Source organism: Lytechinus pictus, chromosome 7 (assembly GCF_037042905.1).
Source record: "Lytechinus pictus isolate F3 Inbred chromosome 7, Lp3.0, whole genome shotgun sequence".
In the NCBI taxonomy this organism is placed as follows: domain Eukaryota; kingdom Metazoa; phylum Echinodermata; class Echinoidea; order Temnopleuroida; family Toxopneustidae; genus Lytechinus; species Lytechinus pictus.
Genome location: NC_087251.1, coordinates 48,814,032 through 48,935,604, shown reverse-complemented (window position 1 = coordinate 48,935,604; position 121,573 = coordinate 48,814,032). Strand labels below are relative to the sequence as shown.

Here is a 121,573-nt window from a genome sequence, read left to right as displayed (position 1 = left end):
TATAATCTGTACTTACATATTACTTTGTAATAATAGTCCTTACACGAAATTGAGTGTCATATTAATATTAATTTTGCTTTACGTACTATAATTTACCACCAGTATAACTTTATTATTCAAATGTATTTGTATACAGTAACCCGTAAAAGCTTGCAGACACCCGAATTATTTTGCAGTTGATATTTGATTCCAAATCCCACAATAACAAGTCATTTCAATACAATTTTGCTTTAGTATTTTGTAATCTGTATTATTGTTTTAACATCTGTGTGTGTGTGTCATTATTACCTTGGAAGTACATCGCAATCGGCCTTAGCCACAATGATTTTTATTTATGAATCATCCATCCATCTCTATCTATCTATCTATCTATCTATCTGTGACGAAGCCAAGAAAAAAAAAGTGGAATATCACACCCTAAGAATTTAATCGATCATGCATTTACCTTAAAGATCCTGAATTCTCCAAAACTTTCCCTTATCCCTTTTCTCCTTTTTTTTGTTCTCTGCGACCCCTTGAATTCCCGTCCTCTCAGGCTACATTCATTCCGAATGAATGTTTAAACTTTACAAATCCGGCAAATCTTCTACCCCTATCATGACTTATGTCGATATGTTTCCTCGCGCTTCGAGCGTGTATTATTATTCTTATCTAGTAACCTATGCATCTTTTTTTTATTATTACATTAAAGCGATTGCCACATTATAGCGTCTGAATATTAGCAAAAGTTCAGCCCGCCCTTCGCGTTCACATCAGTGGATTGGTCAGATACGTATGCTCTTCATGAATTCCTAAAGACAGTCTGAATATCAAAAAAAGTTCAGCTCGCACTGTTTGGCTGGTGAAATATGTTTGCTCTTCATGAATCCCTATACACACAGTCCTTCAAAAATTAATGTTCCTTTTCAGGTCTGAATATCAAACATTTTCAGCTCGCGCTTCGCTTGCAACATTTGACTAGTGAAATACGTTTCATGTTCATGATTAAAAAGTGCTTAAAGTGTTTAGGGCTAATAAAAAAAAATCAACTCGCGCTTTGCCCTCGCATTATTATATATTTTTTTCAAAAGTAATTTCATACTGCCATCTTGGGGCAATTTCGGTGAAAAATTTGGGACAACTTCACAGACGAATATTGGAGACATTTGCATTTTCAAGGGCAGCTGCCCCTTACCGACCACCGGCTGACATGTTACTTTGTACGGTTTTTTAAACATAACCTGAGTACACTTTTCAATGATTTCATTTACTCATTGTTCTTTATCAAGTCCTTGAACGAGATAAATTATACCATTAGAATAACCCTGTCAAGAGGCTAGCCCCTCTCCCCACCGCCACACTGTGTCAGCTTATACACCTCCCATGCTTCCCGTAAAGGGGTAATCCAGGCTGAAAATCAAACAATTTGAGATGATTTTAATAGAACTAGACGAGGGATAACAATGTTATGACATTTAAGGTTTTTGCATTATCTTGATGAAAACGTTCTATATATGCCTTCATGAATATGCAATGCGCGTGCCTATGATGTCATCGCCCCAAATATTCTTAGGATTTCGAAATAATATCAATTAATTTTTCCTCCAATGATGTAGAGACAAAATTAGCTACTGATAAGTGTGTAAAATCATCATTACTGGAACTGATTTTGTTACACAGGAAGCATGTTTTACACACATGTCTGCAAATATGTAATATCTATTACTAGTATTTGAAAATAAGAAAATCGAAATTGAGGATATGACATCATCAGCCCATGCTGCATATTCATGACGGCATGAATTTAATTGTAAATTAAGAATTAGAGAGGAGAATGATTATATAAAAAGAAACGCAAAATTCAAAAGGATGGTCTATGATAAGACTATTATAATTTTTAGATTTTCTTTTTCTTGATGTGAATCAGCTGACCCGAAGCAGCCGTCCTAATTAACCTTCTTTCCTGAACCAAAACATAACTTATCGCGCGCACGTCAATTGTGTCTATCCATTGTCAATCCTACAGTGATGATTCCGTCTTTACCCGAATTTAGTGGCGGTAACAATGGCCTTCCTTCTATAAGCCCCATTCTTGACCAGGTGCTGTGGGTGGGGATAATGAGGGTGAAAAGAAAGAACGGCTAGCCTGCCTAATTAGCCCCCGTTGATAGATGTAGGGATTAAATAGCATGCTTCCAAAACTGTTCAGAATAGGTTTTTAAGAGAACCATGTGCTCAGTGTAATGCTGGCTTGAAGCGAGACTCAATATTATTTCAGAGCCATCATTGAGATTATTTTTAAGTACCATTTGTGTTATGCTTTTATTACACCACTTTTAAAGGGAACTCTCACTGTATATCTTCTCTCACCCCTCCCCCTCTCCATACCTCTCTCAATTTCTCCTCTGTCTCTCTCTCTCCCCCTCTTTCTGCACATGTATATCTCTCCTTCTCTTTCCTCATTTCGAATGAACTCTTCTTTCATCTACCCCACTACTTCAATTGCTTTAAACTTCATGAAAATATTCAGGACCGGCATCATCAAACACATATATTCTCAATATTTTTCGACATTATGTCATACTGTAGTTTTGTTTTATATTATTAAGAAAACAATTCTTTGATTTCATCCACTTGTGTTTAAATGATATTGAATAATATTGACATAATCGCATTACCAACATCTGGGGATCATTTCAAGAAACTGCCAACTGTTATAAGCTTCTGAAATCATTATATCTGATTGGCTCAGGACACATAAGGCAGTGAAAAATCACTATTTGTTTCTTGAAACGATCGCCTGATCAATCATAGTAGCAAACATCAAACTTATAAAATGAAAATAAGTAACCAAAATTAATACATATTCAAGAAGAGAATTTCGATTTTATCATATTATTGCATTTTATTATGAATACATATATAGCTGGAATCATCACATAGTTTATAGAATATAGATTATATAATAATTTATGGCAAAATATTTACACAGTTTGGATTTTCATTAATATCACGTTTATAAAACGTTGCAAAACTCATGAATGCAACCATACCCATGTATAACGAGTATACTCTTATACTCAATAAGTATTTGTCTTTTAGACTATTTCAGACATACTACAGCAAACACACACTATAAATAAAAAGGTTTCCTTTGCAGTCGCTTTCAGTTCGATATGAATTCATCTTGTGATATTGTAGGAGTCATTACTGAATTGTTCGTGTTCATATAGAAATCCGTAAGGGGTGGATCATAATAAGCAGCCGCAGTCTTCGACGATCATGTTCGGGATCTCCTCTACTTTGAGCTCGACGGCGCCGCTCGCTGTTTCTGCTAAGTACATCATAGGCAACGACGTTGACCTGGAGGCTCCGCAGGTCCGACGGCCACCTCCTCCATTCCTGGTGGATCCTGAAGCAAAGAATGGAAGACTGAAGAGATCCCTGATGTGACGACTACGTGGGTTGTGGCACGGGCCGTAGCAGTCGAAAGCCTCGAAGCCAGCTGGTTCGATGATCCACCGGCTTGTCCACGAGAGGTCGCGGAAGTCGACGTACTTTCGGCGGCGGCAACAGCGGTGTTCTTCTTCGCCTTCGTATCGGCACTCGTTTGGTTCGTCACTGAAGAGGATTAAAAAAAGAATTGTAATTTGATTAATGTCAAAATCCACACACACACACACAAAAAAAAAAAAGGAAATTCAGTGCATTTTCATCGACCATACCTTGAATGGCGAGTAATAAAATTGATTAAAGATTGCTGAACTGAACATTTGATTTAGATTTCCTTTATCGAACTTTTTAGAGATCAATGTTTGAATTGATTTTGTTCAAGTTCAACTTTATTACAACATCATAAATAAGAACATGATGCTTCTAAAATGTAGATTGGTCTTGCAAATTATATATATACTTCGACGAACATGTTTCAATCACTTCGATGTATTAATTTATTGTTAGATAAGTTCTTCAAAGTGCCGAATTTATGACAGATAAATAAGTGTGTTTGTTCTTTATGACGTTTGGAGATGCACAATGTTGCCTTTTAGACAAATGCTTAATAACTTGCACGTCATTAAATACATTCCAAGTTAAAACAAAATCAATACATTTTTCGAGTATTAAAAAAAGAATAAAGCTTGGTAATATATATATATATATATGATTCTCACCTTGCTTTGTATTTAGTAGTGTAGATGACAAGCACTGGTCTGCTATCAGGGGAAGTTGGGGTCTCGGGATAAAAGTCAGTAGCAAAGACGATCTCGTTGGCCACCTGCCTGGCGTGATGAGCTCCCTCGATTGGATCGATGTGGAATGCCACGCCCAGGTTGGTGTCGGGATCCGCTACCCATGTCTGGATTGTGTTGGTGATGTCAAAGACCTTCCAGCCAGAGCCGTTAAGATTCACCTCTCTGTTAAATGAAACGAGAACAGTCGGTTAATAACACTAAAAGAGAGTATTCAAAACTATATAGAGAAAATAAGTCAAATGATCACATATATTTGCTGTGCAGTTTTACCTCTTCGTTCGCATTAATTTTTACAATATACTTTGCATATAACTGTCATGTAATATGATTATATATTTCACTTAATTCCATTCATCACCATGCTCAGTGTCCTTGAAAAAAAATGTAGCATGTACTATGGCGCGATTTTGATTCTATATATTTTAAATATTTACTACCCATTGAAAGAGATTTCTATTTCTCTACTTCACACAATATTTACATTCACTAATAATCTATTCTGCACATGAAATTTATATTTCAATATGTTGAAATAATTTTCAGTTCTAATTCGTTATTACAAGTCTATTTCTTCAAGTATAGTCATCTATATCATGACGAATATAATGTGAAATCAATGATACTGACCTCTGATCAATTGTAATGGTTCTGAAGCCGTTATGTTGATTGGCAACATCAGCTGCTAGGTCGGCCGGGTCTGAATTCAAATCGATATCTTGGTGGATGAGTTGATTTACAGAGACCAGGGCGGAGTGGACGTGGCCGTGGTTGACTGGATGTGGGGGTGCTGGACCCTCGCCGTCCTCGACATCGGGTTTGAAGATGGAATGATTGGGTCGCTCCTTGTAGACCTTGAGTTCAGCCATGATGACCTCGCTGCCATCGGGGATGGCGGACATGTCGAACGTGAAGTGCTGTCGGTTGCGCTCAGTGTACGACACATCTCCGTAAATTTCTACAAAGAAAAGAAAATGAAAAGGGTTATAATTACTGAACTTGCTTCATGCTCGTTTTTTTATCCATTGGTTAATATTTAAAACCGTAGATCACACATTTCAAAAATATTTTTTATGTTTTCCTTTAATCCAATCCATTTTAATGTTGTATTTGGATAACCATCCGAACTTAAGCAGATACAATGCGATTTGTGAATACGACATCATTGGTTGAATATAATTTGATGAGATCAATTATTCAAATAAGATGAAACAATGCATTAAATGAAGTATGTTTGAAGTTGTGTCTTCATTGGTTGAATAGAATTTGATGAGATCAATTCTTCAAATAAGATGAAACAATGCATTAAATGTAGTATGTTTGAAGTTGTGTCTTCTGTGATTTTGAAGTATATCCATTTTTTAAAATAACAATGCAATCAACATTTTAAAACGAAATATTACTCTCAACGACACTCACCTTCGTTTTTATGAATTCCTTTCGCGATGTAGGATCGGCGAATGCGATGCTGACGATGCAACGACTCGTACTGGAATCGGAGATGGTCGGGAACCGAAATCGTACTCGCATCCACTGAAGGAAAGTTCCAAGGATCTGTAACTCCAATCTTATCAAGAATATCCATTTGTAAGTCAAAATCAGCATCAAGAGGAGCAGCAGTAGCGATGCTGGCCAGAACAGCCATAAACGTGACGACAACTGGAGCACCAAGTGATAATTCCATATTGAGAGAAGAAGCGCAGAGACAACAATCAAGTTCTGTGAAAACTTCGAAGATGCTGGATTTGTTTTTACTCCGAAAGTGGTAAGATCTGGGAGATGTTTGTCGTTTGAAGTTAGTTCTGAGAGTGAGAGGGATGGTGCGAGTGGCTCTATTTAAATGGGTCGTCTGAGAAGTTGAGCCGAGACGATTATAATTGGGTTTGAATAGATTACAGGAATAGCGGTTGTCTGATAAGAAAAGATCCGCTAGGTGGCTTTTCGGGACAGCCAATGTCGATAATTAAGCTGTCTCGAGAGAACAATAGAGCGCGCATAGAGCCGTTTACGTTTGCTTGTCTGATGATGATACCGGTCACAATAGAAGTGATAGTTTTGTGTGGTGGAGGATATACCTTTCTGGAAAGCTTCACAAATGAAGCGCATAAATGCTCTTTTGTCAATTACCACAGCTGTTGGACAATAGTGATAATGGTTACGTCTCGAGTATGGTTTCTCCGACGCACTAATCATTGGCAAAGGAACAAACTCATTTTCTGCGAATATTCTCCATGTCGCTCAATAACTACGTTTATATTTTAAATACCTTAGTAAATAAATACGAATACAAAATTAGATCATGAACATTCGAACGAAATCATCAATATTCCTGCATTAATAATTTGAATTAATTTATAGACGATTCAAAATAATAGAAAGTTTATCTGCACATAAACATTTTTGTTTACAGAAACGTGTGGGGCAATCCGATGAATATATACAGTTTATATGATGACGTAAAAGTCGAAAAGATGGAGGCATAATTTTGAATGCACTACTTTACCTCTACACTGTAAAAAAAAAAAATTGGGTAAAATTTTAACCAGCACGAGGGTAATTTTGTTTCCAACCAATTCGGGGCAGTATTTTACGCAATGCGGGAAGCATATTATCCAGTAAGGTTAAAAAATAAGCAGCAATTACTTAAGAATGGCCAAATTTTCATCACACTGGATAAATAAAAATGCCCAAAAGAAATGCCTAATGTTGGTTGGACACATAATTACCCTCACGGAATATTTTTACCCAATATTTTTTGGAGTGTATGTAAGATTCTTACTGATGATTATTGATAAATTTAACAATTAGAAATAGAGCGAACTGATATAAATAATTTCAGAAAAGTCAAGCAATTGTTATATTTTGCCTTATAGAGAGGGTGTGTCGATTTTGCTCGGGCAGCTTAAACAAATATTCGCATAGTTAACCATTACCAAGAAGGTGAAATCAAACAAGCGAAACGTTTCAAAAATAAAATTAAGACATTCATACTTTTTGCATCGTTTCATGAAAGAGTTGATTTCGATATCCATTTTCAATGGACGCCAAGTGAGCACATTATTATTTAGCTCATCATATTCATTAAAATGTAACATTGAAAATTCAAGAATTTAGGAATACGACATAATTATTTATAAGTGTAAACGGTTGAGTGTAATATTTTTCTACCAAATTGCTTATGATAATCTTCTATATTCAAACAAATATATACCTTCTTAGGACAGATAATTCAAACATTTATAATCAATATATCAAATGATGATTGGAAGAACTTCATCACGAAATAAATATAAGCAATAGTTGTTCTACTTATTGTGAATAATGCAAACATGCGAAATTTGAAGTTTATGTCGTATTTCAGGAAATTAACCGAAGTAAATGAGAAATGGGAGATGAAAATTACAGTTCTATATCAGCTGTCACGGAGTCATTATGCGGATTGCATTAATAAATAGAATTTTGATATATTCCCCAAACTGTTAACTTATAAACGAGCTTGAACCCCGATGCGATTTGCCATTTTCCTTTCCTCGAAGATGGTATACCTAATTATTTCACCGGGCCCTTCGTCCTGTCCATCAAGCTCGTCTCGGAGAAGTACGAAAACCATGAGTAAATATGTTTACATTCCACCAGACAAGACTGTAAGTGGATTTACGAGGGGGTTCACACCTCCACGTAATCAAGCTTGTTGATATCCAAGCTAACACAATAACGGACCTTACAAATAACGAGATTATCGCAATTAGACACAACAATGGCTGCTCCCAATGCACGAGACGTTGATTGTGTTGATATCAAAGGAAAGGTCAGACTCATTTACTAGTCAGACGAGCAGTGAGGACCAATTTGACTTTCCTTCGTAATTTGGAACAAGGAGATATCAAGCGCCTCAAATCTGATGCACGTGTGCATATTCTTTTTTTCTTTGGTCAGGGAAATTGGCGTCATAACTATAGGTTTGAGAGATATCAGCCATTCGGATTAAATACAAATTTGTTTTTCAGTTGTTTCATCAATGAGACACCTTGAACTCCGTGACGGTTGACTGACAGTTAGATATCAACTCACATAGTTGTCAGATAATCAACTGCGACATATTCAAATATACATGTATTTCTTAAAGGGATGGTCCGGGCTGAAAGGATGTATAGCTTAATAAATAGAGTAGAATTCACTGAGCAAAATGCCGAAAATTTCATCAAAATCGGATAACAAAAAACAAAGTTATTGAATTTTAAAGTTTAGCAATATTTTGTGAAAACAGTCGTCATGAATATTCATCAGGTGGGCTGATGATGTCAGATCTCCACTTGTTATTTTGTATTTTATTATATGAAATTAGGTTTATTCAAATTTTTTCCTCCAAGAACTAGAAAAATTGGATTGACAACTGATTTGGTGCATTAAATATTTATTGCTGCAACTTATTTCATTATAAGGGAGACATATTATTCACACAAGTATGAAATAATGAAAAAATTATGATTTTATGTACATGTAATAACATAAGAAAACGGAAAGTGGAGATGTGACATCATCAGCCCACCTAATGAATATTCATGACGACTGTTTCCACAAAATATTGCTACACTTTAAACTTCAATAACTGTATTATTTGTTATCCGATTTTGATGAAATTTTTGGTATTTTGCTCAGTGAATTCTACTCAATGTATTAAGATATAAATATTTTCAGCCCGGACCATCCCTTTAAGAATCAATAGAGCATTGAACTTTATTCTTCCTTCATGGTAGGTATTCTCAGAATGATAAAGAATTTTGTATTATCTACATATATTTAAAAAAAAAAAGAATTGAGAAATTTGATTGCAGTGATGAGTGAACGTTTGACATTGATTTACTACTAGTTAAAATGTGACAAATGCTAATACCTCATATACTGAAAGTCGCATTGTATCGGGATAAATATTCTTTCAAAATTCATATAAACTAGAGTTCCCGGTATAGTAGCAGGGGCCGCGGAACCGCAGGAGTTGATGGGGTGTGGCCCCTCCCTCAGTGGTTTCAGTAAACATATCAAACGCAATGTTGACCATCTTTTTTATTTTTAGTAATGTCAGCCCCCTACACCTTTCAATTTCGTTTTAAAAAGCGACATGAATGAAGTAATATCCGTAATATTCAACTGCACTATTGTAACTGTAAGTGGAAATGTTTTTACTCGGGGGGGGGGGGGGGGGGGGGGGTAAACAAAATGCAGGAAGATGTGAGGACAGTGGAAGTATCATTGCCTTACAAATCTATCCATGAGAAGAAACAATTATTGATCTGTATCTAGGACAACTAAACATTTTAAATTATTGTTAACTAATTGGTACTTTAGTTTGTATCTTTGTTTTCGTTTGCAGGCCTAGTCTAATCTTTACATATTTTCGCCGATATTCACATTCAAATTACTCTTGGTCAACGTATGACATATTACTTTGTTTTTTCAAATGCTATTATTTTCTTTAAGGTTGTTAATAAAATGTGCAACCTCAAACACTTGAACCATGATGACATCATCAACCGACAATAATAGCATGAATCAGGTGGTAATTCGAAAAGCATTAACAAAAGCACCGACACGGCACACATAAACTACCGGCTAGATATGGAATACACCTATATATTTCTAGGTGAAAAATAAAGAAAGAAATAATGTGACATCTGGCATCTGTATACCTAGCAAGCATCATTATAAGTTGAATTAAATACCGTCAATGGCAATGGTAAGAACAATTTCATACAAATATGGGCGATGATCGCGGGGACAGGGAGGACCAGGCTGGGTGACCCCTCCATCTCAAATTATGCACCCCCTCCCGAAATCGCTGCTCATGCATATTATTGAATCAATTCAATTCGTATTTATTTTCACTCATATAAAGCAATCAGTAAACATATATTACAATGAACACGAATACACAATAAACTTTGTAGTGAACATTAGTGTGGGCAGTGGCAAGAAAAGACGAACCTTATACATGCCAACCCAAGATACTTCAAATTATAAAAATTGAAATAACATATATAGAATTACACTGAAAATGAGACCTCCCCCCAAAAACCCCGAACCTTGGACAAAACAAAGCTATAATTCTAAATACAAGAGTCTATATTAATGCAAATAATAATTAGAAATAACATAAAAAGTTAATAATTACATTATTACATCATATTAATTTCAACACCGAAAGCGCCATTGCAAAGTCCATATTAGAAAATATGTCAAAACTGAAACTGACAATTATCTTCTTTGAAATATAGGGAAGAGAAAGAGAAACGAAAATGGAGGTGCAATAAAGTTAGTCTTCTAAGCTTCCAAGCAAGGAATTGTTAGTGTGATTATCCATGCTTCAAGCCACAATTCATTATTAATCATTCTTTACCTCAAGTTTAATGATCTCGGTGATTGTGTCGTCGCAATGACCTATTCAAATATATCCTCTCCATTGAACAAATCGATTTCCCTTGTTGTGTTCGGGGTGTTCCGATTCAAGTTCACAATGCGCCGTCGCTGATTTGCCCGTCTCAGCCCTTGAACTTGTTCCGTGGAGTTCGGAGGTCTCGGCGACGGCTTACTTCTTTCTTGAGGTGTGCGGAATACGTTGGGTATTCTGAACCCGTCGTTCACAGGAGTGGCAACGCGTGGTACGATCTGCTCACCTGAGAGGAGAAGGCACAACATCATTATGAGGCATTTTTTCAGTCTTATTTAATTATCCAGGTGTGGCTTTTCCCCGGAGTTATTTTCGGGAAAAAGTTGCTGTCAATATCGGGGCAAATTTCAGATCATCATCAACAAAAATTATCAAGTCCCAACTTAGAACTTATTTATTCCTCTCTCATTGAATTGCACATATGCAGTGGCGTACCGTGGGTCATGGCATTGGGGGGGGGGGGGGGGGGCACTAGCAAAAATTTTGAGTCACTTAGTGAGCGCGCAAAGAGCGCTCAGTTGCTAGGTATGCTGACCTAATAGAGACATTTTAAGGACAGTGTCATTAAACAGATATGTATGTCACTGGTCACATAATGCGAGCGCGAAGCGCGAGCTGAAAATGTTTGATATTCAGACCTAAAAAGGGACATTATAAGCACATTTTTGTAATCATGATATGTACCTGTCTCGCTAAACAAACAATGCGAGCGCGAAGCGCGAGCTGAAATTTTTATACATTGACCCCAAACGGACATTTTAAGGACTATATTTTAGGAATCTATTAAGAGTATACATATCTCACCATAAAGTAATCTAATGCGAGTGCCAAGCGCTTGCTGATTTTGTTAGAATTTTATACATCCAAACACATAAATCACTTGTAGTCATTGTAATCATGACTAACATGCGCATCTCACTAATCAAATATTGCGAGCGCGAGCTGAAAATTTAGGAAATTCAGACCTGAAGAGGGTCATTTTAAGGCTTGTTTGTAGGAATTCACGAAGACCATATACGTATTTCACTAACCAAATGAAACGAGCGCGAAGCGCGAGCTGAAATTTTTATATATATTGACCCCAAACATGGATATTTTAAAGGTCTATTTTTAAAAAGAATCCATTAAGAGTACATATATCTCACCATAGTCTTCTAATGCGGGTGCCAAGCGCATGCTGATTTTGTTAGAATTACACCTAAAGACATACTTTTTGTAGTCATTGTAGTCATGATTATCATACGCATCTCACTAGTCAAATATTGCGAGCGCGAAGCGCGAGCTGAAAAATTAGGATATTCACACCTGAAGAGGGGCATTCTAAGGCTTGTTTGTAGGAATTTATTTCACTTACCAAATGATGCGAGCGCAAGCTGAAATTTTTGATATTCAGATCAGAAAAAGGGAAATTTTAAGGACTGATTTTAGGAATTCATGAAGAGCAGACATATCTCACTAATCCACTAATGCGAACGTAAGCACGGACGGGAAATGTTTTATATTAAGACCTTAAAATGATATGTCACTACATAAAACAATTATAATTCGAAGTGCGAGGAAATATATTTGGTGTATTGACTTGAAAACGGGAGGTTTTAGTACAACAGGATTACATATCTCGTTAAACAGACGATGCGAGCATCAGGGACAATGAAGACATAGGCCCTGAGCAAATTATGTTTCATAAATGATAAAGTTAATTAACAATAATTTCTTCCTTCCCACTACGTTGCTCTCACTTTCTCCCTCTTTTTCCCCGTTTATTTTGTTTTTGTTTTTTTGCCAGCCGATTGGGGGGGGGGGGGGGCACGTGCCCCCCCCCCCGTAGTTACGCCACTGCACATACGAATGTTCTTTTTTAAACTCATGGTATTCTTAAGATACATGATCTTTACCATTATAATCTTGGATCTTTTATGTACAACCTTAGTAGAGATGAACTACCAGACGTATTTTATTCTATGTTTACAAGAAATATCAATGTTCATCACTACCCTACAAGATCTGCTGGACTTTTCTATTTACCTAGAACGAGGACATTATTAACAAACAAACTGTTCATATCTTCTGGCATCAAACTTTGGAATTCACTTCCGCAAACTTTACGAAATAAGCCAACTATTCATAGCTTCAATATAGCACTTAAAAAAATCTAACCAATAACTATAACACTCACATCATTCATCCTACTTAGGATATCTTGTGGATCTTCTGTTCTTCCGGACCCCCCCCCCCCCCGCCTATATTTCATTTCTTTTCCCGTCTCTTTTCATTCGCTCTTTTTTGTTGTTGTCTGTTTTCTTTTAATCGTCTTGTGTCCTTTGTTTTGTTGTTGTTATTTTTTTTCAATTTGTCTGTTCGTATACTATTTCGTTTGTCTTGTTTTTGTATAACTTTTTGTCATGCCTTGCTCTTGTACCGTTCTGTCACGTCCTGTTTTGTAACGTTTTGTTTTGTGTGTCCTTTTCACTTTTTCTTCATATCTTGTAATATAATCCAGCCTTGTTTATCTTTTACTTGGGAGAATATGTAAAGAAATATTTTACAAGGATTTACATATAATTTTCTACAAGAAAGATATGATGACTTGTGTATTATATATTTTTTGAACTTCAACAAGAAAGATATGATTTGTATATTATATACAGTGCGTCCCAGAAAAAACGAAACCGAGATTTAGCGATGATTTATCATAACTTAATCACAAATAAAATAGACAAATTACCTACCAATGTAAAGCTTAGAATCTCCTCTTTCATCTGATATTACTAAGATTATTCCTCATTCACGCATGAGTGAGCAAAAACAATTTGAAGGAAGGATACCAAAAACTCATTTGGCGGGGGGTATATGAATTTCAAAAAGAAAATCACATGTCCTAAAAGTTCAATATCTGCTCTTTAATTTGATACCTCAATTACAGAAAATGGTCAAGAAAAAACAAAGTTCTGGTTATTTGAAATAAGGCTTTGAATTTCAATAATTTCATAAAATTAAGAGGTTTTACAGGCTATCGTTCAAACTCACTCGACACTCCGTTTTGTTTACGATCAGCCATGCATTAAGTCTTTTGTTAACCATGCGATAGCTTCTGTGGAAACCGGTGAAAACAGTTTATTTAATGAAATTATGGAAATTCAAGCCTTATTTCAAATAACCAGAACTTTGTTATTTCTTGACCATTTTCTGTAATTGAGGTATCAAATTAAAGAGCAGATATTGAACTTTTAGGACATGTGATTTTATTTTTTAAATTCATATACCCCCCGCCAAATGAGTTTTTGGTATCCTTCCTTCAAATTGTTTTTGCTCACTCATGCGTGAATGAGGAATAATCTAAGTAATATCAGATGAAAGAGGAGATTCTAAGCTTTACATTGGTAGGTCATTTGTCTATTTTATTTGTGATTAAGTTATGATAAATCATCGCTAAATCTCGGTTTCGTTTTTTCTGGGACGCACTGTGTATATTGAACTTTGTTTTTTGCAGTAATATGTCTTATTTATTGAAGGAAACCTTCAACAACAAGGTTTGCTTTTCAGAAGGTTTCTATTTCATTTCATAATGTTATATTATATTTTGCTTTACTTTGTAACCTTGTTGAAATTTTTGGAATGAATAAATTCGTTATCAATCAATCAATCAACTTTATTGTCCATAAAGGATTTTTTCACTGGTTTACACACATGTAGATACAATGTATATACACAGAACAAAACAAAAGATGATGAAAAACTTGTCAACATGAGGAAATAATTTTAACTCATTAACGATTTAATATTATATTGTGTTCGGGAGAATTTCTATTTCTGTTCTACCTCAATATTTCATGTACACTTTCTTGAAGTGCCATAAACACTTCAAACATTAACCTGTGCGCTATAAAGTAGCCACAATTATTGTCATTATCATTATTCACACGATAATGTTAAAGTCTTATTTCCTACCACTGATAGTAAACGATTCCATAAGCCTACTCACAAACGAACAAGTTTAATACTGAGAATATAATTATGAAATAGATAGGAATAAAGGTACGAAGTTGGTTCTGCCATCAATTCATTCAGTAACAAACGACCGTCACATTAATATACAGGCCTTCTATCTGGATATGATTTCAATTATTTCAATTTTGCCAAATCAAGTGTGTTCTCATGATATAATTTTACCAGTAATGTGGTTATCTGTCAATTATGGTTTATTACCTGAGTCCATATATGGTGTATCCTTCGATTGTTGTGCACGATTCGTTGGCGGAATGGGTGTACCTGGTACGCCACGAGCTATACATCAAAACAACGAAAAACAATGAATATGTTTCAAATTATACCTTAAATATGTTAATAAAAAATAATTGTAATACGATGTAATTCAGGAAAAAAATAAATCCTAATTATCTTCCTTCTGAAAAGAGAATAAATGCAATTGATTTTCCTTCATATGATTTTCGTCATTTAGAAAAGTGACAAATACCGGTACCCAATTTATAGCACACAAACGTGTGTTGTGTTTATTGACAATTAATTTGAATGCATTATTTTCTTAATTCAGTGTACATGATTCTATGATTTCCACGCTGATTTATAATTTTTTTTCATTTTGTTACAAAATGTTCATTCATATTGAATAAGTTAAAGGATACATTACAACCGATATAAGCCAGCAACCACATCTAAAATTTCTTGTTTTCAACTATATTTTCCATTTAAACGATTATATTATTATGGTAAAAGTTAGAATTAAAATGTCAGTAGCACTTATATAATGTTACATCCCCCCCAAAAAAAAACCACACTCTTCCCCTCCTATCATGATCAATGGCGACTTTTATCTATATAGAAGATTTCCTAAAATATTCTTCATCTTACATGTTATATCTATCTGCGGACTTTCGGCTAGGTTTCGATTGGTTATATTTGGTGTAGAAGGTACTGCTGGCGAGTGTTTATTAGTGAGATCACTTCTGATACATGGAGAGCATGGAACAAGCTGAAAGGGGGATTGTGACATACTAGTCATGACATCCCCTATGGAGAAAAAACAAACAAACATGAGGAACAAGGTACAGAACAGATGAAAGTATCAAGGTGTCAAACATAGATAGATCATCCAGCACCAACCTAACTATTCCATTTTCAATAATTGAAATTCATTGAACGTAAATAAAAGTAATGACAGTATGGGCAACATATTACCGTATAGAAAGAGATGACTGTCTGTTCTGGGAAATAATTATCAAAAGTGATACAGAGCAGTGGCGTAAAGTGCCAACAAACTTGAGGGGAAAAGGGCGTCTGTGACATAATTTCTTTAAAAGTCCCGAGCAAGTGAAGCGATCAAAAATATTTTATTTTATTTTATTTGACATTGACCTTTCTAAAATGAAAATATAATTTTGTGACAGATTTTTCAAAATATTCAGAAAATTACCATACGTCTGATCCATTTGAGCCATTTCCTGTTTTCTTTTTCCGTTTTTTTGTCTTGGTCTTGGATCTATTGGATGCCCACCCCCATCCCCTATTACCACTGTACTGAGGTTAGTGGCAGGCCTGGTTAGTGGAGCAAAGTCTCAGAAGAATAACCAACAAATCAGCAATTGAACCAGCACTTCCATTTCTCTTTCAGGAGATTCCATTTTTGTGTGTGGTTTTGTGAGATAACTCCATGAAATGAAAGGTTTCAATGTCACAGGTATTCCTATAGCCTGTGTCAGTATAAAACAAAATTTGAAAATAGTTCATAACGCAGATCTAGCCAAGCTTATAAATTTGTACTATCACGCTCTAACCTGCTCCTTGCAAAGTTAAGAATAATTTAGATCTACCTCCTTTACAACTCATTAAACGAAATAGCAAAAACTTAAAAAACAACAACTAAGCAAAACAAACATAATGACAATCGTCTAGGTAAAACCATGTTAAATCGATCAAAGCAATCATTACATCTACCGTAGCCGTAGGCCTTAATACTAGCCTATATTCTTTAAATTTTTCAATAAATTTGAATTTTATGGCCATTTGTCATCTTTTGAATAAGTAAATATTAAGGCTTTATTGTCAGAATCTAGATCTAGGGCCTAGGCCCTAAAGTTAATGTTAGTCTAGACCCTAAATACTATAGAGATCTAGACTACATATAGTAGAATCTACATAGAGGTCATAGTCAGGTAACAGGGCCTATCAATTATCATCAGTCATGTAAGAATAGACCTAGATCTAATTTTTTATAGCTTACTTTCGTTGGTTAGGGTTCTAAGTTGCACTTTTTTGTAATCTCTGACTCTGTCTAATTCACGGTGAGATTCTTGACCATCAGATTAAAAAAAAACGATTTTTTTTTACAAAAAAAGATCTACCGGTAGGCCCTATTCATTGCTTTTTGCCTGGTCGTAGGCCTACTATGACTACTGTAGAAGTTAGAATTAACGTTACGCAGACCTAGGTCCTAGGATAGGAAGTTAGGGGACCTACCGGTATGACTTGGTACTTTGCTAGCCTAATGACAATGTCATGACAATGTTATCAAGAAAAGGTAGATTGAATGAATGGTCTGTTCTGGAGATTTTTAGGCCTACAAACGTTAGATCTAACCTTGAGAACATATCATTATTTCTACTGTTTTCGGGTTAACCAACATAAATTCACACAGACTGGAATGGTTGTCAAATGCTAATTAAAATAAAGGTCTAACGTTAAAGTTAGTTGTTCTCGATCTTCCGTAGATAGCGCATACTCTTGCTTCCTGGCCTGACCTGGGCACCCATCAAGCACCCGCCAACCATGTGGGCGGCCAGGGTCGGCTCCAACGTGTACCATGTACCCGTACCCTAGTAGCCCCATGCAGCGCTCGGGGTAGCGCTAGAAATTAAGAACTAACAAACAGACAACAAACAACTCAAAGTATGATTAAACTGAATATATAGAAATTAAAAAGTTAAACAAAGGCTCATGCTACCTAGCTCAATTATATTCAAATGACGTACCAAGTGTAGAAAACTAGAATACCATGAATCAGAAAGAAGTCTAAAATCTCCTCGGTCTCGGAGTCGGACAAAAATAAATACCGGTACGTACGGTACGTACCGGTAAGGTACGGTAAAAAGTGCAGACACGATTGAGAACACAGATGATCGATCAATTGAGCTAGTGAAGCCGCGCGGGACCTAAGTTAAGATAAATACTCGACTCACCTGAACCTAGTCAGCCCGGCTTGGTTGAATTCCGTCCCAAAACAGCACTTTCCAGAAGGTTTGGTAAAAGCAATGTTTATCTCTCGAGCTCTGAACACATGTGTGATGGTTGAACGGAGACCGAGCGGAGAACGACCCGCGACCCCGGGTCACAGGTCGGGAAACCCCGCCGAACCCTTCCGATGTCATCCGGAAACCCCCGAACCCAGGCCCCCAGGGCAGTCGCTACTACAGGCTCCCCCGTTTTAAAAAATTTTGGCCGCATTTCCAAAAAATAAATAAAAATGGGGACAAAATTCTGCCACCCAATGTGGAAAAAAGTAGCGACTGACCCACAATGGTTCCCGAAAAATTTCCACCGAGAGTCCAATAATGTTTTTTTTTTTTTTTTTAAACCCACCCCCTAAAACATGGGTTAGCCAAAAACAAATATAACCCGGCCACTTAAAACATTAAATTTGGAGGCCGCAAACAATCTCCCAATACTCTAAACAAAGTGGCCTAAAGAATGATTACAAACCTTCCAGAAGGCCAAGCCTCCTGAAGGAAAAACCCAGGGAACACTCACACCAGTAGTTATATCACTGGGGGAAGCACCCTGGATACAACCCGGCCTATTGCCAGGCTCCCGGGAAATACAGCCGAAAGGCGTCCCGGTTGTGACAAAGTATATGCTCTGTCTGCAGGACCCCCCAATATACAATGGGGAGTCTGGCCCCTGGAGGCCATGAACCGGCAAGTATGGGGAGTCAATCTCCAATAAGAGACACTCATCCAGTATTCTGAGTACTCCCATCTTCCTGGGATTCACTAAAACCGAATCGTTCCGGTAACCCTGGGATAACATTCAGGGTATGCACTGCGATATTATGCAATGCAATTGAATCCCCCTCTAGGGACTCACGCCCACCACTCCCACGATGTGGTGGGATTCATATAGTGTCCCGTGCCTGTAGGATCAACTTCCTTCCTACTGTGTAGATGAGGAGTTAACACCTACCCAGACAATCCTTCAGAAAAGGGAGAATTTACTAAGACATTCACCGCGAAAATCTAAAAACCAAACCCTTCATGTAGATAAGCGGTGGTCCCAATAACCGGATCACAACGTCTTATAGCATTGCTCCGGAATTCCCGAACTATTCACGGGTGTTCCTTGGAGACAATCTATCTCCCAAGCGGTCCCTGATTCGAGTCAGGTGTTTCCCAAGGATTTCTTAGGAAGTCTGTTAATTCCCGGATCCCATAGCCTCCTCTGCCGGGTGTCAGGCAATGCCACTGGATGTCCCCTCCGGAAATGGTTTCCTGCTGTGATGCAGCAGGACGAGTACATATTGGTGACACCAGTATGGGCTGATCCTGGCTTACAGGATTTTAGCTGTATGAAAGAATCATCAAGACTTAACAGCTTCAAAACTGTTTCATGGCGCTTAGCAAACCACTCCTCCTGAGGAACTATTGCATCCAGAGTTGTTGGAGCGGACCCGGAAGTTTCTGGGCTAAGCGTACAGCTCTGCTCTTGCCCTACAGTCTTGGGCAGGCTTAGAGGAAACTCCTCCAAGTCTTCATATCCGGAGTCTTCGGATAGGCCTCCCGATGACATAGGTATAGAGGCCATGGAACTGGTATTAAGGCGGCAGACAACTGCGTCCACCTCCAGTTCATTCTCAGACAGAATCTCTGAAGATTCACCGGGTTGTATACTCTGATTCAGAGTATCCGGTGTAACTGATTCACGAACTGTTGAGAGATCTATGAGATCACCAAGATCTGTATTGAGATCTATGAGATCGTTCAGATCTGTATGGAGATCTATGAGATCCCCAAGATCCGTATTGAGATCTATGAGATCGTTCAGATCTGTATGGAGATCTATGAGATCCCCAAGATCTGTCTCAAGGTCTTTGAGATCTCTCATATCTGTTTCCAGATCTAGATGATCGCCAGCAGGCGTCTGTCCTCCATGATTGCCAGGACACAAGCACCACAATGATAACTCAGCATCAGCACTTGTATCAAGAGGATCGCGTGCCAGCACTGGTGAATCTATTCTGGAATCAATTCGGCCAAATGGCTCCTGGATCGAGACTCGGCCATCAGTCCCGACCCCTCCTCGTTTCCCTCCTCAAGCTCTATGAGGGAGACTGAGGGCTTGGTGTTTCCGGAGCTGCGCTTTGGACAATTTCTGAGGTAATGTCCGGTGGATCCACACTTGAAACATGCCCCGGGTTCAGAGGAAGGACGTGCTTTCAAAGCCTCTACAGCTTCGCATAACCTAGCCACATTCTTAGACATGGAATCAAGGCAGTCTTCAAAATCAAACATTCGCTTCATCACCTCGCCCGGGCCGATTGGGCGTGGGTGACTTGACTTAGATCCAGCGGTGCTCCGCTGCTGGGTAGGCGTAGTTTGAATCTGATTCGCAGCCCATTCCCAGTGATCCCCAACTTCGGCTAAGGAAACCTTTGCAGGTTTTGAGCGACCAAAAACCGCGGTGTGGGAATGCTGTGCCCACCGGATAGCATCCGCCGCGGATTCCACCGACTTCGGACGGTGATTCAGGGCCTGGAACCCTGCATTGCGATCATATGCTCCTTGGCACATGCGCAATACAAGCTGTTGCTGGAGGAAGGATTCAGGACTGCCTGGAAATGCCCTAGCTGCAAGTTCCAGAAGGCGGTCCGCCCACTCTTCCAATGACTCATCGGCCCCCTGCTTGGCGGCCATGAATTCTAACTGAGAGGACTCAGGAAGCTCCGAGAAGTTGAATCGGGCAGCCATCTTTCTGACGGCGACAGTGTAATCCATTCCCGGATTCTGAGCTGCTATACGGTCATAGTAGGCAAGGGCCTTGCCCTCCAAACACCAACACAGCTGGGCCAAGCTTTCCTGGCCATCCCACTCTCTGTCAGCAGCGAGAAGTGAAAACTTCCGAAAGAACGGATCCCATTGAGACTTCCCATCAAATGAGAGACCTTTGGGGAGTCCTTGGAAAGACAGACCGGTGCGAGGGCGGCCCATGGCATAGGCCACCGGGGGTCTAAACCCACTCACCGGTGCACTGTGGGGCACAGTTCGGATATCCCTATAGGGCAGAGATACCCTAGGGTTTGCCTGGTGTGAAGCATCTCTTGCCGAATGTGGGTCTAACCCAGCATTTGCATGAGGCATCTGGGGATCCGGTGTATGACCGGAACCGTCCCCAGGGAAGGGATTATCCCTTCTCGGGCGAGGGCCTGGTGTGGCATTGGCACGCGGATTAGTTCCGTTTGTGCCGGAGGCATTCGCCCTCCCATTGCTCCCGTGGGATTCCGGAGGCGGATAGAAGTCAAACCGATATGGATCCGGAATTTGGTTGCCGCGGGGTGTGCTCGCCCCCATCGGACGCAGCTCCGGCATAGAGTGGAATGCTGCCGAACTATCCACGGGACGCGCTGGCGTGGCACCGCTCGATGATGCGGTGGATACGGATGGAGGTGCGAAATCGAAACTCTCCACCGGAATATCCCCAAGAAATGGGGCCGACGCAAACAGGTCGGGTGTAATGGTCCCATAGTGTGACCTGGCCTCGGCGATGACCGCAAGGCCCGCGGCAGTCATGCCGGGCACAGCCGCGAGCTCCAACATGGAACATGAATTAATAGGGAGTCGGCCTGACTCCGCCATTTCATCAAATAATCTGATTATGCTTATATATTAATAATCAGTAATTCCTATTGCGGAAAGAATAAATCCACCAATACTTGAATTAATTCCGCCCTTGTAATTGCTCCCGCACGGTATGCTAATAAAAGAAATCGCAGAAGACGTAGCCTCCCCCTAATTTCAATAACAAACTGATCGGAATTATTCTCATCCATGTACTGAAATAAGCCAAGACTAATTACCCTTAAAAGAGAAGGGTAGCAATTTAATTATACACAGCTACAATTGCCGCTGAGTATATATATATATATATGTGTGGCCACTATATTCCTGTATAGATATATATATTGATATATCCAGTAATACTTAACTATTGTTTTATACCCAAAGTTATCCAAAAGCCTTTAATAATATTTTATTTTAGTTGTTTCCAAAAAGTCTTTAATAATATTTGGTTGTATCGCAGCTAACGGTGCGCCAAGCCTACACGACACGGAAGATAATTTTAATAACGGTTGCCCGGCCGAACGTTCGCGAGTCAATAGTTGGCGTTGATCTGATTGAGTGCAAGGTACCTGGTAATAACTATCCTTCTAAAAAATAAACTCTGTATTGGTAACCAAAAATTATATCCACTAGGGTAATAAACCCTCTTGTTAATTTTGATCAACCAAGGGTCTGATGTAAAGACTAGCTTAAATGTTGATGTAACAACACTGTCAGTCTAAATTATAGAACTGCTAAAACTGATCAAATATATTTTTTATTAAAAGCCAAAGTCCGATATACAGACTATCTCTGAATTACATCAATAGGGTCTGATTTATATAAACTAACTCTTAATTAACAATAACCCTACCAATTGACTGTAAATCTAACAAATATCACAAAAATCAAACCCTTGCAATATTAACACCGGTGTAACCAGTACACAAGAGTCTGAATTGTCAGACTACATCAAGTTCAGGATAAATCCACAGCCCAGGTACCTGCACTTGACAGCCTCTACGACAGGCTGTATTTAACCGATCAGGTCACCGGTTACAATACAATAATACAATTGAATCTAAACGCACCCAACAAATAATCACAATCACTCCACACTCTCTCAATAAAAAATTGTTGTTTTTTTTTTTTTTTTTTTTTTTTTAATTTGGTAACGGACTCCCCACTACACCGAGTGGGTGGGTCCACACGCAACACAATGCAACAAACAATCAACACAATAATCGAAACGATAAATCAATAAATCAAAGCACTATCGCAGAAAAGCAATTCGAATATAACGGGTGCTACACAAATCGGTGCACAAGGCTGCCAGGAAACCCCGAACCCCCACCGCCTACAACTAAGCGGTAGTGTAAACGGGGTCACCACTCGCGGTGCACACTCACCGCGCGATCGATCAACCCGAATCACTGCACAACAACAAGCAACCTCGGGTAAAATTGATAATAAAAGGCAACCGAACAAAGGCACAAGAAGAAGACAGTAGGAAATCCGTCGAAAAGAGAATAGAGAATACAAATGAAAAGAGAACAGACAGTGACAGTCAAGGAAAACCGAGAAAAGAAAGGGAAAACGGAAGGGAAAAATACAGCCCGGGTGCCCTCGGTCGCAGAAATCCCACTGCTACCTGTTCCCGGCCTACCGATTTGACCCGACCAAATTACTTTTCTTTAGCTAGGGTTGGCCCAAATTTGTCACAGGTCCGGTCCGTGACGCCAATGAAGCCGCGCGGGACCTAAGTTAAGATAAATACTCGACTCACCTGAACCTAGTCAGCCCGGCTTGGTTGAATTCCGTCCCAAAACAGCACTTTCCAGAAGGTTTGGTAAAAGCAATGTTTATCTCTCGAGCTCTGAACACATGTGTGATGGTTGAACGGAGACCGAGCGGAGAACGACCCGCGACCCCGGGTCACAGGTCGGGAAACCCCGCCGAACCCTTCCGATGTCATCCGGAAACCCCCGAACCCAGGCCCCCAGGGCAGTCGCTACTACACTAGTATCGATATTTGAGATATCGCGGTAGAATTGGTAGATCATATTCGTAGCAAGTCAAGTGATTGCCAGAGAAACAATATAAAGGTAGTGATATCATGAGTCACTAAAGCCCCTTTCACAATTGGTGGTGCGACTGCTTACAACCGTTGCGATTGTGTGCAACATATATTGCGACCAAATGATCCCAAACGATCGCAAGAGCGATTGTGAAAGCCCCTTAAATGCAGTCCTGAAAAGGTTCCTTTTTTGGTCAGCATATCAACATTTCAGCTTGCGCTTCGCGCTTGCGTTTATTCTTTAGTTAGAGACACATTTCTTTCATGATTACAAAATCTGCTCGGAATGTTTAATTTTCATGTCTAACGTTACATGAAATTTCCAAAAGTTTGAGCTAGAGATTCGCGCTCGCAACATTTACACATATTTAAACTTATTTTGATCGATGGAAACGGCCACTTAAGGCCATGCAGTATCTTATTTTTCAAACTGCGGTTTGGACTCTAAGGATATTTTGAAAATATATGGTATGATGCTCTGCCAATTGGGAGGAAACGGTCATTCAGGCTTAATCTGTTACAAAATAATCAGTCTCATGACATCCATTATATATCTTTAGAACTATTGGGAAGAAAATGTAACACTATAGACAAGATCTGTTCAAAGCAATTATATAAATATTATATTAACGGTTTTAAAAAGACGGATGACATGCATAAAATCAATCGGATTTTCTCAAGTTTAACAGTAGGCCTAAAACAAATTCGGCATATTTTTACGAGACCTCGTTTTTCTACCGTGCATTGCAACCGCGTAGCCAGGATTTCATTTTGGAGGGGGCGGTAAATGCACGCGAAGCGTGCCAACACTTACAGAGCGCGCGAAGCGCGCTCCCTAGGGGGTGGGTGCAGGGAGGGGGAGTTTCCCCCTCCCGCGCGAAGCGCGAAGCTTTCGGTGTTTCATAAATTAAAATGAAAAGAAGCCGTCTCTCTTGTCTCTAGTACCTGTATCAGCTCCAATTCAGTTGACTCTATTGTGATTTTGAACCTTGTTTTCAAAAGTGATTGTGAACGCACAAAAAGGGATAAAATGGAGGAAATTATAATAATATAATTATTATACAATATATATATAATTATAATTAGCGGAAGCTAATGCATTTTATAATTTTTTGGCAAAGAAAAGCGTCCCGAGAAAAGGGTATTCTCTAAGTCATATTGAATGCTTCCTTCGAAAAGATCAGATTTTATTACAATTTAGCCACAGTGCATATCTTTAACTCGCAAAACAGAGGAGAAGAAGATATGCCGGAAGGAAGATATTCTTCCCCGCGCAGAGCAATGAAACTCTGAAATTTTAAAGGTCGGACGTTTCATTACATGCAGATATCTCTATACCCATTGGCTCTAATTCAATTGATTTTCTAAGATTATTGAACTTCATTACAAGGAAAATGCCGCTCAAACTGAAGTTGAAACTTCTGTGATTTATTGAAATTATATGAAAAGGATGATGTATAATATCTTTGACTAATCTTGAAGCGCTTCATTTTGAACGATAAAGAAACTTAAATGTCATTCAAAATTTCAAACTGAGGGCGCAAAATAGGACAGGAGATGAATGTGCAGGGAAATGACATGAAATTTATTAGAATTTGATTTTAAAAAAAATGTTGTACTTTTTTATTTGATACGACACGAATTTTATACCTTTTTTTTTTTTTTTAATTAGAAACCTGCTTGCCCCCAAATTATGGTTGTTAAGTAATGAGCTGAAAAGCGGGAGAAGTTGCCTAGTGGAGGTGATGGCAGAAATTGATATAAAGATTTGACCCGCCCGGAGTCGACCCGATCAGAAGTTGCGCGATCAATTTGAAAAAAAAAAAAACTTCATACACTTCGGCCTAACCTTACTCTAATTCCATGCCCTCATGTATACATTTGAACTTGAACTGGCAAGAATGACGTATAGCTGAGGTGGAAAAACAGGGTTAGAGAAAGGGTGAGGGAAGCAGAGGAGAACTGCAATATTGTCATTTATCCGCGCGCAGCGCGGAAGCAAAATTCATATATATAAATTTAGAGCAAGAGTGAAGGAGTTTCTCTTTTTGGAAAAAAAATTAAAGAATAAAAGGAAAAACCCACAAAGCTACCTTTCTTCCCTTTTTTCCCTTCGCTTTTCCTTTTCTCCTCTCTTTTTTCCCTTCTTTTTTTTTCTTTTTGGGGACGTTTTGGGGGGGGGGGGCGACCGCCCCCACCGCCCCCCCCTGGCTACGCGCCTGGTGCATTGTAAATTTAGGGACTTTCAGTTTAAACATTTGCATGGGGTTATTTACATAAATGATAAACTTTATACAGTAGGTTATATTTCATCTAACAAAATGTTCGTTTTGTTATCAAGGAGTTGACATTTTTGATCACTTACTAAGAGGTTGCCCGAATGTTCAAGCACTTTGAACAAATATTGGACATATTAAGGTCAAAATGATTTTGGGGAATATCTCCATGGAAGACACATTGTTAGGGATTGATGGAAGTTATAGGATAAAATGTCTCGGTAATTTTAATAGTTAAAAAAGAGATTTAATCTGCTCGGCAGGAAGCTGTTTTGCCACCTGTTGGAACCGTAATAAAAATTGTGAAACATGCACGTAAGAACTTTTTACATTGAGAATCTGCAACTTATGGAATAGTCTTCCTGAGCTTGTATAGTATAGAGTCTAAGGATGTATCACAATTTGAAAAGAGGATTGATTTTTGGTGGCGTAATGCAGAATTTAAATTTTATTAGAAGGTTCCCCGGACCGCGCCAATTCTTCAGACGTCACTGTTTATCACCAGGAGCTGGACATTATAGAGGAACAGAAGATCCTGTGTCCAGAACTGAATCTTATGTACCTTATGTAAATCACCTTAAAAGGGATTTACTAAAATTCCTTTACTCAAATGATAATCCATGGTGAAAATATCCGTTTGCACCAAAATGCCCATTTTTTGATAAGTGCCCCTTTCTGGCTTTGCCGCCCCCGGCCCCCAAACGAAAATACGTTCCACTGCCCCTGGCCTATTCCCCCGTGGCTTAGTTCACTGAACTCCAGCTGAGCATTTCGCGCTCGATCGCCGATTGTATGTTAAGTGACTGGGGGGGGGGGGGCTCCTGTCCATCAGTGTGTATTCAGCCACCGCGCCCTACACTTTCGAAATCGTCCCCGCCCCCTGATATCCTACAAATACAAAGACCAGTCTTATAAATCCTTTGCATTTTTGTCTAATCAATCAGCTCAGACTATAGGCTCTAACGCCCCAGTATTGTATCATATCCATGGACAACATTTATAGTGAGGTAATAAATTACCCGGGATGTAAATCCAAGGACCAAGATAAGAAATCAATTTGTAATTATACAATAACCAGAAATATCAAATAGGAAATCACAAATGCCTTTTTGGAATAATTATTCATACAGAAATCTTTGAAGATAAATGAAAATCAAATCACATTACTCAAAATGAATGATAATGAATCTGAGTGAAAGAAGTTAAATAGATCTTCGGAAAAAAAAATCTCTTTTCGGTATATATATCGAGCAGCAAGGCGCGGATCCTCCGATCCATATATACGGTATATCGGATTCAATTGAGGCGCCATACCAGTACCCGGTATACGGTATCATACCAATTCACGAACTTGAACGAAGGCCCTGCATATTTATATGCTCCTGCTGCTGCGCTGGGTAGCTGAATCATTATACTGATGATCCCATGAGCTGAGATCATCAGAAAGATGGACGCTTACCCATCAGAATAAGGTTAGGATCGAGTTTTAATGGTTTTTGTTTTCTAATCTAATTTCAGCCAGGGGGAAACTAGTTTTTGAATTAACTTTGTTAGGGATTGGCCGCAACCAAGTCAGAAAACATTGGTAGAGTCCACCGGTATAGACTCGGGTCGACCGGTCAGGCATTTGAGGTTACGCCGTGGCGGCCCCGGTAGCGCGCCCAAGTAAAGGCCAAGGTCAAAATCGGCGGAAGACAGCTCTTATTAACTTTTTTAGGCCTAATAGTAATCATGGTAATAGGGTATATCGCTAATCAGAACTGCAATGCATTATGGGTTCGCAAATGGGGCAGTTAGCTAGTTCTGCGCACGCACACTGCGGACTGTCCGCTAGTGAGTAGTGAGCGTGCGCATAGACAGCTGGCAGCCATCTCTGTTTCGAGGATTTTTAAAACTTTTTTTTTTTATTTCTCATACACAGACGGCTCGCTATTGTGCAGCCACCATTAGGGGATTAACAATGCAAAATCCCCCCGACGGGGCACATTGATTTTTGTCTTTATTTCGTAAAAATATATAAAAAGAACTGTACCATAATGAAGCTTATTCCGTTTTGGCCTGAAATGCACCAAAATATACATTTACCATGGCAACAGATTAATCATATGTTCGACAACTGAAATCTCTCACTCTCCGAGTTTAGTCTTCGGTCTGGATAGTTCAACTTTTAACTTTGAAGCATATTTTGACTTGTTCGGTTTCTCCTATGGAGGAGGCGTAATGAAGCAAGACATTGTCCAGCAGAAAAAAACACTGATGAAACAGAGACTGAAGCATTCGGTCTAGCTTCTGGGTCTAACATTAGGTGCAGGGGCCCGTTTCATAAAGAGTTACAACTGTTGTAACTTTGCCATTATTGCAACTACCATAGTAACAGGGCTCAGCAGCCAATTAAAATCAAGGTTACCATGGTAGTTGTCATAATTGGCAAATTACAGTTATAACCCTTTTTGAAATGGGCCCCCAGATCATCACCTCTTCTATTCTAATTAGTTCCAAAAATAAAACTTAAAAGGCAAAGGGAATGAATCATTAACAAAAGTCTGCTGTTTAACATTAGATCTATTGTTACATGTAACTTTGTTAGGTCTAACCAGGGAAGTGAACTCCTAATTTCTTGGTCTGGTCTAATATTGGACCAAATGTTCTCTTTACAAATTGTAATTTCCTTGGGTTAGGCTTTCTTTGTTTTGAGAAATTCTAATTAACTTGGTCTTGGTCATAACTTTGGCTAGAATCAAAAAGTTTAATTAGATCTAGACCCTAGAATAACTACTTTCTTCATGCACAATATTATCCTATCTCTACAACCTCTTTTTAAATAGCTCTAGAGCTAGTATTCTGTAGACCTCTATATATCTAGATCCAGTTAGATCTTGATCCATTGTGTTTTTAATGTCAGAACCATGTTGATGAACAGTTATAAAACCGATCTTGGAAGTCTAATCTTAGATGAATGTGTGGGAATGAAAAAATAATTAAAGTTAAGTTAGCCTTATAATTACTGTTGATGTCAGATATAGTGAGAAGTACTTTACTAGACCTAGAACCCTAATACGGTAGTTGTGTTTAGTGACCCAGATAATTTTTGAATCATGAGATGATAAATTCAAAGAATGTTGTATCTAGGCCACTTGTACAGTGCACCTTCCCTGTCTGTGGTGAATCGTAGGTAGATCGAGCTATGCAACATATAAAATATCATTTTTGTAACCAAAAATACTTGGTTCCATTCAGTAATGATATTTGTTTTTCAAATATCTTAGGGTCTTTAGGGCTAACTTTTGTTTATTCACCAGAGTGCTAAAAAAAAAATGTATGTACATTTTTTGTGTGGGCCCTCTATTGGTGGATAGTAAAGTTGGTCTGAATTGGAACCAAACAATCTCTCTTTTTCATTTAGAAAAAAATAATTCCAAAAATTCAATTTACTGTAGAGTCAAGTCCTATGATGAATAGCTATAATGGAAACTGTCAGTGCAAAAGATTACCAGTAAGCGTTTATTCCAGAGAACAAGAGAAAACAAGCCAAACATTGCCAACCTTATTTCACCACACAGGGAGTCCTAACAGAGAACAAGGTTATAATCTTGTATGTTGGATGAGTGAGCTAAGCCCAGTCTAGACCTATCTAACACAGTCAATTTAGCCCTGTTATGCCATGGTTTAGTGGGAGGTAGGGATATAGCCCCTAAATCATCCACATTGTGCTGCACTCAACCCAGGTGAGGTAAATGAGTACTGGCAGGAAGTACAGTGTAATTCCACCAAAAGCTGTGAGTACTGGAATTGGTATACTAGCTTAGCCGGGGTAATAAAGGAGAGCCTTGAGCACCTAAAAAGGTGGATACAAATCCTATATTCTTTATTGTTTACAGCACATTTACAAATTCAGAGACTCAAAACGTGAACTTGAGTTTCTTTAGAAGTCTTTTTGATGCAATTATGCTCATATAAACCTGAATGGGCACATTGGAATCATCGTTATTGGGGCTTCTGCCCTTTTTGTACCTAATATTTATTTTTTCAGCCTGAAAACTGGCCTTTCATGAATATGAATGTTTGAGGTACATAAAAACAATACTCTGTCAAGCATCCATATGTCAATAAAATCAAAACAGCAACAAAGTCAACAGCAAAAAAAAAAAAAAAAAAAAAAATGAAATGACTGACAACTATGGAAAAAGGGAGCTAGACTTTCATTTGCAACTCTAGAAGGAAAGGCCATTCTGAGGGCAAGTTAGTTTTGATAAAAGCAGAAAAATGAGTCAGACATCAACAAACTCAGTCTGGGGTTAACAGATTTATGAATTATAAAGTATCAATTATTATGATTTTACTTTGAGCTGCTCCCTCATATGCTGTTCATTGTAAATTCCTATGTTGGTTTATGAGAAATGAATGAAATGATGTGTAATATGTTACTTAAGTTACTTAATGCATAATTAAAAGCCATGTAAATCACATGTAGTCGGGCAAAAAATTATATTTATGTGTTCAGGGGCTCCTTTTGACAACCTACTGCCTGAATTCACTACATTGGATAATTGCAGTGAATGGGGATTTTAAGGGGCTCCTTTTTAATTTCGAGGGCATTTTTTAGCATATCAGGGCAAAATCGATGAGAGCACCCAGTATATGTAGATACAATTTTTACCCTTTTTAATCTCATCTCCTAAATCTTTCTTTCTTCACAATATAGATCCCAGATAACAAGATTTACCAAACAAACTATCAATTTTTGATCAGTATGACCGGTATACCTTGAAGGCTAGATTGGAAGAATGCCTCGCTTTTTCAACACATACTCTAGATTAAAGCCCGTCTCCAAGAAGGCTGATGTTGATGCATTTTCTGAACTGCAAATATGTAGAGCTGCAAAACGGAAAGAAAAAGTGACTGGTATGTGAAGGGTCATCTTTTCATCCATGATGCTAGCTGATATGATTGACTGATTACTTATTGACATTTTTAGATTACCCAAGAATGGTTAAATTTCTTTCAATAAAGCTGTAGTTTTTGGGTAAAATCTTTTATTTTCCTATAATTTTGTTCTACATGGTCAATTCTCTCAAATGGTAAATTTTTTAATGCACTTTAGGAATAACATTGTCTAAGTCAATTTCATCACAAATTTACTTAGTGTTATAATATATGAACTTCTGAAACTTTGAAAAAAAAACCACCTTAAAACATACAAAAAAACTTTGGGATTATCAATTAAATAATTTTTTTGAAGCTTCAACCAACCTTAGTTTGGGCGAGCTTTCGTTCTTGAGACAATGTATATGCAAAGTCTCTATTAAGTACTGTATTAATCCTTTTCCGCAGTGATTCTTTCACCTTTCTTTTCCAGAAGTTACTTTCAAAGTCAATTACTTGTTCACCTAAATACATTTTTGTTCAATTCTCTTTAATTTCCTTTAACATTTTAAGAAAAGCACATTGAGCTCTTTACAGAGTGGATTTGGTGCAATATAGTCCAATTTACTGTTATTTTTATAATTAATTATTATTATCATTTTCTAATAAGTGATCTCTCCTGTACTAGGTGAAATATACAGACATAATACTGAATATATTAATTCCTGTATTCAGATTCAGAAGAGTTAATGTTGTTCCCCATACTGCAAAACTTGTAGAAATGTACACACTAATTTAGTAAAGCCTTTCTGTTCAAATCACTTTTTTCTTGTTGAAATTTTAAACCCTTGAGGTTTTCTTATCGTGTATTATTTAGCCCTCAAGTCCATTGCAGAAAGTGAGACTGGTGATCCGGATAAAGGAGAATTGGCTGATACATTTGAATCAAAGTAAGCATCCAATTTCCTTCCTTTCTTGTATCACTGGGGAAGAATATCACTTTTGATTATGATTATGTTGTGCTCATTTCCAGAACCATGAGTTAAAAAAGTTTGGTAATAGCAAGTCACTTGAATGTGATGAAATTTTCTACCCCACTCTTTAATAATGCATGTAAGTATTTTGTCAGAGGCATTTTCTATTATTTGTGTCTTCTGTCCATAGACTGCACCTCTTTTGTTCTTGCAACGAATTAAGAACCATTTGAAAGATACTTAAAGGAGAATGAAACCCTTGAAACTAGCTGAATCCATATCAAAGAGAAAAATCAAAGAAACATATTGTTGAAAGTTTGAGGAAGATTGAATGAATAATAAGAAAGTTATGAGCATTTGAATATTGAGATCACTAGTGCCATGTAGATCCTCCCATCGGCAATGCGACCAAGATCTGTGATATCACACACGTACAACTCCCTCATTACTTTAGTACTTATTTCACTTATATTCTCACCGTTTATAGAGTCTATCACAAGGTTAGGTGTTTTCTTTATGAGATGACAAGTACAGAGGTTTCACAACATTATATCATTGATGAATCGTTTGTCATATGATTAGAATGAGCAAAAAGAGATGTTTTGGGGTATATTTTCAGTGTCCGAATGGGAGAGTTGTACGTGTGTGACATCACAGATCTTGGTCGCATTGCCAATGGGAGGATCTCCATAGCATTAGTGATCTCGACATTCAAATGCTCATAACTCTTTTATTGCTAGTCCTATTTTACTCAAAGTTTTGTTGATCTTATTCTTTGATTTTTCTGCTTTCACAAAAGCTAACTTGCTCCAAGAGTTTCATTCTCCTTTAACACTTGTTTCACATGAAAGATGGGATGATCTGATTAGTTTTGGGATATTAAGATAAAAGGCCGTTATGTACATTGAAGTATATTGTTCTTTTGATAATTCTCGCTACCCCAAATAGGAACAAAAATCTCATAATGCGCGAGACGAGATAATTTTCACTCCGTCGGGTCGTCATCACCACTTCCGGTTTAGAGTCATGCTCGCGCGAGGTTCGCGATACTGAGTTTTCCACCACGCTGAAATCGATGCCAATCAGCGTAATATGTACAGAGTATAATACCTTTTATTGCATTTGGTCAGTTTTGATTCCATTTGAATTATAAATAAAAATAAAAAATATATTTCACGTGAGAATAATTTTTATTCATGCTTTTATTTGGTTATAAAAAAATCAAACAAATAATGAATATCTTAAAATTTTGCATTTAGCGACCGGCCTGACATCATGATCGTATTCAACTAGACACTAAATATATTCAGCATTCATTTCGTTCAATTTTTCGTCGACCACAAAATGGATAAAAATCAGTTTCGGAACTTAAAAAAATCTTAACTGACAGATGAATACCATGCAATGGAAAGCGTCAGGCAGAATTAGTGACTTTAGCAGAAAAGGCTGTAAAACTGTTAGTGAAAGAGAGGGTTGTGATCACGAACTTTCCGAGCGAAAGCTACGTTGTGTTGTTGTGCATGACGGCACTGTTGATCTAAATGGCAAATGCAGTGCGTTGGACTTCCGAACAGGAAGTTGTAATACCGAAAAAGCTATCCCATAATGCAATGCACGTTACAGGGATTTTCCCGGATCTCGGCGAAATCGCTATTTGGGGTAGCGAGAATTGAAGAGCCATTTGAGGGATCAAATTTTAACTTCACTCATGTGAATATGCTTATAATGATCCTCTGATTATATTTGGGGGACATACGGGCAAATGCCAAAGCTCACAGAGGTCATTATTTTAAAATTTCAGAAGTTAAGTGTATAAATTTTTTCTTGATCAGCAGGGCAATAGGCATAATGTTAAATAACATGCAGTTGAGAGCCCATACAGATGTTTAATTTCTGATTATATAACACATAATTATACAGGTACATATTTTGCTGCTGTTTTGAAGGTGATCTGGGGCCTGTCACACAAAGCTTAGCAATCATCGTATAACATATGGTCACAATCGATTGCATTGACTACAATGTACAATTAATTGTGAAAATCAAGCGTATGTTTAATCGCTGACCTTTGTGTTGAGGGACACCGGGCTTAACAAATCTTGCTTCTATAAATATACAGACCTCTTTCGCATATTTTCAGCTCATTGTTGTTTAGTTTTATTGTCTCACCTGCATAGCAGAGTGAGACTATAGGCGCCGCTTTTCCGACGGTGGCGGCAGCGGCGGCGTCAACACCAAATCTTAACCGAAGGTTAAGTTTTTGAAATGACAGCATAACTTAGAAAGTATTTGGACCTAGTTCATGAAACTTGGCCATAAGGTTAATCAAGTATTACTGAACATCCTGCATGAGTTTCACATCACGTGACTAAGGTTAAAGGTCATTTAGGGTCAATGAACTTTGGCCAAATTGGGGGTATTTGTTGAATTACCATCATAGAGTAACCAAGTATCACTGAACATCTTGTGCGAGTTTCAGGTCACATGACCAAGGTCAAAGGTCAATGGACATTGGCCATGTTGGGGGTATTTGTTGAATTACCATCATAACTCTGTAAGTATATAGGTCTAGTTCATAAAACTTGGACATAAGAGTCGTCAAGTATCACTGAACATCTCATGCGAGTTTCAGGTCACATGACCAAAGTCAAAGGTCATTTAAGGTCATTGAACTTTGGCCATTTTAGTGGTAATTATTAGATTGCTGTCATAACTTTCAAAGTTTATAGATATAATGTATAAAATGTGGATATAGGGGTAATCAAGTATCACTGACAAGTTTTAGGTCACATGATCAAGGTCAAATGTCGATGAACGTAGTATTGTATTATTATATGAATGGTGTTGTTTGTGAATAATTATTTTATAGTAGTTTTCAAAGTCAGCACTGCTGCTATATTGAATCGCGTGATGCAGATGAGACCGCCAGAGGCATTCCACTTGTTCTTGTTGTTTTCAACTTTATTGATTTTGTGCACATATGTGTCATGGTCTCATGGTGGTGTCATGTCACTACGAGCTGTGCGATTGATGTCTTTTTAGTTTTTTAATTTGACATAAATATCACTTTTATCGGAAAGCAGTGTGATATCTGTTGCCCAGAATTTTGAGGATCAGGTGGACTAACGGTGTGGAAACTTTTGACAGATCTGTGTCATATTTTGTGAGTAATTGGTCTGATAGTTTGAACTATTCGTCGCGCGTGTATTTTTATTTGTAGTCCCATTAACTGTGTTTTGAGTTAGCGTGAAGCGAAGAGACAATGGAACTGCGAGACCGTGCTAGCGGGAACGCCGGGACAAACAAAGATAAGATGAAGTCTCGGTCAGCGAGCTTTGTTGTAGATGAACCGGGCTTTGAACAATTAGTAGGTCGGTCGTTGAAGTCCATACTAGCTGGTCAGGAATCTATGAAAGCCTGCATTCATGAGCGTAAGTCCAAACAAGCAGAGCTGGAAAGCTCAATTGAGTTTGAGTCTGCTAGAACAACTGATTTTGAAAAAACAGTAAACTTTTTGTCCAAGGACATGTCTACCTGTGTAGCCAAGATTGGTCACCTTCAAGCTGTCAACAATAAACTTGAGCGATACTCACGGAGATGCAACTTGTTACTTTGTAAATTTGGCCCTGAGAAGAAAGACGAGGTCCCGTCAGTGATTGTGATCAATGTCTTGAAAGACTTCCTCAGTATTGACTCAGAGGTCGAGATTGCCCACAGACTAGGTAAAAGGAAGGAAGGGGCTATAAGACCTATCATCTTCAAGGTCTCTACAGTTGAGGTTAGAGACCGGATCTTACGATCCAAGCGGAAACTTGATGCAAAGACCTCCTTTTACATCAAACAGGATGAGACACCTGCAGATTGCATGGCTAAACAACAGCTGAAGCCCATAGCAGCTGAAGCGTACAAAGCTGGCAAGAAAACTTTGTTTCGAAATGGCAAACTCTTCATTGATGGTGCAGAATATAGGAACCCAGAACCCCCCCCCCCCCCAGCAGATGGGAAAGTGACCCCTGAGGACCCACATGTATAGGGTAACGACGGCTATTATCAGCTTAGCATTGCATGTTGGAATGTTGGTGGTTGGTCAGAAGCATGTTCATTAAAGAAAAGCATCTTGGTAAAGTGTGATTTTGATATTAATAGCTTAGTGGAAAGTCATCTTGTTAAAAGTCAAGCAATTTCAATTCCTGATTATTTCTGGATTGGCCATAACCGTTTACATCTACACAAAAAAGCAAGGAAAGGCTCTGGTGGAGTTGGATTTTTGATTCATCGGCGTGTTCTTCAACATTATTCTTTGAAATGTGTGGAGAAATTGTATGATGGTATAATGTGGATTCATCTGAAAAATAAACAAAAACACGATTTATTTTATATTTGTGTTTGCTATCTTCCGCCTGAAAACTCAAGCAGAGGAGGCCATGCAGAAGAGTTTTTTGATAAGTTACTATCAGGAGTCTATAGTTACAAAGATATGGGTTCAATTCAACTTTGCAAAGACTTTAATGCTAGAATAGGTGAGACACCAGATTTTATTGAAGGTATAGACTCGGTCAGGCCTCAGAAAACTCTAGACTTTGAAACAAACTCGCAAGGCAATTCTTTTGTGGACTTTTGCGTAACTTCTAATGTGTGCTATTTAAATGTTAGATTTTCAAATGATGATTATACTTGTGTGTCTTACAAAGGAAAATAAGTTGTAGATTACTGTTTAGTACTTTACCATGATCTCAACCAATACTCTAACTTCAAAGTACTGTGAGTAGCTGATGTTCTTAGCAAATAAAATATTCTATCCCCGCATTAGGTTCAATCCCTGATCATTCAATTTTGTGTTGGTATGTAAGTAAGCTTAACCTTGAATATATGTCTAACAAATCTGATTATGTTGAACATACTGAATTGAGGTCTCAGAATTTAGCTAAAATGTACTATCCTAGTGATATAAATGATACTTTTATGTCTGATGATCAAAGTGTAAATGCACTTTAATGACCTTGCTACTAAATTGAATTGTGACACACTCAAGAACATCTAGATGAGGTTTACAGTGAATTTGAAAAAAGTTATTTGAAATTCTGTCCACAGACATTGCAGAAAAAGGAATATTGGTAATCGTGAAAAAGGTCTCCCTCACTCCCCTAAAGCTTGGTGGAATGAGAACTTGCAATGTCTGTGGAAGGAAGTTAAAAGTAAGCAAAAGGCCTGGATAAATTGTAAGCAGCCTTTGTACAAGAGCAATAAGTTTATTGAATATAAATCTGCACACAAAATTTTTGACAAAGCTGTAAAACAAACCAGAAGGTCATTTCAATATAAAAAGGTTAATAATGCACTTGATGCTATGGTTAACAAGGATTCAGGTACATTCTGGAAGGAGATAGGTAGAATAGGTTCAGAAGAAAACATGAAGTGCCAAAAATTCCTATGGAAATTGTAAATGAAGAGGGAGAAATTACTGAAGATTTTGATAGTGTTATGGATAAATGGAAAAAAGACTTATCCACTCTTTTTAAAGATAGTGGTACTGGTTTTGACGATGAATTCCTGTCTGATATTAGAAAACAATTATCAAGTCTTGAATCAAAGTCTCAGATCATTGATTCGCGAGGTGATAAACTGAACCTGCCTATATTGAATTTTCAGAAGTATCTAAAGCTGTTAGGAGAGCAAAACTAAATAAAGCTGCAGGAATTGATGGTATGGTTGCTGAACCGATAAAAAATAGTTCTACGATACATTTTTTGCATACTCTGTTTTCCTTTTGTTTTGAGTATGGTATTTCGCCCAGAGCTTGGCAAAAAGGAATAATACATCCTATCCTGAAACTTGGTATGGATGAACGTGAACCCCTAAGCTATAGAGGTATTACCTTGATGTCAGCGATATGTAAGATTTACTGTGATATTATGAGGGATAGGCTGACAACTTTCTTGGAAAAAGAATGTATTCTTAAGGAAGAGCAGAATGGGTTTTGTATAAAGAAAAGAGGCTGTCTTGATCACTTATACAGTCTTTATTCAATAATTGAAAACCGTAAGCTTTGTAAAAAGAATACTTTTGTATGTTTTTTTTATGCAAAAAAAGCTTTTGACCGGGTTAATCGGACTATGCTATGGCACAAATTAAGATCAATTGGTGTTCATGGTAAATTGTATAATAGTATCAAAGCTCTTTACCAGGAAACTATGTGCACTGTTAATGTCAATGGTAACTTAACAGATTTCTTTCAGGTGGAGTCTGGTGTTAAACAAGGCTGCCTGTTATCCCCGCTCCTCTTTAATGTGTTTATAAATGACCTAGTTGACAGTTTAAGGCTATGTAATAGAGGTATTCAGGTACTGGATACACAAATTGATATGCTTATGTATGCAGATGATATTGTGGTTTTTATAGCTGAAAGTGAAAATGATCTTCAGTGTATGCTAGACAAAGTTAGCGCATGGGCCCTTAAATGGAGAATTTAATCAAATTCTTCAAAAACACAAATTGTACATTTTCGACAGAAGAGCCAGGAACAGACAAAATTTTCTTTTCACCTTAGTGGTCACAATCTTGATATTGTTGACTCATACAAATACCTTGGTCTTTGGTTTGACAAATTCTTTATATTTCAAAAGGGTACTAAAATGCTGGCTCAATCAGCTTCTCGAGCTTTAGTCATTATTATTAGTAAGTTTAAACTTATGGGCGGTTCGCTTATACTAAATTGTATGACTCTATGGTATTACCAATCCTGCAATATGCTAGCGGTCTTCGGGGCATAGAGGAGTTTTCTTCTATCAATAGAATAGTGTATTTATTAGAGCATGTACACCCCAGTAGGTTTTATTGGGGGTTGGTAGATGCACACCTAACAATGCTGTTATGGGTGAAATGTGTTGGGATCCCCCTTTTTATCACCAAACTCAATCTGTTGTAAGGTTGTGGAGTAAGTTAAGTAAACTCAATTCTGTGCGCTATCCAAGTAAAATCTTTGTTTGGTCCAAGTTACTGGCAAATAATGGAATTAAAAACTGGTGTTATAAGGTAAAAGAGTTTATATTTGTAAAGTTACAATGTACTCATATTGAACCTTTGGCTCATGTTGCAAGTACTGACAACTTTGTAAAGTCAGTTTCTGATGCCTGTGAAGTATATATTGAGGATAAATGGAAAAAGTGTATTTTTGATGATGTAAGGAGAAAAGCAAATGCAAAAAACAAACTTAACACATATATCTTAACTTTAAGGAATCATCCACTTCAAGCTATACTATTCAATGCCAAAATAGATCAAATAGAAGTGCACTTGCATTGTTTAGATGTGGTTGTGCTCCTATTGCAATTGAAACTGGTCATTATCAAAATATACCTTATGAAGGACGCTTCTGTATCATTTGTAATTCGGATAATATTGAAGATGAGTTCCATTGTTTTATGATTTGTCCTGCCTATGAAATTTACAGATTGCCACTACTCAATACTATCAAACACATTTACCCTGAGTTCAATGATTTAACCACTTACCAACAATTCATTTTTATTATGTCTTCTGATACACTCTGCTGCTCATTAGCCAGATATGCAAATGAAATTCTCACTCTTCGTAAAAAAATAATATATTCAAAAAATAATATTTCTTACTTCACCATTTTTGGGTTTTTTTGTGCTATTTATTCCCAAAATGTTAAGTTTACTTTGTGAATACCTTATGATTTCCTTTTTCATGTAATTGTATGTGACTTTTATACATTTTGATGTCATCAATCATAGACCTTCTTAGGCCGGCCGTCGGTTTTGACGGGTGTGATTTTTTTAATAAAGAACAATAAACTAAACTAAACTATGTATCTTTTAGTAATTGCAGAAAGAAATAAATGAACTTTAACATGAGATATTCTATTTTTGTTGGGTTTTGTCATGCTTTTTTAAATGACAAGTAATGCAAATAAGTCTATGGTTTGATTTGTCTTTTTCCAGAGTCACGATGAATATTTTGCCAAAACCTGTCTCACAAAAGTCATCACGAAGGGTAAGAATTTGTTTTCAGTTGAGAGAGCAATGCAGCAATCTAAAAAATCTGTCATCAGCATATTGCCATATTTTTTTTCTCACAAATAACTTAGCCAGATAGTTTGTGGCAAGATTTTTGTCTCACCTGCATAGCACAGTGAGTATAGGCGCCGCTTTTCCAACGGCGGCGGCGTCAACATCAAATCTTTACCGAAGGTTAAGTTTTTGAAATGACAGCATAACTTAGAAAGTGTATGGACCTGGTTCATGAAACTTGGATATAAGGTTAATCATGTATTACTAAACATCCTGCCTAAGTTTCAGGTCACACAACCAAGGTCAAAGGTCATTTAGGGTCAATAAACTCAGACCATGTTGAGGGAGTCAATATTGAAATCTAAACCTAAAGTTAAGTTTTTGAAATGTCATAACTTAGAAAGTTTACGGACCTAGTTCATGAAACTTGGCCATAAGGGTAATAAAATACTACTGAACATCCTACTCCGGGGGGGGGGGGGGGGGGGGGGGGGGCACTTCCATTGACTAGTGGATACCATGCGCGACCATGGGGTCTCGAAAAGCACCCTAAACAAGTATTTTCCATATTCTGAAAATGCACCCCTTAACAAGTATTGGAAACTAAACGATACTCTCGGCAAGTATTTCCTGAATTGAACCCCTATACAAGTACAGCGATATTTTTATTGTTTTATGTCACGGACGTCGGTCGTTGGTTTTACCTTTACTACATCATTGGGTTTAGTACAGCCACACCTCGCGCATATCGTACTCTAAACACGTAGTTTTGACTGTTGCAAAACGATTAAACGAATATCCTTTATAAAACATTTTAGTCTTAACTTTTTATACCCTCACAAATTTAACCCTAAACACATAGCTTACCTAGTGAAATAAATACCCTTTTCCCATTATTTTAGTGTTTTTTACACCCTTATTATGTTACGTATGTAACATGTCCTATCTTAAAAAAGACATAATTTTTACATGTTTTTTTGGTCGTGCATGGTATCCACTCATCAATGTAAGTGGCCCCCAGGGAATCCTACTTGAGTTTCAAGTCACATGACCAGGGTCAAAGGTCATTTAGGATCAACGAACTTTGGCCAAGTTGGGGGTATTTGTTGAATTACCATCATAACTTCAAAAGTTTATGGATCTGATTCATAAAACATGGTCATAAGCATAATCAAGTATCATTTAACATCATGTGCGAGTTTCAGGTCACATGACCAATGTCAAAGGTCATTTAAGGTCAATGAACTTTGGCCAAAGTTGGGGTATTTGTTGAATTATCATAACTTTCAAAGTTTATGGATATAGTTTATGAATTGTGGATATAAGAGTAATCAAATATCACTGAAAATCCTGTGCAAGTTTGAGGTCACATGACCAAGGTAAAAGGTCATTAAGGTCAATGAACTTTGGCCATGTTGGAGGTAATTATTAAAATGCTGTCATAACTTTCAAAGTTTATGGATATAGTTTATGAATTGTGGACATAAGGGTAATCCAGTATCACTGACAAGTCTTAGGTCACATAATCAAGGTCAAATGTCATTTAGGGTCAATGAACATAGTATTGTATCATATGAATGGTGTTTTGTGAATAATTATTTTATAGTTGTTTTCAAAGTCAGCTCTGCTGCTATATTAAATCATGTAATGCAGGTGAGACTGCCAGAGCCGCTCCACTTGTTTAATTTATATTTTATATTAGTAATTTTTTGCTATTACAAAAGGTATCTGACTTCCGCGCCATGATGACAATTCCTCCTTCTACTAATTTGCCTTCGGCATCCTCCTTGTTCAGACCAAACTTGCTGTTTTTCTTCTTCATCATACCTTTCATGTAATCTTTGGTCTTCTATTCCCTTTTATTTATGCCATTCACTTCCAGATCCCATGCTCTTTTCATAGGTTCATCATCCCCCCTCAACACATGGCCCATCCATCTCGATGCCCTTCTCTTTACCACTTTCACAATAGTTTCTTCCAACCCATACCTTTCCATGAGCTAACTTTTGTTCTTCCTATTAATGAAAAATATGTATTGTAAGAGTGTTCAGGAAAGTATTAAAAAAAGGAAAATCCTTGCTAATATCCAGTATGTATTAATTTAAAAAAAAATTCTTTATATTTAATTGTTTTCTGTATTTTGACTGATTAAGGGGGTGATCATAGTATCCTTTCATAGTAATTTCTTATGTTTACAGAAGCCAACTCCTTTGAAAGTAGAAGGAAAGGGATTGGGCATGAGATACAGAAAACAGTACTCTCCAATGGCTAGAACTTCCCCTAATGAAGATACAAGTGATGATATTGACGACTCCATTCTTTACCTCTCAGGTAAGATTATTATGAGATTATTTGGTTCCATGACATTTGCTCTGGCAACATTTGCTCCACTATAAATTCCACACAGTAATCAAATGACCAACTTCAACCCTTGGTTTAACATACCCTTCCTTTAACCTAACCCTAAACCTAATATTAAACCATATTGCAACCCTTACCCTACATTTTAGACAAAAGAAAGCCCAGGGCAATTGTTGCAGGAACAAATGTTATGTCTCCCATTATTCACACTCAAGGAAAATTTTTAAGGCTGGTCTATATTTTGATCCCTGAAGAGATATTGGAGATGATTTAGAATGAATAGTTTTGAAACAATATTCCTTACAAATCAAAGCAATGGTAAAAATACTATTTTGTTACAGGAGCTGTCAAAATAATATATCATTACTGCCAATTGTATACATGATAGTTGAGAAAATGCTCCCAAAATATATGGGCAAGTCCAAGGTAATGTCCCCTCAGATGTAAAAAAAAATCATCTCGACTAAATGCAAAAACAATTGCTATAATATTGTAGCTAAAGAGTTAAATAATCTATTTCCAGTAATTCAATATTGTAAATCATGCAAATTTATGCAACAATGGATGCCCTCATTTGCATAATTTGAAATAGCACCGTACGTATGGGATGATCTAAAAATATTCACCTAATATCAGTTTATTTTTGATCTAGTTCCTTTATGGACATGGACCCTCTATGGTCTGGTTTAATTTGCAATTGATAAGACAGGATCAGTTCATTAATTATGCAAATTATGCAATTTCTGTGAACCAGGTGTCCCATACATAAGGATTTTAGTATGTTTTTTATGTTTTTTTTTATCAAACATTGACCAATCATATTTTAAGAAGCTCTATAATGAATTTACTTTGACTTCCGAAAAAACAAAACTAGGTGTTGAAATTTAATCAGTCTTTTATTTTATTAATTAATTCTCATAAATGAAAAAGAATAGCTTTAATTTGGTTGCATAACTTGGGTAGTGACCACTTATAAGTCCGTTTTTTTTTTCTTACAAAGTGTAATTTAATTTGTAGATCTGAATATGAAGCTATGGAGATATTCATTATTACATTCATGAGCATAGGTGCTCATTTGGGACGTAAGGTGTACTTTTTGTAATAAATTTTACATCAACAAAAATGCCTTGTTTAATATCCTTTTGAATTAAATTATTAAAACTTACTGAAATGATGTTCAGTATTGTACATTTCTTCACAGCTAAACACAAGTTCATCAATAAAATACTTGCAGATAATTTTTAACTTGAACTTTTTTTAATCTAATTTTTTGTGGTCCCATGCATAAGTTGGTACTTTTTGTTGATAAAATAATTAATCCAAGGTCAAATGTCATCAAACTTTAAAACAATATTCTTTTCATAGGTATCAATCATACTATATAACAGAAAAATTCAAATGCTTTTTAAAATATTTTTCAGAGGTTGAAAATCTCTGAGTGTCCCGTACGTAAGGTGCGCGATATTTTGGACTTCAACTCTTTCTTGTGAATTGCTAAAACAGAAGGCCCTGCTTGTTTTAAAATCGAGTTGGAGGGCATACAGTAAGCATGCAAGTTAGAATAACTATAATAATAATAATAATATATGTGATTTGTAATGCGCCAAATCCACTTGGCAGAGTGCCCAGGGCGCAGTGAAAGAAGAGAGTTACGACACGTCTGGGACACATTAATGGTACACTCCGAAAAAGATATGGATGACAACTTGACCTTACAAAGTTGAGCCCTTGAACCAAATAGAAGGAACTCAGTTTTGGAGGGATTAAATTTCAATGAATGACTATCCAGCCAGGAGTGAATGTCAGCTTAACAATTCTCAAGAAGGGCGATTGCATTTGTTGCATCAGCCTGATTTGGTTTGAAGGAGAGATAGAGATGGATGTCAACGACATAGATATGATAATTGATGTTGTGGCGTTGTAAGATATGTCCCAAACTAATCAAGTAAATCGAAAACAAAGTGGGCCCGCCCACAGAACCCTGCGGTACACCGTGAGAGAGAGGCATACTACTAGATTTGCAGTCATTAATACAGACAATCTGCGAGTGAAGAATTCTGAATAAAGCTATATTTTCAAGATATTCAAATTTATTTCTTTGTTGTTTTATTATACTTTCCAAGCATATAACTTGGGTCCATGTTCTTTAAAAATTTGGCTCTCAAATGTGGAGCAATGCTGAAGTGACAATATCGAGAGATGTAAGGAACGTGAATTTAGACTTGTGAGTAAGTGTATGTACATGCGTGTACTATTGATATCTCATGTAGTTTCACTGTACAAAATGTAGTGTTACAACTAATTTATATAATATATTGGTGCTTCATCAGTTGTGAACTGGTTTGAAGTTGTGTTATAACTCTGGAATGCCAACCGAAACACAAATCACAACTGTACAGGTTCAATTTATCAGCTCATTTGACACCTTAATCATTCATAACTATTAAAACAATTTTCCCCACGATGAAAGCATGGACAAAGAGCAATGTAAACATCATGTATGATTTAATGTAAATACAATTTTCGCATATGCAGCTTCCCTTCAGTTTGGCCTTAAATCTTGAGATTTTCAAGGCAAACCACTTTTCAATGGGGCATATATTTGTATTGCATAAATAGGAAAATTGAAAAAGTGTGCACCAATTATTCAAGGCCAATTAGGAGGGGCCCAGAGAATCAATAGGCCATCCTAAGCCATGACATTGGATTTTAAGTTGGACCAAGGCCAAGTTAAACTGGATTTCAGAATGCAATACAGGTTTGCGGGATTTATGCTGGCAAAAATTTCATATGTTTTTCATGGTCTACATATAAGGTGGTATTCTGATAACTAAACCTAGGTTAAACCCGAGTCTAAGTTACTTTGTGAACTCATAGAGTTGGCCAGTGAAAACAGAGAGAAGCATCTTTTGATAATGGGAGATTTCAACTTTCCGGACATCAACTGGAAAAGATCGCATGTAAATTCGACCTCCAATAATACATCGTACATGTTTCTCACTGCCACCCAGGAAGCATTCCTGCACCAGCATATATATGAGCCTACACGATATAGACATGGCCAAAATCCAAACGTTCTGGATCTTGCATTTACATGTACAGCTGATGACCTAATATCTTCAATTGATTATTTACCTCCACTTGGACTTAGTGATCATGTGTGTATACTGACCAAGCTTGACATACTTCAGGAAAAAGACAAATTGCCAGAAAGAGAAAGTCGCCCAAACCTCCAGAAAGGGGACTACAATTCCATGAATGAGACTCTTGAAAAAATTGACTGGGATAAGGATTTTACTGGCAAAACTTGTGAACAAGCTTGGACCTCATTGTTTCACAATATAAAAGAAGGTGTGGAAAATTATGTACCAGTACGCAAGTGTAACACGGATAAGAGACGAAATATTTATGTATCAAAAGCTATACTTAAGTTGTCTAAGAAGAAGACGCGTTACTGGAAACGATATTCAGATGTGAACAGGACCAGAGACGAGAGAGAAATCGACTACAGACAGTATAAACGAGTGAGGAACCAATTAAGGAAAGAAACAAGAGCAGCAAGTAACAACTTTGAACTCGACCTAGTTGAAAACATTGGCCATAATCCCAAAGCTTTTTGGCGTTATGCTAACAGCAAGGTAAAGAGTAAAGGTCGTATTACAAGCCTCATGAAGGGTAATGGACAACTTACTGAATCAGATAGTGAAATAGCAAGTGTTCTTAACGATTATTTCTCCGAAGTATTCACTAGAGAGGACATGGACAGTATACCGGATATACAAGTTCCTTTGCGAAGTGACCTACCCACGCTAAGTGAAGTAAAAGTACAAGAGATAGATGTCAGCAAAAAGTTAAAAAACTTGAATACAAATAAGTCACCAGGACCAGATGGGTTGCATCCTAAAGTATTATATGAGCTAGCTGAGTCCATTGCTAAACCATTGACATTAATCTGTAACAAGTCTATGCAGGAAGGTAAACTCCCATCGGACTGGAAGCAGGGAACTGTAGTACCAATCCATAAGAAAGGGAGTAGAACCCAAGCCTCAAATTATAGGCCTGTTAGCCTTACGTCCGTTGCAGGAAAGTTGATGGAGAAAATTCTTCGAGATGTTATAGTTACGCACTTGCTAAGAAATGACCTACTCACACAGAGTCAGCATGGATTTACCCCAGGAAGGACGTGTGCCACTCAACTTCTTTATGTTCTTGAGGAATGGTCAAGGTTATTAGATGAAGGTGAAACAATCGATGTCCTATACCTTGATTTTCGGAAGGCATTCGATAGCGTTCCCCATCAAAGGCTCTTACTCAAGCTAAAGGCACATGGTATAGAAGGTAAACTCCTGAACTGGATTAGAGCATTTTTGATCGGAAGAGTACAAAGAGTCTTTGTTAATGGAGAATCATCCGACTGGTCACCTGTTACAAGCGGAATTCCGCAAGGAAGTGTCCTCGGACCAGTCCTCTTCTTGATCTACATAAATGACCTCCCATCTGACGTAATAAATAGCAGAGTGGTATTATTTGCTGATGACACGAAACTCTATAGTACTGGAAATACACCTTCACAGACGAGTGGTCTTCAAGACGACCTGAATTACCTTATTGAGTGGTCTGAGAGATGGCAATTACCCTTCAATGATGACAAATGTAAAGTGTTGCACATCGGCAGGAGAAACCTTGGAAAAAGCTACCATATGCATGGGAAAGACTTGCAAGTAGTGGAAGCCGAAAAGGATCTCGGTGTAATAGTGGACTGTCAGCTGAAATTTCACCAGCATGTGTCATCAGCAGTTAGCAAAGGATACCAACTCCTCGCCATAATGAAAAGGACATTCACTCAACTCACAAGGACAACTCTGCCTCTGCTCTTCAAAACCCTAATAAGACCCCACCTTGAATATGGGAGTATCCTCTGGCATAGCAGATTCAAAGAAGATGCAAGGAGGATCGAAAGGGTCCAAAGAAGGGCAACCAAGCTGGTCAGAGAGCTGAAGAATGTCCCATATCAAGACAGACTCAAAGAATTGAACTTGTACTCCCTGCTGTACAGGAGGAGAAGAGGAGACATGATCTTCGTGCACCAGCTAATGCATGGACTTATCAATCTCCCTCTAGATCACTTCTTCACAAAATCAGTAGGCAGATCAACAAGGGGACACTGCCTGAAGCTTCAGAAAGAGCACTGTAGACTGGACATTCGCAGCAAGTCTTTTAGCAGAAGAGGGATAGATGATTGGAATAGCCTCCCGGAAAGTATAGTCGTCTTGCCAACAACAGAATCATTTAAAAGGCATGTAGATAAACATTGGTGGGATCATCGCTTTGATCTACCATGACTCCCACTCCTCAGCATGCGTACAGTAATAAACTCACCAGACTAAAACCATAGATGGAGTGACCGGGAATTACAGGCCACCGCCTTCTTCCTGTACTAGATGATGATGATGATGATAAATTAGAATTTTAAACCACATTTCTGTGGAATGCTGGGCTTCATAATATTTGTAGATATTCGTTGCAATTATAATCTACAAATTGATTCATTATAATTCATTACATTTTTGTATTTTCCTATTCCCATTTCACGACTCAATTTATTTTTTTTATACAATATTTGCAGCAGGATAAGAATAATTTTAAATTGGTGAATGGGTTGACAATGGGCACTCCATAAAAGTGTGGTCTAATTTAACACAGGTTTAACTGTACCATGGCTACCAGAATACCACTAATTCAAATCTAAAGCCAACTTTAATTCATAATGAAATTGGTTTATGATTTAGATTTCTTGGAGGAAAGTACAACTTTGTCTGATGGAGAGACAACCCTTACAAATGCAGAGACCCGTGACGACTCCATCAGTGACTACTCTGATATCGAGCTCCCTAGAGATTTACCAGGTAAAAACATACAGACCTGGGTCCCGTAACACAAAGCTTAGCAGTGATCGTAGAATATGTTTTTTTTACGATTGATTGCATTGTATATGATGTACAATTAATTGTGAAAATCAATTGTACGATTAATCGCCAATCTTTGTGTTACAGGACCCTGAATTCACAAACTATAAGGGGCTATAAACCATGCTTGATTACTGAAATAGTATTGATTATATAGTCTATGCATGCTGTTCAGAAAAAAACATTGCCTTAGATAATCTCTGCCTGTACTGAGGGAGTTTAATCTATGCCCAAGGTTGAAAATTCTTTGAAAGATTTATTGAATGTATCTTCCTTGATTACTGAAATTGCATTGATTATATAGTCTATGCATGCTGTTCAGAAAAACATTGCCGTAGATAATCTCTGCCTGTACTGAGGGAGTTTAATCTAGGCCCAAGGTTTAAAATTCTTCAACAAATTTATTGAATGTATTTCCTTGTAATTTTTGCTGTACATATTTTCTTCCTTTTATAAGCAAGTACCCATTCTGAGGCAAAAGAATAAGAAGAGAGTTTCATGTAGTACCATTTTCTGATAAAGGTAAAGAAAAAGCTAAAGTTTGTAATTCTTTGGGGATTAGTTTTAGCTGCTTGATTTAAAGCAAGTGTACCTATATACATTACATGATTTCATTAATTGGACTTTGCAATAATGTTTCATCTTTAGAGAAGGAAGCTTGCATTTTGCTTATCTGTGAATTTATTTCCTGTAATGATGTATATTTTATTCTTATTCTGTAGAGCAAAAGAGAAAATCAAGCACGGTATCAAGCAGAATTCTGAAATTGTCACAGATGTCTAATAGGAAATCTTCTCACTCAAAGTCTCATTCAAAAGGTAAAAAAGAAATAAATATCAATAATCTGTGAATTTTTATTGGGCTAGAATCTAATAATTGTTCAAATAAGTGTTCTTAATATTTAAGGAAATTTTACATATTGAACAATTGGGAGGGATACAATGCATGATAACAAAGTGGTGTTTGGGGCAATTCCAAGCAAAAGTGGACATTTTCCAAAAATTTATATTGGCTCTATTTCAAATCTGGATCAAATATTTCTATCAAAACTCTTATGGGATTTCGTAAATACAAAAGGGGAACATAATTAGCCACAATTTTTTTTTCTGACGCATGTCCTTATAGGAGAATCCAAACCATACAAAAAATTCTATACATGGGACTTCATATAATGTTTTTTACTTAATTTCAATTTAACAGAAAACTATTGCTTGGTTTGTAAAATTTTCTTTTAGATAATCTGAAGGTCATCATTTCACATCATATCAAAAGAAAATTTTAAAATATAAGTTCATTTTACGCTGCCTGTGTGTGAATATTTCAGATGTCACTCCGTAACTGGGTATGGGTTTATGTTTTAAGTTGTGATTAATGAAAAAATACACATTTTTTTTAATGTAATGCAACGTATTAAAGCTAGAACAACATAGAATCCAATCATTGTGGTTGCCATTTAAAGTTTACAGAGTTTGTTTTCTCCTCGAATATGCATGTCCATTTTACGTCACTCCATAACCATGTTTATGAATATTCATATCTCAGTAATTCAGTGGATCAAAATAAAGAATGTTATTATTTTGAAAAGTGGGTTTTAGCAACTACTGTCAGGTACCATTTCTTTGCAAATAACTATTTAAATATGGGTGATATCTTTGTTTGAATGATAAAAATTTGTTTTCTGAATGTCACTCCGTTACCTTGGAACTGCCCTTTGGCCAATACATTATCTGCTATGAAATGTCTATAAGTATATCTTAAATGCACCGTTTAATGGGAATTTGATGAGAATCTTCCTTAACTTGATATGTACCTTGGCACACCCTTTCTAACCTTCATTGGTTATTTATAGTCTCTTGTGTGTTATGTACTTATATTAACTAATAATGTATTCATACACTTGTTTGTAATCACGTCTATACAACTGTTCGATGCAGATTCTATTGAATTTTCTCCATTCTCGCTCTCTCTCTTTATTATTCCCACATCTCTGAAAAATTATTTTATCATGCAATACTTTGAATTTGCCTCTCCATTTGCTAATAAAATGATTGTTGTAATTTATTACTTGAAGGTGAACAAAATTTATCAAAGATAGGAAAGAAAGCTCAGATGACTACAACATCAGTGTACAGCCTTTTGAGTGATGAAAGTAGCTCTAGCCTTGCTGAATCTCCTTTGAAGAAACTAGGTATTTTATGAAATCATGTATTTTCCATATTTCTTAGACATTTGATTAAGTTTTGTCAAAATGGTTTCATGTGTACTGTCAAGAAAACTTATTAGCCAGACTTAAAACAATCGATACTACATACCAAGTTGTTTTAGGTTTTGTATCCCCCCCCCCCCAATAAAACACATACATAATGCATGTTCAGAATATTGCCTTTGATTTTGTTTTTTAGTTAAATGCAACTATTTTTAATAGACTGCAAGAAAGTAATTTAAATGTAGAATGAACGTGATAAAATCAGCCAAGCTTGACATTTTAGATAACATATTTTGCATAGACTGTACTTTGATTGAGATTATTGATTTGACTTAGCCTACATTCTACACTGGTAAATTTCACGTTCTGCATAATTTTGGCTTGGCTTTATATGCAGTGTTTTATAAAAGAATAAATGGTCATCTGCAGGATGAATTTAAGACCCTTTATTTCATTTATTTGTGCGTGTGTGTGTGTGTGTGTGTGTGGAGGTGTCAATAATGTCAGTTATCTTCTTTTTTTTTTACTGTTATTTTCTTTATGGCCGATGTAGTACATTTTTTTATTCAACAGATATTTTGTATGCTATGATAAATGTTGCTGTTATTACTTGAATTATTTGCAGCGGGGAATGAAACTAAGCTTAAAATCGCTGGAAAGAAAGTACCACTTGTGAAGAAAAGTCCAACCAAGATTAACCATCATGAAGGCATTGGTGAATCATCTGCAAAGGTTTGCTCCTCTCTCTCTCTTTGTATTTCCTCCCATGGTTCTTAATACTCTTTTATCCTCGTAGAAAAACAGATTAGAAATTGTATTCAGAATAATATTTTAGTGGGTTTATTTCTCGTGAAACAAACATATTTGAATAAAGGAAATATCGGTATGAAAACATGTATTATCAATAGGCATGCCTGATATTACTAACTATTCAAATTCATTGAAGAGAATTCCTTTTCCTCATGGGTAGAGTAAGCTAGTTTCTTAAGCTTCAGATATCTAAACAAAATCAGTTTTATTGTTTACTAAACTTTCATATTATGTCACCCAAAGTATCTAATTCAAATAATATACAGATTTTCATTTGACTGAATTATAAATATTTTGAGTCAAATTATTTTACAAAGGATTTCACCTAAAATGGCTGATCTATGGCAGGACTACAATTCACAGGCATAGGCAGTGGCATAATGAGAAAAAAATGATTTGAATATCAAGCAATTGAAAAATGGACATATGACAATGTCAGTGTTTGAATAAAGGAAATTGATGGAATTTCATATTGATACATTAGTTGAATTGGTGTTGGTTCATTTCAATCACTACAGTTATAAACATCCTTTCCAATCTACTGTAGATATAGAATTATTTTCATTTTATTACTTTTACTTAAAGGGGAACCCGGCCTTGGTCATAAATGTTGTGTTTGAAAGGAGAAAAATAAAGAAAACAGAATGGTGAAAATTTGAAAGAAATCGGACAAGCAATAAGAAAGTTATGGATGCTTTGAAATTGAGATCCCTAAGACTATGTAGAGTAGATTTCAAATTGGCAACTGGGTAAGTAAATTATGACACGGGGCAAGGACAACTTTCCCAAGGCTGTGTGCTTAATTATCAGGGATTTGTGGTTTTCTTCTAAGTACCCATTCCCCTTGGGCGGAAATCTTAATATAACCCAGCCTACCCAGGTAGTATATTGTTTTATGTCCTCATGAAAGAAAAGTATAATTTGAAGCATAACTTCTGAAAAATGGCATTTTAGCCATTTTATGTATTTGGGTACATGTAAGAGTAGCCCTTGCCTTACATCACTATGACATCACATATGCGGCCAATTTGAAGTCTCCATGGGTATAGTGATTACCAATTTTTTTTTAAATTCTTAACTTGTTTGTCCGATATTGTTCAAACTTTTACCTATCAACTTGTCTGATTTTTCTTTTTCCTCTGAAAACAAGTTTTTATTTGGGTTGGATTCCCCTTTAACATGAATGGGCAATATTAGCAATTCTGATAAAAATTTTGTAGGCATGCAATCAGCCCCTCTCCTTTACATATACCTTTATATAGCCATGTTTTTAGTATTTCTATGTTCTCTCCTTCAATTCCCCCTTTTTTGCTATCTACTGAAGATGTGGAATTGCTATTTCTGATTCATGAAAATCCCAATTTTAAATTTCAGTTCTGGTCTTTGACCAAATTACATGTCATTACAAACCATTTTAGCAATTTTAAACTTGAACTTCCTCTTTTCCTTTCTGTCTCGCCTGCATAGCAGAGCGAGACTATAGTCGCCACTTTTCCGACGGCGGCTGCGTCGTCAACATTGAAATCTTAACAAAGGTTTGAAATATCAGCATAAGAAAGTACCAGTATGTGGACCTATTCATGAAACTTGGACATTGGGGTAATCAAGTATTACTGGGCATTCTGCCTGAGTTTCAGGTCACATGACCAATGTCAAAGGTCATTTAGGGTCAATTGAATTTAGACCATGTTGGGGGAATCAGCATTGAAATCTTAACCAAGGTTAAGTTTTTGAAGTGTCATCATAACTTAGAAAGTATATGGACCTATTTAATGAAACTTGGACATATCGGTAATGGTGTATCACTAGACATCCTGCCTGAGCTGGGTCACATGAACAAGGTCAAAGGTCATGTAGGGTCAATGAACTTTGGCCATGTTGGGATATTTGTTGAATTGCCATCTTAACTTTGAAAGTTTATGGATATAGTTTGTGAAACTTAGACATAAGAATAATCAAGTATCACTGAACATCCTATGCGTGCTTCAGGTCATATGACCAAGGTCAAAGGTTATTTAGGGTCAACAAACTTTGGCCATGTTGGGGGTATTTGTTGAATTGCCATCATAATATTTGAAAGGTTAGGGATCTAGTTCATGAAACTTAAGACATAAGAGTAATCAAGTATCATTGAACATCTTGCATGAGATTCGGGTTGCATGATCAAGGTCATTTAGGGTCAATGAACATAGTATAAATTATTATCATATGAATGGTGTTTTTGTGAATAATTATTCAATAATTGTTTTTACAGTCAGCACTGTTATATTGAATCGCGTAATGCAGGCGAGACTGCCAGAGGCATTCCACTTGTTTTTTTTGGGGGGGTGCATACATAGATGTTTTGGGTTTTTTTTTATGAAAAGAGAGCATTGGTCTCCATGGTCTCCGTCATTCTTTTTCAAGTGATGTATTTGTTATCACCTCTTCCTTTCTCTTTTTAACCCTTATACTCGGGGGAGGGGGGGGGGGGCACAATGGCCCACCTCAACATTTTTCGCAACAAAGCTTTTGCGCAATTTTTTTTTACTGCGCCGCTGATTGATTTTTTACTTTAAGGTCTCGCACAACTTCTTATACCAAATTTGCTACACCTGGGTACATGGTTACAAAATTACTCAACATCATAAAGTCAATTTCAGACCCAAATTGCTCAAAAACATGACTGTATGGTCAATACTAAGATCACTTTTAGTCCGAATAGAATACCCAGGAAGTTTAGGGTGAAATATGGAGCTATTTTGGTCTTGAAAATTGAATTGAATTGATTACCATGTCACATCATTTTCTTTTTTCATCAGGATGGAAAGAAGCAAGTTTCATTCCAGCTGAAATTCAATCAAGAAATGATAGACCTGGAAGATGCCGACACGAGCACTCCTTTTAATGTATCCCTTCCTCATCGTTCTGCTTCTAATAGCATTCTGAAAAAGGTAATTGACTACTATGGCCCATATTTATACCCCCCAAAAGAAGTTTGAAGGGAGTATAATTATAGGAATCAGTGTACAGTTGGGTGGGCGGTCCGTTGCAAATCTTGCGCATCAAACTACTTCCTCAGTTTTTAACCAATTCTCATGAAACTTGGAACACATGTTGGTGTTGGGGTAAAGATGTGCAAGACACATTTTTTCGCATGTGTCAGATATTTTGTTGCCATGGTAAAGGTATATTTTGGCAAAAATATTGCAGTTCTAACTTCTCCCTCAGTTTTTAAAACAATTATCAAGAAATTTGTTACACACATTGGTATTGATGTAAAGATGTGTAAAATATATTTTTCTGTGTGTCAGAAATCATGTTGCCATGGTAACGACATAGTATTTTGCCAAAATTGGGTAAAAACTTGCAGTTTTAATTACTTTATCAATTTTCAACCAAGTCTCATGAAATTTGGCTCACACATAGGTTATGAGGTAGTCACCAAAATTGGGTAAAACACTTGCAGTTTTAATTCAACAATTTTCAACCAATTCTCATGAAATTTGGCTCAGGCATTGGTTATAAGATAAAGATGTGCAAAACACATATATTGTGTTTGTCGGAAATTGTGTTGCCATTGTAAAAACATTATATGCCCCAAATTAGATAAAAATCTTTCGGTTCGAATTACTAGATAAGATTTCAACCTATTTCTCATGCAATGTGGCTCACACATTGGTCTTGAGGTAAAGATGTGCAGGACATATTTTTGCATGATTTAGATATCATGTTGCCATGGTAACAATATATTATATGTCAGAAAATAGGCAAAAATCTTCCAGCTCGAAATACTTCATCAGTATTTAACCAATTCTCATGATATTTTGCTCACGCATAGGTCTTGGGGTAAAGATGGGCAAGATGGTTTTTTTTTTAATGTGTTGGATATTGTTGCCATGGTAATGGCCTAGGGTAGGGGTATTAATCGTTTTCAGTGATAGCTCTAGTTTGAATTCTGGTTTGATTTAAAGGCTGACACAAATGACATGAATCTATAACAGTACAAGTTCAAGTTATCTGCTTATTTTACACTCATTGCTGTCAAGAAATAATTACAAAAGTTGTTTTCTTTAGTATTCAAGAATGAGAAAATAGCAAATTTAGCATAAGCACAAACAATGTTAACAGATTTGCAGTAGTTTTGGCTTCCCATAATTTTACCACAGAGTTAGACCTTGGTCTAAGTTAGGGTTGCAAAGGGCTGGAAACTTTCCGGAAATTTTTGAAAAATTCCATGGGAAGTTTCGGGAATTTTCAGCTGCCGGGAATTTTCGTTTTTCATAAAGAGTGATATATTCTGTTTTTCAATACAAAGTTATAAATTGATATCCTCAAATATTATACTTTCCATTTTTATTTAAACTATTCTTCATTCTTTAAATTGCCCAGGGTATAAAATATTCATCAAAGTGTTCATAAATACATTATAGTACATGATGGAGCATTATATGTACAAAATGAAGCTTTTCAATTCAACATGAAAAAGAAACTTTGCAATACACTATTTTTCTTTTTTCTTTAATATGGGTTTTTTATGTGAAAACCTGCCATTACATAATAACACGTGAAGAGAACATTGCCTTCTACATGTAGTCTGCATGCACAGACCCTTATTGAAATTTTGATCCACAAGTGGGTCTTCACACAAGACTAGCACGAATACAACTTTCTGTTAAACAAAAGGACCTTCTGTACACAAATCATTGGCAAAAACCTTAGGCTGCATATTCAGACAGCTTTCCTTGAGTGAAGGGTCTACACTAGTCTGCTGTGCAAAGTCTTCACTCAAGGTAAGGGTCTGAATGTGCAGCCTACTCATGCCTTGTGTACTGAAGGCCCTCTCACTCAGGAAACAGCAAAATTTTACATTGTATGTGCTAGTCTTCGCATGGAGACCCACTTGTTGATCAAAGTTTCAATCAGGGTCTGTGCCTGCAGACTAGGTTTGCACAGCAGACTAATCCCACCAGCAGCTACGGCACTGGCTTAAGTCTTTAAATGGGAAAAATCAGGTCCAGGAACGAAAAATGTTAAATTGCTAATTTATTTTTGAGATACTCCCCCCCTCCCTCCACCCCTCAAAAATGGGGGGGGGGATAACAATATGATGGCTGACCTTGAAACAATCAAGATTAATAATTTTTCACAAAGGGAGAAAAAAACATGCACTAAATTTGTTGACCTCAAATGACCTTTGACCTTCATTGATATTGAGAAACTTGTTATCAATTTCATATCTTTTGTGATTTTAAATGACAATCTCATATCAGTTTCATTTAATTTGATCTAGTATTTTAAAAATAATGAATAAAATGTTTATTTCTATTTAACTGAACTGAAATATTAAACTTAAAGCTTGAATCAGCGATCTGTATTTATACTCATCAAATTAAAGGAACAAACAGCACCAAGTTCCCACTTCTGCTATGCAAAAATAAATGAGAAATAAAGTAATGATAATAAAATAATAATAATGCTAACAACAATGTTATAATTATTATTAACAATGATTCTCATCTGCAAAAAGATCAGAATATCCAATAGGCATCATTCCATGAACAATGTATATCCCTTGTCTAAAGCATTTGCAGTGTACATGTACTGCCATTGCACATACCATTCAGCCACTAATACAGTAAATCAACTTTTACATGAAATTCATTGAAATTCTGCCTTGTCTGACTGTCTTAGCATAATATTTGGCTTGAAACTTGCTGACAAAGCACCATCAAGCATCATCTGCCAGGGTAACCCTTTCAATTCCTGTATATAAATATCAGAAAATTACTACTTTTTGAAAATTCCCAACATTTCTTTAAAATTCCCAAAATTCTTGATAAATTCCTGTTTAATACTAAATAGGTTCATTATTGCGGATTGAAATAATCGCTAGAGGGTATTCATTTGTCTCGCAATCTACTATGGTCAACAAGGAAATTCGTGATCACTCTCGCAAAAAGTGTTCACTGGCTTTCTAGGAAAATCGTGATCACTCTCGCAAAAAGTGTTCACTAGCTTACAAGTTCACGAGCTTTCGAGTGCCGCTGCAACTCTTTATCAAGTGACGAAAATTATCTGATGACGTATTCTATTTATACTAATCTCCGGGACCGTACGCACGAACGCGAGAACAATAGGTGGGCATTGATCCGTTGCGTCGGATGCGGTACGGCCGGTAATCCGTGTATGCAAATAAGCCGGGGGTATATGCAAATACGCCGTGGGTCGGCAATATGCAAATTAGACAAAATTGGCGGGCTTGCTAGTTTCCCGTGGGCGGGGGCTGACTAGCTGAGCGGTCCCTCGTTCGGGGCCGGGAACGATCGGGTCGGCGTGCACTGCCAGGTAAGGGGGTATTGTGCTGTCGGATGGTTCGCATCCAGAAGTCGGGGATGTCGATCCCGCTGTCTCTGTTGAAGTTGTTAGGACAAAGACGTATACTAATAGCCTCCTTAATCCTGCGTGTATACCAATGTCTCTCTTTGGCAATGCATTGTACACCCTCCCAATCTGGATGGTGTTGCTTCTCCCAAGCATGTTCTGCCACCGCGGATGTGTCGGTTCGCTGTAACCGAACATCGCGCTTGTGTTCAGAAATGCGTTCAACTATCGGTCGGGCTGTTTCTCCGATGTAAGACCCGTCACATCCCTGGCAAGGAATGTTGTATACTACGCCATCACGTCTGTGATCAGGGATAGGGTCTTTGGGGTGTACAAGCTGTTTGTGTAAGGTGGTGTCCGAGCGGAAAACCGTTCGGATACCGTGACCTTCTAATCGGCGTTTAAGTTGTTGTGAGAGGCCATCTATGTATGGCAAGACTGTGCAAGTCTTGAAAACCTTCTGATCCCTTGGTGGTTGTTTTTTCTTGAAAGTGTTCTTGATAAAACGGCGTGGGTAGCCGTTGCTGTACAAGGCGCCACGTATGTGTGCTCTTTCTTTCGGGAGTTCAGGTGGGTGAGTTATGATACGTGCTGCTCTGTCGAACAGGCATTTAACGAGACCCTTCTTGACCGATTTGTCGTGATGAGAATCATATGGTATGTATTGGTCTGTATGAGTGGGCTTGCGGTAGACAGAGGTGGAAAGTTTCCCGCCCTCGTGTCTTTGGACTAGTGTGTCAAGGAATGCTAATTTCCCTCCTTGCTCAGTCTCCAGAGTGAACTGGATGGACGGTTGCTGGCTATTCATGTATGAGAGTAGGCTGTCTGTTTCGGATCTATTTACGATTATGAAAGTGTCATCGACGTATCTCTTCCACACCCGAGGGTGGCATGTGGAAGGACACTTGGGCAAAGCGTTCTGTTCAAAACCTTCCATATATAGGTTAGCCACAACCGCTGAGACTGGGCTACCCATTGCTGCTCCTTCTGTTTGCTCATAGAAAGAGCCTCTGTACAGAAAATATGTGGATCTGAGGACGAACTCCAGGAGTTCGGCTATTTGTTCGGGCATAAGTGTGGTACGTTCTGATAATGTGGGATCGGATTGCATGCGTTGCAGGGCCGTACTGCATGCGCCCTCTATCGGTACGTTAGTGAAGAGGGAGACTACATCAAAAGAGATCATGGATTCCTGTTCGTTAACTGTCTGCTCCGATGTGAATTCAGCGAATTCACTGGAGTTGGAAACCGTGTGTTCTGAGCAGTTAGTGAGAGGGGACAGGATGTCCGCCAGGTACTTTGATAGGTTATAGGCAAATGAACCTATGCATGATACTATTGGTCTGAGGGGTATCCCGGGTTTGTGTATTTTGGGCAACCCGTATATTCTAGGTGGCTGTTTCTGTGTGGGCTTTATCTTTTTGTATGTAGCCTCATCTAGAACTTTGTCTTTCTTTAGTGCCAGTAACGTACTGGTCAGTTTGCGACACATTCGATCTGTGGGGTCTTTCTTTAGCATTTTATACGGACCAGAGCTCAGAAGCTCGGTCATTTTGTCTTCGTAGGCGGTACTATCTAAAATGATTGTGGCACTACCCTTATCCGCAGGGAGGATTGTAATGCTATCATCATTCTTGAGTGTCTTAAGAGCATCACGCATCTCTCTTGTGGTATTCGGTTTCGGAGGACGTGCTCTCTGTAGAATGGAATCTACATCTTTTCGTGCGGCATCGGCCGAAACTGGATCAATATACTTGACCGCGGTTTCAACCTTAGCTACAATCTCGGTAATGGGCAATTTCGGGGGCGACACGGCAAAGGCGAGGCCTTTCTTAAGCAGTTGCTCCTCGGTGGAGGTGATCTGTCTCGATGATCACGTCTGATCACAGACGTGATGGCGTAGTATACAACATTCCTTGCCAGGGATGTGACGGGTCTTACATCGGAGAAACAGCCCGACCGATAGTTGAACGCATTTCTGAACACAAGCGCGATGTTCGGTTACAGCGAACCGACACATCCGCGGTGGCAGAACATGCTTGGGAGAAGCAACACCATCCAGATTGGGAGGGTGTACAATGCATTGCCAAAGAGAGACATTGGTATACACGCAGGATTAAGGAGGCTATTAGTATACGTCTTTGTCCTAACAACTTCAACAGAGACAGCGGGATCGACATCCCCGACTTCTGGATGCGAACCATCCGACAGCACAATACCCCCTTACCTGGCAGTGCACGCCGACCCGATCGTTCCCGGCCCCGAACGAGGGACCGCTCAGCTAGTCAGCCCCCGCCCACGGGAAACTAGCAAGCCCGCCAATTTTGTCTAATTTGCATATTGCCGACCCACGGCGTATTTGCATATACCCCCGGCTTATTTGCATACACGGATTACCGGCCGTACCGCATCCGACGCAACGGATCAATGCCCACCTATTGTTCTCGCGTTCGTGCGTACGGTCCCGGAGATTAGTATAAATAGAATACGTCATCAGATAATTTTCGTCACTTGATAAAGAGTTGCAGCGGCACTCGAAAGCTCGTGAACTTGTAAGCTAGTGAACACTTTTTGCGAGAGTGATCACGATTTTCCTAGAAAGCCAGTGAACACTTTTTGCGAGAGTGATCACGAATTTCCTTGTTGACCATAGTAGATTGCGAGACAAATGAATACCCTCTAGCGATTAAATTCCTGTTTATTCCCATGGAAAGTTTCCACCACGAAAATTCCCGGGAATTTTGCAACATGATGTACACGTTTTTCTGGTTGCACGTGCAGACTTTGGAATATGGGCCTATGACATCTACTTGAGTTTGCACCTATCCATTTGTTATAGTGCTTTTTGTCTCGCCTGCATAGCAGAGCGAGACTATAGGCGCCGCTTTTCCGACGGCGGCGGCGTCAACATCAAATCTTAACCTAAGGTTAAGTTTTTGAAATGACAACATAACTTAGAAAGTATATGGACCTAGTTCATGAAACTTGGACATAAGGTTGATCAAGTATTACTGAACATCCTGCCTGAGTTTCAGGTCACATGACCAAGGTCAAAGGTCATTTAGGGTCAATGAACTTAGACCATGTTGGGAAAATTATTTTCAAAATCTTAACCGAAGGTTAAGTTTTTGAAATGACATCATAACTTAGAAAGTATATGGACCTAGTTCATGAAACTTGGGCATAAGGTTAATCAAGTATTAGTGAACATCCTGGTCGAGTTGCAGGTCACGTGACCAAGGTCAAAGGTCATTTAGGGTCAATGAACTTTGGTCAAGTTGGGGGTATTTGTTGAATTACTATCATAACTTTGAAAATTTATGGATCTAGTCCATGAAACTTGGACATAAGGTTAATCAAGTATTAGTGAACATCCTGCCTGAGTTTCAGGTCACATGACCATGGTCAATGGTCATTTAAGGTCAATGAACTTTGGCCGTGTTGGGGGTATATGTTAAATTACCATCCTAGCTCTGAAAGTTTATGGATCTAGTTCATAAAACTTGGACATAAGAGTAATCAAGTATCACTGAACATCCTGTACGAGTTTCAGGTCACATGACCATGGTCAAAGGTCACTAAAGGTCAATGAACTTTGGCCGTGTTGGGGGTATTTGTTGAATTACCATCCTAACTGTGAAAGTTTATGGATCTAGTTCATAAAACTTGGGATATAAGAGTAATCAAGCATCACCGAACATCCCCTGTGAGTTTCAGGTCATAAAACCAAGTCAAAGGTCAGTTAAGGTCAATAAACTAAGGCCATGTTGGGGTAATTGTTGAAGTGCCATCATAACTTTGAAAGTTTAAGGATAGAGTGAATGAAATGTGGACATGGGTGTAGTTGACAGTCTTAAGTCTCCGTTCAAATGTCATTTATGGTCAATGAACGTGGTATTATGTCATTATATGAATGATGTTTTTGTGAATTATTATTTTATAGTAGTTTTCAAAGTTAGCACTGCTGCTATATTAAATTGCGTAATGCAGGCGAGACTGCCAGAGGCATTCCACTTGTTTATGTGACTACCCCTAATAAAATATTTTAAGCAAATATTTCCCATGGATCTATGATATAATGTCTATGGGATGGTCACATTAAAAAAGCTTATTCACATAAACACCTTTACATGATTATGGTTCCTATCTCCCCTGAAATTATAGGAAATCAAAATCATCAAAATTTGTGTATGCAGTATGCTTTACATGTTTACTTATTTTATCCCCATGCCTTGATGGTTCCATATTTTAGAAACATGAGTAGACTAATTGTAAATCTAAAACCATTACAATCTATACCGAAGTTTCATTGTATATCCTTTTTTTTCCTTCCATGGGACTTGACCTACTAATCCCTAAATCTAAGTCAAAGCCAGTCTCTGTGAGAAGCTCAAAACTTAATAGAATGAATGATATTCATTTATTTTTGCTATTTCTTGTACATGACTCGGCCCTAGTCATCAAGTGATCAGGTTTTTGATTGGGGGAACTTGTACCCACATAACCTTAAAGGCCTTAAGTTCTCTCATTTCGTTCTTTCTTTAATTTTATTTGTTTGGCATATAATGTAATTGTCATATGTGTTATACATTTTATATATGTTTTTATGAAAATTAAATAATTAGAAACAACCAACCCCCCAAAAGTAATAGACTGAGACAAGACATTTCATGTTTGAATTAAAAAAACAAACAAGATATGACCTAAGCAATTTGACAATTGTTTTAAGTCACTGGAATATGTTCTCATTATGGAATCGCTGTGGTGTAGCGATTCTGACTCTTGCCTTGTAATCAGAGGGTCATGTGTTGGAATCCCACCATGGCCTAACGTCCTTTTGCAAGGCGTTTATCCACACTTTGCCACTCTCATCCAGGTGGTAATTGGGTACTGGTAGGGGAAAAAATTGTCATTGTTGATTTGGCAAGTGTGTGCCTAAGAGGCTGCTAAAAATGCTATGAATCCAGTGACTGGGTAATAATAATTGTGAAGCACTTTGAGCAGTCATAGATTGATATCGTGCTGTATAAAAGCCAATTATTATTATTATTCCTCTAAACAGGATCAAGTCCGTATTTTTTCTTGAATAACTTTGCTCTAACAAAAAGCACCAAGTAATTTCAAGTGCAACTAGGAACTTCACACTACTACTTATTATTATTATTATTATTGTTATTATTATTATTATCATTATCAATATTATTATTTTTAGTATTTTTATTATTAATATAATTAATGTTATTATTATTATTATTATTATCATTATTATTATCATGATTATTATTATTAATATTATTATTATTATTATTTCACTTGATCCTAACAGACATCTGCAATAGAAGCCAGTATTGTGGGTCCTGGTGAGACTGTCAGGGCAACCAGTACACCCCAGAAGTCAAGCAGACATTCCAGGAAGGCCCATGGGTGCCATATTATGGATCTTTCTGTAAGTAATATATACAAGTATTGATTAATTATTCAGAAATGCTTATTATTTAAGTAGTGAATATTTTATCATGCACAATAAATACACAAATAATTCACAGGTGTGTGTGTGTTACTGGTGATGGATGTACTCAAAGGTATACTTGTTGCATTTTTACAAGATGCTGCATTGCCACTTACAGTCACAAACCTGAACCTATGCATCATTTGTTTTATAAAATGGGTCAACAATATAAATATATGGAATTATTTTTTTTCTTTTACAAATTGGACTTATTTTCAAGAATCTTAAATTCCATTAACTTTGTGAGCAAGGCCGGAAATTTGTCTTATGATGTCATCACTAATTCACTACCTTCTCATATCAAGAAACGGGCCCTTTGTTTGCACAACATAAAGTCCCTACCGTCTATTGCTTAGCTTTAGGCATAGAAACCCTCGCATATTGTACAGTGTACAGGGTCTCTACACGTTTAATATATCACACACAATTTCAAATTGCTTGTATGCCTTTTGTCTTAGCACCTTTGATGATGATGATGATGATGATAATGATCATGATCATGGATGATGATGATTTGATAAAAACAACAGAAAAATATACTCGGATATACTGTGACCAATTTTCCTTTCTTTTTTAGTTTGATGTATCTGCTGTATCTCTGCCTCCGGATCATGATCTGGTGATAACACACAAACCAAAGAAACCTGAAAAGAATCGGGAGGTGAAGCAAACTCGAAAGTTGTCAGAAGGACCTGGAGAAACAACAGAGAAGTTGCTAGATTTCGAGGTCAGTTCCCAAATTTTGAAATTAAAAGTGAACTTCACCCCTCGTTATATCCAAACTCTTTACATGTATATACTATTTTCAGATGACTTGATTGCAAGGAAAAGCACACAATTTTATGATAAAAAAAAAACTGCTGTTCCATACACAGTCAAACAATTTGTCAAGTTTACAGTATGTTTTCCTTGCTAAGTTTCCATTAATGCACACTGAAGGTAACAAAATGAATTTTAGAAGTGGCCTTTACTATGTAAACAATATGCAGTATGAAACAGTGTTTTGTTGTTTGTCTGCTAAATAAGGTTATTATTTTGGCCACACATCAATCCAGTTCTGCCTTAATAAATCTGAACCATGCTTATGGTAGATTATTCATATAGGTTAACCCTAAGAGATAGCGCGCAAAATTTTAGGACGCGCAATTTTTGAGACCAAATTCGCGACATGCAGGTATACCATCGCGACGTCACGTGACTTTTTACGAGGCAATGTCATGCCGAAAATGGCTCATTTTTATACTTTGTGTACAAAGTCTATGGGAGATGAAATTCATAAAAGGGCGATTATTTTTCGTTCTAATTGGTGTGCCTAATTGATTCAGGGTTTAATTTAGTTGTAAAATGGTCTGTAATAATTTCCATTGAAAAAAACAATGAAGAACAAAAGATGAAAAAACAAATAAATACATAAATTCTAAAAATTAAGAATGAATAAGGAAAAATTGGCTTTTGCAATTTTTCTTTGTGAAAATCCTCTTAATTAGTTTACAAAGATGACATCTGCAAAAAAAGAAGAAAATTTGAAGTGAAATAGGGTGTTAAACATGCAAATAATGTTTTTCATGACTAAATTTGCATATTTTATTCATAATAAATAAAAAATAATCATTTTCAGAATTTTTTTTTACACTAGCTTGTATTTTATATGGTAAAGAATGTGTTTGTCAAATTTCGGCGCGATCGCGCGAACGGCCGAGATCAGAAGGGGAACCCCCTCAGTCCTCAATACATCTCAAATAGCCCAGTCCTTTTAGGGTTATAGAGTGGCTTAAATTTGTTAATTTTTTCAAGGGGGGTGGGTTGGATCAAGAATTCCATGCTAATATGAAGAGTATTGGTACACAAATAACAAACATCGGAAAGGGCATTAGTGAGAATTAGAACCAGTGCCATTTGAACTGTGTGGAAGGTAATGAGTATGATACTATTGCCTGAGTAAAATAGTATGTATTATTTGTTTTATGAGAAAGTCTATCAAATGGCAAGGATTTACTTCCCTGCTAAAAGCGGGGCTCCTGGCAAAAAGCTGGGAAAACATTGCTATGTACAACATTGCTCTATTTGATAAACTACCCTCATTTCAAAATCGGGACCAGTCATTATACTTTACGTATGGCTGCTCATCACCCGGTCATAATTTGATTTATGCAAAGGGAAAAAAAATAACTTAGTCTAATGTGCGTGAACAACCAGTCATTTGATCAGGATCCACTTTGTCATCTCATATCAGTTCACATCACCAATGGTCTAAAGATGGTGCAGCAAGTATAGAAGGAATTTATAAAATCCAGATATCAGATATAATTTGTCAATATTTGCACCCATGAAGGCTGAATTACCATTGAATTCTTAATAATTTGTCAATATTTGCACTCATGAAGGCTGAATTACCATTGAATTCTTAATAAAAAAAAACCAACCGAATTGCACATAAATGAGGATTTAACTTTAATGTACAGTAATGATTGAAACAATCATTTACAATTCACAATAACAATTCTAATTAACAATAACTGCAGTAAACAATAAATAATTATAATTCTTGTGTTGAGTGCGTAGACAATCAGGAAACAGATATTAAAAGTGTCATCATGGTGATGGTTGTAGGTTCTGGCATTAAGAGTAAGTAAGAGAAAGAGTTTTTTTTATTTTAATTTTCTGCTAGCCGATGTGTCTACAGGCATCTCAGCACTTGGATTTGGGGGCAGAGACACCAGTGACAGATGAGAAGAGGAGAGTGAATGAAATGACCCCTTCTACCCAACTGAAACGTCACAGCCCTGAAGCTGGGACACCTTCTAAGCAGCTACCAAAGAAATCAAGAATCTTGGTAAGGTGTTGCTGAGAGAATGTTCTCTTACATTGCTGTAGTAGTGATCTTGATATCTGTGATGGTGTTCTATTTTGCAGAGCACCAGATGGCCGTTCATAAAGCTGTTAGTAAGTTACAGATAGGTTTATGCACGATTGGTGATTGTTCTTATATACCTATATAGCTGACTTAGCACCTTAGATCGTGTTCCAGTCATGAGTAAAGTCATGCGTTACTTTATAAACAGCTTTATGAAAAACCATCCCGGGGGGTGTTTCACAAAGATTTAAGATTTTATGACTTAGAGTCGTACTGAAATGCCTAGTTCCGTGCGGTATAAAAGGCATAACCACATTTGTCAGATCATGCAAAGAGGATGCGCACTACTGCGTACTGATCAATTAGATTGCGCATTGCATTTCAGGTACACGTCGGCATTTAAGTGCGATATAAGTCATACTTAAATCTTTGTGAAACACCCCCCAGGTGTCATGTTGGAATTTAAGATTTTGCACAACTTTTCGATAAGATTGTGTTGTAGATTTGTGAGTAGATAAATACCTTTATTAATAGCTTTGCTTTGACAGGAAAATGTCCTAATTTATGCTGTTGCAAACTCTAAGATAATTATTTTACTTTCATTTTTTTAGATTGATCCCTTGGACTGTATTTTGAAGTCCAGTTTAACTTAGACCATTGGTAATGATAATGTTTGATATATTTATATTTCCATTTACGTTAATGGTTAAAATCAATCTTATTCTTCATCCATATTGTAGAAGCATGCTGGAGATGCAGGCCTTGGTAATAGAAAGCGTCTCAACTACCAACACCTTGAATCATCAGAACCCACTCCAGAGTGTGTCCTAACTACATTGCCATTTCAAGGATACAGTATCCATTCATCCATTGCACAGATACCAACACTGCAGGGCAAGATTGACATGAGGCACATCAGGCAACACCCTCAAGGCAAGAATATTCTTCTTTTACGGTAGATTTTTTATAATCCTGTGGCTAAAAATGTCAAAAAATAAATTCTGTTGTGAAATTAAAAGAATATAAAAATACTGAAATACAATAAATGAATTGATTGAATAGGGTAAAAGCATCATGAAACCCAGGGGGGGGGGGGTACTCAACCAAAAAAAAGTGGTAGGTATGTGCCACGGGTGAAACAAAAATCGAGAGCTTTGGAGCGGGCTTATTGTAAAAAGGAGGGTCTTCGGAACTACAAATGTTTGTGAAAACGGGGGGCCTTGGAATGGGTCGCCTACGTGTGATTGCCTATGCATCGCTATGGAACGGGCATATGTGTGTGCAGCTAGCTCGGCGGCATGGGCGCCAGGTGCGCTCACACAGAGGCGATGGTCGGTCAGCGGACTGCGGCCATTATTCACCAAAATTGCAGCTCATTGTAGTGGATCAATGCAGCCAGGACGGCGTAACAAAAAATATGCAAAGCTTTGAAACAGATTTCCTTCTATGCTTTGGAGCGGCCTTCTTTGTTCTTTTTCTCAAAAGATAAAAATGCTATGCCTTGGAAGGACATTTGAGTGTATAATGGGGGTCCCTCCATGGCACATACCCATCATGCATTACATACTGAGAAAAGAAAAAAAGAAAGAGAAAAGGGAGAAAATAAGAAAGAAAAGCATGAAAGAGTTTTTGGTTGGTTAACTATACAATACTCCCATTATTCCATTGACAAAAAAATGTCACCTTTAGGTTGGAGTGGCCCCCCCCTCCCTCCCACATCAAAATACCATGATGCTACCCCTGGGAAAGGATATGTTCATGCCACTCAGTGTCTGAAGAGAAAGAAATGGATAGATAATAACTTTCATGCAGGGATGCCACAATGGCTTGATAAAAAAGTCTTGAGTATCATCATCTATATTGAATCCTTTCCTTCATGATAAAGGTGTTTTCTATTGCCAAAATATGTTGAAAAAGTCTAAATTCAGATTTCAGTCTGTTCATGTCAAAAAAGATTTCTACACAACTTTGGATGAAATGCAAGCTTTTGTAATATCTCCAATGTGAAAATGAAATATATCCTTACTTTTTATCACATTACTGACTGAGGAATCACATTTTGACATCTTTCTAGATATACTGGAGACCATTCCTGACAGAACATTTCTGCATCTGAAATCTGCCATCGGTAGTCACAGTTAAATACTTTTTCTTTGGCATCAAGTAAAAAATGGAATGATTAAGTTCAGATTTGATGTACGTTCTGAACGTCATTTGAGTTATCATTTTAAAGCTGTTAAGAGGCTCTTGTTTATACAATGACTTCACTATTTTTTGAAGCACTTGGATAGTCTAATGATCTATTATTTATAGTGCAAGTTCCCCTGATATTTGGTGTAAATCAAGCATCAAAATGAGAGAAGCATTTCAGTGAAGGTTTAGTGTCACATGCCAGCTGCTCCTCCATATGCTCTGTGTTATAAACTCCATCAATTTCAGTTCTTACGGTTCATGAATCAATATAAAAATAATTGAAGCCTTTATGAAATAAATTTGTTATATTTAACAAAACAGATTGATATCAGAGACTTCACATCTTAATCTTTTAATTGATGAAAAAATATAAACAATTAATTTTTTGAAAATTTTTAGTCTTGTAGGTCACATCAGGTTCTACTTGTGTGCAAATTTCCAGCGGCCGAGATCTGAAGTATATCCTGGTCTGAAATAGCCCAGTTGAATTAGGGTCAATTTCAGGGCTTTATTTTGAAGACAGTAAAGCATTTAGGTCTATTGCAACTCAGATTTCATCAAGCCTCTCCAATTATCTTGAATACCACCTATCCAAATTAAGAATACAACAGTTGAAGGTGCTTCCATGGAAATGTAAATCAATAGGAACAAGTATGATTGTTCTTCACTTATGGGAAATTTGTGGACATCTTTTGGTGATCACATGATTTTTTACAACTGAACCAAGTTGTATGCATTGGAAGGTGTATCGGAGTACATAGTTTGTTTTTTGTTGATATTTTTCAAATAAACTGTAATCTAAAATTGATACCAGATATTTATGTGTGAAAAGAGTGTATTTTCAAATTTGGAAGTTTATTTTGTAAAAAGAATTTGTTACTAGCATTGATGAGATGTGTATTTATGTTAATTTATTTATTTCTGAATTTCAATTTCATTGAATACATACGGGTATATGCCTTGAATACTTTTTCCAAAGATCATAAAATGTGAATAGGTCATTTTCATTTGTGTTATGAACTACACAGTATTTATTCTCTTCAAATATTTATGTAAATTAGAGATATCATAGATTTAATGTTTTGTACTTCTTGTACAAATTAAACAATGTATTTTTGTCAATACAAAATCTTCTACTTATATGAATTTGTTTCTGAAATTGATTTTGAGTATTTATTACCTATGCAAGACATTTCAACTGTGAATAGACACATTTTGCACTGAATTATGGATCACTCTTCCAGGTCCTTCCCACAGACCCATATACTAAATTACAGGGTAATATTTATATTGACCAGGCTTCTCAAGGAAATGCATCAGATAGCGCACAGACGACACTGCACTCGTCTTTGACTTTTGCAAGGGATCTCAGCTGATTTTCCTGATATATGCCTTATGCCCTGTTAAGCCCCTCCTCTTTTTTTCCTAACAATCTTCCTTATTATTTAACAATCATATATTCTATTAATTTGTGGCTAAGAATTGTGCTATTGTGCCACAAAAAGCCACATCATTTTTGTTCGAAATAAACCTGCAATGTCAAGTGAATTATTGTAAAAAAATATGTACAGCCGAAGAGAAATATATTTATTTGAAATATGGTATTGACTATTGACATGTATTATTTATTTGAAATATGGTATTGAAATACATTATGTTCATGTCCAAAAGAGACACTGATACTGACATAATATATATTATCTATTATAAGTTGAAAAGAAAACTGAAAATAAAATAAAATGTTATGACAAAACACAAAAAGGCATGTTTGTGTGTTTTCAATGTTTATTTTCTCACATCTTCATTATTGAAACTATGATTAAACAGATGAACAAGAATTTCTCACACGAACCCCTTTTGTGTTATGCTTTAAATAAATCCAGTATTTGAATTGAAAGTAATGTTTTAAAATAATGTGACACAGAGTAGACGATCCAATCCAAAGGTCATTTGATATACGCCTTTTCCTTTCGTTGACAAAGCGCTGCGCACACACTACTCCAAGAAACTTTATACTATATGCAGTAGAAAACGCCAGGTAAAAAATTACATGGGGAGATTGAGGCAATTTGCTCCAGATTTGCTGAAAAGACCCCTGGATAATGTTAATTCACTGCAATGAATGTTAGATCTTATCCAATCTTGCAAACTTAAGCCACAGGGTGTAAAAAATAGTCCTAAAAAATGAAAATACTTTTTTTTGCCTGGAAAACACGTGAACATAAATTGAAAGTACAAGAGTTCCAAACACAAATACACATTTAAATGCAATCGGTTCTAAAAATACACATCAAAACCCTATTATGAAGTACATAGAAAGAAATCAATCCTTTTTAATCATCAAACCATATGAGATGATTCCCCCAGGTAGGCATGTCATAAAGCTTTCAAACAGATATTTACAAAAAAATAACAAAAAATAGCTGGTTTCTCAATCATGTTTTGTTGATTTAGTGGATTTTTTATGCAATCATTGACTAGAAGTAAAACTGGGTTTTCCATTTTTCAATTCTTATATTACTGTCTTAAAAATTCTTTGCAAAGTGTCGTTTTACAAAAAAAAATTAAAAAAAAAAGATTCAGTGTTCATTGGTTTGTGTCACATCTGGGGGCTGTTTCCTAAATCTGTTAAGAGTGACATGAAGAACGACTTGTGATCTTTTCTTGTGATAAAGATATTTACCATTAAATGTTCATTGGTGTTTATTAAGCACGTAAGATAGGTTCACCAGTCGTTCTGAAAGTTGCTCTAGCTTACGAACGGCTTTATGAAACACCCACCCAGATGTTTTAGTCAGCCTATGCCATCATACAAATGGCAAGCCATTTTCTCATTTAATCCTACATGTATTTATTGATATCAAGAACTTCCTTATGTTAAAGTGATTGGTTAACATTGGTTTGACTTAAAAAAATCTGAGCTAGAAGGTCACATTTGTCACCTGTGTCTGTGATATGTTACAAAAATGAAGCCCAGAAAAAATTGCGTTCGAAAATAATTATTTAGTGCTTCAAAAATTGAAATATAAAGTGACCAAAAACACCATCTTAATTTCATCCCATACACTTATGTGTACTATTTAGGCGTCTACAAGATGCCTATTTACAAAATCGGGGTTTGCCTTGTAGTTTTAGCTTTTCATTCTCAATAATGGTTGTTTTCAGGGTTTATTAGTTCTAATACATGCACTTGTACACATGTTTCATCTTGGTTTGAGAATCTTTTAAATCGGCTGCTCACAAAGTTAAACAATACCTTTAACAACACAAAATGATTTCATGACATTGATACTTTGTGGGAACTTTAAGATATCAAGAATGGAATGTTGGATACCAATAAACAGAATTAAATACAGAAATGGGTTGTCATACGTACGTCATCATATGCTGACCAAACTATCCAACTGCCAGTGTGTTCAGAGGGTAATTTTACCTCGGCTAACCATAATTTAAATATATATTTGATTAAAGGGGAATCCAACCCAAATAAAAACTTGTTTTTATAAGAAAAAGAAAAATCAGACAAGTTGATAGGTGAAAGTTTGAACATTATTGGACAAAGAACAAGAAAGTTATGAATTTTTAAAAGTTGTTAATATTGGTAATCACCATACTCATGGAGACTTCAAATTAGCCGCATATGGGATGTCATAGTGATGTAAGGCAAGGACTACTCTTCCATGTACTCCAATACATATTATGGCTGAAATGTCATTTTTCCCAAAAGTTTTATTTCAAATTATATTTTTCTTTCATGAGGACATTAAACAATATACTACCTGGTTTATATTTAGATTACTGCCCAAGGGGAATGGATACTTAGGAGAAAACCACAAATCCCTGATAATAAAGTACATGGCCTATGGGAAAGTTGTCCTTGCCCCTTGTCATAATTTACTTACCCAGTTGCCAATTTGAAATCTACATGGTCTTACAGATCTCAATTTTAAAACAGCTATAACTTTCTTATTGCTTGTCCGATTTCTTTCAAACTTTCACCATTCTGTTTAGTTTATTTTTTCCTTTACAACACAACATTTTATGGCCAAGGCTGGATTCCCCTTTAAGGATTTCCAACTGACATTTACCATCATCACACTAGCAAATAATTCTCCACAAACAGATACAGATATACATAATGCATGGTGCCAGAACAATTAAACAATTTCAATGGAAGTTTACATTAATCAATTTTCTAATAGCAGACTTAGAGGCCCGAATTCACAAAGGTGGTTTTAAAAACCCACGGTTGAATCCATGGTTTATGCAAATTTCCTGTATAAATTACGCTTAATTTAGCGTGTATCGGGCGCATGTATAAAACATGTCCAACTCTAATGCGCGCTTTTGTCACAGTGACGCTTGTTACCATGGTTAGATACGCTATTTTATTCATGAGTCCACTGTTTTTATTCATGAGTCCACTCTTCAAACAGTGGACTCGTGAATAAAATAGCGTATCTAATCATGGTAACAGGCGTCAATTTGGTGCACTGACAAAAGCGCACATCAGCATTGGACATTTTTTATACATGTGCCTGATACCCGCTAAATTAAGCGTAATTTATACAAGAAATTTGCATAAACCATGGATTCAACCATGGGTTTTCAAAACCACCTTTGTGAATTCGGGCCAACGAGTAAGTATGAAATAGCAAAATATATTTATTATTTACATGTATATGAATTTTAAAAAATGCTTGTAAATCTGAACAGAAAGTTGATAAAGAGGATGCTCCTTGGTCTTGCTGATATCCAAGATGTGCTCTTTTGGAGCTCGAGGGAACTAAAGTATTCCCTTTGATTCTCAAATACAGGCAAACAATCACATAAAATGTCAATATTTATTCTAACAGCCAAATTGAATATACAAAAATGGGTCATGTTTTTTTTGCATCTGGTTTCAAAGTGTACAAACTTGTCCATTTATTTGGGAGAAGAGAAATACCTGAACTTGAATTGATTGTTAAATGAAATATTCTTGTTCCGGGAATGACGTACCAAAATAATTCAGCAAAATTTAATTAGAAAACACTATTAAACAGATGCCATCGAATATTAGTTCTCGTTACATTTCAAATGATCCCCTTTCCATGTTATAACACTGCGCTTCTGAATAGGCAGAAAGGAGATACATATGGTGTATCTTGAATGTAATATAATTTTCACTTGTACAGTTCTTCCATTTCCTGAGCATGTTTGAACGCTTGTCTTCTCTTTTTATATCTTACGAGCAATCATCCTCTGCTCATTTCTTTTTCCCCTTCTTTCCTTTGCCTGCCTTTGCAAGCAGTGATGGGTCTATTTCGGATGGCTCCAGACCCCTTACCGAGTACAGTCTCTGAGCCCTTTCTTGTAGTGTACCGCCGCATTTCATTCCTCTCTCCATCAGAGCGCTCTTCAGGCGATCGAGGCCGAGGTCTTCTAGGTCTGCTGAAGAGGAATAGTCATCAAGGTTGATTGGTCCTTCTTCCTGCAAGGGTGTGATGTGAGATTGCACAAAAATTGTTTTACTACTATTTTTTTCAAGTTCATAGGTTCTGAAGAACTGGAAGTGAATGAAATCCCATTCTTTCCACTCCTTTTAATAATTAAATTCACACTGTAGCACATACCTTTGGAATTTACCTAACTACGTTCTTCAAATTTACTTTTCATCTAAAGTGTATAAAAACCAATGATTCTGTATATAATTTCAGGCTGAGGATGAAATTTGATTACCTTAAAACACGTCCTATTAATTAAAATGTTATGTTCTATGCATTATTTTTGTCTTCAATTCCATGCTGAATACTCATTCATACCCAGTAAAAGGATCATAAAAATACAGTGCATTCTTTTGCATAAAGCACAAAAAATATGAAAAGTGATATAAAGCAAAAATTGAAGCACATCCTACCATACTTATAAACTTACATCCCGAGTCCCATACAATTGTCATTTTCCTAAATTCAATTCACAAGATCACACAGCCATTTTTCTATTTCAATGCAAAGCCAAAGTCACACCAGCGAAACTGACTCTAGAACGACCAAAGCTATTATGTTACATCCAATAGCATACCATCAGTCGGTTTGGAGTCGGTCCCATAGGTGTGAATGAGGCATCAAGTAAGGTATACACATACTGTTGTTGATGAAGAGGTCCCACTTCTTGGTGGAGGAAGACTACTCAGAAGGGTCTTTGAACTTGCAGTTGGTTCAGTAGATGACTCGGGACAATCCTCCGCTGCCTGTATCTCCGCCTCTGATGCCATGTCAACAGGTGATATAGAGGGTGGTGAGGTTGATGTTGATGGAGCCGATGTGTCTTCTGAGATTTCCCCATCTTGGTTTCCGGTTTTTAATTCCTCTTCATCATCTTCCTCCTCGTCTTCTACAATACCAAGCCTGTATTCAATATTTACACAATTTTCAGAAAAAATTACAATCCCTTCCTACTTATTATGTACACAAATATATATGTATGTTTCACAAATGGTTTTTAAAACATATTTTGATACCCCTTTACTTCTTTCATGTTATGAACAGAGAAACTGAAGCGAGAGGTTCACGATAGACTAAGTTAGTCAATAATGCATTTTATGTACATAGATATGATTTAACGTAGTTGTCATGCTATGAATGTTGCCTTTTTTTACAAAAATATTTATTCAAAGGCTGTTCATTTTGTCCAGATAATTCATATACTTTTCAATCAGAATGCAGGCTACAACACCATTGATTACTAACAAATTAAATCAGAAGGAAAGTTATTTCAATAACTTGTGTGACTCATGAGTCACAACATTGAACACTATCTTGAACCACCTAGTGGTCATGCGAGTCCTGTCAGCTGGATTTGTATTACAAAGTCAAGCTTTTTTCAAACCTCCCAACAGATTTGACTTGGGGAACTTTTCCTTTGCTCAAGTTTTTTTGTCATGGGATCTTTGCTCCTTACCACATGCAGTGTTTTTTCAGTTCAGCCTCGTCATCATCATCATCATCATCGCTATCTGTTTCTGCTTTCCTCTTAACACCTCCAGAGGTAGATGCCTCGTCTTTACTAGAACCTGCCACATCAATACCTGCATCCAAAGAATATAGATCTTCATGAAGTTTCATTTACTTTGCCAACTTAAAGGAGAATGAAACTCTTGGAGCAAGTTAGCTTTTGTGAAAGCAGAAAAATCAAAGAATAAGATCAACAAAAGTTTGAGTAAAATAGGACTAGCAATAGAAGAGTTATGAGCATTTGAATGTCGAGATCACTAATGCTATGGTGATCCTCTCTTATTGGCAATGCGACCAAGATCTATGATATCACAGATGAACAACTCTCCCCTTTTGGACACTGAAAATATACCCCAAAACATCTCTTTTTGCTCATTCTAATCATATGACAAACGATTCATCAATGATATAATGTTGTGAAACATCTGTACTTGTCCTCTCATAAAGAGAACACCTCACCTTGTGATAGACTCTATAAAAGTGAGAATATTAGTGAAATAAGTACTAAAGTAATGAGGGAGTTGTACGTGTGTGACATCACAGATCTTGGTCGCATTGCCAATGGGAGGATCTACATGGCATTAGTGATCTCAATATTCAAATGCTCATAACTTTCTTATTATTCATTCAATCTTCCTCAAACTTTCAACAATATGTTTCTTTGATTTTTCTCTTTGATATGGATTCAGCTGGTTTCAAGGGTTTCATTCTCCTTTAAGGTGACTTCAGTCTATGTAAATTTCAAGTGTATTGCGATAATTTACATTATCACACACCACATTGTATTTTCAGATTTTCAATCAAAATCTCACATATCTGCCACATTTTTTTTAAAATATTTGTTCATAGTGCACATCATTGTTATCATATTATCATAGGCTATATACATTACTTCCAATTAGTACACTTTTTCCCCCTTCAAATTACAATTCTTTTTTTTTAAGAGGAACTTTCCATGTTGTAAATTTAATTGCAAATGTTAAAGTATGAAGGGTAGGCCAGTCAATTTACAGTGGTGAAAAAATATCCCAGAAATTTTGGATTTTGCACCTCTTACAAAATGAAGAATATATGATCTGCCTGCCAAATACTTGAATGATCTATCATCTATAGTAAGCTCTTACTTATGAACATTGGAAAATATCATGAAGAATTTTGCAGTGATTTTTTACTGACTAATTTTCTCTCGGATAATCAGGATTTTGGTAGCTTATAAAAATGCTCTCATGTTTACTTCTAATATCAGTATCTGTTTGGTCCATAATGCTTAAAGGGATGGTCCGGGCTGAAAATATTTATATCTTAATACATAGAGTAGACTTCACTGAGCAAAATGCCAAAAAATTTCATCAAAATCGGATGACAAATAAATAAAGTTATTGAAGTTTACAGTTTAGCAATATCTTGTGAAAACAGTCGTCATGAATATTCATTAGGTGGGCTGATGATGTCACATCTCCACTTTCCGTTTTCTTATGTTATTACATAAAATCATAATTTTTTCTTTATTTCATACTTGTGTGAATAATATGTCTCCCTTACAATGAAATAAGTTGCAGCAATAAATATCTAATGCACTAAATCAGTTGTCAATCCAATTTTTCTAGTTCTTGGAGGAAAAAAATTGAATAAACCTAATTTCATATAATAAAATACAAAAGAACAAGTGGGGATGTGACATCATCAGCCCACCTAATGAATATTCATGACGACTGTTTCCACAAAATATTGCTAAACTTTAAAATTCAATAACTTTGTTATTTGTTATCCGATTTTGATGAAATTTTCGGCATTTTGCTCAGAGAATTCTACTCTATTTATTAAGCTATAAATACTTTCAGCCCGGACCATCCCTTTAAAGGCACACCAAAAAAAAATCGACTACAGACCAGTCAAACATTTCACATTATTTCTAATGGTATATAAGCAGTCAGTTTGGAGTCAGTTTCGTGTGACTGTAGCACGAGATTTGTTCATAACATGCGCACCTGTGGACACAGCTTCATCCAGACTCTCCGTAACAGCCTCTCTCTGTTTGTCATAGGTTGGATCAACAAAGTAGTGCTTGGGGGTAGAGCGCATCCTCTCCAGCTTCTCCCTTCTCCGCTTTTCACGTTCTTCCTCCTGCTGTTGCTTCTTCTCAATCCATGATTGCAGTCTTTAGAAAGAATAGTTTGAAATTTGAAATAATTGAATATGGGCACTATATTTGCCTGCTTGTGAAAGACTGAGGGAACTAGCACTTCGGTATCCGTACTGAATCTAACAAATTCTGTTGTTTCTTTCTCTCGATCCATGCTTGCAGTCTTTTCAAAACAAAAAAAAATTGATAATATGGAATCATATCAAAATATGGGCTGTGCATCTGCCTGTTTGAAATGAATGACCGGGGAACTCCTTATAGCTCTATTTTAAGGTATTCCTGTCTTATCTACATGTATAGCATTGCTTTTTTCTTTCACACATCAAAACATAAATTCATTAAATTTGTTTGTACTGGAAGGGTTTAATAATAATTTCTAAGATGTGATCAATATCAAGATTACAAAACAAGAAAAAGTAAATAAATGGAAATGGATGCTTGATCATGGGCAGTAAACTTTTGGTTTTGGTTAATCCCCCCAAGTGAATGCTATTCAAAATTCATAACTAGATGATATTAGTGCTGTTATCGATAGCCTCTTTTAACGATAGTCTTATTGATAATCGCATGTTTTTTGCCACTTAGCGATATCGATAACCTTTTTCTCGTTGTTGATAATACCCGCTATAATGTAGGGACAGTGGAAACGGAAGGAATTCACGGGAACGGCCTTTTGAAAGTGGCTTTTCAAAGAGAAAATCACAGAAAACGCATTTTTCCTCAAAATGCATAGAATAGCAACAAATATAACTCCCAAATCCTCAACAAAATACGAATATCAACTGGCAAAAAACACGATCTCACTTCGCTACAACCATGACAATCCACACATAGTGACTGCGGTTTCCTCAAATCCAAAATGGCGGATAGGCGAAAGTCGTTGACTGCTCAGAACGATGTCCAAAAAGCCCCAAAATTATTGATAACATTTCATCCAACCCTAAAATAATGCCAACAACGTGAAAGGTGAGGATGTATTCATGCTAAATGTATTTGTTAAAAGATTACATGTACTCGTTTAGATTCAATGAAGGCGGATTTTTAAGCGTTGTTGGTACAGTGGCAGATACAAATTTTGACCAGCGCAAGTATTGTGGCATCGCTAATCAGTGCATAAAAATAATGCGTATTGATTATGTTCGTTTGTCGATAGTTATTGATATCAGTAAGATATTTTTAAAGATATATAGATAAAGAATTTTCTTAACGATAACAACACTAGATGATATAAGTGTGTATGCCATAAAATCGTTACGATTTAAATGATATGAAATAAAATTGTGCTTTATTTGATAAATTTTGCAATGTTGAATGAAAAGGGCCACTGTAACCTTCAACCAACAAGCTTAATTTCTCCAGCACCCACTAATACTGGGCATGGGCATAAAAAAGAATGATACAATATTTCTTACTTTTTTTCATTGTTTACATCTCTCATCCTCCTTCCACTTAGGTCCCTGCATGCTTCTCGGTTTGTAGTCTTCTCGATTTGAGCACCAATCATCCGCAACATAGCACCAAATCCTGTCCAAGGAATGAGATATTACATTGATTGGACAATCCACATCTTTATATTGGTTGATAAAGACAGAGTGCAATCATTCACATAGAGTATCTTGGTGCTTAGACCCGAGAGATGTTTCATGACTTTCATAAACATTTATCCACCAATTGCCAGTGCTGACTAAATTTGAGATTGTTGATTGGCTGAAAAATGCCAGTTACTATGGCAACTGTCAAGAAACACTCCCCTGAACAATGAATGAAAGCCAAAGGGCATTAATAATGTCTCAAAAGTACAATTGTTTTACCTGACAAATGCCATGTTTATTGAAAAAAAATAATACAATCAATATCACAATTGATATAGATTGATTCAAAATAACATGCAATGACAAGCCATAATTCTGATTCTTTATGGCAAGGCCACTTTTGGGCACATTTCTATATTACACCTCAAATGGAAGAAAAAAAAATAGGACACAGCAATTCTTCAGGGCCAATGAGAGAGGCATGGAGGCCAATCAACAAGGCATCCACAGCCACGTCTTTGATGGCCTTGGACTGATTTAAACCTAAGCAAAGAATGTACCATAAACATAGAAGATTCTTAAATGATTGGAAAAGATACAACTGAAGCTTTGAAGCACACAATTTTAGCTACAAGGCCGAGAAGTGACAACAATACACGACTCTTTGGCACAGCATCCTTGCTTTATTGATATTTTCATCACCGATTCAAACTTACCTCCTTTTCCACCCAGAAGAGGCAGGGTAACATGGTATGTCCCATTCTTCTGCAACCTTTCATTTTCCTGAACGAGTCTGCCATTATGGTAAACCTGCAAGTCTGGTTCAAAGTATCTCTATGGAAGATACAAAGTTTGTTTCAGATTATCAAAAGACTATGCACTATAATATCACTCAATGTGATTTTTCTAATCATTTTAATGACACAGAGAGAATCCAAGAGGAGAGCAACCCTTACACTCCACTGACTCCAGCATGCTAATATAAAATGTTCCCATTTTGTTTTCTATAACATTGTTAATGTACTTCACTACTTTGTGAAGTAGCAGCAACCTTTCTTTCTCCTTGTTTATTCTTTAAGTTTAAGTAAAGATTCTTTCATTTCCCATATAGAAGGGCAGGGACTGTTCTCTACTATTAAAGATACAGTAACAAATATTTATTGAGTAAAATATTCCTGGTTTTCACTAACTTCATCAAGCCCCACTAGTAGAACATCTTTCCAGCTTATAAATCTTAAAGATACAGACTTAAAATATTTTTGCATTGTCCCTACAATTTAATATCACAAATTCACACTAAAAAATACATACAGATTATTTGTTTCTATTTTTTTTCTTCAAAGAATGAAAATTTTTTGTTATCTGGCTTATGCCAGGTTTTCCTCTGGCCCTACAGCTGTTGACCAAATACCAGTTACAACACTAACACTAAAATAATTCACACAGAAAGATTGGAACTTTGGAAGTCTTAAAAGAATGATGATGGAATTTACTTTAATTTAGTGATCTACAAAGCAAGTCATTACTTTGTTTAACTGGAACTTTCCTCATTAAACTATTAAACACTGAAATGGCAAATTGGCATCTTATCTTGTAGGTTTTGACATGCAGATTAGCATCAGATATGTCAGACTTTTGTTCATATTTATGATTTAGAAGTTGCAAAAAGATCGACATTTGTGTCTAATCGCAAGACAGAATCGAGTGCTGAATATGATTGATATGAAATAAGTAAACACTAAAATAAATAAAGCATTTCAAACTAGAAATTTTCTTAATTTGCTATATGGTAGTGGATCGTATTACCAAACCCTTTTCATGAATTCAATCAAATACATGATTATTCTCATGAAATTCACCAAACTTTCACCATAAATACACAATTACCTACAAAATATAAATATGTACAAAATTTGCCAAAATCGTTTTTCCTTTTTACGATATAAGCTTCCAATCGGACCCCTCTTCGCATGTGAAATATTTTGGTCACTTGAAAAAGGTATCGTATTACCAAAAGTGTGTTTTCTATGGGAAAAGTTGAGAAAACTACAAAGTCACTGATGAGCTATTTTGACCATATTTTATTATTTTTAGAATATTAAGACTTTGAAAATGTGTTTTAGACCATTTTTCATCATCTTTCTATTCAAGTTCTCTTTGGAAGGATTTCGCAAAATTTTGAGCGTATGAAATTATTTTCTGATGCGTATGATGCATGCGTTCGGTAATACAAGGCCGGTCGGTAACACTCACACTAATACGAGGTTAGTATATATACTAACCTCGTACAAGGGACCGTGTTTGACCCTGGATTTCGAAGTAGTCGGCAAACATCGCTTCATTGCTGAAGTAATATTTGCCGAAACTCCTTCTCGCTACGCACCGGGGCTCTTTCTGGTAAGTAGCAATACATAAAAAAATTATACATATGATTTGTAAATAATTTCATTACAAAAAGACCAAATTTCGCTTACCTCGGCCTAGCAAGTGACTTCGTTTGTCTTTTCTACGGAAATACAAGGAAGCCCGTTGGTGGCGCTAATAAATTTCACAACCTTGATTCAGCTCCTCGGTAATTTTATAACTGTGTCTAAATTCTTTGACTGCGCAATTCTTATGATTAATTTACAAATTATGGGCACCAATAAATGAAATACCTTCAAAAACATAATTCAAGATCACTATTGGCAATGATAACACTTTTTTGCAATTAATTTAAAACGATGACTAATAAAAAAAAATTGAAAAAAATACACATGCCTGGAACGAAACCAGCAGTACAAGCTTTAACGAACGTCAATAATACGGTATACCAAAGTCTATACAATGAAAAGATTGGACACTTCACGGACTTCGCGTAATGCCTTGCGTCGATTTGCGTGTAAAATAGTGTAGGTGCCTAGTCTTTCCCTTGTCGTGTCTTTGATATGAATATAAATCGCGCACCCTCTTTAGGCGAAAATTGATATCCACGCTTACCAATTTTTATCTCCGTGAAATCTTCACTAAAGATCAAGAAAATATACATATTTTTTAAAAGAAACTTCACGAAGTCACGGAAGGATCTAAATGATTCAGTAAGTGTCATAGCAGAATGTGAAATACCAGATTATGCATGATATTTTATGTGGGCAAAAGCCCAGTATATTTTGGATGTGTCGTGTGTGTCGCGTGCATATGACTGATACTGATATAACCCAGGGAACTCCCGCCCGCACAGCGGGCGGGAGCCCAGGAGCTTACCGTGTATTTGACCATACTCACGGGACTAGGGTGATTTATGGTCTAAATATTTCTCCAAATGAATTGTGAAAACATAAATTATGCACTTACCACGATTATATGGATGAAGGTCTAACGAGTGGCAGTTTCCTGACATCTGGGCACAGACTGGAACCTCAAAAAACGAAAAGTTCTCTCCTTCTACCCCCGTCTCGATCGGCCATTTTTGTTATGAATTGTAACAAAATGGCCGATCGAGACTGGGGTAGAAGGAGAGAACTTTTCGTTTTTTTGAGGTTCCAGTTTGTGCCCAGATATCAGGAAACTGCCAATCGTTAGACCTTCATCCATATAATCGTGGTAAGTGCATAATTTCTGTTTTCACAATTCATTTGGAGAAATATTTAGACCATAAATCACCCTAGTCCCTTGAGTATGGTAAAATACACGGTAAGCCCCTGGGCTCCCGCCCGCTGCGCGGGCAGGAGCTCCCTGGGTTAATACTGATACTCACTGATAAGTGATACTAGTGATATGAACCCAGCCATGGGTGGGTCGATAATACAATCACTCACTATACATTAACTTATTGTATTTATTATGGGACGAAGAAATTCCTTTTATTCCAACTCAGTTTGCCCTCTCTTTAATTCATGTCCTTCCAGTTACTTAAGACAAGTCTTAATATTAATTATTTAACGTTAATTATTATAGTATGGCAGTGTATCCTATTGCCGGACACCTTTATTTCAGTGCTTTAAAAATGACAACTAGAGGAAATACAATCAAGAAAAATTCACACTTGCTATTCCAAATATTATGAAAATTATGAATATGATACAATTATTTTATATTTACCAACCGTTTTCTTTGCATCGCACTTGCCGCATACCCCTCCACGAAAAACAATTATTTTCGTGCGCGACAAATTACATCATGATTCCGGACGCGTGCCGGATGGGTAAAGATATCCTTGATTATATGATGTAAGAACAAATTTTTGTGATTTTTTTCTTCTTATATCATATCATGAGTAAATTCTAAGTATTATTTGCTTTTTTTTTTATATCGAATCTGAGCAGATGTTGGTAATAAATTCGTGTTTGATAACTTATTTTATTTTGTCTTGTTAGCTGCATGTTCCATGGCACTTTCCAATAATAATATGCTCGCGTTCGTATCGTGACGCTCATCAAGTTCTATCGATGCGCTGCCGATCGACGGCTCTACTCACGGTAAACCTCGCGCACGGGTACCTTGAGAACTAGCCGTCGACGATCACCCACAATACACCACACCCCATCATTCGATCGAAGGAGTGGACGAGATTGAAATTCGGCAAATCAGGCCCATATTTCCGTTAGAAAATATATCAATTGTTAATACAAAACTATGTTATATGATATTTTAAGCATTTTCTGTCATTTTTAGAGATAATTAGGTAAAAAATTGATTTTTCGCCTTGCTTTTGCAATCTTGTTCTATGTATTGCTCTGTGAAATTGAATTGCGGAAGTCTTGCGGTACGAATTTGTTTTAGAACGCAGTAATATGCGCGTCCGGAATCATAATAGTGTCCGGTATAGACAGCTGGCAGCCGTCTGTTTCGAGGAGTTTTTTAACATTTTTTTTTTTTTTTTCTCCTCGTACACAGACGGCTCGCTAGCGTGCAGCCACCATTAGGGGACTTGCAATGCAAAATCCCCCCGTCGGGGCTCTTCAATTTTTGTCTTTAATGAATAAAAATTTTGAAAATTAACGCGACCAAAATGCAAATTAATATTCCCTCTTGGCATTAATTGCCAAAAAACGGAGAAAAATCAAGTTAAAAGGAACAAAAACAGTGACTTACCTCGGCTGTCGCGCAAATTCACTTCCCCGTTTTATCCGATCTTAAGTACATAAACATATGGCCATTGAGTCCCCTGTACAGATCGCGCTAGAACTTCGGTCTCTGTATTTGGTGAGTGAAGCCAACGGAGTTCAGCTGAACAACCAACATAACAGAGACCGAAGCTTTTTGGTCTATGTCCGGTAATACAATACGTGACTATACTATAACTAGTAGTTAACTGTTAATACCGACCACTCATGGGATCAATGCATCTCGCGTGCGAAGGATTCATATGCACATGGTGCACGCGAATTTTTCACACCCTTTTTACTAAAATAACTAAGCCATTCCTTTTAAAATAATGTTTCTAATTGTGCTATGACACTTACCGAACCATATGGATCGTTTCTTGTCTTCTCTTTGGTGTGTTTTTAAGAAAAAAAATGCATTTTCTCGTGATCTTCACGTAGATACCGCAGGGTAATTGTGGTTGTAAACTTTTGCTTAAAGAGGGCGCGCGATATTATTCACAAGATGTTTGTTTACGACGGTTCTGCAGCTTGTACTGCTAGCTGCATTTTAGACGCTCAGCATTATTTTCCTCTTTCTGTTTTTTTTTTTGCTGTCAAGCGGTATTTTCTATTGTAGCGCCATCAGCGATGATGAAATGTAAAGAGTCGCCTTGAAATGAAGAAAAATTATGTCACATTAATTCGTTAGTTTGTTTCCTATTTTTTTTCACTTTTTTCTTCTTCCTCATCTATGATCAAAGGTGAATACCTTTTTTTGATATCTGTTCTAAAAGCTGGACATTTTAAATATTTTGTTCAAGTAAATAAATCAACAGGATAGTAATCAAAATGCGATAGAGCTGCCCGAGCTGAAAATTCTGATACAAGGACTTGAAAATAAAACATTCTGAGCACTTTTTATAACCATGATGAGGAGACCTATATATATATATATATATATATATATATATATATGTGTGTGTGTGAAGTTATACATGTACTACAGCTTTGGCAACTCTTTTATTTAAATATTGTGTGAAAGATATATATATATATATATATATATATATATATATAAAAAATGCTTGATTTATTTACGCCTATATATATATATATATATATATATATATTTATATATATATATATGTATATGAAATAAGCTAACACGAAAAAAATACGTTTTGGGGACTGTTAAATAAGAATTCATGAGTGGGATAGGTAACTATCTATTCTATTCTTGTTCGTTTTCTATTATTATTTGTGTGTTGTGTTTATTTTTCTTGAAGCACCAAAAGGTGGACATGTCCGCTAAGATATATTAACGAAGTCACCATTATTATCACAAGCTAACGGATCAATTAAAATGCAAGCGTGAAACGTGAGCTTCTTTTTTTCTTCATTCAGTCTTAACGATACTTTTTCATCATATTTCAAAGGTGAATCTCATGATTCAAAATGATAAATGCTTGTCGCACGGGCAGAAATAGCGGGACCAATAGTTATTTTCAATATTCCGAACTGCATTCTGGACGTTGTATAAGCGCCTTTGTATAACAATTAAAAGGGTAGGTCTATTTACCTTACAAATTATGCGAGCGCTGAACTTTTGGACATTTAAACCTCAACAAATGGACATTTTTTAAATATGAACAACATCATAAATGTCACTTACAAAAATGATGCCAGCGCGAAGCTCGCGCTTAGAGTTTTTGATATTGATGACAGGACTGTATCTAAATGAAAAATAATGCGAGGGCATTTGCGCTTAAGATTTAAATTTGGGATTTGAAAAGTCCGACAGATTACCTATACTTTTAAAAGAGGAATGACCTCCAGAATTCAAGCGCGAAGCGCCAGTAGATTTATGTTGAAGTTTAGACCTAGAACAGGGACGTTGAACCTTTATAATCATGAAAAAGATGGTATTTTTATAAATAAAACATGGGAGTCTAATTTTGTTTTAGTGTTAATATTCAGATCTTCAAACTTGACATTTTCCTATCCCCTTCATTATCCCCTCTCCTTCTCCCTTTCCCCATTTTCGTTCTCCCTTCTTTTCTTCTCTCCCTTTCCCTTCCCTTTTTCGCTTTTCCTTTCCCTTCTTTTCTTTCCTTTCTCCCTCCCCTACTCTTTTCTCGCTCTTTCCATTTTTCTTTCCCTCTCCCTTCCCCTCTTCCTTTGTTTTCTTTCTATTTTATGGTCTCCTTTTCCCTCTCTCTCCTCTACCTTTCCCCCTCCCTTTTCCTTTCCCTTTCCCTCTCCTTTTTTGTGCAAACATTAACACGAACATCTTGCTTCCTACACACACACACAAACGCCCGCAATCTAACACACATAATGCGAAACAATCGGGACATTATCATTTTGTTCATACATATATATGTATATTTTCTCAATGAACATTTTCATCTATTTAAAGCTTTGAAAATTATCAAACAATGATTCCACAGGCAAAATCTCAATGATCATTAGAAAGGTACTTTACCCATTTTCATTTTATGTCATTGTGATTATTCCATACTAAGGCAACATATTTTGGATATAAAAATACGTGAAGGATATGTTCCTCTTCTGTTTTATACTTTAACAGAAAACATTTTGTTCAACCAAATTATGATTTGTATTTCCAAGTTCCATGTAATATTTTCATTGGAAAATCTCTTAAAGGTCAAGTGCACCCCAGAAAAAATTGTTTGAATAAATAGAGAACTATGTTGATTTTTGGTACAATTTCCTATTATGCGCCGACGACTTGAATCGAGAATGTTCGATAGGAAAATTTCGCATTTCGATTGTTGTTTGCGTAATTTCCACCGCAGTACGAAGGATGACTAAGGACGGACCGAGCGAAGTATCCTGGTTGAGATTTGGAGGTAAGCGATAAAAACACTTTAATAAATAATTTATAATTGCTTTTTCAAATAAACTTGATCATACGATCAAGATTAACATAGCGGACAAATATTGAAAGGTTTGGCGTAGTTTAGTCCCTCACATTCGTGTGATGAATGAAAACGTCAAAATGCACTATGAAATCACATGTGTTGTGCGAGGTTAGTATACTAACCTCGCGCTCGCATGTTGTGTGAGTGAATACCGACATGAAACTGAATACGTGGGACATGAAATGGCATTAAAAAAAAAAAAAGAATAGAATACGCACCACTTCTTCTCTGATTTTAGCCACCAGGCTCTCAGTTGTATAGTTGACATCTCGTATATCACAGCACATCAGCGTACCATCAAAAATTCTCGCAAATACAGCCATTTCTTTAATAATGATAGTGGCGAAAGCGACAAAAGTGACAAAGCTGCAGGAAGTGTCCTTTTTTTTCAAACACGCCCTCTTGCGTTCTAAATCATGTATGTGGCTAATTCTGCGCTGCGCTCGGACGTACGACCACGATATGAATTCATCGGCGAGCCGTCACTGAGCTGCACATTTCTACCGTGCCACCGTACCGCTGAAATTCGCCTCATAAGTGCCTACCGTTCTGCTTAGATACAGGTATCTCTATGGGTACATGCCGCATATTTTTTCCAGTGTACAACATGAGGCCTACTATTTCTGTTAAAGTCTTAAAGTTTAACAGAAATAGAAAGTGGAGAAATGGGTTGAAAAATAATAATCAACGTTCATCGAATTCAATGAAAGTAAAATCATTGTAGAATTCAGTTTTACATTCTTTTTTAATACCATCAATATCCAGTTGATAGCAAGTATCGCCCACGCCCCCACGGAAATAAATAATTTTGAAATAATTTTATTTCAGTGGTGTCCCCCGGTGAAACCAAATTAATCCTACAATCAGTCAGCATAATTCTCGTTATGAGAAGAAACGTCAGAAGAAAATAAAACTCGTATTTAAAGAAGATAACACATAGAGGAAAGAAGATATATCCCTGCAATTTTTAGGAAATGTGAAAATTTTGAACAATTTAGAGAGAGGATACAAAAGAAATACCAACTTACCTTTATCGTGATTTTTTTTAGAAACGAGTTTTTGATTTCTGTATTATAGTCTACCTTTAAATGGGTCATAAGAAGTGGTGGATCCATATAGGGGCACATCCGGCCCGTTCCCACCCCTTGAGAGACATAAGAATTTCTTATTTGTTGGGGAATATGTCCTGAGTGTATATTTGCGTATTTGCGTATATACGCAAATGAGGTTTATTATTATTATTGTTTCCTGGAACAAAATGACCTCCATTTTGTAGTGAAAACTTTTTTTTCCTTTTAAATTTTTCCTGAAATAAATCACCATTGATTGGGAGTGAAGACATTTTGGCGGGCTTGTATTTTTTTTCTGGACAAAATGCCCCCCTAGAAAATCCTGGATCAGAACCACGAAGAAAAAAGCTTGGCACTTAATTTCCACCCCCTCACACACAGGTATGATGGGTAAGGGGTGGAGGGTTGGAAGGGGGAGCCAAACAGGGCCATGGGAACGATATTTTTTTTTAACAGGGGTGTTGGTTTTAATTTGACAAGCACAGAACAAAGTTTCACTACAAAATGAAGGTCATTTTCGTTCATGAGAAATTTTACAAGCATAACAAAATCCCCAAGATTTTTGTTACAAAATTAAGGGGATTTTAATAGCATTTCTGATATTTATCATTTCTACCAGATTTCTAGGGGATGCTGCTATTAACACACGCAGCACCCCCAGGTAAATCTTGGGGTGCCGCTTCGGCGCCCCCGCTTCCCAGCCAGGGCGATGGAGCCAAAGAGGAGAGAGAAAAAAAAAAGATTTTCAGGGGATTTTGACATGATACATTGTTTGTCAGTAAGTCAGTAGAGAGGGGCGAGGGAGAGAGGCGGGGGGGGGGGGGGGGGGGTCGAGGCGATGGGGGTATATGTTCAATTTGATTGCTCAATTTATGACAGAATATCTGAAACTTTCAAACAAAGGCGTTAGGCCTATCAAATTGGAATGATTAACTGATTACAAAATACAAGAAGAAAAATAAGCAGTTATACTCCTTCGGATATACAGTACATTATCCAAGTTTTGAAAAGATCTTCACTTGCAGAGAGAATGTAGATCATCTCTAATGAGACTCTCAAACACTAAATCAGTACAGCTAGAGCCCTTCATTCAAACCATTTCTCAGGGCTCCATCTCACTTTGGAACAATTTGGAATCATGTCAAAATACAAAATCCCCTTGTTTTCTTGTCCGATGTCACTATCAATCATTTTAAGTTGTATTTGGAAAGCTTATACTTCGAACTTGTTAGATTTTATTTTACACGGAACAGTGTTTGCCTCTCGAGAGTACAGCCCCTGCTTTTCCGACGGCGACGTCGTCAACATTGAATTTTCAAAATGTCATCATTACTTAGAAAGTAGGCCTATATGATCCCTGCAACTCGAGCTCTCTTGGGAGAAGTGAACATGGAAAGGAAGAAGGCCGGCTTCAAGTTCATTTGGACATAATATGGAAGGATATACTTGAGGAAGGAAGATATGGCATCTCCTATCATTATTCATTCTCGAGAAGACATTGCCAAGATTAAGTAAATATTATCTTGTCTATAATTATTATGTTCCTTGTAAATAACATATGATTATAATGACGATCATTTCTAATGATTTTAATTATCTTAGTAATTCATAAGCTTGCATGAATAAAATAAGAAACATAAATTATAAACAAATGGCATTTCTTTAAAGAATTGAAGATGAAATATAACTGTACCGGAATAAGGGGGAAAATGAAAAAGATGTCGATAAGGTTGATAAAACTGCTTAAAGGGATTTTGTCAATGAGATAGGTGTATTTCACCAGGCTTACAAGGAAATAAGAGATATCATAAATCTAATGATTGATTAAATAATTTATGCTTGTACATGTATAAACATGGAATTAGCATATTAAACGATTATACCAAGATGGGATAAAACAACTATGCCCATTGAGAACAAGCAATGCTAGATGTGGTAAAAGTAATATTGAGCACATATATGTAAGCTTTATTATCGTTATCATTTTGCTACAAAGAATCGTAACCAGAATTTAAAGTAAACGAAAACATCATAATATTATCATATTAGACAATAGCATATTAATATCGTTTTGTATAAAATCTATTTGCATAATTTGGATATTGTTAACACATTGATTGCTTGTTGAGATGTCGTATCATGTATTAACTGAAAAGGCATGTTTTAATTAATCATAGTTTTGGAAATTAATTACATATTCGATTGATTGATGAGTAGTCGGACCATGTATGGGACAGCGCTTTTACGAGAGACTTGGCTTTCAGACAAAAATGACATTTTGTTTTTTTACCTGGTTATGATATGCTTTCAAAAAATCGTGAAAATAGAAATTAATTACATATTCGATTGATTGATGAGTAGTCGGACCATGTATGGGACAGCGCTTTTACGAGAGACTTGGCTTTCAGACAAAAATGACATTTTGTTTTTTTACCTGGTTATGATATGCTTTCAAAAAATCGTGAAAATAGAATATTGGAATAAAAAAAGAAAAATTATATAATCATATTAACTCTCGATATTTTACCCAACTCTGATGTAAAGTGAGAAAGTTATGACATTCTAAAATTTCGTTTTGTATCACAAAACCGTAATAAACACATTCGTTATACAAATTAAGGAACCGATGACATCACCCATTTCTTTTGAATCTGTTATGAAATATTTTATGTTTTCCTGTTAAGTGCACCAAAGTTTGATTCTTCCTCAACATTATACAATTTTCATTGAAAGCCATTTTAGATTGGATTGCAATGCTTTCAAAATTTGTGTAATTTTCAAAATGTCATAACTTTGTTTGTTTTTCCTCTGATTTTGATAAAACTTTAAGCTTTACGTTTGTTTTTATTTTCCCTCTTTATTCATGTATACTTTTTTGGGGTGAACTTCTTTTAGCGTTCTCGAGAATATTCCCTTAATGCAAGGAGCTGCTTAGTGTAACGTAAATCTCTCAGGATCTGGGGCCCGTTACATAAAGAGTTACCACTGTTGTAACTATGCCATTATGGCAACTACTTTATGGCAACCTTGATTTTGAGCCCTGTTGCCATGGTAGTTGCCGTAATGACAAAGTTACAACAGTTGTTACTCTTTATGAAACGGGCCCCTGGTTGGCGGAGACCAACTGGATCCCTGATCATCCCTCACCATCCTGATCACCCCTCACCAGTGTGGTCGTGTGGTCCAGTGATTAGAGCATTGGACTCATAATCGCAAGGTTGTGAGTTCGAATCCCCACTCTGCCATTGTCTCCACTTTGATAAAAAGGCCCATATATTGTCAGCCACTATGACTGATTAACCTAGAGGTAAAATGTTTCCTAGGTAATTGATTATATACCAGCTTGGCGTTTACCAGCAAAAATGCTGTCCTGCCGAGTTCCTACGGGGGTTACCATAAACAGAAACGATGAGACTGCATTGGGTGATATTTCCAATCATGCAGGAGCTCGATGGTGTATCCGTTGTCCACCATCCACATCCTCCTCCTTCTCATGGTAAAACTGTGTCCTCTTAAGTGGGAAAGACGTCAGACCTCATCTCACCGGAAGTTGACCTCATGTGGATGCCTTCCAAAGGAACATTCTCCTGTCTGACCTCCCATCACCTCCTGCTCCATTCCTCCTAGTTGCTGACCACGTCGCATGGATGGTGATTGAACTCCAGCGTTCCACTTCCAGTTGGGGCTCAGGATGTACATACATTCGGCAGTAATCGATCGTTGGATAGAAGTCTTGGTTTACTCGAGATAAATTCTTGCACTGACTCCCACTGACTGAAAAACACAAAGAGAAAAGAAAGCGAGTAAAACGAGCCGAACATACATTTTCTGTTTCTCTTAACTATGTCATCCACTAACAGAAGTAGAGCCCGTCTCATAAAGAGTTACAACCGGTACGTGGTAACTTTTCCATTTCGGCATCTATGGTAACTATATGGGGTCAATGACCAATGACACTCAAGGTTTTAATGGAAAAGTCACCATAGTTGTAACTTGTAACACTTCAAAAGTGGGAGAAAAAAGGAGGAAAGAGAAGAAAAAAAAGGGGGAAAGAAAGAAAGAAAAAAAAAAAGAAGAGGGGGGGGGGGGGAGGCGCCGAATCGATTTTCGACCGGGGGGTGCGCCGAATCGATGTTCGACATAGGGGGCGCCAAATTGAAGTTCTACATAAGAGCGCCGAATTGATTTTCAACCTAGGGGGCGCCGAATTGATGTTCTACCTCGTTGCGCCGAATTGGTGATTGATAAAGAGGGCGCTGAATGAATGTTCGACCTAGGGGGCGCTGAACTGATTTCCGATCTAGGAGCACCCATTTGATGTTTGTCCCAAGGTGCCAAATTCATGTTCAATCTAGGGAGGGGGCGTCAAATTCATATTCGACAATTCTGTTCATGGTTACAAAATGTGCTTAGAATGTCTAGTTTTGGGTCGGAATATCAAAAATTTTAAGCTCGCGCACGAAATTATTTGTTAGATACCCATTCTGTTCATGATCACCAAGAGTGCTTAGAATGTCATTTCAGGTCAGAATATCAAAAAATTTCAGCTCGCGCTTCACATCCGCATCATTTATTTGATAAAGATACCCATCCTGTTCATGGTTACAAAAAGTGCTTAGAATCTCCTGTTTTTGGGTCGGAAATTAAAAAATGTTCAGCTCGCGCTTTGCACTTGCATAACATGTTGAGATAGTTACCCATCCATTTCTTGATTACCAAAAGTGCTTACAGACTCTCCAAATTTGAGGTCAGAATATTAACAATTTTCAGCTCGTGTTTCGCACTCGCATCAATTGTTTAGATATACGTATACCCATCATGTTCACGGTTACAAAAAGTGCTTACTATATCCGATCGGGAAACATAATATAGATGAAAATATTTTTTTATTTTATTTATTTTATTTATTTATTTCAAATCTTTACCCCCCCCCTTATTAGCGAAAGCTGGATCCGCCCCTGGTAAAGAAATATGAGCTCCCGCTCACATGATTTTAGTATAGGGCCTACTCTGGTTAGAAGTTATAACTCCAAAGATCTTAAAATTCTATGTTTTCAGGGGGCCATTTCATAAAGCTGAGTTAAGAGCGACGTTAAAAACTGGTGATCCTTTCTTGTGGTAAATGATATTAGCCATGAATGTTCATTGGTGATTATTTAGAGCGTAAGAAAGGTTCTGGAGAGCAACTGATCAGAATGACTCCCCTGCAACTTTCCTCCCATGTATGGATGGGAAGTATAAGTTAGGAAGACACTCCTTTACCTGTTCATAGCACATTAGTCATGTTAGTTACTCCCAAGGAATAATTTTCAGAACTTGGTCAATGTTGATTTAAATCGGGGCAACCAAGTTCTAGGGTAAGCATTTGCCACTTATCGTGCATCGTATGTAAGAACATGGTGTCATTCTAAATACAAGGAATACTGAACATGCAGTTTAGACTAAAGAGGGGGAATCAGACTGGAAGATGAATGAGAGAACAATTGTAGTGGAGTTAGGATGATGTTAAATGTCAAATTTGTCTAATTGGATGCTTGTCTAAAAATGTGAATGTGTGTTGTAGAAGTCATTTTCTTAGATTGCTCCAACATGATTGATCTTAAACCTGAAATTGTGTGTAATACATTATTTACTATGTATGACTGTGTCCTTGATTATAGTTAATATGTTTTTACAGAAAACTAAACTAAAAAAAACACTGTGCAGTTTTAGTTAATGTAGGAAAATGGGTGATATGATACCAAGCTTATATTACATGTTTTGATTAAAGTCTTGTTACATTGCCTGACATTATTTGACCTATCATTAACATTACTGCACTTTAGGTGTTCTTGTCATGTATTTAATCTCTTAATTACTTTCATAATCGCATTTTACTTGCCACAAGCTTAAATCAGTTACCAAACACTTATACTATAATTTGTCACTTGCTGTCATAATTACTTATAGGCCATATTAGGGCAACCTAACATTGCATTTGTTCACCAGCAGGTACTAGGTTTGAAGACAGACATTTGTCCTCATTTGTAATATACCCTTTCTTGTACTTCTCTTAGTTCTATTTACTTATATGTTTGCTCTCTTCTAAGCGCCTTGAGCATTTAATAAAAATGGAAAAGACGCTATATAAATCATATGTATTATTATTATTATTATTATTATTATATATAAGTGGGCGTGGTTCGTAACGTCAGAAAATAGAAATTGAGGAGGTAGAACCCGTCACATCCTTTATATACACACCCTCAACCAAACATGAGATATTCCACATTATATGTTGCATTTATTACGTTTGTGGCCCAGTTTGACCTTTAATAACCTTAAAATGACCTTTAATTGTCTTGGAAAAGTTTTAAATGCCTAATGATTCACATATGAGGATTTTATTTTGAATTTGATTTAATTCGATATCAGGCATGATATGTTTATTCCGCTAAATATATAAAAGGAATGTAAGAAAGCTGGTGTGGTTTATGACATCACAAAAATAAAATTCCTCAAGATGCCAAAGTATACCGGTCGGATTCTTGACATGCACACCCTAAGCTTAACCTTTGCAAATGGATTCACATATCAAACTTTTTTTTGTATTCAAAACATTATATATTCCACATTATATGTATTTCTTACATTAACAAGGCAATTTGACTTTTTATGACCTTAAATGACATTTAACTGACCTATGCGTGATGCGTTAATGTCCAGTAATCAATAAAGTTACATTTGATTTCTCATTAGCTTTAATTTGATACCAAGCATGACATGTATATTCCTTAAAATATGAAATTCATATTTAAGAGGTATGTGAAAAAGTGGGCGTGGCCTATGAAGTCAATAAAAAAAAGCCCAAGAGTGCCCAGATGGCACCCGTCGGATTCTTGAAGTAGATACCCCATACTACTACGTCCAGCAAAAAAAATCGCAGTCATACCCAAATCGAAGGTCATGCAATAATTTTGATCATATCTACCCGACTATGGTGTTAGCAAATTATTTCTTCAGTCATTTGAAAAAGAATGTTTCTTCGATTTTTAACACTGTTTTATTATTATTCCACTTACCTGGTTATCACCAAACCAATCACTCACTGCAGTTTCAATCATTTCCTCTCATTCGCAGTACTAATAGCAAATGAAAATCGGTTTGGTGTCCTGTTTGTTTAATAATTAAGAATACGTCTTCGCTGTTTAAATTGCGCGGTCATCAGGCACCTTGGTCGGACATTACGCTATCATTGTTGGTATAATCATGGACCTGTAGTAGGTCCATGGTATCACGATCCTACTAGTCGGATCTATGGTATAATTCACGGCTTGCATTCCTTTCGGCAAAATACATTCAACCACACCTGCCATCAGCTATTCAAAATTTCCCGCCATTGTTCACTCGTTTTTTTTCGCCCCAGTAAATAATTGCCATGTGCCTATTTACATTCGTCGTTTTGTTAATGGTTCAGAGTGAATATCTCCGTCAATAAATGCAGTAAATTCCACGCGACTCTGTCTGGGCCGCGGAATCGGGCGGAGGGGGTGCAGCCCCCCCCCCCTTTTTTTACGATAAACACGAACAAAAACACGCACTTCTGGACCCATCAGAAGAACAGCCTAGGTAAGCTCCATGAACAGCCATTCGAATCAAGAGGTCCATCCAGCCCATTGTGGAGAACGAATAATTCAAAAAAGTTTTCTACTTGGCAGCCCCCGCCCCGCCAAGACCATCAGCAGCCTCTGGATTAGTTCGATCAATATCAATATTCATGCAATGAAGACAATAAATCAGGTAAATCACTGAACTCAAGAAAAATCCTAAGCATAGTATTAAAATTTGTTGTCCCATTAATTTCATCACACAAACAAATAACAGGTTAATATTAAGCCCGGCGCACACTATGCAATTCGTTTCGATCAGAATTTTAAAGAAATTGTAATAACATTTGATATGGACATTTAGCCCTAAAAGGCCCGGGGGCTCCCTTTACATTTTTCACGATAAATCCGCCGCGCGAAATTTTTCAACCAAAAATTTGCGATGCCTGGGTGCGCGGTAACGAAATTATGAAACGAATGGCTCAAAAACGTGAATTAATGTACAAATCCAATGCAAATTGTGTATTTAGCCAAAACTCATAAATGTATCATCATTTCCACTTTTACTGATTAAACTTAATCAATTTTGTCTTACAAAGAAATACTAAGAAATTAAAATTTTTTTTTATTAAATACATTTGATCGGGATCCTACAGAGAGTCTGTGAATAAAAGAATAGCAGTTTCGAGACAGTATGATAGTTGATTAGAGCAAATGTTTATTTCATGAAGAAATTAGCATTATTAATTCATTAAATGAAAATCTTATTATTTCAGAAAAAATTACCACACAGCCTTGTAGATTATATCGGATACTCCCGCTGAGCAAATTTTCGCGGCGCTCGCGCAATCGAAGGCCGAGATCTCCGGGGGGGGGGGGGGGGGAAATCCCCCCCGGCTGTGAGATGGGTCCAAATAACCCGGTTCTTTTAGGGTTAAACCAATAAAATCTTAGTGATCAGAGTTCAGAATAGTGGTAGGACTACTAAAATCGAAATTCAGTCTATAGTTCGAGCCTCCCTATACATAGGAATAAAAGTGAATTCAGATCCAAATCGTAATAACATCATCATCTGCTGCGACTTGAAGCCGTTTTGGACTCTACCCCGACCACAGGGCTTGCCGCAAAGCAAAATTATGATTTTATTATTCCTAACATTATAAGTTTCGTCCTGAACTATGGACAAACGGCATATTTGCAATTTTCGTCATCTCTAAAATGAAGGACGCAACTGCTTTTTCGGTTCACCAATTTCGACAAATTCTTTCCAGCTGTTTATTGTCATTTTATGGGCATTTTCAAAATACTTTATCTGTTTTTGAAAACGTTCTGGGGCTAAAACCCACTAATATTCTAAATTACAGCGCGTACCCCCAAAATGTGTAGAGCGCACGGGGCTCTTTGCGGTCACGTGTTTTTTAAATATTTTTTTTAAATAGCAAATCGGTAATAATGTATTTCATAATATTAACCCCATCTATGCCGGGGGGGGGGGGGCTCGCAGGCCCCCCCCCCCCCCCTCCTCAACGATTCGTTCATTATTTTTGCCGCACGATTACGATTTTTTTTGACCGCGCCGCTCAATTAATGACTTTTTAATTTCAAGTCTTGCGCATCTTTTGAGACCAAATTATTTTGCGACGCTCGGGTACGCGGTTTCGAAATTACGTAACATTGTGTAAGTGCATGTCAGACCCGAAATTGCTCAAAAATGTATTTTCGTGTACAAACTCAATGCAAATTGTGTTTTCAATAAAAAATCATAAATATATGATTGTTTTTAATTTTGCTGGTCTAATGGATTTATCTATGATCTCAAAAGAGTCCCCGAAAAATTTCATCGAAAAAACAATGAAAAAAAAGTCCAAAAACACAGAAATTACATAAGAAATTGCAAAAAAAATTAGTACATAAGACATTTATCTGATATCGCATTTTTTTCATGTACATTTGCTAAGAACATCACAAAGGGTTTCTGCACCAAAAAATAGAACATTTGGAACATTATTAAGGACAAAATATGATTTTGCGTACCAATTACGCATAAATTAGCATAATCAACTAATAACAATTTGCATGAAATAAATTACAATACCATTTTGTAGATTATGTCCCAGACAACTTGCTTGCCAATTTTCGGCGCGCGCAATCGCGCGTTCGATGGCCGAGATCTCGAAGGGGGGGGGGGGGGGGGTGAGGCCATGCCCCGGCTTTATGATCTCTAAAAATACCCCGGCCTATTTTATATATATATTGAAATTGTTATTACTTTTATTAATATCCTTACAAAACATATTAACTTCGATCTCTGGGGGTAGTTCTAAAGAAAGAAGTTAAAGCACGAAGCGCCAGCTGATTTTTTTTTTGTAATATGCTAAGCAAAAATAGGGAAATTTGAAGTATTTTATGTTGGAATCTATGAAGAGGATAATTCATGCATCCCAAAAATAAAAAAAATAAGAGCGCAAAGCGCGAGCTGAGATTTCTTGATATTCCAGAGTTGAAAACGGAATATTCGAACCACATTTTTAAAGAATTACAGGTTTGAGCAGTTTTAGTCACAAACAGTATCTGTATCTCAATAGATTGGGCGTCTAAAACAAAGTGGGTAAGCCTATAGACGAAATGGGCATATTCGAAATAGGAATTTGACGATATTGTACATAGACTTAGTGGCAATTAGATCAAAAGATTAGATTAGATTATTAGTCGTACTACTACTACTAATAATAATAATAGCAAATTTTTATATAGCGCTTTTCCCAGAATGACTCAAAGCGTGTTACAGCATATTATTACCCCGGTCATTGGATTTATTTCAATCCCGCACGAAAAGTGCACAATTTCCACTCCCTGGGGATCATTCCTTGCATTCATCGCAGCCTCATTATATACAGCGCTGGCGAATTCAAACATTCAATACCGGGTACCCATTTAGCACCTGGGTCGAGAGTGGCAAAGTGTGGATTAACGCCTTGCCAAAGGACGCTAGACGGCGATGGGATTCGAACACACGACCCTCTGTTTATAAGGCGAGAGTCAGAACCACTACACCATGGCTCTTCCACTCGGTCCCCGTATCACAAAGGTCATGATTTAAATTGTTGTCAATGCAATCAGTCGTAGATATATGTTCTCCGATCATTGCTCAGCTTTGTGTTACGGGCCCTTGGTTGTAGGAAAATTAGATAGACTGTCTTGGAAGAGACACAATCGACGGCAGAAAAATTGCCGATGTCGTACTCATCCTATAAATAAGTTTTAAGAATAGTTTAGAATATGCAGGAGGAAATGTATACGGAATAGTTTCATTTCGGAACTCCAAAATGCAAATTCAATTGATAGTTTTAAAAGGAAATACACGAAAACACACTTCTCTTAATTTCTCCGCTCTCCATTCTATATATTTCTATGCAAACTTATATTTTCAATCTTCAATTTAGTAGTTATCACCCAGTGTACATGTATTTTTGTTTGTTAATATCTATGTTTGTTAATACCTATATCACTCAGTCTGTTTCTACTTTATCTGAATTTATTGTTTTTGTTGGATATTTCTTCATGTCAACCATGTTGAATAACATTGTACATGTATATATTATCTGAACATAATTATCCTGTATAAAGATTTTTAAATAAATAAATACATAAATAAATGAATGAATAAAAAAATGTGTTACCTCTGTTGAGCGGTGGATGTTCCCGTCTCATTATCAAAGCATATTTCAAATATTTCTGATAAAGATGTAAATACATGATAAAATTAATACAATATACATCTAGTGTGATTCTGTATACTCAGAATTTTTGTTTAACCAACCCCAAAATTGATTAAAATAAAAATCTACCAACTGTTGGTTACAAAATCCAAGTTTATTTCTTATGCAATTTTTGTTTCAACCAGATGTTATGTTCAAATTGGTTAAAGTATGATCCTACCTATAATACTGTTGGTTAAAAATCAAAATTCATTTCGCATGACATTTGTTTTAACCAACAGTTGTTATTTGAACCAATCTGTACCTGTAGGAAAACATGTCAAGTACCAATAAAAAGTTACCATCTCGTTTTTATGAAAAGTTTACCAAGCTACAATTTTCCTGTGGGTATGATTACTTCTGATCAAATTTATTACGGCGTTGGCGTGAAATAAAAGCAAAGTTAAAAGAATGGCATTAATTTCTTGTTAAATTTAATGAAATCTGTGGGTTAAATTTTTTTTTTCTTTCCTTGTCTTTTTATTCAAATCAATTTGCTGCTAGAGTGGACTTGACCTTTAAGCAAGAGAGCCGGAAAAGAAAAGAGCATTGGAGGACCTTGAGAGAGTGTAAGTGTGTGTGAGAGAGAGATAGAAATAGGGAGAAAGAAAGAGAGGGAGGGGTGGGAGGAAGAGGGAAATGGGAGATTGAAAGAGAAAGAAAGAAAGATAAATAGATAGATGGAGACCGAGAGAGATAGATAGTTAAAAATATAGACAGATATAGGTGGGGAGATAGATTATACATAGAATAGAAAGATTAATGAGAACGAGGCTGTCTCTCTTCACAGCAGGAAATATTTTAAAAATATTTTTCGATTAGACGATTTCTGCACTACATGGAAACTAGACATAAAAGGGCCACGGTAATTCCGTGCTCAAATTTTCTTTTTTTTATTAACGTCATCATCAAAGCAATGGTATATAAAAGATATGTTTTGAATAAAAAAAAACCCACAATGCTAATGAATTAAATCTCGACTTCTAGTTCACATTGAATCGGAATGACTCGTTGAAGTATGACCTTCAGTATAGTATTGAACATATAGAGGATGACGAATAACAAAAATACAGGTCGAAGAACTATCGGCATATGAAAAAGTATTTTTTATACAATGCTGGTATCACCTTCCAGAACTCCCCTGGCAAAGTGGTGCCCTTTTATACAGACAAAAGAATAACCTTCGATGATTTTGCCAGAAAGGTTTCTTTGTTGGAAGTCAACCTTTTAAAGTCCTCAAATCCAAATGGAAAATTAATTGACTTCGTTTATTTGTCTGAATGAAAGTAGGGCATAATCTAACAAATATCATAATCTTGGAGGAACTGATTGTTATGCTGTTTTTATTTATACTTTGCTCTTTTAGGCCTACCCTTAATCATTTTTTATTTCAGTATTTACTTTTTGATCGTATATGGCTCAATAAAATGAATGGAAAATTCGATTCTACCAGAGAGCTGTACGTTCGTTTGTATTATTCCCATAAATCCTAGAAAATACATAAAAATGAGGAGTGTAAACAGCTCTCATTGAAATGAAAGCACAACTGGAAAGAGTTGATCCAAAGTTTCCCATTAGTCAAATTCGGTTAAAGTCGGGAGTTCACAACAAAATCTGAACCTCAGATGATGGATTCATTGATTTACAAAAAGTATAAATAATGGACATCAACACTACGACTCCACTCTCGCTTTTTAAAACAAGTACAACCACGTCACCTACACCTCCGGAGTTTTAGTACATTACCAAATTCACTTTTTACTGCTACCTATTTCAGAAGAGGATAGAACGACACTAGTCATCGTGACAAAACAGCAGAAAGTACAATATGAAAAACAATGAAGCAAATGATACGTACACATTTTTATACGAAGAGGGCGGTTTCGACAACGCCACGGACATCGCTACAGAAGACGATGGCTCCCCAGTAAGTTCCTCCATGAGCGTCGATATTCAAGGATTAGTCCTTGGCATCCTGGTCGTAATCCTGATCTCTGTGACCAACCTCCTCAGCTTGGCCGCTTTCGTCGTCGAACGACGTTTACGAACCTACAACAACTACTTTATCATCAATCTGGTGGTGGTTGATCTCCTGATAGGCATCAGCCAGATCATTGGCGTCGCCCACACCTTCCTCAGGTACTTTCCCTTCTCTCAAGGATTCTGCAAGGTCTACCTGGGTTGTCGCCAGGGGCTCTTCTTTGTCTCCATCCTGGAGGTCGTCGTCATCTGCATCGACCGTCATCGAGCAACCTACGATCCTATCAACCACTTCATCTCCAGGAGTAAACGGAAGGCTATGGTGATGAACGTTTTAACCTGGGTGGTTGGTCTTGTCTTCTGGCTCTTTTACTCTACGGCCTGGGACTTCATAGTGGATGTAGATTCGTCTCGGCACTGTTTTGCGGCCTACGTCAGATACCCTATCCCAAACTTGATGCAAAACGTCATCACCTTCTTTATTCCTCTGGTGATCATCTCCTTGCTCTATGTCAGAATCTATATCAAGATAAAGGCCACGATTGGTGGAAAAAGTGTCAGTCGGAAGTTCGAGGATGGGATGCAGGACGTGACGATAGGAGAAGGTTCCGTGGAGTCATCCAACAGCAGCAGCGGCAACAACACTCGGTTGAAGTCAGACGAACACGTAGTGCCTTTCAAAGGCAGGCACGAAGCAGAAAAGGTAAGGCCTATGTGTTTTAATGTCTGCTCGACTTGTTTCGACAAAACGTGTTTTTAAGAGAAAGAGAGAGATAAAGAAAGAGGAAGGGTTGTCACTCCTACGGCAATAAGTGTGAAATATGACAATTTTACTAAGCCCCCATTTATCTTTAGGTAGCCCGTGATAACATGTGCAGTTAGGGAAGTCATACAAATTTCTAAACAAGAATGGAACATGAAAACACAATTCGATTCTCATTGCATGTGGGGCGGGAATAACGATTGAAAAAAAAGGGAAGAAATAAGTTGAGAAAAGGAAGAAAAGCAAACAAGCAAAACTAACAAACCCAAAGAAAGAAGACAAGGAACATTAACACATCCCTTGTCGACAACAGCGGTATACCTTCAAGAAAAAAGGCTAAGAAAAAAATCTTATCAGTGATCTTGAGCTTCGCTCCCTCATGTTTTGTAACAAATGACAATTATAACAATTATAAATTACAGCAAACTTGCGTCTACACTATGATGACTGTGTTCATAAAACTTCTGTTGTACAAATGCCCCTAATAAATGTGACATTGCCCCTTGTCTTGTTGCTTGTAGTGGTACATATAATAGAATGGTAGTGGTACATATAATAGAATACACATAAACTTGAGTTCGTATCATTTTGCTGTTGTCAGTGGACGTTCTAATAATTGAATATTTTGCCAAGATGTCATACCTTGATATTTTTGTAATGTTGAACTCAAAATGCTTATTTGCCGGTCTTATAATAAAAAACAAAAACATAATTAAACAATAATTCTGCTCTTAATTTGATTAATCGCCTACAGGGGACGACCAAGACAGGGGCCGACCGCGAGTCCAAGAACGAGATGATGAAAGCCAACCGGACCTTGTCCTACATCATCATATCCTTCATCATCGCCTGGCTTCCAAACGCCATCATCTATCTCCTCTTTGCAATCGACCCTGCACTTCTTCTGGTGCGCGCGTTCCCAGCCGCGGTGCGTCAATTCTTCGTGTGGTTACGCTACGCGAATAGCTTCTTCAATCCAATATGTTACGCAGCATCCCAAACCCTGTTCCGCCGTACCGTATCGGACTTGATCTGCAGACCGCAGAAGTACTGCCACTGAAGCGACACACTCCATTCGCCATCAATTAATACAACCATCTGTTGTTGGACACATGTAAAACGTTTTGTCAGTTATTTTAGGCACACAAGGGGCCTGTCACTTTTAAGTTGTCAATCCCGACCTTTCGTTTGAGGACGCGCACGCTTATTAACGACGTTAGATGATTTTGGAAGAGACTTTTTAGACCCGTCATCATGGTCGTAAAACTCTGTCTTGCAATGCAAATTGTGTGACATTAGATTTTTTTTTCGTTTCGCATCTGCGACGGAAACATTCAATATGCGTTTCGTGTGCAAAATTCTGGTTGCTACTATGGTAACAGCGATATATCCGATTGAGGACAACTTTCCAAAGCCACATTTGACTCCTCCCAGAGCTCAAGAGGCCGCCCGGGGGGCCCACTTCCATTGATTAGTGGATACCAGGAGCGACCACGCGTAAAAGGGGACAGAGTGGGCAGGTACGTTACGTATAGGCCCAAGTAACGTTATAAGGGTGTCAAAACGAGGTTTAAAATGCTGACAAAAAGGGATATATATCCAATACTTGTAGGGTTTCACAAGCCAAATTCTTGTTAAGAGATGCATTTTCATAATCTGGAAAAAAATTACTTCCCTTGTTTAGGGTACTTTTCGAAACCCCATGGTCGTGCCTGGTATCCACTCATCAATGGAAGTGGTCTCCCCGGAATTTGAATCTAATCCCCCATTTCTGGGGAAAGTAAAACATAATGCCCATTACATCGTGTGCGAGAGGCATATCGTTTGTGTAGAAGAAGCTAACAAAAGAAACAAAAGAAACAAAAAGAAACGAGTTCAAACGTATTGCATACGGTGTGCACATATCAACTCACGCGAAATGTTCGGCTGGAGAGGTTCATCTGATCCATGAAATCAATTGCCAGTGATACACCAATAATCCACATTAAATGTAATATCGATTCGATGGACTGTAATGATCTATATCTAAGCCTTCATTCAGTAAGTTTTTCCTCACTCAATATGTACTCGATTTGTTTGAAAAACCACTTTCTTATCCATTTCATAATCTATTTTAGGTCTGCATTTCGAATATCTCCAGCCATCAGTCGTAATATACATGCATGTATGGTGCGGGTGTCGCGGAAGAGGATTTTGCACACGAAAATCAGATCTGTAGGGCCTGTAACCCCCCTGTAACACAAAGCTTAGCATTGATTGTAGAGCAGTTTTCTACGTTTGATTCTATTGACTATAATGCACAATCAATCTTAAAAATCAAGTGTATGATTAAGCGTTAACTTTTGTGTTAGGGGACCCTAATCCGTGAGGATTGCGAAAGGTCCCAAATATCAATATGTACCCAGGACCTTATAGGATATCATTCTCCCTATACCCGGGGTTTTTGTGATACTGGTCCTGTTAAGTGGATATAAATTTCAAGGAAAAACCTGAAAAGAAAACAAATTTAGTCATTTGAATTGGAAGGAAATTTGACAAATGGACTGAATGTTTTCATTTGTACATAGATATATAGAAAAAAATGAATCTAGCCTTTCCATTTTAACATGCCGAATTAAGGCACTTTTTGTCTCGCCCACCAGACGTGAAGGCGAGACTAAGGGATCTAAATGTCGTCCGACGTACGTCCGTCACAAACATTATGACACATAACTTTGCAACATTAAGTCTTTTTCCAACCAAACTTGGATTGTAGATGTACTTAAGGGACCTGCATGTTACAGTGCAGTCGCAGGTCACATGGTAAGGTCAAAGGTCATTTTGAGGTGGACGTATAAAGTTTACTTATGACAAATAACTCTGTAACCGTAAATACATATATATATATATATATTATATATATAAATGTATATATATATATATATATATATATATTTATATATATATGCACTTTTCTTTAATGTACCTTATATATTAATTTGTTCAGCTGGCGTTGTTTGTTCTATATAGATTTTCGGCATTATTTTACTTTCTTTTCATTTACATTAATACTATCTAGCAAATGTCCAGAATTATCATTGTGACAGGTTCCTTCAAAGTATGGCTAATGCCAGAAAGGAATGCACCGCAGCAGTTTTAAATGGAACAATCTTTAAAAGGAATGTTTAATATAGCCAGTGTGTTGGTGAACATTGTGTCCGCTGACAAAAATGGTAAAATTCAACAAACTTGCTTGTAAGAATCTAACAGAATTTCGATCTGTTTCACCAAGAGATTGGTTACTTGACCAATCCTATTTAAGAGTGTAGTGTGTGGTGTTATCGGTAGGAGGATCACTGATCTTACATTTTGACCGAGTTTACTCTGTCACAAACACGTCAAGATTGAAACCGTGGTCTTAATCGTGAAATAATCGTAGTGAAGGAATCAGATCGTATCAGATTGGTCGTGGTAATCGTATCGATCCTAGAAAACTTTTGGAAGTGTTTGAAAGGTTAATCTTTTTTTAGCAATCAGCAACGTAAAAACAATAGTGGCGTTCGTAACGGATCATAGTACATTTGGGAACGAGGTATAAGCATGTGATACATTGTACAAAACAATGTTTCATGAAAGAAAAGATAAAAGTGCTCCCTGTGGAACTCCCAGGTGGAGCTTTCACTCGCTGAAAATGTTTTCTTCAGTGTTACCGCCCTTTTACACGGTAAAAGAATCGTAATTTGAATGATTCCTGTGAACAATAAGGCTAATGACGAATATTTAACACGCGTGAAACCAAACTAGAACATGATGAGAATTACGAACGCTAATCAAAGTCAAGATTACAATAGCAATCATCATTACAATGATGATTCAAGATTCACGTGTGAAAATGCCCTTTGATGAAATTATAAAAGAGTTGACAATTATCTAAATTAATGAAATTAGATTGGCTGAATGAGACCCCAATGTAAGGTTCATGAAAAATGCAACCTCCTAAAATGACAAGTATTTGAAGATTAATCAGGGTTAAATATGCATCTTTGAAATTATTGGGGTGGTGTTTTTAAATGTTCTATTCTGACGTATGGTGTTTTTTTTAATTATGAATCTAAAGTATTTTCACTAAATCATCTCTATATGCCTATGAGACATTTTTGATTTGCCCAATATTTTTGTTGATGAATCTTGTCATCGTGAATTCTTAGCCGCTACAAAGATATATAAATAAAGGGAGGGGGTTGGTGCAATAAATGATAAAACATCCTTAAACATTTCACTGTAGTGCTGATGATTCACTGTAATAGAATTTAAATTATGTGTGTGTTTTATTGGGAAGGGGATTTACTGTCATATATTTACCAACAGCAACGTGGACCCTATATAATCTGAAACACATTAGATTCGAGGACACCCTCGAACCGTGGACTGTCCACGGTTCAGCGGTAACAGTGCTGACGAATGCATATAGACATGCATTTGGCAAAAGCGAAAAAAATACGTTGCAAGGGTAGTGAGTGAGGTCCACGATTATTGAGTGACATTTCACACACCGGAGGAGGCGTCCACATTTAGCAAGTGGATTTTCACATACACAGGATGAATTTTAAAGTTCACGGGAAACGACATTTCCTAGTGTGTGTGGGTGTGCGTTTGAAGGGCGTGTAGTAGATCGGCACACCGCACCACTTGCATCATCAAGAGGTTTGCGTGCATCCAAGTATATACGCTCTAGCGATATTCCTGATGGTTTTGAACGTATTATTTTTACTTTTTTTAATAAAAAATGTATTTTTTTCCACATATATGCCACATGTACATGCAAACACGTGGTGGCAGAAGTGAAAACTGTTGTTCCATGACCTATATACCAGGTATTTTAAGAATATTATGTTGTTTAAACTAATGGCTAACTTTCATTAATTAGGGATCACAAATACAGAGGGAACAAAACCATTGTATACAGTGTATATTTGCAGCTTTTGTATAAATTTTGTTAAGTAGATCTGGACAATGACATTCCGAATAAAATAAAATAAATAAAGATAAAGTTTTTAATAATATTGCTCTTAATATGCCTGTTGTTTTGCAGATAAATCGTTAGCATCGTACGTGACTACTATAAACAGAATGAGTGAGTGAAGAATGTTGGTCGATTGAAACAAAATCGAATTTTCATTATTCAATAGCTTGTTCGCAAAAGAGAAATGCATTCATTAACGTTAGAGATGTTCTTAAAAAATGAAATGAGAAATTTATCTTCCAGGGAGCTTATTTTGTATATAAATTTCCTGTTATAAATAAATTACAGTGAAGCATAAAACAAGTAAAAGGTTGTCTTACACCAGTGACGTAATTTTATTATAAGGGACTTTGAGCCGAGGATAGTAAAATCGATTAATATTTCCGATGTATTTCTTATTAATGTATGTACATGTATCTACGTGCAGTTTATTGTTATTCAGGATGATACCATTTGCACTAGTCAGGTCAATTTTAGCGTGACTCATTTGTTTTGTCCTTATAAACATAACAAACCTAACAAAGGCAACCGAAAATATGAAATCGGAGAAACGACGTTCAAAGCTAAGAAAACCTATTCCAGTGTAAATTTGACAAAATATTCATTCATGATGGCCTTTGTAACACATCTTTTTTCACCAAAACTAAGAAATTTATTGGAAATTCAAATTCAAACACATAAAGCCCCCGTCACACTTATTCGGTATTCGAGGTAATCGAGCACAATATTTGTACAGTTTTGAATAACCAATGACTGTTCAGTCTGATCTCATTTGACCGCCTTTCGTTCGTCCCATCTAGCATGTTTCGTGTGATGAGGATGTAAGATCAATATTTTTAACAAAATAATGAAAGCATTGCGGGAGGGAGGACAGCGGGCGGGTTGGGTATATGTGGGTGTGTTTGTTTGTGTGTAGTGCGTTGTCATATTTATAATTGCTTTCATTGAGTCATATCTATCGATAATATTTCATACATTGTTGTATATAAAGATGAATAATATTGGAAAAGATACAATTCATTTTTAAAAATTAAATTTTATGTTGATGAAATCAATAAAAAAAAAAAACACACACACACACACATATATTTATATATATATATATATATATATATATATATATATATATATATATATAAATATATATATATATATATATATATATATAGACCCTTCATGAATTGCTGAAATAATGATTTGCTATTCAATGAATAAATTCGAAGAAAAAAACCACAACAATAAGAACGAGCAAAACGTTGAAAGGTTATAACTGATATAAGCAGTTGAGCATTATACTTGATGCAAGGTCATAATTACAAGCTATTGTGAAAATAAAAGCTCAGCGTTTTATGTAACTGTATAATGAATGATAAATAAAAATATAGGCAGTATATAACATTTTTCTTTTCGTTTAAAAGTGTATAATTTGAAGAAAGCCGGCCGCTGGCGCCCGCTCCATCGCGAAATTGACGACATGACATTGTGTTTATACCACTGCATAATAGTATCTGAATTTGTACCATTGTTAATAAATCTGTAATAAAAAAAATGGCGCGGATTGGAAAGAGTACCAAATATTTGCCCTCAATAATTTGAGTTAATTCAATTCGGCCTTTCCCCTTCTTTCAGTGGAAGTTAATAATCGAAAATAAGTTTACTTGCCTTTATTAATTATTGATTGAACTCGTTCTTTCTCCTTCTTCCGATGGAAGTAAATAAAAAAAATGAAAATCAATTAACTATTTATGATAACCTAAAAGAAACTTACGGGAGAGGACGCGCTTCATGATGATTTGTGTCATATAGTGATGGCACGGGAGGAGCCCCGGGGACGTGAGAGTCCTGATCGACCCTATGATTATTTTCATTAGTACTAAATTGAAAAGATGAATTCGACGACTTTTATCTTTCTCGTACTATACTCATCAGTCCTCAAATTATCCAGGCATTTAACTTCGGAAACAAGCATATTCATACAACTACTCGCATTTTTTAAACTGCAAGAATTCAATATTTTCTTTGATAATAATCTATTTTTTAAAGTACCGATTTGATGTTGTGCGTGTTTTATTAATGCATTGTAAGCTTGATATCGATACTGCACCATGAATATCACGGGAATCTTAAATGAAGTGGGCACCATGAAAAGTAATATATCAACATTTAATGCTACAACAACGATGGAACCTATCACAAGGAAGTCAAATCCGAATATCTCAAAGATTGCAATAGCGGTAACGATCAATTTCTTGATGGTCTCGGCCAATGTCATCAGCTTAGTTGCCTTTGCCATTGAGAAGAAACTCCGCACCTACAACAACTACTTCATCATCAATCTCGTCATCTCCGATCTTCTAGCTGGCATACTCCTAGCCGTCACCGTCGCACACTCAATCATCGGTTATTTCCCATTCTCAACGGACTTTTGTAGGGTGTACACTGGCCTCAGGAACGCTTCGACAACGGTATCGAACCTCGGTATGGTCGTTATCTGCGTGGATCGGTACCAAGCGACATTCGACCCGATCAACCATTACATCTCCAGAAGCAAACGCAGGGCTGTGATCTTGAACAGTATCGCTTGGACCGTCGGACTCGGGTTCTGGCTGTTGTACGCAACCGCCTGGGACTTCGTGGTCGATGCCGTCAACACCCGTCACTGCGTTCCGGGTTATTCTTACCGACTAATTCCTGCCATCTTGCCCATCTTTCTTCAGGTGTTTCTGCCCCTAATTGTCGTTTCAACTCTCTACTTGAGGATCTACGCAAAGATCAAACAGACCCTCAAGGGAAGAAATGTCAATGCGAAATTCAATCCCAGGTCGAGTGTCCTGGAAGATTCGGCGACTTTTGATGTCGGCATCGTCTCTGTTGCTAGTCGGGTAGACTTCCCAAACATTACAGATGGAGAAAAGGGAAGGAAACCATTGCAAGAAACACTCGAGACAACTGGAAAACAAAGAAATCCATCTAGAAAGAAAACTGAGGTAGGTATGACATGTTTGTGTTTTCGAAACTATATATTATAAGTTTTCTTGTCAATGTGAATTACAATACTCCAAGGGTAATAATACTATTCACAAGCATTAAGAGCGCACCCTTACAACATAGCCACTGTCGCGCCCTTACTGACATGAACAAAATTAATGTAATGGATCCTGTCAGGGATCACAAGAAAAAGAATGGTTTACTGCTATAAGAGGACCACGACAGGAAACATCATCAATAAAGTAACAATGGCTGGTGCTCATATCAGGGCTCACCAATTACACTCGACCTTTAGGAAGAACAGAGCCATTACAATGGCTCTGAAGTGAGTGATCCATCCGTATCGTTAAAAGTTTTTATAACTTGTAAGTATTCGCAATTATTCTTCATTTTTGTACACTGTTTATCTACATTGTTTTTATTTTTATAAGGTAAATAAAACCAAATCACGGAAAACGCTCACAGAAAATTTCGATCTCGGGGGTTAAAATTCTGTCGAACTGCAAATTAACGATTTTTAAATCATCTGGACTCCTTAACAAATTTGCCAAACGACAAAAGCATTAAGTGTTTATTTATACATATTTTAATTTTCTTTCCATTGAACGGTCGAATTTTATCTTTTTATAAACCTAAACAGGGCAAGACATCTCGCCAGGAGTCGACGGGTGAAATGTGGAAAGCCACTCGAACGCTCCTCTTCATCATCATTTCCTTCTTCGTAGCCTGGATACCAAGTAGCATCGTGGCTGTTATCTTTACCATCAATCCAACCCTTCTTCATCAGGGGTTTTTCACATCCACCTGGTACATCTTCATAGCCTGGCTGACTTATGCCAACAGTTTCCTCAACCCCATCGCATACTCAGTATCCCAACCTTTGTTCCGTAAGACAGTCTTCAGAATCATTTCGCATCCCCTTGTCGTTTGCAGAGATTAAAGAGGGTCGTGTCTGCTCATTGTTAACAGGGAGTTCCGCAATCGCGACGAGGACGGATTCTACTACATATAAAATCTATTATCAAAAGAATCTTCATGATAATGCAGTCTTTGTCAAAATATGGTGAATGAAAGCGGCAGTTTCGTCCTGAACTCTGGACAAACGACGTATCTGCAATTTTTCGTCAGCTCCAAAACTCAGGACGAAACTGCTGTCCCGGTCCATCAATTTTCTACAAAGACCTTCCAGCAGTTGTTTGTCATTGGGCGGGCATTTTCAATAGATTTTCTGTGTTGTAAAGTCCGTCCCCGTCGCGATTGCGAAAAAAAGGCTATTGATACAGTAACACCAACAAAACCAACTCCAGGGGCCCATTTCATAAAGGACTTGCAACTGTTGTAACTTTGCCATAATGGCATCTACCATGGTAACAGGGCTCAGCAGCCAATCAGAATCATAATGGCAAAGTTACAACAGTTGCAAGTCCTTTATGTAAAGCCCCTTTCACAATTGACGTACGACTATTTGCGACCTTTTGGTCGTGCGACAGGCTGCAACAGGCATCAATCGCTAGTCATCTCATAAATCACACAGAGGCTTTCACAGTTGCAACAGCTGTCGTACAACAAAAACAACCAGTAAACCTCGTTGCACGAGTAAGTCGCATATGCTATTATTGTGCTCGTGCGATCACATGCGAGTGTTGCACGAGGGATTGCGAGTGGAACGGTCGCATACATGCGAATGAAACGGTAGTGCAATGTTGTAAGCCGTTGCGATCGGTCTTGCAACAGTCTTATAGCCCATATTATTATCGCAACCAGTCGCAAGACAGGTCTCTGTACATGTAGGTCGCTTGCACATGTGCAAGTGTTGCACGACCTCCAGTCAAGTAAATGCGACTACTTAGTTGTGCCACCTCTCGCACCAAGTCGTACAACGTTGAACAACACTCGCACGATGATCGCCCGACCGATGGTACGACCCGGGGTACGGCCTGATGCGAGTGAATCGATCGTATTTGATCGCGTTCGGATTTTGAACATGTTCAAAGTTCAGATGTGACCAGTCACGACCACCTCGAGTTCGTGCGACCGTCTACAACGACTGCGAGTGCTCGCAAGACACCAAGAGATCGATCGTGCAACAACAAGAAAAAACTGTTGCAGGCGGTCGTAAACTGGTCGGACGTCAATTGTGAAAGGGGCTGAACGGTCGCATACATGCGAATGCAACGGTAGTGGAATGTAGTAAGCCGTAATTTCGATCGGTCTTGCAACAGTCTCATATTATCGCACCCAGTCGCAAGACTGGTCTCTGTAGGTCTCCAGCACTTGTGCAAGTGTTGTACGACCTCCACTCGACTAAATGCGACTATACTTAGTTGTGCCACCTCTCGCACCAAGTTGTACAACGTTGAACAACACTCACACGATGATCGCCCGACCGATGGTACGACCTGTTGCGAGTGAATCAATCGTATTTGATCGCGTTTGGATTTTGAACATGTTCAAAGTTCAGATGCGACCAGTCACGATCACCTCCGACCACCTCGAGTTTGTGCGATCGTCTACAACGACTGCGAGTGCACGCAAGACACCAAGAGATCGATCGTGCAACAACAAGAAAAAACTGTTGCAGGTGTTCGTAAACAGGTCGTACGTCAATTGTGAAAGGGGCTTAAGGGGCTCATTTCAATCAAAGCTATTACATTATTTCCGTTAACATACCATCGGTCGCTTTGGAGTCTTTTTCGTTGATGTTACTGTAGCAATTATTCTCATTAACGATTAAGTATATTTTCGTGATCTATCATGTCAATATTTGTTTAAATGTATAAATACATCTTAGTATTAGCACATCTTTCTGGAATATGATAACAAGGCATGAGTTTTTTTTTCTTTCTTCAGTAAATGATTACCTAATGTGCATTCAATTTGTATGTGTGTAGTATACATTTCTTTAAATTATTATTTGTTTGTGAATTCTGAAGAAGATTTTTCTCATTGGGGGAATTCATCATAATTTACAATCAAGCTTATAAATGAAGATTTATTTTGAAAAATCATTCTGCTGTTTTATAGGCCTATTCCAGGAAATCAAATTAAAAGATACAAGTAAATATCATGCAGGAAATGTTATATAAGTAAAAAAAACTTGTCAACTGGACTTACTTGTACTTTTTATTGTGGCGTTCAAGTCCTATCCAAGATGCTTCATCAACCCGAATAAGCTTCGGCGGCGATTTGCTGCATGTTCACACTGTTCACAAGGGGTCGGGGAATTTCGGAAAGCGTCGGGGAATCTTCTGAACAGCCGAATTATAAGCTTTGGCCAGGTTGTGATTTTGGCCTACTCCTCGGTCGAGTGATGGCGCCTCCGTTTTCATGTAGATAACTGGGATATTTGAGAATATGTGTCATAAGGAAAGGATGAATGAAGTTAATTCACAGACTGCAAAAACCTTGTTGTTGAATAAACCCGAGTCCGGCATTTATTCAGAAAAACACCATATAGTATTGTTTAAAGAACACCAGTTTGTCTTTGGGCCATCACCATATAATATAGGTTTTTAAACAACACCCGGCCCTCAGTGCCCAAACAATATCAGTTTGATTCTAAACTGAAATGGTTTCAACACATCTCTGGTGTTTTCCGATATACATGGGTGTCGATCACGGGGGGGATGGGGGGGATATATCCCCCCAATATTTCAAGTGGGGGGGATGGCCTGTATTATCATCCCCCCAATAATTTAGGGTAGAAAAATTATAATAATAATGATGAAAAAATGAAAAGTTTGATCATGATGATTATAGTGATGATTATAGTATGCCATCAATCAGTTTGTTTCCCTCGCAATTTGTGTATATTGTTATTAAATGAAAACATTCTTTTTCAGGACTATTAAACAGATGGGTGGAAGTTCAAGATGAAAAATAATGAATTGTTTATGTATATGATATTTTTTAACACATGACATAAAAGGACCCCAACGAAAAACAACTTTTGTTGATAGGGTGTTCCATCCCACCAGTGGTGAATGAATTAATTTTAATAAATCAATTAATTCAAAAGGGTGGAAAAACAAACGGGAGTAAAAGGGTGGCAAGATAAATCGTCTAAGGAATGACCATATAGCTATTAGAGTAATAGCCCCACCAATGAAAATATTTGGGGGGAACATATCGTGTTGCCCCCCTCCCAATAATTCCGCATGTGCAACTAAAATTAAAATAAGATTGTAATGCTACACTGAAACCAGCAAGCGAGATTAAAAGATACCAACTCGATTTTGATCTAAAATCGTGCTCAAAATGTCTGCTTTTCAGATCGGAATATAAAAATTTTCAGCTCGCGCTTCGCGCTCGCATCATTTCTGTACCAAAACCCCATACTTTTCATGATTAAATAGGTGAATAGAATGTCCCGTTTTCAGTTCTATACCTCAAAAGAACTCCCGCTTCGATTTGCAATAATCATTTGTTGGATATACTGGTATATCTTGTTCTTTATTAAAAGCGTCCATTAAATTGTCTTTTTGTCCAGATCGAAATATTAAAATTTTCAGCTGACGCTTTGCGCTCGCATCTATTGTTCTTCTAGATACCCATCTTAATCATTGGTACCAAAAGTGCTTAGAATATCAAGCTTTCACGTCAGAATATAAAGAAATTTTAGCTCGCTCTCTAGTGAGATACATGTATCTATGCTCCTCATGAGTTACTACAAGCAAACCTAAACAGGTACATTTTTCCTGTTTTCATGTCATACAAAAAAATTTCAGCTCGCGCTTCGCGCTCGCATTGTTGGTGAGGTTGAGATATGTGTCTCTTTCTCATGATTCATATATATATATATATATATATATATATATATATATATATATATATATATATATATATATATATATATATATATAAATATAGGCCTATGTGTGGGGGTGTAGGGGTGTGTGGGTGAGTTTGTTCGTTTTATATGATCGAGCGTCTTTGGAACGTTGATTCATGATTTGGCCCCCCCCCCCCAATCTGAAAAATGGATCGATGCCCCTGTGTATACATCATGCTCAATCAACAGATCACTATGTACATGTTCCAGATAATTTTTGTTATTTTTTCTTTCGTATAAGTTTAGAATAGGCTTACTTGTAACACAAATTGAATTAAAAAAAAATTATATAAGTACAGTACACTACAACAATGAAGGAATTTTCAAGAACACCATGCATATCAATCACTCCCAAATGTCCTAACTTGTGATTTTAGTGGGGGTAATGTTGAAAGATCCCCATCCACAAGAACTTTTGTGTCATCATCCCCCCCAACCAAGAATACTGATCGACACCCATGCCGATATAGATACAGTATTGGTGTTAAATTAACACCAGGTTTTAACAATGCATGTGGCAAACCAGATTTTAAAAAGTCAAATCAAAACTTCTTTCACTTAACTCATTTAATGACGTGTTTTCGCAATCTCTATACGCAGACGCTTTCTACAACGCACCAATTCCTTTGAAAATGCAAGCTAAATCACATTCAGCTAAAATGTTTTAGTCGGAGGTTGGTGGATCGGGACAGCAGATCGTTCGAAGATTCGGACCGGACGAAAAATGGCAAATATGTTATTTGTCCAGCGTCCAGGGGAGCGTTTCATGAAAAGACTTGTCGGGCGTTTTATCCGACAGTTAACATAGGAACAGTGCCTCTCAGCCAATCAGAAAAGTTGTCAGACATGACAACTTGTCAGATGAAAATGTTACATCTTACAAGCTTTGCTTTTCAGTAGGCCCCTCCACTTCTTCATTTCATTGGTACGTTTCAACCCTACATGTGTTATGCAGTTGATGCATCTTTTCATTGTAAAAATCATTTATTATGAAATGTACTTTGAGGATTCGCGGAATATGATTATATCAATAAAATAAATAAATAAATTAATAAATGTTGATGAAACGCTCCCCGGGACGACACTGCTGTTTTGATTCACTGATTTTCGACAAAGGCTGTTTTGATTTGATTTGATTTGATTTATTTTTTCTTCAGCATTCATAACAATGATATACAATACAATTTTCATCGCGTAACAAACATAATATATCAGTAATTGATTTTGGTATTAATCATAAAGAAAAAAATACAAAATAAAAGAGTCATTCTAAACAAATATGATCTACTACCAACAAAGAAAATGTAACATTTACAGTTTGCAGGAGAAGGATAGTCATTATAAGCAGATTGCTTGAAAAAAATGACAACCCCGGAATAAAACTCATTAAATTAATACATACATTTATAAAGCATAATGGAAATGTTATTTTGTTCATAATTTTATAAAGATGAAGATGGAGATGAATGAGGATGATGGTGATAATGGTGAAAATGAAGGCCATGATGAAGATGGAGTTGATGATGATGATGATGATGATGGTCATGGGAGAGTGTTTGGTGATGATTAAATCACAGGAAAAGTGATTTAATGATTAACTGAAATACTGACACAGAAAACTTACTTTAAATATTCTGATAATAACATGGATTTAACATTCGCCTTAAATGAGTAAAGAGATGAACATTTTTTGATAGACTGGTAGAGTTCCATAAATCTGGACCGTGATGTCTAATGCATCTCTGTGCAATGAGCAATTTTGGGTTAAGTGAAAATTTGAAGAGTTCCGTGTAGGGTATGAATGAATAAATGTGTACATTGTATAAAAATTGTGAAATGAAGATGGAAGCATGTTATTTATGTACTTGAACATCAGCAGTAAACTTTGAAGTGAATCTATGACAAATACTGTTAGAGTCTTTAGTTTATGGAATAATGGGTCTGTGTGTGCTAAATACTGTGAATCCGTATACAAATTCGAATAACTTTATTCTGTAATAAATATATTGTATTAATTTCAGTTTTTGCACAGGTTGCCCAAACTATATTGCAGTACGATATATAAGGTAAAAATTGATGAATTATATAGTGTAACGAGGGTAGTTTGTGGAATAATGTTTTTCATTTTGTAAAGTACACCGACGTTTCTCGAGATACTAGTGGATATGCAACGCATGGGTTCGTTCCAAGTTAAATTTTCATCTATTGTAACACCTAAAAATTGTGTATCCTTTTTTCTTTTCAGAGGAGTATTGTCTATGATTATATTGTAAGGAAATTCAGCAATATGTGCATTTGTATGTTTGAAATACATAAAGTTTGTTTTATCTAAAGTGAGAGCTTATTACACTTAAACCATATAGATAGTTTTGGCAATTCACGAATTATTGTATCTACTAAAGTTTCTAAACTATTATGTGAGCAAAAAATGTTTGTGTCATCTGCAAATAATACAAATGATAACAAAGGTGTTACATAAGTCAAATCATTAATATATATTAAGAAAAGCAAGGGGCCAAATATTGACCCTTGTGGAACTCCACACATTATTGATTGAAGGTTAGAAGAAATATTATTGTGAATTACATATTGTTTTCTAACTGATAAATAACTCTCAAACCATAATAATGCAATTCCTCTAACTTTTTAAGTAAAATTTGGTGGTCGAGAGTATCAAAGGCTTTGCTTAGGTCCATAAATACTCCTATTATATGTTCTTTCTTAGCCATTGCATTTGTAATTTTATCGTATATATGTACTAAAGCCTGGTATGTTGAATGTCCTTTCCTGAATCCATATTGGTTTGAATTTAGAAAATGAAATGCATCTAGGAACGTGTAAAGTCTGCTGTAAATAATTTTTTCTAATATTTTGGATATGCTGGGAAGAATAAATATTGGCCTGTGATTAGTTATTTCATGTGGATTGTCTTTTTTAAAAACAGGATTTACCTTTGCAATTTTTAGGGAATCAGGACATTGGCCGGTGCTGATCGATAGATTAAAAATGTGACTCAAAGGAGATGCAATATAATGTATGATGTGTTTAAGAAGGAAAGTGCTTATTCTATCATGCCCTTGATATTTGCTGGATTTGAGATGTTTAGTTATTTCAATTATTTCCTGAAAATTTGTGGGTTTAAAGAATAACGAATAATCTGTGGGTGTGGGAAAAAACTTTGTATAATTTTGATCAAGTCTGTAAAGTTGGTTTGCCAATGAGGGTCCTATGTTAACAAAAAATGAACTAAAAGTATCAGCTACATCTTCCGAATTTATTGCAACATCATGAACCGTGAAATTATCTTTATAGGTAATGTTTTTGATTTTTTTCCTATTAAATAATTTATAATCTCCCATGTGGATTTCATATTTGACTTAACTCTAATGAGTTTCTCGGAATAAAAAGATTTGCGAGCAGCTCGAATTATATTCGTTAGTCTATTTCTATAAGTTTTATATTTATTTTTGTTTTCAATAGAAGGGTTCTTTAGGAATGCTTTGTATAGCTTATTTCGGGCATTTATGGATCGTAGAATCGTATTCGTAAACCATGGCATTTTAGCTTTCCTTTTTTTTGACAGGTGATACCAGAGGGGAATTTTTTTGTCATTGAAGGGCTTTTAACAAAAGATTTTCTGTGTTATAGAAAGTGTCTGTGTAGTTATTGCGAAAATTCCCTTATGTCTTTCTAAGAACGGTTTGCATTGGTTATTAGTTTCACAAAACGTATTGTTTGGTACCCATGTCCCCAAAATGTATTTGTTGATTGTGACTGTGGCTTTAATTGACGCCTTTTTTGCCAAGTTGTAATTATACCACATCTAGATATCGCTCATTGTACATAGCATTTACCATTACCAAAATCTTTATCAGAATGTATTATTGTATGTGCATTATATTACATGGGTCATTTGCGTCTTTTACATTGAAAAAACATTAATGTGTATGGAAATTGTGTACATGTTTACCATTATGGCGTCAAAACAAGCTTATATTAATATTTGTTATAAATATGGTAATGTATTCTCTTTTCAATGCTCTGTTAACCATGTTACTGATTCTACACCGCACATTTCTAAAACACTTCCTCCTCCACCTTGAAAATATGTCATCGAATTGGTATTTGAAATAAACATCTCATTTCGATTTCCTCTCCAACATCGAGCTTCTTCTCTCCTTTTTCTATTTGACGTTCACATACCTGTAAGTAATAATAGACTCGTTTTTTTTTCTTAAATTAATTTTCGCTTCGATCGTCGATAATTAGAAATATCAAACTGATGATTTGTCAAATATCCAAACTGGGATATTCCAGTTTTCCTCTGGCTTATTCCCCTCCTTTCATTTCAAATAAGGTTTCTTTTAGTGGAAGCTCGCTTCATTGAGTGGACTCACGGGAACCATCTCACAAAACAAATCAATTAATTTGCACTGACTATTGTTATAAACTTGTGCGAAATTGGAAGAGAATAAATTATTTAGTGAAAGTCACCGATGAGACTCGTGAAATACGTCCACGGTCATGATTGGTGTACGTAAACAATTTTATTACGAATCAATGGACAATTATAGAATAAAAGCAATTGAACGTGCTTAACCATTTATTACAAATATGCGATAACATTTCTGTTTAGGGCTCTTTGCTCGTGTTTAAATGTGTCTCTGCATGTTGAGTGGTATATTGATTATGATAAGCATAATTGTTAAATGAAATTTAGAAAAAGGTTGGCAGTGCTATAGGCTTTCACATCTCTTTAAATACGTTTCTCTCCCTCAATTTTGTTTTTGTCTAAAATTTCATTTTTCTCAATAATAAGAATCTGAAGAACCCGCATTAACTTTGTTTATCTGTCATGAAAACATTTCCCGCAACCGTGTTAGTTTGTTATGCGAATTTGGTAAGAGAACTGATAAAACATATTCAAGTTCCCACAATCGTCTCCTTCACTTAAAATAAATACGTTAAGTGATTCTAAGCTTCAAGCTTGGGAAAATTCATTCGCCCTATTACACACTTCCATTCGATTTAATGATATATCTAAAATTAATTTCAATAATAGGATGGTAAATGTATGAAAACTGAAATTCAAACCAATTCTGTAAATAAAATTGACCAAAATGCATAATTGGAAAGCAATGGCATATTATTGGTTCGCTGCGGTCGCGCGTTTAATAGAAACAGAATGTTTCATGACAACAATCTGGTTATTTTTAATGCACTTAAGACTTAACCTACATTGTACATATCTAAGCTCTTCTAGATTCACTATTACCACGGTCATTGGATTCAATTAGTCGTTTCCTGCACACAATGTATGCACACCCTCCACTCCCCGAGGATTATTGCAGTGTGTTGCCATTGAGCCGCACACTAGACAAGCTATATTGACTTTCACATCCTAGTACCGGGTACCCATTTAGCACCTGGGTAGAGAGGGTTTATTTCCAATTGGTCTTATGCTTATTCGTCTAATTGCCAACTCGTCTAATTTGGTCTATCATCAATTCATCCACTATCTACATGGTCTAATGGCAATTTCGTCCTCTCACCATTTCGTTTAATAACCAGTTGATCCAATAGCCATTTAGTCCATAAACCATTTTGTCTAATTGAACAAGTGTTAATTGGGTGAAATGAATGAAAAGGAAATGGGTATCAGACCGACTGGTTATTAGACGAAATGGTCATAGACGAACTGGTGATTAGACGAAGTGATTATTGGACCAAATGAAATGTTGATGGACGAAATTACATTAGAATAAATGAAGGGAAAACATGTGATGAGTGGACGAGTTGGCAATAGACGAATTGGCAGTAGAGTAGAGAGCGGTGTGGATTAATTCCCTGTTAAATGACGCTACAAACGTGGGATTCAAGCTCACGACCCTTGAATTAAAGAATCAGAGTCTCGAGAGCCAGAACCATTGCACTACGGCTCATTCAGAGAAAAATAATTGAACCGGTATGTTTGAAAAAAAAAACCTTTTGGGATAGGCAGTGTGATAAATAACTTGTAACAAATTATTGTAGGCCTACGTTTGCTGCTGGTTTATCATCATAATTTAAAATATAAATTCGAGAATTAAAACCTTTGTAATACAATCCATTTATATAATGAACTATATCTTTAAGAATGCAGACCTTGGCAATATTATTGATATTCTTCTAAAGACGTTTTTCGAGTTTTTTTTTGGGGTATTTTATTACTCAATTTGTAATTGGTTACTTGAACAATAAGAACAAGTATGATAAAATATTAATTTGGAAGAAAACCAAAAATGGAATGCTTTTAGATTTAGTGTCGAACGACCTTCCTAAGATTAAATATTACATCACCAGTCATCCTTTATCCATTTAGATGTCTATACGATAATCCGGTTAGGAACCATTAATAATCATCGATAGAATAATAGTACTAAACGAAATGAAAATGAGCAACGTTTTTCGTTTAATTCCACCTGACTTCATCAAACAGGTTTTATGGGCACAAAGCTGAACTAATTACGAAAGAAAAGCACACACACAAAAAATAATACTGCACGGTATCGAGAGAGCAACTATAGTTCATAAGGGATTCAATCATCTTTGTTTGTTTGATTGACCCCCAATAGGCTGAGAAAAAAAAAAATTATTAAATCCTGCAAATTCATAGGGGAAAAAAAAGCAGCATGTATGCATACAAGTAAAAACATTCATTGATTTGTTTATATAATCATGGACCCAACAGGCGGTCGAATCATGGCGATAACTTCTATTATCGTTATCATTGTCATTATAATCATTATGACTATTATCATTGCCATCATTATCATCATCATTATTATTATCATCATTATCATTATCATTATCATCATCATCATCATCATCATCATCCTGACCATCATCATTATCTTTGTAATTATTAGTTTTATTATTATTTCTATTATCAT

At 36.8% G+C, this 121,573-nt stretch overlaps 7 protein-coding genes across 8 annotated transcripts; 3 read left to right on the top strand and 4 right to left on the bottom strand.

Moving 5' to 3' along the window:
* Nucleotides 1-2,858: 2,858 nt before the first annotated feature.
* LOC129264271 (left-right determination factor 2-like) lies at nt 2,859-8,138 on the bottom strand. Its single transcript, XM_054902120.2, has 4 exons — nt 5,649-8,138; nt 4,860-5,187; nt 4,152-4,394; nt 2,859-3,600 (listed from the first exon to the last, which is right to left on the bottom strand). Exons 1-4 carry the CDS (start codon nt 5,911-5,913, stop codon nt 3,231-3,233), a joined length of 1,206 nt encoding a protein of 401 aa, XP_054758095.2. The 5' UTR covers nt 5,914-8,138; the 3' UTR covers nt 2,859-3,230.
* A 738-nt stretch (nt 8,139-8,876) lies between these two features.
* LOC129265641 (uncharacterized) lies at nt 8,877-23,497 on the bottom strand. 2 transcript variants are annotated; one of them, XM_064102988.1, is made up of 4 exons: nt 23,284-23,497; nt 15,544-17,957; nt 14,881-14,958; nt 8,877-10,900 (listed from the first exon to the last, which is right to left on the bottom strand). In XM_064102988.1, exons 2-4 carry the CDS (start codon nt 15,725-15,727, stop codon nt 10,665-10,667), a joined length of 498 nt encoding a protein of 165 aa, XP_063959058.1. In that variant the 5' UTR covers nt 15,728-17,957; nt 23,284-23,497; the 3' UTR covers nt 8,877-10,664. The 2 variants fall into 2 exon arrangements, with proteins under 2 accessions (XP_063959058.1, XP_063959059.1); XM_064102989.1 differs by lacking the exon at nt 23,284-23,497 and having other exon boundaries at nt 15,544-15,702; nt 17,868-17,954.
* A 3,624-nt stretch (nt 23,498-27,121) lies between these two features.
* On the top strand, nt 27,122-69,831 carry LOC129264086 (uncharacterized). Its single transcript, XM_064102984.1, has 15 exons — nt 27,122-27,322; nt 30,553-30,752; nt 31,591-31,663; nt 39,652-39,703; nt 41,919-42,051; nt 47,871-47,987; nt 48,770-48,865; nt 50,119-50,235; nt 50,879-50,985; nt 53,865-53,996; nt 62,753-62,872; nt 63,513-63,662; nt 65,604-65,768; nt 66,530-66,722; nt 67,864-69,831. The coding sequence occupies exons 2-15, from the start codon at nt 30,635-30,637 to the stop codon at nt 67,929-67,931; spliced, it is 1,641 nt and encodes a 546-aa protein (XP_063959054.1). The 5' UTR covers nt 27,122-27,322; nt 30,553-30,634; the 3' UTR covers nt 67,932-69,831.
* Nucleotides 55,807-59,252, bottom strand: LOC135154815 (uncharacterized). The gene is made up of 2 exons (XM_064102986.1): nt 56,837-59,252; nt 55,807-56,002 (listed from the first exon to the last, which is right to left on the bottom strand). The coding sequence occupies exon 1, from the start codon at nt 59,084-59,086 to the stop codon at nt 57,308-57,310; it is 1,779 nt and encodes a 592-aa protein (XP_063959056.1). The 5' UTR covers nt 59,087-59,252; the 3' UTR covers nt 55,807-56,002; nt 56,837-57,307.
* On the bottom strand, nt 69,750-87,080 carry LOC129264274 (splicing regulator SDE2-like). Its single transcript, XM_064102987.1, has 7 exons — nt 86,882-87,080; nt 79,369-79,486; nt 78,533-78,644; nt 76,966-77,135; nt 74,925-75,051; nt 74,110-74,371; nt 69,750-73,455 (listed from the first exon to the last, which is right to left on the bottom strand). Exons 1-7 carry the CDS (start codon nt 86,984-86,986, stop codon nt 73,231-73,233), a joined length of 1,119 nt encoding a protein of 372 aa, XP_063959057.1. The 5' UTR covers nt 86,987-87,080; the 3' UTR covers nt 69,750-73,230.
* A 13,680-nt stretch (nt 87,081-100,760) lies between these two features.
* LOC129265646 (muscarinic acetylcholine receptor M2-like) lies at nt 100,761-103,660 on the top strand. Its single transcript, XM_054903616.2, has 2 exons — nt 100,761-101,760; nt 102,575-103,660. The coding sequence occupies exons 1-2, from the start codon at nt 100,906-100,908 to the stop codon at nt 102,878-102,880; spliced, it is 1,161 nt and encodes a 386-aa protein (XP_054759591.2). The 5' UTR covers nt 100,761-100,905; the 3' UTR covers nt 102,881-103,660.
* Nucleotides 103,661-108,927: 5,267 nt separating this feature from the next.
* On the top strand, nt 108,928-116,211 carry LOC129264091 (5-hydroxytryptamine receptor 1B-like). Its single transcript, XM_064101534.1, has 3 exons — nt 108,928-109,809; nt 110,451-110,678; nt 116,092-116,211. The coding sequence occupies exons 1-3, from the start codon at nt 108,928-108,930 to the stop codon at nt 116,209-116,211; spliced, it is 1,230 nt and encodes a 409-aa protein (XP_063957604.1).
* The last annotated feature ends 5,362 nt before the right edge of the window (nt 116,212-121,573 follow it).

Excerpts from the sequence above, each read along its gene's own strand:
- LOC129264271 (XM_054902120.2), bottom strand. The coding sequence starts at position 5,913 with ATGGAATTATCACTTGGTGCTCCAGTTGTCGTCACGTTTATGGCTGTT. Across the intron at positions 5,188-5,648 it reads AGGAATTCATAAAAACGAAG|AAATTTACGGAGATGTGTCG; the intron begins GTGAGTGTCGTT and ends TTTTCTTTGTAG. Across the intron at positions 3,601-4,151 it reads ACTACTAAATACAAAGCAAG|TGACGAACCAAACGAGTGCC; the intron begins GTGAGAATCATA and ends AATCCTCTTCAG.
- LOC129265641 (XM_064102988.1), bottom strand. The coding sequence starts at position 15,727 with ATGTTTGTTTGTTTTTTCTCCATAGGGGATGTCATGACTAGTATGTCA. Across the intron at positions 14,959-15,543 it reads TCCGCAGATAGATATAACAT|CTCGTGGCGTACCAGGTACA; the intron begins GTAAGATGAAGA and ends TTTGATGTATAG. Across the intron at positions 10,901-14,880 it reads TACACCATATATGGACTCAG|GTGAGCAGATCGTACCACGC; the intron begins GTAATAAACCAT and ends TTCTCCTCTCAG.
- LOC129264274 (XM_064102987.1), bottom strand. The coding sequence starts at position 86,986 with ATGGCTGTATTTGCGAGAATTTTTGATGGTACGCTGATGTGCTGTGAT. Across the intron at positions 75,052-76,965 it reads GGATGAAGCTGTGTCCACAG|GTATTGATGTGGCAGGTTCT; the intron begins GTGCGCATGTTA and ends CTTTGGATGCAG. Across the intron at positions 73,456-74,109 it reads GGACCTCTTCATCAACAACA|GAAGAAGGACCAATCAACCT; the intron begins GTATGTGTATAC and ends ACACCCTTGCAG.
- LOC129264086 (XM_064102984.1), top strand. The coding sequence starts at position 30,635 with ATGCCTCGCTTTTTCAACACATACTCTAGATTAAAGCCCGTCTCCAAG. Across the intron at positions 42,052-47,870 it reads CTCCATTCTTTACCTCTCAG|ATTTCTTGGAGGAAAGTACA; the intron begins GTAAGATTATTA and ends TTTATGATTTAG. Across the intron at positions 53,997-62,752 it reads CTAATAGCATTCTGAAAAAG|ACATCTGCAATAGAAGCCAG; the intron begins GTAATTGACTAC and ends TGATCCTAACAG.
- LOC129265646 (XM_054903616.2), top strand. The coding sequence starts at position 100,906 with ATGAAAAACAATGAAGCAAATGATACGTACACATTTTTATACGAAGAG. Across the intron at positions 101,761-102,574 it reads GCAGGCACGAAGCAGAAAAG|GGGACGACCAAGACAGGGGC; the intron begins GTAAGGCCTATG and ends AATCGCCTACAG.
- LOC129264091 (XM_064101534.1), top strand. The coding sequence starts at position 108,928 with ATGAATATCACGGGAATCTTAAATGAAGTGGGCACCATGAAAAGTAAT. Across the intron at positions 109,810-110,450 it reads CATCTAGAAAGAAAACTGAG|GGCAAGACATCTCGCCAGGA; the intron begins GTAGGTATGACA and ends AAACCTAAACAG. Across the intron at positions 110,679-116,091 it reads TCAACCCCATCGCATACTCA|ATGAAGATGGAGATGAATGA; the intron begins GTATCCCAACCT and ends AATTTTATAAAG.
- LOC135154815 (XM_064102986.1), bottom strand. The coding sequence starts at position 59,086 with ATGCGTGATGCTCTTAAGACACTCAAGAATGATGATAGCATTACAATC.